Genomic DNA, 140,270 nt, shown 5'->3' on the forward strand with positions numbered 1-140,270 from the left:
GCGTGGTCGCATCCAATACATTCTGACAGGGACTAATCCCTACCTCCACGGTCCCCTTGCCTTCAATACAGAACTGGCCCTCAGGGCTGTTTGTCAGTCTCCACCCCTGGCTTTTCCTTTCGTTGACATGAGTCCAAGTGGTTTGCAGCAATTCCCCTATGTCTAAGCTTTGGCCAGTCCACGGCCATTGTTCTGACATATGCGGCCCCCCACAAACCCAGCAATTGCTAACATTTAAAGCAGTGGCTCTTCTAGAGGTGAGATCAATAAACAGGTTTTGTGTAACATCAGGGAGTTCAATCTTTTCTTCTACCTGTTCGTATACAGATGGCACTTTAGAGAGAACGACCGTTCCCTGACGGTCTTGCCCTTTCCCCAACCCCCGATCAGTGTTCTGTATCTTGGTCTCCTTGACTCTGTCAACCTGCTCCATGAGCAACACGGAGAATGGGTCCCACCTCCCAGTTTTGCTAATACACACCCAGCAGTCATTTATAGGGCATCCACGGATTTTGCCACCGTATCCTTTATTTTTCACCTGATAATAGGGTCTTCCACCCTCCCAACATTCATGGCGTGCACTCACATCATAACACCAATCGTCCACATAGGAATGGGACACAAATGATCCCGTGTAGATTCGAATCCCAAGTCTTACTATAGTTCGACATTTGTCACATCTTCCCTCCCCCTCCCCCACATACAGGAGTAAACTGATCAATATCCCCACCAATACAGTCCAAGTAGAGTTCATTATTGCTGTCTTTTCAGTTTTACCACCAACGGCTTGTTCCCCGGCCCGCATGTCCAAGTGCTCTCTCCTTCTGGTGGAACAGGCCCCTTTATCCTTGATGCGTGGACCCACCCTTTTTCTTTCGTCCGAACAGCTGCTTCAGTTGTTAACAGAACCAGGAACGGTCCTTCCCACCGCGGCTGGAGCTTTTCGGCCTTCCAGGTCTTAACAAGTACCCAATCTCCGGGCTCCACCTTATGCAGGAGGAAGTCGAGCGGTGGAGTCTGAGCCAGGAGACCTTTCCTCCGGAGTTCTGCAAAAGAACGGGATAAGGCCAGTAAATAGTTTCTGATAAATACATCTCCCCCTTGTAAAGTGGGACATCCATCAACCTTACTCCAATATGGTAATCCGAACAGCATTTCATAGGGGGAAACCCCGACATCCCGGCGAGGTGCCGTACGTATCCTCAACAGGGCAATGGGCAGGCACTTCGGCCAAGGTAACTTAGTTTCTAACACCAGCTTAGTCAATTGGGTTTTGAGTGTGCCATTCATTCTCTCAACCCGACCCGAACTCTGAGGATGCCAGGGTGCATGGAATTTCCATTGGATACCCAGGGCAGTACAGATCAAATGGTGTAGTTTAGAAATAAAATGCGTACCGCAGTTGGAGTCGATAGATTCCATTATGCCATATCTTGGGATTATGTTTCCTAACAACAGTCGGGCCACGGTTGGTGCATCGTCTTTGGCAGTTGGGAAAGCCTCTACCCAGTGAGTGAAATGGTCTACTATTACTAGCAGATATTTCCATCTCTGTACTGGGGGTAATTCTGTAAAGTCGACTTGGATCCTCTGAAATGGCCTAATTGCGAGGGGCTGACCACCGGCTGGCATAGAACGCATGGCTTTCTGGTTAATACGCCGGCAAGTGGGGCATCCGACTACCTCTTGTTGGGCTAATGTGTGTATCCCCCTGCATACATAGTCTCTCAGGATCGTGTCGCACATGGCTTGCACCCCCCAGTGGGTCTGATGGTGTAATCGGTGCAGAATACCCCGGGTGATCTGTTTGTCCAGTACTTGTCTCCCATCAGGAACCGTCCACTTCCCGTTAGTATCTAGCCGGGCACCCAATTGATCCATTTTATCAATCTCCCCCTGGTTGAAGACGGGTTGATTAGCGAGCCCTTCCCTCAACGGTATTAACGTTAACAATTGGACGGATTTTTCGACCGCTGCCCACTTGGCTTCCTCATCTGCTAGCCGGTTTCCCACCGCTTCCGGTGTCGACCCCTTCTGGTGACCGGGTACATGGACTACTGCGAGTTCCGTAGGTAACGCCAGGGCTTCCAACGTTAGGCTGATCATTTGTTCGTGAGCTAATTCTTTTCCCCGGGAAGTTATCAATCCTCGCTCTTTCCAGATTTTCCCAAAGGTATGAACGATCCCGTATGCATACTTTGAGTCAGTATATATGGTTCCCACCTTCCCTTCCAACAACTTCAGGGCCCTCTGGAGGGCGTACAACTCACAGGATTGGGCTGACCACTTCCCAGGCAGTCGTCCGGACTCGATCGTCTGCTTCGCTGCACCATCTATGATAGCATAGCCACTGTACCGTACCCCACTGATGCACCGGGAGGACCCGTCGATGTACAGTTCCTGTCCTTCACCCAGCGGGGCTTCTTGCAGGTCCTCTCGGCTCTTGGTCTGCAAGTCTACAAATTCCACACAATCATGCTCCTGTTCTCCATCTACAGGACGTCCGTATAGAAACTGGGCTGGGTTGCAACTGAGATCTTTTGCAAAATTGAGATCGTCCCCGGTCATCAAAATCGTCTCATACTTCAGGATGCGAGAGTCTGTTAACCAGCGGTGAGCCTTCTGAGCCAGTATGGCACTAACCGAATGTGGGGAATATACTGTGATCCTTCCTCCAAAGGTAAGTTTTCGGGCCTCTTCCACTAACATTGCCGTAGCTGCCACTGCCTGTATACAGGTCGGCCATCCACATGACACAGGGTCTAACATTTTTGACAAAAATGCAACCGGCTGACGTTTCCCTGCCCGCAGCTGGGTAAGCACGCCCTGGGCAATTCCGCCGGCGCTATTGACATATAACTGGAACGGTTCCTTCAGGGTGGGTAAAGCCAATACAGGAGCTCGGATCAGTTTACTTTTAATAATATTAAATCGCTGCTCCTCCTCATCTGACCAGTCCACCTTTTGTATTTCTTGTCCCAGTTTGTCGTACAAGAATTTTACTAAAGTGGTGTAACTTTCAATCCATATCCGGCAATATCCTACTAGCCCCAGGAATTGTCTGATTTCCTTCTTCGTCCTGGGTATTGGCATACCCGTAATCCCTGATATTCGTTCTGGCGTGATACGGCGATGCCCCTTACTGACTTGATGGCCCAGATATCTTACTTCTTGCTCCACAAACTGGAGTTTTGTCCTGGAGACGCGTAGGCCCTGTTTCCCCAGGAAGTTCAGCAAGGCAACGGTGTCTGCCCGTACCTCCTCTTCTCTTGGTCCTGAGAGTAAGAGATCATCGACATATTGGAGCAATTGATTTTCCGCGTTACACCGAAATCCTCCTAAGATCTGCTCCAGTATTTGTCCAAACAAGTTGGGTGACTCCGTGAATCCCTGCGGCAAGACCGTCCATCTTAACTGTCGCTTTCGTCCTGAGAAGGGATTCTCCCATTCAAAGGCAAAAAGGTTCCGACTTTCTTCGTCAAGGGGGCAACTCCAGAAGGCATCCTTCAGATCTATTACGCTGAACCATTCATGTTCGGGGGAAATTTTACTCATTAACGTGTAGGGATTGGGTACCACCGGGTACCTAGCCTGGACTACTTCATTCAACCCCCGCAAGTCTTGCACCAGCCGATATGTCCCATCCGGCTTCCTCACAGGGAGTATTGGAGTATTGAAAGGGGACATACATTCCTCCAGTAGTCCATCTGTGATTAATCTTTCTATCACAGGTTGTAACCCCTCGCGTCCTTCCATAGCAATCGGGTACTGTTTCCTTCTCACGGGGCCTCTTCCTGGTAACATGGTGATTTGGAGAGGTTTGATGTTTAAACCCCCTCTGTTCCCTTCTCGGTACCATACTTCCGGGTCTATTTGTTGATCATCTTCTTCGGTGAGGGCGAACAACCTTACCACTATTTCCCCGTTACTTGGTACCGTTCCGATCCCTAGTTTGACCTGCAAGTCTCTTCCTAACAAATTAAACCCCGCCGATGGCAGTAGGAGGAGGTCTCGTTTAGTAGTTCTGTTTTCATACCCAATTTCCACGTCCTCCACCACTGGGACTTGTAATTTCTGTCCTCCAATTCCAGATACCCCCATAACTTTTCCTCCTGCTCGGGTGCCGGGGGGTATTTGGATTATACTTGATCTTTCGGCTCCCGAGTCCACCATAAATGTGATCTCCGATCCTTGGGGTCCTACTTTCAAGTTTACCAGGGGTTCCTGTCTATAGTCCTTTTGCCCCAAAGGTAGGAACCCCCGACCTCCCTAATCTTCCTCCATCAGTGCGTACGACCGCACCTCCCGCTTGTAGCGGGGGCACTCCCGTTTAAAATGTCCCTCTTCATTACAGTAGTAACATCTGAGTATCCTCTTTGTTTCCCTGTCGCGGTCTCGCGTTCCTCCACTCTTCCTTTGTTCCGGCCATGGTTCTCTTTTCCTCTGCTCTTGCCACGACTCTCCCCTTTCCTGTTCCTGCCACGGCTCTCCCTTTTCCCTCCTTCCAGCTGTCATTTGTTGCACCGTTTGCATCATTATCTTTGTCGCCTTCTTTTGCTTCTCATCGTCCCTTCTCACAAACACCTTTTGTGCCTCCCGTAGTAGTTCACTTAGAGATTTACTATCCCAATCATCCATTTTCTCTAACTTCTTTCGTATGTCCGGCCAGGCTTTTGATACAAACTCTACCCGTATGAGTTGTTGCCCCACGTCCGTCTCAGGGTCCACCCCAGTGAACTGCTGCAAGTTCTTCCTAATCCTGTCTAGGAAAACCGTAGGGGTTTCTTCCGGGTTTTGATGATTACCAAAGGCCTTGGTAAAATTGTGCCCCTTCGGGGCTGCCTGCCTTATTCCTTTTATCCAATATTCCCGCATGTCTCTCATGTTGCGCCATCCTTCTTCCGTTTTCTTATCCCACTCGGGGTCGGTGAGGGGAAACTTCTGCTCCCCTCCTTCTCTCCCCTCTCTCTCCCAGACCAAGAGCGCAGCTTGTCGTATCATCTGACGTTCCTGGCTAGAGAACAATGTTTTCATGATGGAACACATCTCTTCCCACGTGTAAGTATTCGGACCCAGGAACTGATCTAATTGTTCAGCCAGGCCCATGGGGTCCTCTAGTAGACCCTTCATCTCCCTCCTGAAATTCCGTAATTCAGTACTCGTCAAGGGAACGTTCACATATCCCGTCCCTCCTTCCTCGCCCCACATGGGCACTTCCCGGAGTGGATTCATTCTTGCAATTGAGGTAGGGTTTTGTCCGTGACCCCTTCCAGCTCGAGATCTGGTCTGTACCCCTGAGGTAGCCTGTGATTCCTCCCCATTTTCTTCCCCTTCCCCTGACTCGTCGTCACCCGGAGGAACATTTTGTGGGGCAGACGGGGTCACGTAGGGCGGCGGTAAGTGATCTAAAGGTTCCCATTCTTTCTGCCTTCTCGAGTCTTCATTAGTTGCCTGCATTTGGCAAGATATTGTAACCGGTAGCCAACAAAGGGCGTAATCACTTTCTTCCAGATTAACATCAGGTTTTGAATTGACATATAAAATGAGAGCTTGCCGGACCCAGTCTTCGTCAGTACCGAATCTAGGCCACCACACTGAGTCGCCCTGAATAGGTTTCTGGGACCACTTTTCACAGTATTTTACCATCTTCCTTCTAGATTTTCCTTTTCTCCCACCCTGATTCCAATTATTTAACATTCTTCCTAACGGACTATCGTCAGGTACCCCGGGGTGTGTGTAATTGTCCCTGTTTAAGCCTACCCTTCCCTTAATCGCCTTGGATCCCTTATTTCCCATTGCCGAGGACTTCGTATTTCTCGTATTATCCCGTGATAATCTATCACAATTTAGCCAATTCCCGGACCTTCAGTCCCGTGATCGCCCAGGTTCCTTTGCAGGAACCCCCGGTCTTTGGATTCCTGTGTCCTACGTCTCTGTGACACAGATCACAGGCACCCCGTAGGTACACGTTCCTCCTCAAACACGGTCTCTGGAAAAATCCCTCACAGGCGAGCCCCGGCCTCTAGATACCTGAGTCCCACGTCTCTGTAGAAAAATCCACAGGCACTCCGTAGGTCCCCAGGCCTCCGGAAACACGGTCCCCGCAAGTTTTTTTCTTACCTGGGTTCGGTGCACCGAAATTACTCGATCGTTAACCGTCCCCACTGCCTCGGCCACACCCCTCCTTTGTTTTCCTGAGCCTCCCAGATATCACTCGCTCAAGCCGCGCGGGGCGACAAGCAAGGAATCAGGGACTGCCGAACTCGGCAGGGTGCACCTTCTCCGATGTCCTTCCTCACCTCCCCTCGCGGCCGGAGTGTTGATCGGATGAGCCCCCAAGTTGTTAGAAACGAAAATCGCTTCTTAATAATCGCTCTAGACAAATTCAGGAAAACAAAGTTTTATTAGCAAGTCTGCAGAGTTGGGCACCCTTCTGAGTAAAAGGCGCGTTGAGCCTTACAAAGTTTCTCATTATATACAGCACAAGTCCCTCCCCTCCTTGGTTCTAACGAGCCATGAGGTTCACATTCTTAAAAACATCATTATTCTCCAATTTGCACCCTTATCACAAAGTCTGCAACAAATGTCTCCAGACCCTCCCCTTCCTGGCTCTAACGAGCCATGAGGTTCACATTCTTAAACCGTCATTATTCTCCAACTTGCACCCTTATCACAAAGTCTGCAACAAATGTCTCCAATGTTCCCAGAGTTGTTGTCTTTCTCACCCTGTAGTCTTATCAGTCAAAGACTTATTCTTCTCTGTCTGTGCTAGCGGTCTTATCAATCTGTAGCAGATGTCTCTGTATCAATCTGTAGCAGATATCTCTCGAGTCGTTTCCCTGTCCTGCAGTCTTTATCAGTCAAGGACTCATCCTTCCCTGCCTGTGTTTATGGTTTCATCAATCAAGGACCTGTTTGTTTTTACTCTGCTCACAAATTGTCAGCATCATGCACAATTTAAACTATTCTACTTTTGAGTATACAAAATGTTTTAAAAAAAGCAAAAGTCTAATGTTTTTAGAAAAGAAGTCACTCTGCTCACAAATTGTCAGGGTTATGCACAATTTAAACTATTCTACTTTTGAGTATACAAAATGTTTTAGAAAAGAAGCAAAAGTTTTGTCTTTTATTATAGATCAGTCTGTGGTCTAGGCACATCTTAAAGTTTGAACCGAAATTACCTCTCACATCTAGCCTGACCTGTCTCTTCATTTTCCTGTTTCTGATTACTGTATCTCCTTCCAGCCTCGCACTTGCCTCCCTGCTGTTGAGGATCCCACCACTCCCCAACCCCAGCCAATCTAGTTGAAACCCTCCCTTGCAGAAGTTGCAAATCTGCCTGCCAGGATATTGGTCCCCTTCCAGCTCAGGTACAACCCGTCCTTCCTGAACACGTCATCTTGCCCCACAAAAGATCCCAGTGATCCAAAAATATCTGCCCCCTGCACCAATTCTTTAGCCACCCCTTCATATGCCATATACTCCTATTCTTACCCTCACTAGCACGGAGAACTGGAAGTAAAATGGATATTACCACTGTTTTTTATCCTTTTCCCTAGCTCTCTACAATCACTCTGCAAGATGTCGTCACTATTTCTATCTGTGTCACTCTGTCCTTTGTAGAAATGTGCACAATGACTTCTGGCTGCTTCCCGCCCACTCCCCCCCACCCCCACCCCCGTTGAGAACGTTCTGCAGCCGCTCTGAGACATCGTGGACCCTGGCATGTGGGAGGCTACTCACCATTCCGGATTCCCATTTGCAGCCACAGAATCGCCTGTCTGTTCCCCTCACTATCGAGTCAGATAATTACTTCTTTAGTTATTCTACTTGCACAGCCTTCTGACAATCGGATTTCTTCGTGAAACAGTTGAATTTGGCTGAATTGTTTTGCTTCAGGCAGTGGGGAGATTCCAATGAATCCTCATCAGGAATCCTCCATTAGTGGGAAAGACGACTGGGCTTTTTTCACTCCCACACATTGCTGTGATGAGCGATTGGGAAACAGAAAGGGTGCAATAGAATGTTTCTCCACAGATAGGCTACATTTTCCAACTGTAAGTTAAATCAGTAACGTCATCAGTCCCACACTGGACTCCATGAGCTCTTCTTGAACATTGTCTGAACTATATGACTCCATCACATTCTCGACTCCAGGTCAGTGCGTTATTGCAGAATCAATTCATTAACAATAAATTTTCCCACTTGTTTTGAAGATGTGTTGATATGTGCTCGCTTAATGTAAAAATAAGCGTTTCATGTCTTCACAATATCTGTGTTAAAATGAATATTCTTAAACATATACAGTAATTGCTGGAAAAGCTCAGCTTGTCTGTCAGCAAGTGGGAAGAGAATTCACAGTTCAATTTTACTGTCCAATGACCTTTCCTTTGAAACTGACTTATTCTTAAATTATTTCCCCAGTTTTATTCTCCCACACAAGAAGAAATATCCATCCGGTATTCACCAACTACACTCTTCTCAAGATCTTATGTGGCCCATAAAACATCCCTCATTCTCAGGCCGAACTGTTAATTCTTCACAACGTAATGCCTTCATCCCAAGAATGCGTAAAGAGAAACATCTTTCAGACGTTTCAAAAGCAATTTTGTTTTTATTTTCAGTTTAGGCAGTTAAAACTACACATAATACAACAGATGTAATCTCAGCAATGCCCTGTACTGATGCAGAAAACATCGCTGAGATCATACCCAACACCCCTTGCACGAAACAGGATCACGACATTTACCTTCCAAATCACTTGCTACATCTTCAGGTTAATTTGATGTGATTCAAACATCAGGGACGCAACATGTACCGGGAAATAGAGAAGGCATGTCAGAAAGGCAAGGTTACATTGATCATGGGTGACTTCAATATGCAGGTGGACTCGGTAAATAATGTTGCTAGTGGATCTAAAGAAAGGGAATTCATGGAATGCTTACAGGATGGCTTTTTGGAACAGCTTGTCATGGAGCCCACAAGAGAGCAGGCTATTCTGGACTTAGTGATTTGCAATGAACCAGACTCTATAAAAGATTTTAAAGTAAGGGAACCCTTAGGAAGTAGCGACCATAATATGGTAGAGTTCAGTCTGGAGTTTGAAAGGGAGAAGGCAAAATCTGATGTAATGGTGTTACAGTTGAATAAAGGTAATTATGAGGGTATGAGAGAGGAACTGACTAAAACAGACTGGAAGCAGAGGCTAACCGGGAAGACACTAGAGCAAAAATGGCAGGTGTTTGTAGGTATAATTGAGGACACTGTACAGAGGTTCATTCCCAAGAAAACAAAGATTAACCGGGGAGGGATTAGACAACCTTGGCTGACAAAGGAAGTCAGGAAATGTATTAAAGAAAAAGAGAGATCCTATAAAGTGGCTAAGAACAGTGGGAAATCAGAAGATTGGGAAGGATACAAAAGCCAACAGAGGATAACAAAGAGTGTAATAAGAAATGAGAGGATTAAATATGAAGGTAGGCTAGCCAGTAATATTAGAAATAATAGTAAAAGTTTCTTTCAGTACATAAGAAACAAACGACAGGCAAAAGTAGACATTGGGCCACTTCAAACTGATGCAGGGAGCCTAGTGATGGGAGATAAGGAAATAGCAGGAGAACTTAACAAGTACATTGCGTCAGTTTTCACAGTGTAAGACATGAGTAATATCCCAAAAATTAAAGGGTGTCACGCGGCTGAGTTGAGTATGGTTGCCATTACGAAAGAGATAGTGCCAGAAAAGTTAAAAAGTCTTAAAATTGATAAATCTCCTGGCCCCGATGGGATACACCCTAGAGTTCTGAGAGAGGTTGCTGAGGAAATTGCAGAGGCATTGGTTGAGATCTTTCAAGAGTCACTGGAGTCAGGAAAGGTCCCGGATGATTGGAAGATGGCTGTAGTAACCCCCTTGTTCAAGAAAGGATCAAGGCAAAAGATGGAAAATTATAGGCCAATCAGCTTAACCTCGGTTGTTGGTAAAATTCTAGAATCCAACATTAAGGATAAGGTTTCTAAATTCTTGGAAGAGCAGAGTCTGATTAGAACAAGTCAACATGGATTTAGTAAAGGGAGGTCATGCCTGACAAACCTGTTGGAATTTTTTGAAGAGGTAACAAGTAGGTTAGACCAGGGAAACCCAGTGGATGTGGTCTATCTGGACTTTCAAAAGGCCTTTGATAAGGTGCCACACGGGAGGCTGCTGAGCAAGGTGAGGGCCCATGGTGTTCGAGGTGAGCTGCTGGGATGGATTGAGGATTGGCTATCTAACAGAAGGCAGAGAGTTGGGATAAAAGGTTCTTTTTCAGAATGGCAGCCGGTGACGAGCGGTGTCCCGCAGGGTTCGGTGCTGGGGCCACAGCTGTTCGCATTATATATTAATGATTTGGATGAGGGAACCCGGGGCATTCTAGCGAAGTTTGCCGATGATACGAAGTTAGGTGGACAGGCAGGTAGTACTGAGGAAGTGGGGAGGCTACAGAAGGATCTAGACAGGTTGGGAGAGTGGTCCAGGAAATGGCTGATGGAATTTAACGTGAGCAAGTCTTGCACTTTGGCAAAAAGAATAAAAGCATGGACTACTTTCTAAATGGTGAGAAATTAATAAAGCCAAAGCACAAAGGGATCTGGGAGTGCTAGTCGAAGATTCTCGAAAGGTAAACATGCAGGTTGAGTCTGTGATTAAGAAAGCGAATGCAATGTTGTCTCTTATCTCAAGAGGGTTGGAATATAAAAGCAGAGATGTACTACTACGACTTTATAAAGCTCTGGTTAGGCCCCATTTGGAGTACTGTGTCCAGTTTTGGTCCCCACACCTCAGGAAGGACATACTGGCACTGGAACGTGTCCAGCGGAGATTCACACGGATGATCCCTGGAATGACAGGTCAAGCATATGAGGAACGGCTGAGGATACTGGGATTGTATTCGTTGGAGTTTAGAAGATTAAGGGGAGATCTAATAGAGACGTACAAAATAATACATGGCTTTGAAAAGGTGGATGCTAGAAAATTGTTTCTGTTAGGCGAGGAGACTAGGACCCGTGGACACAGCCTTAGAATTAGAGGGGGTCATTTCAGAACGGAAATGCGGAGACATTTCTTCAGCCAGAGAGTGGTGGGCCTGTGGAATTCATTGCCACGGAGTGCAGTGGAAGCCGGGACGCTAAATGTCTTCAAGGCCGAGATTGATAGGTTCTTGTTGTCTAGAGGAATTAAGGGCTACGGGGAGAGTGCTGGCAAGTGGAGCTGAAATGCGCATCAGCCATGATTGAATGGCGGAGTGGACTCGATGGGCTGAATGGCCTTACTTCCACTCCTATGTCTTATGGTCTTATGGTCTTATGTACAAAGACACACAAATCCCTCTGTAACACTGAGTTCTACATTCTCCTTGCATTTAAATAAATTTCTGCTGTTTCGCCTTTTCCCCAAAACAGAAAATTTCCATCACATATATTTTGTACTGGTTTTTTTTCTGCTGAAGATTTGCTGACAGACATCCTCTGTCTCTATGCCATTGCTTGTTCCTGTGCCGTCCCCCTGTCTGTATCCCATTGCAAACGCTCTGTCCTCCTCCTGTCTGTATCCCATTGCAGATGATCTGTCCTCTCCCTGTCTGCATCCCATTGCAGACCTTCTGCCTGCCCTCTGTCTGTCTCCTATTGCAGGCGCTCTGCCCTCCCCCCGTCTGTATTCCATTGCAGACGCTCCGTCTTCTCCCTGTCTGTATCACACCGCAGATGCTCTGACCTCCTCCTTCTGTATCCCATTGTAGATGCTCTCCCCTCCCCCAATCTGTATACCATTGCAGACGCTCTGCCCTCCTCCTGTCCCTATCCCATTGCAGACGCTCTGTCCTCCCTCTGTCTGTATCCCATTGCAGACGCCCTGCCATCCCCATCTGTACCATTGCAGACGCTCTGCTCTCCCCTGCCTGATGAAGGGCTTTTGCCCGAAACGTCGATTTCGAAGCTACTTGGATGCTGTCTGAACTGCTGTGCTCTTCCAGCACCACTAATCCAGAATCTGGTTTCCAGCATCCGCAGTCATTGTTTTTGCCTCCCCCGTCTGTATCCCACTGCAGTCAGTCTTCCCTCCACTGTCTGTATCCCATTTCTGATGCTCTGCCCTCCCCCCTGTCTGTATTCCATTTCAGACGCTCTGCCCTCCCCCTGTCTGTATCCCATTGCAGACGCTCTGTCTCCATTTGTCTCTTATTGAATGACTATCCTGGTGCATGAGCAAACTGAGCTCCATCTCCTATATCTGGTTCATTAGAATTGATTGTAATTTGTTGATGACCTCACACAGATCCCTGAAGAATTCCACTCGTTACAGCTTTCCAAACACAAGATGAGTAATGATCTCTACTCTGCATTTCCTGACAGCTCCCCAGGGTGTCCCTGCTTCTGCATAACAGCCTGGGATGGTTATATGACGTCCCCCTGTGCTGTGTAATTGACTGAATACTTCATTCTGTTTGGTGGGGTCTCTTTGGTGCAGCCCATTTTGCCGCAGACACTTATAGACGCAGAACTATTTCAGCGCAGCTCATATTTATTCCTTTTCAGGCTGAGATAAAAGCATTAATCAAAGCAATAAAACTAAAAATAATGTTTATTCTCTTCAGTAAAAATGTTAAAAAGACACTTGAGTAAGTATAACACTGATTCAGAGTTTTCTTTCAGAGCAAAAATGATAATTGGCCTTGCATTTATTCAGATTGAAAACATCCATGAAGCTATTGAACATTTGACTGATGCGCTTCCAGATGAATTGCAACCGCTGCTGGACTGGTTCGAGGATAACTATGGAGGTAGAAGATTACGCAGAGGAAATGGTCGGCGTCCACCGCTTTTTCCAGTTGGAATGTGGAATTTATATGAAAGGACTTTAAACAATGAGGACAAAACAAACAATAATGCAGAAGCTACCCACAGGAGATGACAATGCGAACATGATGTGGAAGGGACATTTACGATGAGCATCTGATAGCAGGGCACGATAGTCCTTTGAAATTAAAGAAGCAGACGCAAGAATACAAACACTCGTAAGAAGTTTTGGTGAGAGAAATGATGTCGAGTATTTATGAGGGAATGCCCACAATTTTGAATGAACGTCATGTTTTAGATTTTTCATAATGAACTTATTCCGTTCACTGTTTTTTATTTGTACCATTTTTACTGAAGAGAATAAACATTATTTTTAATTTTAGTCTTTCATTAATGTTTTTAACTAAGCCTGAAAAGTGAGAGAGATGAGATTGGAACTGCCAGCGAGTTTAAATTGAGAATTGCTCTTTCCTGAATATTGCTGCTTACTTGGTTGGTGGGACGTCAATGTTTCGGAATCTCCATATAAGGTGCCCTGGTCCTCTGTGGCTCTTTCCAGGATCCTCCCCACATGTCGAGGTAGTGGGTGAGGGAACAGATATCGGTTATTCTTACACCCGGCTTGGCCCTTTATGTCCTATTCCAGGATGTTTCTCCTGGAATTGGTGAAGAGGAGGGATGGAGTGAGGGTGGGAGTGGGTACCCCTACTATTAGTGCTGGTGTAGTGGAAGGGAGAAGGGTGAGATGTCCGGAGGGAGTCTGACCACAGTGTTGCATCCATGAAGTGGTATTCGTGTGCGCGGCTATGTGTCAGTGACAGAAAGATCGGGGAGGGAAGGTGCGAATCCAACAGTGAGTGTGGTCGTGCTTGAGCCTTATTTGGAGATAGAGTGTGAGCCTTGTTCGGGGGTAGGTGTTGTAACAGATATACGGTGAGTGTGAGGGAGCAGAAGAATATGGTGACACTTATCCTGGAAAAGTTGGGGGAAAGAATATTGATGCTTGTCCTGTATTGCTGACCAATTCTTCAGATCATCTCAGCGTTGAGGTGTATGTCCCTGAACGTCTTGTCCAAGTCTATCACTAATAACGCCACAGACCTTTTCCATCACATCCAAAAGAATCAGTTTGGGTAGATCTACAAATAGCAAGGTGAAGCAAACATTAGTGCGTTATATATCAAACCCAAATCTATCACGCAAATACTTTACATCATATGTTCTGGAAATTAGGTGTGTAAGTATATGCAAGGGAAAGCAATGACATAGTGATATTATCGCTGGTCTCTTAAGCCAGAGACCCAGGTAATATTCTGGGGATATGATTTCAAATCCTGCCATGGCAGATGGTGGAATTTGATTTCAATATGTATCTGGAATCAAGGGTTTATGATGACCAGGAATCCATTGTCGATTGTTGGAAAATCTCATCTGGTTCACTGATGTTCTTGAGGGAAGGACACTGCTGTCCTTACTTGGTGTGGCCTGCATGTGACTCCAGACTCAAGACAACGCAGCTGACTCTTAACTGCCCTCTGCCATGGGCAATAAATGCTGGTTATCCAGCGACGCCCTCATCCTGTGAATGAGTAGCAAATAATCATGGGTGCTGCAGTAATACTGGATTGTCTCAAGTTGCACCGAAACTACATTAACTAAGTGACTACTAATACTGTGAAGAATAACTTCCATAAGTGTGTATCAGGTCGGTTGAACAGTATGTTGTTAACCAAACTAGAGAGCAGGTTATTTCAGATTTGGTGTTGTGTGGTCAGGAGGACTAATTAATAACCTTTCTCTGAAGCAGCTTTGGAGGAATAGTGACATCAATATGTTGCATTTTTACACGGCGTCTGAATACAATATCGAATGTTCGAAAGTTCTGGTCACGCATCATGGAAGCCCGGCAGACGAGAGAGTTAATTATGCTCCAGTGAATTGGGGAAGTACAATACAACATTCAATGGGAGAAGCAATGATTGTGAGAGTCATACAGTCCGACAGCACGGAGACAGGCCCTTCAGATCAAACTGGTCCATTCCGAACGAAATGTTAACCCCATTTCCCTGCCCTTGCCCTGTATCCTTCTTATTCTTTCCTATCCGTGTATTTTTCCAAATGCATTTTAAATTTTGTGAATGTACCCACCTCAACCACTTCTGCTGGCATCTCATTCCATGTGCATACCACCCTGTTTGTAAAAGAATTTGCCCCTCAGTTTCCCTTTTACTCTTTCCCCTCGGATCTTAAATTAATGCCCTCTGGTCCGTGGTTGCTCAACCCTGGGGAAAAAAGACAGAGTGCATTCACTCTATCTATCCTTCCCATGATCCTATACACTTCTATCAGATCCCCCTCAGTCTCATACACTCTAAAGTAAAAACTCCTAGCTTGCCCAACCTCTCACAGTAACTCAGACCATTGAGTCCAGGCAACATCCTTGTAAGTTTCCTCTGCACTATTTCCAGTTTAATAACATCCTTCCTATAACAAAGTGAACAACACTGAACATAACACTGCCAGTAATGCATCACCAGCAACCTCTATAACTGCAACATAACTCCCTAATTTCGATACTCATTGCTCTGACTGATGAAGGCCAGTCTGCCAAATGCCTTTTTCACTGCCCTATCTACCTGTGACTCCACTTTCAGAGAACTTTGAACCTGAATTCCAAAGTCCCTTTATTTCAATACACTCCTAAAGACCCTGCTATTCACCATGAAACTCCTACCTTGCTTTAACTTTCTAAAATGCAAGAACTTACACTTATCTGTATTAAACTCCATTTGACATTTCTCGGCCCACTTCCTCACCTGATCAAGGCACTGCTGTAATTTCTGAAATTCCTGATAGTCTTCCTCACTGTCCACGACACCGTCTATTTTAGTGTCACCTTGAAACTTATAATTCATGCCTGTACATTCTCATCTAAATCATAGATGTGTGTAATATGTAAATATATATACCATATGCATGCATAAAACAAACAGTAATAGTCCCAGAACTGACCCCTGAGGCATTCCACTCATCACAGGCCTCGAGTCCGACAAGCATATTTCCACTATTACACAATGTTTCCTACCATCAAGCAAATTTTGGATTTGATTTGCCAGCTCCCCCTCAATTCCATGTGATCTAAACTTCCAGAGCAGCGTACAATGTGGAACCTTACAGAAGGCCTTACTGAAATCCATATACACCAGGTATACCACCAAGTTACTTGTCATTTCACCAAAGCAATCAATCAAATTTTTAAGACATGCACAAAGCCATGCTGACTGCTCATAATCACACCCTGCCTTTCCAAATCCATGTATATCTTCTCTCTCAGAACCTTATCAAGAAACATACCTACTAGAGATGTCAGGTTTACTGGTCTATAGGTACCAGGTTTTTCTTTGTAGCTCTTCTTGAATAAGGGCACAACATTCGCTACACTCCAGTCATCCTGGACCTCACCCGTTGGCTACCGATGATGCAAAAGTACCAACCAAGGCGCCAGTTATTACTTCTTTGTCCTCCTGCAGTGTTCCTGAATATATCGGGTCAGGACCAGGAGGTTTATAGAAATACTGATATGCCTACTTATTTCAGGTGAAAACACCAAAGAATGAGAAAGTGACTTAATGATGATTAAATTAACAAATTAAAGAAGATATTAATCACAGGAAGTGACTCCAGACTTTGTGGAATCCTGAGAATTCTCAGAAATGTGCGATCGAAATTAACTATGAGCATCTTTAATCGCTATTGTCTGTAGTCTGCAAGATTTGAGAAAGAAATCCTGCAGACACACTCTGCACAATGAAGGGTCTCAAATGGATATTTATTACTGAACACTACACTCGAAGGAAGAGCTTAATTTCTGGTCCCAAAACACCGATCACTATTACCCACCTCTAACGTGCAACTGCCCTCTTCCTAAAACCATGAAATGTAACCAAGCCGCTGATTACTGTCCAGCCTCTCCTCCCCACTGACTGTGTCTGCAATCTGTCCCTCCTCCCCCAAACCACACAAGGCAAACCAAGCTCAGGGTCTTTGTGAAAATCAAGGCCGGAGTGTGCAGGCTTCCTGGAGATGGGGAGGGAATTTTAAAATTGAAGGGGGAGGGGGAGGTGGCAGTAATATCACACACTGGGCTGAGGGGTAGCTGATGGAGTTTAGTTTGGATTAATGCGAGGTATTGGATTTGGTAAATCAAACAACAGCAGGACCGATACAATTAAAAGTAGGGTCTTTGGCAGTGTTGTAGAATAGAGACCTAGGCCGTCAGGTATAATTCTTTAAAATTTGCATTTCATATAGATAGTGCGGTTAAGAAGGTGTTTAACACATTTGTCTGCAATAGTCAGAACTTTGAGTATCGGAATTGGGACGTCATGTAGTGGTTGTGCAGGATATTGGTGGAACCTCTTCTGGAATACTGTGTCCAGTCTGGTCATCCTGCCCGCTCATTCCATAGGCACACCACCCTCTGGGTGAAAAAGCTGCCCCTTAGGTCACTTTTAAATGTTTCCCCTCTCACCTTAAGCCTATGTCCTCTAGTTTTGGACCCCCCTGTACCCTTAGAGAATACCTTGACTATTCACCCAGATATTACTGACCTTGAGATTATTAAGCTGGAAAGGGTTCAGAAGAGATTAACCTGGATATTGCAGGGAATGGAGGGAGTGAGCGATAAGGAGAGGCTGGGTATGCTGGGACATTTTTCACTGGAGAATATGAGATTAAGGGGTAACTTTGCAGAGGTTTATAAAATAATGAGGGGTACAGATAAGCTAAAGGGCTGATGTCTTTTTCCTAGAATTGTGGATTCAAAACTGAGGGATATTTTAACTGTGAGGAAAATGTTTTACAAAAGTCATGAGAAGTAAATATTTTAATCTGGTTTGTGTGTGGAATGAACTTCCAGAGGAAGTGGTGAAAGCAGAGACAGTTACAACGTTTAAAGGACATTTAGATCAGTCCAGGGATAAGACATCAGTTTGGATGGTGCTGTAAACCGCTGCCCTCTCTCTCCCCCTCTCTGAATGAATGGTTTTCACCCTCTGCCAATGCCTGTGCGTGTGGAGGCCAGCAGAGCGTAGCATTGCATCACTTTAAACACCACAGAGACTGGCAGGCCTGCCACACACAGAGATACATAGATACACACACGGGAATGGTTAGGGCATGGCGTGAAGCTCATCTGGTAACTTAAATGAAACATAAAGAAATGCTCAAGTCGCCTCGTAAACTATTAAAGTATGAGGGACAGATCTGCCAAATTCCACTGTTTAAATAAGAACATCAATTTATTTTTTGACTCTGAAAGTGAACATTTTACATCAACTATTCACAACTCTGGGACCCCCTTTCTCTTAACTGCTTATTACCCGACTCCAGCTCTATAGCAATATACTGTTTCTGGGTCTGCCATCTTCTCATATCTCAGGTGATTGTCAGCTCTCAGTTCAGAACAGCATTCACCCTCTCTTAAAGGTACAATACACACTTTCAACTTCATCACATTATACCCTGATGAATATCGATAAGTAGATCCTATCCGATTTCTCTTGCTCTGTGGTTTGTCAATATTTCATCTACTCTGTCTCGTATGTGTCAGGATTTTTGTTGCTCCATTGACAGTATGTCATTATTCAACTCCGTCCATGGGAATATATCATTATTTCAATTGCTCACACTCGTGAATGTGGGGCAGGATTTCAGTTGTTTCATGGGGACTGTGACACTATAATTGTAGGTGGCACCGAACCTGGAAGAACTCTGAAATCAATGGAGGAGAGTGTGGAATTCTAACAGGACAATCACACGTTGGTGTAGTGTTCAGGTTTATGGCAGATGGGAATCAGTGCAGAGCTGTGTGAGGTGATACACTTTGGTAGGAAAGACAATGAAAGACAGTTTAAAACAGGCTGTACCATTATAAAGGGGCTGCAGGGGCAGATGGTCCTGCGTGTATATGAGCATAGATAATTGAAGATATCAGCACAGTGGGGAGAGCAGTAACTATCACAGATTAGTTTCAGTATCTGAGCTGTTTACAGGGGGAGGTGTAGGACGGAATCTCGGTGCTCCCTTCCTGGGAGGTGGTGGTGACAATGTGTTGTGAGCCCACCCTCCTGCCCACCGAGACAGTGGGGATTCCATTTGTACCAGCTCGAGACAAAAGGGAGATGGCATCAGGGCCACAGCTTCTAAGTTGTGCCGGGGGGAAATGGAGCTGTCAGTGGGGTTAAAGTGAGAATTGCCCTTCAATGAACATTGCTCCTGACTCGGTGGGTAGGACGCAGATGTATCAGAATCTCCACACGAGACGTCCCGGTCCCCTCCAGCTCGTACCATGATCCTCCCCACATGGCGGGGGGAAGGGGGCGAGGGAACGGATATCGGGCACTCCACCACCCGGCTTGGCCATTTCTGTCCTATTCCAGGCTGTTTCTCTTGGAATGGGAGAAAGGGAGGGAGAGAGTGAGGGTGGGAGTGGGTGGTCCTCCTGTTAGTGTGAGTATAGGTTGGGAGAGGGTCATGGTGAGGTGTCCGGAGGGAGTCAGTCCACAGTGTTGTATCCATGCAGTGTTATTAGTGTGGGGGTGAAGTGGAGGGAGTGGGGGAGAGAGGGGGAGAGAGAGAGAGACAGAGAGAGAGAGACAGAGACAGAGAGAGAAGATGCTGCATGCAGTAGTGAGAGTGGTGGACCATGAGCCTTGTTCGGGGTCGGTGCTATAACAGATATACAGTGAGTGTGAGGGAGGAGAGAGAATACAGTGACCCTTATCCTGACAGAGCAGGGAAGGTTATTGATGCTTGTCCTGTGTTGCTGGACATTTCTTCAGACCGCAGATACTGCACTGAGCTGGGTGGGGAGCTCAGACCATGCTCGGTGGGTCTGGTGGTGTCGCCCCCTCTGGGAAGTGAATGGTCCCCTCTGTACTAGCCCATCCACCAGGACCTCTGTTCCCCTGTCGATAAACCGTGGTGTAATTGCCCCTTATCTGCCATTCTCGGGGTAAACTGGGCAGGGCAGCTCCAAACTGAAAAAGCTCAACCGTGTGCCCCTTGGCCTTTTAAAGATGGCCCCAGTGCCAGGGATCACGGAATATCCAGGGGCACCTGGTCAATAGTGAGTACCTCCAGTCATGATGGGTGGAAGAATCGGGCTGGTATTGAATGAGGGGGACACCATGGGGTGGGCTGGGTAGTAAATGAGGTGAGTTCGATAGCACCAGGAAACGAGCTCAGCCTCGTGTGGACGATCCCTCTGTCACACTCAAGGAAAATCAAACAAAGATAAATTATTGTTAGAAACTGCCCAAATGAGGCGTCGATTCTGTTGAAACTAATTGCAGTTACAAAGATGCACAACAAATGATCATCTGACTTCACACGAAAATCCCTTTTTCCCATCTTTTCTGGGAAGACAGGCTCATGTTACAGGATGCTATCAAAGTGTCTACATTTCAGCATTCTGAAACCTGGGAACACATCCTTCCATGACACTGTCTCTCAGTCTCTCCCTCTCTGTCTATTCCCCAAACCCCTCCCATGTGATGATATTAAACTGATTCCCCCGCCATCTCTCTCTGGCAGTGATGTTCACACCCACAGTACCCCCTTGTCAGGGCAACAATGGAGATATGGAGCTGTAAATGGGTGGGAGCTGCACATCCAGTAACTTCCAGCATGGGCTGCGAGTTTCCCCACGCTGGGCAGTGATCTAACACAGTGTTACTGAGCAATGCCCTGGGGTGGGGAACACAGTCCTACTTGCTGGGAGGATAACTGCTCCAAGTTTACAGATCAATGCATTGGGTGGGGTACACAGCGGGGAGGGTAACTGCCCCTGGTTTACAGATCAATGTACTGGGGTGGGGTACACAGTCCTACATGCTGGGAGGGTAACTGCTCCTGGGTTACAGATCAATGCACTGGGGTGGTGTACACAGTCCTTCATATGGGGAGGGTAACTGCTCCTGGTTTACAGATCAATGCACTGGGGTGGTGTACATAGTCCTTCATGTGGGGAGGGTAACTGCTCCTGGTTTACAGATCAATGCACTGGGGTGGGGTACACAGTCCTACATGCTGGGAGGGTAACTGCTCCTGGGTTACAGATCAATGCACTGGGGTGGTGTACACAGTCCTTCATGTGGGGAGGGTAACTGCTCCTGGGTTACAGATCAATGCACTGGGGTGGTGTACACAGTCCTTCATGTGGGGAGGGTAACTGCTCCTGGGTTACAGATCAATGCACTGGGGTGGTGTACACAGTCCTTCATGTGGGGAGGGTAACTGCTCCTGGTTTGCAGATCAATGCACTGGGGTGCTGTACACAGCCCTACATGCTGGGAGGGTAACTGCTCCTGGTTTGCAGATCAATGCACTGGGGTGGTGTACACAGCCCTACAAGCTGGGAGGGTAACTGCTCCTGGGTTACAGATCAATGCACTGGGGTGGTGTACACCCTCCTACATGCTGGGAGGGTAACTGCTCCTGGGTTACAGATCAATGCACTGGGGTGGGGTACACAGTCCTACATGCTGGGAGGGGAACTGCTCTTGGGTTACAGATCAATGCACTGGGGTGGTGTACACAGTCCTACATGTGGGGAGTGTAACTGCTCCTGGTTTACAGATTAATTCACGGGTGATCACTGCACTGGTCGCTGTGCTGGTAAGACTATCTGGTTGTGGTTTATAGATAATGCAATGATGTGGTTTGTATTGCTCCCCATGCTGGATGGATATTTGTTTCAATTTACACATAAGTGCCCTGCTGTGGTCTGCACAGCTCCCAGTGCTGGACAAATATATATGGCCTGGGTTTAGAGATCAATGTTCTGATCTGATCGGTGCAGTGTTCCACTCTGGCCAGATTGCAGGGTTGTATTGACCAGTGTAATGGATGAATCTGGACAGATTGCTGGGTTGTACTGAGCAGTCCATTGGCCTGGTCTGTACAGTATTCCACGGTGAACAGATATCTCCTCTGGGTGTATGGTGTCTGGGCTGGTTCTGGGAGGTGGATTGAGAATGTGGTATATCGAACCATTTCAGCTGATCTGGCAATGCCTTTAGTTCCCATTCCAGTGATTGGACCGTCCGTCTCTCACCCCATTAATGTTACAGTGTGTCCAGGAACAGTACATCATGTTGGTGGGGTGGGGAGGGGGGGGGGGGAGGGGGGAAAGGTGATGGACAGGTCAAGGAGTTCCCCGGAACGTTCTGTCCCCAACATTCTATAATTGACATTCCCCGGAACGTTCTGTCCCCAACATTCTATAACTGACATTCCCCGGAACGTTCTGTCCCCAACATTCTGTAACTGACATTCCCCGGAACGTTCTGTCCCCAACATTCTATAACTGACATTCCCCGGAACGTTCTGCCCCCAACATTATGTAACTGACATTCCCCGGAACGTTATGTCCCCAACATTCAATAACTGACATTCCCCGGAACGTTCTGTCCCCAACATTCTGTAACTGACATTCCCCAGAACGTTCTGTCCCCAACATTCTATAACTGACATTCCCCGGAACGTTCTGTCCCCAACATTCTATAACTGACATTCCCCAGAACGTTCTGTCCCTGACATTCTATAACTGCCATTCCCCGGAACGTTCTGTCCCTGACATTGTGTGTGAACGGCCGGACGTCAGTGAATTGAACAAACGATAAGATCCCGAGGGAAGCGATCCCGTTCCAGGGAGAAAGAGACACTGTTCCGAAGGACCCTCAGGCAGTTAAAGGGGTGAATACGTTTTCCCTGCGTTTACATTTCTTCCCGACACAGGATCGACCACCATTTCGACCAAAATACAGGAATTCCCAAACTCTGTTTGTCTTCAGGAAACTGGGAGAGAATCCTTCAGGACAGTAACGTTTCCACCCTCCGTATTAGGAACTGGGAAGGAGTGACCTGTGTCTGCTCTCCAGTGATTGAGTGTGTGGGAATGTTCTAGAAACCATCTGTCCTTATGGATGTGTCTCTGTGTGTTTGGGGAGGGAGGGTTTCTTGTGGTTTATGTCACATTTTTGTCAGTAATTCCGACCTTCCCATTTGTTATTCCAGCTCCAATTATTTTAATAAATCCCTGAATACAGGGACACATTTGAAAATCTCACTGGGTCCCTGATAAAAAGAGTCCCTTTGCCTCCAGGCTGATGGATAATGGGTTTATTTTCCTTCCTCAGAGTTAACGTAAGGACCATCTACGTCCTGCTTTATAAAGATTGTGGATTGTCTCCATGTGTCAGACGTTACCTGGGGGCCATGGCAGCGGCGGATCTCCTGGTCATTATCCTCGACCTGATCCTGAGACACATTCCCATTGTTTATCAGGAACAGTTTTATTTCCTGAGGTACTCCGTCCCCGTGTGTAATATCCACGCCGTCCTGCTTTATGCAGCCACTGACTGCTCTGTCTGGTTCACCGTCACTTTCACCTTTGATCGGTTTGTGGCCATTTGTTGCCAGAAGCTGAAAAGTAAACATTGCAGTGAGAAAACGGCGGCTGTGGTTCTGGGAGCAGTGACTGTGCTGAGCTGTTTAAAGAACATTTCCTGGTATTTTATTCTCAAGGCTCGGTATCGGCTGGTGAACATCCCCTGGTTTTGTGATGTAACAGACGGTGTTCTATTCTCCAGTGTCTGGATCACAATCGAGTTCCTCCACCACATTCTAACCACGTGTGTCCCATTTCTCCTGATTCTGATGCTCAATGTTCTCACCGTCAGACACATTTTAGTGACCAGCAGAGCCCGCAGGAGACTCTGTGCTCACACCAATGGGGACGCTCAGTCTGACACAGAAATGAGAAACCGAAAAAAATCCATCATTTTACTGTTTGTGATCTCGGCCAATTTCATCCTGTTATGGTCAACGTTAATGCTGTATTCTATATGGATTCGGATGTGGGATATTGGGTATTACTCTGTGTATCTCGATTACTTTGTGCGGGAATTGGGCTTCATGCTGCAGCTCCTCAGTTGCTGTACAAACACCGCGATTTATGCCGTGACCCAGACTAAGTTCAGGCAGCAGCTGAAGAATGTGCTGAAATATCCCTTCACCCAAATCCATCCATCAATCAAATTCCCTCATTAATCAATCAATCCGGGATTTTCTCATTTCAGTTCAATGTTTCAGTGATGGAGCAGCCTGTCGCTATGGTAACAGACTGAGGGTAGCGCTGGGTTGTCCATCCTTATCCCACAGGGGGGTTACAGGGAAACATTTCAATGTTTCTCACAACTCAGGGGCCAGTGAGAAAAGGCACCATCCCACTGACTGTATCCATCACTTCCATTTGTAACCAATAAAAATGTTGATTAAAGCGTGCCGAGCAGCAGAGTGACCGATGTTGTTGTGTGTCTTTGTGTTGGAGAAGCTGAGCTGGAGAGAGACAGACTCAGCCCCAAGTCCTGGTCCTCAGGGAAAGGGGAGGGCACCGCGCCCTGAGCTCAGGAGCTGGGTTTAACTCACTCTGCCCCCCCCCACTTCAACCTGGACTCCCCATTTCCTCTCCCCTACCCTTTCTCCTCATTGCTCTCCCTGTCTATCTCTGCATACTCTTTCCTTCTCAACACCTCTCCTTTTCACTCTCACTCATTCCCCCGTCTCTGTCACACACACCCCCAATCCCGGTTTCTCCACCTGCCTCCACTCTTCCCTCTCTCCCTCCCTGAGAGAGAGAGAGGAGAGTGGAATGGAGTTGAGAGAGGGAAGAAGAGAGGGGCAGACAGAGGGGGCAAGAGAGGGAGGGAGATGGCAGCAAGAGAAAGAGAGAGAGACAGAGGCGAGAAGGAGAGAGAGAGAGGGAGGAGAGAAAGGGAGATGAGGCGACAGTGATTCGAGAGAGTGTGAAAGAGCAGGGAGAGACAGGGTGGAGGGGACGTGAGACAGGGGGTGAGAGAGAGGGGCAAGAGAGAGAGAGGAGGCAGGCGAGAGAGAGAGGGGACGGACAAAAGGGGTGGGAGAAAGGGGGGCTGCGAGAGAGAGGGAGTGAGAGAGGGGAGGCTGAGAGGGGAGGTGAGAGAGAGAGGGCGAGAGAGAGGGGGGCGAGAGAGACAGAGGGGTGAGAGAGAGAGGGGGGGTGACGAGAGACTGGGGGTGATGAAAGAGACCGGGGGCAAGACAGAGACCGGGGCGACGAGAGAAACCAGGGCCGTGGGAGACCAAGGGGTGGGGGGGGGTGCGAGAGAGACCAGGTGTGAGAGAGAGGGACTGACGAGAGAGAGAGAGGCGGTGTGAGAGAGAGAGAGGCGGTGAGAGAGAGAGGGGCGGCGAGGGGTGCTGCGAGAGAAAAGGGGCCAAGAGAGAGGGGGGCGAGAGAGGAGGGGGTGTGAGAGAGAGGGGGCCAACTGAGAGGGGGGGCGAGACACAGGGGGATGAGAGAGAGACTGGGGGCGACGAGAGAAACCGGGGACGTATGAGATCAGGGGCGAGAAAGACCGGGGGTGACGATAGAAACCAGGAAAATGAGAGTATAGGGGGGTGAAAGCAACCGGGGGCGAGACGGAGGGGGTGACGTAAGACTGGAGGTGACGAGAGAGACCAGGGGTGATGAGAGAGACTGGGGGTGATGAGAGAGACCGGGGGTGATGAGAGAGAGACTGGGGTGATGAGAGAGACCGGGGGTGATGAGAGAGACAGGGGGTGATGAGAGAGACCGGGGGTGATGAGAGAGACTGGGGGTGATGGGAGAGAGACCGGGGGTGATGAGAGAGATCGGGGATGATGAGAGAGACTGGGAGTGATGAGAGTGACCGGGGGTGATGAGAGAGACTGGGGGTGATGAGAGAGAGAAGGGGGTGATGAGAGAGAGAAGGGGGTGATGAGAGAGAGAAGGGGGTGATGAGAGAGACCGGGGGTGATGAGAGAGACCGGGGGTGATGAGAGAGACTGGGGGTGATGAGAAAGACCGGAGATGATGAGAGAGAGAAGGGGGTGATGAGAGAGACTGGGGGTGATGAGAGAGACCGGGGGTGATGAGAGAGAGACCGGGGGTGATGAGAGACACCGGCGGTGATGAGAGAGACTGGGGGTGATGAGAGAGACCGGGGGTGAGGAGAGAGACTGGGGGTGATGAGAGAGAGAAGGGGGTGATGAGAGAGAGAAGGGAGTGATGAGAGAGAGAAGGGGCTGATGAGATAGATCGGGGGTGATGAGAGAGACTGGGGGTGATGAGAGAGACTGGGGGTAATGAGAGAGACCGGGGGTGATGTGAGAGAGAAGGGGATGATGTTAGAGAGAAGGGGGTGATGAGAGAGACCGGGGGTGATGAGAGAGACCGGGGGTGATCAGAGAGAGAAGGGGGTGATGAGAGAGAGACCGGGGGTGATGAGAGAGACCGGGGGTGATGAGAGAGACTGGGGGTGATGAGAGAGACCGGGGGTGATGAGAGAGACTGGGGGTGATGAGAGAGAGAAGGGGGTGATGAGAGAGATCGGGGGTTATGAGAGAGACTGGGGGTGATGAGAGAGACCGGGGGTGATGAGAGAGAGAAGGGGGTGATGACAGAGACTGGGGGTGATGAGAGAGACCGGGGGTGATGAGAGAGACTGGGGGCGATGAGAGAGACCGGGGGTGATGAGAGAGAGACCGGGGGTGATGAGAGAGACTGGGTGTGATGGGAGAGAGAAGGGGGTGATGAGGGAGAGAAGGGGGTGATGAGAGAGACCGGGGGTGATGAGAGAGACTGGGGGTGATGAGAGAGACTGGGGGTGATGAGAGAGAGAAGGGGGTGATGAGAGAGAAGGGGGTGAGAGAGAGACTGGGTGTAATGAGAGAGACTGGCGGTGATGAGAGAGAAGGGGTGATGAGAGAGAGAAGGGGGTGATGAGAGAGAGAAGGGGGTGATGAGAGAGAAGGGGGTGAGAGAGAGACTGGGGGTGATGAGAGAGAATGGCGGTGATGAGAGAGAAGGGGGTGATGAGAGAGAGAAGGGGGTGATGACAGAGAGAAGGGCTTGATGAGAGAGACTGGGGGTGACGAGAGAGACAGGGGGTGATGAGAGAGACCGGGGGTGATGCGAGAGACCGGGGGTGATGAGAGAGACTGGGGTTCATGAGAGAGTGAAGGGGGTGATGAGAGAGAGAAGGGGGTGATGAGAGAGACTGGGGGTGATGAGAGAGACCGGGGGGTGATGAGAGAGAGAAGGGGGTGATGAGAGAGACTGGGGGTGATGAGAGAGAGAAGGGGGTGATGAGAGATACTCGGGGTGATGAGAGAGAGAAGGGGGTGATGAGAGAGTCTGGGGGTGATGAGAGAGAGAAGGGGGTGATGAGAGTGACCGGGGGTGATGAGAGAGAGAAGGGGGTGATGAGAGAGAGAAGGGGGTGATGAGAGAGACCGGGGGTGACGAGAGAGAGACTGGGGTGATGACAGAGAGAAGGGGGTGATGAGAGAGAGAAGGGGGTGATGAGAGAGACCGGGGCTGATGAGAGAGAAAAGGGGGTGATGAGAGAGACCGGGGGTGATGAGAGAGACCGGGGGTGATGAGAGAGAGAAGGGGGTGAGAGAGATCGTGGGTGATGAGAAGAACTGGGAGTGATGAGAGAGACCGGGGGTGATGAGAGAGACTGGGGGTGATGAGAGAGACCGGGGGTAATGAGAGAGACTGGGGGTGATGAGAGAGAGAAGGGGGTGATGAGAGAGAGAAGGGAGTGATGAGAGAGAGAAGGGGGTGATGAGAGAGACCGGGGGTGATGAGAGAGACTGGGGGTGATGAGAGAGACCGGGGGTGATGAGAGAGAGAAGGGGGTGATGAGAGAGACTGGGGGTGATGAGAGAGACTGGGGGTGATGAGAGAGAGAAGGGGGTGATGTTAGAGAGAAGGGGGTGAAGAGAGAGACCGGGGGTGATGAGAGAGACCGGGGGTGATCAGAGAGAGAAGGGGGTGATGAGAGAGAGACCGGGGGTGATGAGAGAGACCGGGGGTGATGAGAGAGACTGGGGGTGATGAGAGAGACCGGGGGTGATGAGAGAGACTGGGGGTGATGAGAGAGAGAAGGGGGTGATGAGAGAGATCGGGGGTGATGAGAGAGACTGGGGGTGATGAGAGAGACCGGGGGTGATGAGAGAGAGAAGGGGGTGATGACAGAGACTGGGGGTGATGAGAGAGACCGGGGGTGATGAGAGACACTGGGGGCAATGAGAGAGACCGGGGGTGATGAGAGAGAGACCGGGGGTGATGAGAGAGACTGGGTGTGATGAGAGAGAGAAGGGGGTGATGAGAGAGAGAAGGGGGTGATGAGAGAGACCGGGGGTGATGAGAGAGACTGGGGGTGATGAGAGAGACTGGGGGTGATGAGAGAGAGAAGGGGGTGATGAGAGAGAAGGGGGTGAGAGAGAGACTGGGTGTGATGAGAGAGACTGGCGGTGATGAGAGAGAAGGGGGTGATGAGAGAGAGAAGGGGGTGATGAGAGAGAGAAGGGGGTGATGAAGAGAAGGGGGTGAGAGAGAGACTGGGGGTGATGAGAGAGAATGGCGGTGATGAGAGAGAAGGGGGTGATGAGAGAGAGAAGGGGGTGATGACAGAGAGAAGGGCTTGATGAGAGAGACTGGGGGTGACGAGAGAGACAGGGGGTGATGAGAGAGACCGGGGGTGATGCGAGAGACCGGGGGTGATGAGAGAGACTGGGGTTGATGAGAGAGTGAAGGGGGTGATGAGAGAGAGAAGAGGGTGATGAGAGAGACTGGGGGTGATGAGAGAGACCGGGGGTGATGAGAGAGAGAAGGGGGTGATGAGAGAGACTGGGGGTGATGAGAGAGAGAAGGGGGTGATGAGAGATACTCGGGGTGATGAGAGAGAGAAGGGGGTGATGAGAGAGTCTGGGGGTGATGAGAGAGAGAAGGGGGTGATGAGAGTGACCGGGGGTGATGAGAGAGAGAAGGGGGTGATGAGAGAGACCGGGGGTGACGAGAGAGAGACGGGGGTGATGACAGAGAGAAGGGGGTGATGAGAGAGCGAAGGGGGTGATGAGAGAGACCGGGGCTGATGAGAGAGAAAAGGGGGTGATCAGAGAGACCGGGGGTGATGAGAGAGACCGGGGGTGATGAGAGAGAGAAGGGGGTGAGAGAGATCGGGGGTGATGAGAAGGACTGGGAGTTATGAGAGAGACCGGGGGTGATGAGAGAGACTGGGGGTGATGAGAGAGACCGGGGGTGATGAGAGACAGAAGGGGGTGATGAGAGAGAGAAGGGGTTGATGAGAGAGACTGGGGGTGATGAGAGAGACCGGGGGTGATGAGAGAGAGAATGGGGTGATGAGAGAGACTGGGGGTGATGAGAGAGACCGGGGGTGATGAGGGAGAGAAGGGGAAGTTGAGAGAGAGAATGGGGTGAGAGAGATCGGGTGTGATGAGAGAGACTGGGGGTGATGAGAGAGACCGGGGGTGATGAGGCAGAGAAGGGGATGTTGAAAGAGAGAATGGGGTGAGAGAGATCGGGGGTGATGAGAAGGACTGGGAGTGATGAGAGAGACCGGGGGTGATGAGAGAGACTGGGGGTGATGAGAGAGACCGGGGGAGATGAGAGACAGAAGGGGGTGATGAGAGAGAGAAGGGGGGGATGAGAGAGAGAAGGGGGTGATGAGAGAGAGACCGGGGGTGATGAGAGAGACCGGGGGTGATGAGAGAGACTGGGGGTGATGAGAGAGACCGGGGGTGATGAGGGAGAGAAGGGGATGTTGAGAGAGAGAATGGGGTGAGAGAGATCGGGGGTGATGAGAGAGACTGGGGGTGATGAGAGAGACCGGGGGTGATGAGAGAGAGAAGGGGGTGATGACAGAGACTGGGGGTGATGAGAGAGACCGGGGGTGATGAGAGACACTGGGGGCAATGAGAGAGACCGGGGGTGATGAGAGAGAGACCGGGGGTGATGGGAGAGACTGGGTGTGATGAGAGAGAGAAGGGGGTGATGAGAGAGAGAAGGGGGTGATGAGAGAGACCGGGGGTGATGAGAGAGACTGGGGGTGATGAGAGAGACTGGGGGTGATGAGAGAGAGAAGGGGGTGATGAGAGAGAAGGGGGTGAGAGAGAGACTGGGGGTGATGAGAGAGAATGGCGGTGATGAGAGAGAAGGGGGTGATGAGAGAGAGAAGGGGGTGATGACAGAGAGAAGGGCTTGATGAGAGAGACTGGGGGTGACGAGAGAGACAGGAGGTGATGAGAGAGACCGGGGGTGATGCGAGAGACCGGGGGTGATGAGAGAGACTGGGGTTGATGAGAGAGTGAAGGGGGTGATGAGAGAGAGAAGAGGGTGATGAGAGAGACTGGGGGTGATGAGAGAGACCGGGGGTGATGAGAGAGAGAAGGGGGTGATGAGAGAGACTGGGGGTGATGAGAGAGAGAAGGGGGTGATGAGAGATACTCGGGGTGATGAGAGAGAGAAGGGGGTGATGAGAGAGTCTGGGGGTGATGAGAGAGAGAAGGGGGTGATGAGAGTGACCGGGGGTGATGAGAGAGAGAAGGGGGTGATGAGAGAGACCGGGGGTGACGAGAGAGAGACGGGGGTGATGACAGAGAGAAGGGGGTGATGAGAGAGAGAAGGGGGTGATGAGAGAGACCGGGGCTGATGAGAGAGAAAAGGGGGTGATCAGAGAGACCGGGGGTGATGAGAGAGACCGGGGGTGATGAGAGAGAGAAGGGGGTGAGAGAGATCGGGGGTGATGAGAAGGACTGGGAGTGATGAGAGAGACCGGGGGTGATGAGAGAGACTGGGGGTGATGAGAGAGACCGGGGGTGATGAGAGACAGAAGGGGGTGATGAGAGAGAGAAGGGGTTGATGAGAGAGACTGGGGGTGGTGAGAGAGACCGGGGGTGATGAGAGAGAGAATGGGGTGATGAGAGAGACTGGGGGTGATGAGAGAGACCGGGGGTGATGAGGGAGAGAAGGGGAAGTTGAGAGAGAGAATGGGGTGAGAGAGATCGGGTGTGATGAGAGAGACTGGGGGTGATGAGAGAGACCGGGGGTGATGAGGCAGAGAAGGGGATGTTGAAAGAGAGAATGGGGTGAGAGAGATCGGGGGTGATGAGAAGGACTGGGAGTGATGAGAGAGACCGGGGGTGATGAGAGAGACCGGGGGTGAGCGAGAGACCGGGGAGAGATCGAGACTGGGGGCGAGAGAGACCGGGGAGAGTTAGAGACTGAGGGCGAGAGAGACCGGGGAGAGTTAGAGACTGGGGGCGAGAGAGACCGGACAGACTTAAAGAACGGGGGAGAGAGAGACCGGGAAGACTTAGAGACTGGGGGCGAGAGAGACCGGGGAGAGTTAGAAACTGGGGGCGAGAGAGACCGGGGAGAGTTAGAGACTGGGGAGAGAGAGACCGGGGAGAGTTAGAGACTGGGAGAGAGAGAGACCGGGGAGAGTTAGAGACCGGGGGCGAGAGAGACCGGGGAGAGTTAGAGACTGGGGGCGAGAGAGACCGGGGAGAGTTAAAGACTGGGGGCGAGAGAGACCGGCGAGAGTTAGAGACTGTGGGCGAGAGAGACCGGGGTGAGTTAGAGACTGGGGCGAGAGAGACCGGGGAGAGTTAGAGACCGGGGGTGAGAGAGAGACCGGGGAGAGATGGAGACTTGGGGCGAGAGAGACCGGGGAGACAGAGAGACTGGGGGCGAGAGAGACCGGGGAGAGTTAGAGACTGGGGGCGAGAGAGACCGGGGTGAGTTAGAGAATGGGGCGAGAGAGACCGGGCAGAGTTAGAGACCGGGGGTGAGAGAGAGACCGGGGAGAGATCGCGACTGGTGGCGAGAGAGACCGGGGAGACTGAGAGACTGGGGGCGAGAGAGACCGGGGAGAGTTAGGCACTGGGGGGGAGAGAGACCGGGGAGCGTTTGAGACTGGGAGCGAGAGAGACCGGGGAGAGTTAGAGACCGGGGGCGAGAGAGACCGGGGAGAGTTAGAGACCGGGGGCGAGAGAGACCGGGGTGAGTTAGAGACTGGGGGCGAGAGAAACCGGGGAGAGTTAGAGACCGGGGGCGAGAGAGACTGAGGAGAATTAGAGACTGGGGGCGAGAGAGACCGGAGAGAGTTAGAGACTGGGGGCGAGAGAGACCGGAGAGATTTGGAGACCAGGATAGAGAGAGACCGATGAGACTTTGAGACTGGGGGCTAGAGAGACCGGGGAGAGTCAAGAGACAGGGGCGAGAGAGACTGGGGAGAGTTAGGCACTGGGGGGGAGAGAGACCGGGGAGCGTTTGAGACTGGGAGCGAGAGAGACCGGGGAGAGTTAGAGACCGGGGGCGAGAGAGACCGGGGTGAGTTAGAGACTGGGGGCGAGAGAGACCGGGGAGAATTAGAGACTGGGGGCGAGAAAGACCGGCGAGAGTTAGAGACTGTGGGCGAGAGAGACCGGGGTGAGTTAGAGACTGGGGCGAGAGAGACCGGGGAGAGTTAGAGACCGGGGGTGAGAGAGAGACCGGGGAGAGATCGAGACTTGGGGCGAGAGAGACCGGGGAGACAGAGAGACTGGGGGCGAGAGAGACCGGGGAGAGTTAGAGACTGGGGGCGAGAGAGACCGGGGAGAGTTAGAGACCGGGGGCGAGAGAGAACGGGGAGAGTTAGAGACTGGGGGCGAGAGAGACCGGGGTGAGTTAGAGACTGGGGCGAGAGAAACCGGGCAGAGTTAGAGACCGGGGGTGAGAGAGAGACCGGGGAGAGATCGCGACTGGGGGCGAGAGAGACCGGGGAGACTGAGAGACTGGGGGCGAGAGAGACCGGGGAGAGTTAGAGACTGGGGTCGGGCGAGACCGGGGTGAGTTAGAAACTGGGGGCGAGAGAGACCGGGGAGAGTTTGAGACTGGGAGCGAGAGAGACGGGGAGAGTTAGAGACCGGGGGCGAGAGAGACCGGGGAGAGTTAGAGACTGGGGTCGAGAGAGACCGGGGAGAGTTAGAGACTGGGGACGAGAGAGACCAGGCAAAGTTAGAGACAGGGGAGAGAGAGACCGGGGAGAGTTAGAGACTGGGGGCGAGAGAGACCGGGGAGAGTTAGAGACGGGGAGGGAGAGAGACGGGAGAGAGTTAGAGACCGGGGGCCAGAGAGACCGGAGAGAGTTAGAGAGTGGGGTCGAGGGAGAACGGAGAGAGTTAGAGACCGGGGGAGAGAGAGACCGGGGAGACTTAGAGACTGGGGGCGAGAGAGACCGGAGAGAGTTAGACACTGGTGGCGAGAGGGACCGGGTAGAGTTAGAGAATGGGGGCGAGAGAGACCGGAGAGAGTTAGAGACCGGGGGCAAGAGAGACAGGGGAGAGTTAGAGACCGGGGGCGAGAGAGACTGGGGAGAATTAGAGACAGGGGGCGAGAGGGACTGGAGAGAGTTAGAGACTGGGGGCGAGAGAGACCGGAGAGAGTTAGAGAGTGGGGTCGAGAGAGACCGGAGAGAGTTAGAGACCGGGGGAGAGAGAGACCGGGGAGACTTAGAGACTTGAGGCGACAGAGACCGTGGAGAGTTAGAGACTGGGGGCGAGAGAGACCGGGGAGAGTTAGAGACTGGGGGCGAGAGAGACCGGGGAGAGTTAGAGACCGGGGGCGAGAGAGTCCGGGGAGAGTTAGAGACTGGGGGCGAGTGAGACCGGGGAAAGTTAGAGACCGGAGGCGAGAGAGACCGGGGAGAGTTAGAGACTGGGGGCGAGAGAGACCGGCGAGAGTTAGAGACTGTGGGCGAGAGAGACCGGGGTGAGTTAGAGACTGGGGCGAGAGAGACCGTGGAGAGTTAGAGACCGGGGGTGAGAGAGAGACCGGGGAGAGATCGAGACTTGGGGCGAGAGAGACCGGGGAGACAGAGAGACTGGGGGCGAGAGAGACCGGGGAGAGTTAGAGACTGGGGGCGAGAGAGACCGGGGAGAGTTAGAGACCGGGGGCGAGAGAGAACGGAGAGAGTTAGAGACTGGGGTCGAGAGAGACCGGACGGACTTAATGACCGGGGGAGAGAGAGACCGGGGAGACTTAGAGACTGGGGGCGAGAGAGACCGGGGAGAGTTAGAGACTGGGGGCGAGAGAGACCGGGGAGAGTTAGAGACCGGGGGCAAGAGAGACAGGGGAGAGTTAGAGACCGGGGGCGAGAGAGACTGGGGAGAATTAGAGACAGGGGGCGAGAGGGACTGGAGAGAGTTAGAGACTGGGGGCGAGAGAGACCGGAGAGAGTTAGAGAGTGGGGTCGAGAGAGACCGGAGAGAGTTAGAGACCGGGGGAGAGAGAGACCGGGGAGACTTAGAGACTTGAGGCGACAGAGACCGTGGAGAGTTAGAGACTGGGGGCGAGAGAGACCGGGGAGAGTTAGAGACTGGGGGCGAGAGAGACCGGGGAGAGTTAGAGACCGGGGGCGAGAGAGTCCGGGGAGAGTTAGAGACTGGGGGCGAGTGAGACCGGGGAAAGTTAGAGACCGGAGGCGAGAGAGACCGGGGAGAGTTAGAGACTGGGGGCGAGAGAGACCGGCGAGAGTTAGAGACTGTGGGCGAGAGAGACCGGGGTGAGTTAGAGACTGGGGCGAGAGAGACCGTGGAGAGTTAGAGACCGGGGGTGAGAGAGAGACCGGGGAGAGATCGAGACTTGGGGCGAGAGAGACCGGGGAGACAGAGAGACTGGGGGCGAGAGAGACCGGGGAGAGTTAGAGACTGGGGGCGAGAGAGACCGGGGAGAGTTAGAGACCGGGGGCGAGAGAGAACGGAGAGAGTTAGAGACTGGGGTCGAGAGAGACCGGACGGACTTAATGACCGGGGGAGAGAGAGACCGGGGAGACTTAGAGACTGGGGGCGAGAGAGACCGGGGAGAGTTAGAGACTGGGGGCGAGAGAGACCGGGGAGAGTTAGAGACTGGGGAGAGAGAGACCGGGGAGAGTTAGAGACTGGGAGAGAGAGAGACCGGGGAGAGTTAGAGACCGGCGGCGAGAGAGACCGGGGAGAGTTAGAGACTGGGGGCGAGAGAGACCGGGGAGAGTTCGAGACTGGGGGCGAGAGAGACCGGCGAGAGTTAGAGACTGTGGGCGAGAGAGACCGGGGTGAGTTATAGACTGGTGCGAGAGAGACCGGGGAGAGTTAGAGACTGGGAGCGAGAGAGAGACCGGGGAGAGTTATAGACTGGGGAGAGAGAGATCGGGGAGAGTTAGAGACTGGGGGCGAGAGAGACCGGAGGGAGTTAGAGACCGGGGAGGGTGAGACCGGGGAGAGTTAGAGACCGGAGGCGAGAGAGACCGGAGAGAGTTAGAGACTGGGGGCGAGAGAGACCGGAGAGAGTTAGAGAGTGGGGTCGAGAGAGACCGGAGAGAGTTAGAGACCGGGGGAGAGAGAGACCGGGGAGACTTAGAGACTTGGGGCGACAGAGACCGGGGAGAGTTAGAGACTGGGGGCGAGAGAGACCGGGGAGAGTTAGAGACTGGGGGCGAGAGAGACCGGGGAGAGTTAGAGACCGGGGGCGAGAGAGACCGGGGAGAGTTAGAGACTGGGGGCGAGAGAGACCGGGGAGAGTTAGAGACCGGAGGCGAGAGAGACCGGGGAGAGTTAGAGACTGGGGGCGAGAGAGACCGGGGTGAGTTAGAGACTGAGGCGAGACAGACCGGGCAGAGTTAGAGACCGGGGGTGAGAGAGAGACCGGGGAGAGATCGCGACTGGGGGCGAGAGAGACCGGAGAGAGTTAGAGACTGGGGGAGAGAGAGACGGGGAGAGTTAGAGACCGGGGGCGAGAGAGACCGGGGAGAGTTAGAGACTGGGGGCGAGAGAGACCGGGGAGAGTTAGAGACTGGGGAGAGAGAGACCGGGGAGAGTTAGAGACTGGGGGCGAGAGAGACCGGGGAGAGTTAGAGACGGGGAGGGAGAGAGACGGGGGAGATTTAGAGACCGGGGAGAGAGAGACCGGCGAGAGTTAGAGACCGGGGAGAGAGAGACCGGGGAGAGTTAGAGACTGGGGGCGAGAGAGACCGGAGAGAGTTAGAGACCGGGGAGAGAGAGACGCGGGAGAGTTAGAGACTGGTGGCGAGAGAGACCGCGTAGAGTTATAGACTGGGGGCGAGAGAGACCGGAGAGAGTTAGAGACGGGGGGCGAGTGAGACGGGGAGAGTTAGAGACCGGGGGCGAGAGACACTGAGGAGAATTAGAGACTGGGGGCGAGAGAGACCGGAGAGAGTTAGAGACTGGGGGCGAGAGAGACTGGAGAGATTTGGAGACCGGGATAGAGAGAGACCGATGAGACTTTGAGACTGGGGGCTAGAGAGACCGGGGAGAGTCAAGAGACAGGGGCGAGAGAGACTGGGGAGAGTTAGGCACTGGGGGGGAGAGAGACCGGGGAGCGTTTGAGACTGGGAGCGAGAGAGACCGGGGAGAGTTAGAGACCGGGGGCGAGAGAGACCGGGGAGAGTTTTAGACCGGGGGCGAGAGAGACCGGGGTGAGTTAGAGACTGGGGGCGAGAGAGACCGGGGAGAGTTAGAGACCGGGGGTGAGAGAGAGACCGGGGAGAGATCGAGACTGGTGGCGAGAGAGACCGGGGTGAGTTAGAGACTGAGGGCGAGAGAGACCGGGGAGAGTTAGAGACTGGGGGCGAGAGAGACCGGACAGACTTAAAGACCGGGGTGAGAGAGACCGGCGAGAGTTAGAGACTGGGGTCGATAGAGACCGGAGAGAGTTAGAGACTGGGGAGAGAGAGACCGGGGAGAGGAAGAGACTGGGGGTGAGAGAGACCATGGAGAGATAGAGACTGGTGGCGAGAGAGACCGCGTAGAGTTAGAGACTGGGGGCGAGAGAGACCGGAGAGAGTTAGAGACCGGGGGCGAGAGAGACAGGGGAGAGTTAGAGACCAGGGGCGAGAGAGACTGGGGAGAGTTAGAGAATGGGGGCGAGAGAGACCGGAGAGAGTTAGAGACCGGGGGCGAGAGAAACCGGGGAGAGTAAGAGACTGGGGGTGAGAGAGACCGGGCAGAGTTAGAGACTGGGGAGAGAGAGACCGGGGACAGTTAGAGACTGGGGGCGAGATAGAGACCGGGGAGAGTTAGAGACAGGGGGCGAGAGAGACCGGGGAGAATTAGAGACTGGGGGCGAGAGAGACCGGAGAGAGTTAGAGACCGGGGAGAGAGAGACCGGGAAGAGTTAGAGACAGGTGGCGAGAGAGACCGCGTAGAGTTAGAGACTGGGGGCGAGAGAGTCCGGAGAGAGTTAGAGACCGGGGGCGAGAGAGACAGGGGAGAGTTAGAGACCGGGGGCGAGAGACTGGGGAGAGTTAGAGAATGGGGGCGAGAGAGACCGGAGAGAGTCAGAGACTGGGGGCGAGAGACACCGGAGAGAGTTCGAGTGTGGGGTCGAGAGAGACCGGAGAGAGTTAGAGACCGGGGGAGAGAGAGACAGGGGAGACTTAGAGACTTGAGGCGACAGAGACCGGGGAGAGTTAGAGACTGGGGGCGAGAGTGACCGGGGAGAGTTAGAGACTGGGGGCGAGAGAGACCGGGGAGAGTTAGAGACCGGGGCCGAGAGAGACCGGGGAGAGTTAGAGACTGGGGGCGAGAGAGACCGGGGAGAGTTAGACACTGGGGGCGAGAGAGACCGGGGTGAGTTAGAGACTGGGGCGAGAGAGACCGGGCAGAGTTAGAGACCGGGGGTGAGAGAGAGACCGGGGAGAGATCGAGACTGGGGGCGAGAGAGACCGGGCTGACTGAGAGACTGTGGGCGAGAGAGACCGGGGAGAGTTAGAGACTGGGGGTGAGCGACACCGGGGAGAGTTAGAAACTGGGGGCGAGAGAGCCCGGGGAGAGTTTGAGACTGGGAGCGAGAGAGACAGGGGAGAGTTAGAGACCGGGGGCGAGAGAGACCGGAGAGAGTTAGAGCCTGGGGGCGAGAGAGACAGGGGAGAGTTAGAGATATGGGGGCGAGAGAGACCGGGGAGAGTTAGAGACTGGGGAGACAGAGACCGGGGAGAGTTAGAGACTGGGGGCGAGAGAGAGACCGGGGAGAGTTAGAGACAGGGGGCGAGAGAGACCCCAGAGAGTTAGAGAACAGGGAGAGAGAGACAGGGGAGAGTTAGAGACTGGTGGCGAGAGAGACCGCGTAGAGTTAGAGACTGGGGGCGAGAGAGACCAGAGAGAGTTAGAGACCGGGGGCGAGAGAGACAGGGGAGAGTTAGAGACCGGGGGCGAGAGAGACTGGGGAGTGTGAGAGAATTGGGGCGAGAGAGACCGGAGAGAGTCAGAGACTGGGGGCGAGAGAGACCGGAGAGAGTTAGAGAGTGGGGTCGAGAGAGACCGGAGAGAGTTAGAGACCGGGGGAGAGAGAGACCGATGAGACTAAGAGACTGGGGGCGAGAGAGACCGGGGAGAGTTAGAGATTGGGAGCGAGAGAGACTCGGGAGAGTTCGAGACTGGGGGCGAGAGAGTCCGGGGAGACTTAGAGACTGGGGGCGAGAGAGACCGGAGAGTGTTAGAGACTGGGGGCGAGAGAGACCGGAGAGAGTTAGAGACCGGGGGAGAGAGAGACCGGGGAGACTGAGAGACTGGGGGCGAGAGAGACCGGGGAGAGTTAGAGACTGGGGGCGAGAGAGACTGGGGAGAGTTAGAAACTGGGGGCGAGAGAGACTGGAGAGAGTTAGAGACTGGGGAGAGAGAGACCGGCGAGAGTTAGAGACTGGGGGCGAGAGAGACGGCAGAGAGTTAGAGACCGGGGACAGAGAGACCGGGGAGAGATAGAGACTGGTGGCGAGAGAGACCGCGTAGAGTTAGAGACTGGGGGCGAGAGAGACCGGAGAGAGTTAGAGACCGGGGGCGAGAGAGACAGGGGAGAGTTAGAGACCAGGGGCGAGAGAGACTGGGGAGAGTTAGAGAATGGGGGCGAGAGAGACCGGAGAGAGTCAGAGACTGGGGGCGAGAGCGACCGGAGAGAGTTAGAGAGTGGGGTCGAGAGAGACCGGAGAGAGTTAGAGACCGGGGGAGAGAGAGACCGATGAGACTTAGAGACTGGCGGCGAGAGAGACCGGGGAGAGTTAGAGACTGGGGGCGAGAGAGACTCCGGAGATTTAGAGACTGGGGGCGAGAGAGACCGGGGAGAGTTAGAGACTGGGTGCGAGTGAGACCCGGAAGAGTTAGAGACCGGGGGCGAGAGAGACCGGGGAGAGTTAGAGACCGGAGGCGCGACAGACCGTGGAGAGTTAGAGACTGGGGGCGAGAGAGACCGGGGAGAGTTAGAGACTGGGGGCGAGAGAGACCGGAGAGAGTTAGAGACGGGGGGCGAGAGAGACCGGGGAGAGTTAGAAAGCGGGGGTGAGAGAGACCGGGGAGAGTTAGAGACCGGGGGCGATGGGACCGGAGAGAGTTAGAGACTGGGGGCGAGAGAGACCGGAGAGTGTTAGAGACTGGGGGAGAGACAGACCGGGGAGACTTAGAGACTGGGGGCGAGAGAGACCGGGGAGAGTTAGAGACTGGGGGCGAGAGAGACTGGGGAGAGTTTGAGACTGGGAGCGAGAGAGACAGGGGAGAGTTAGAGACCGGGGGCGAGAGAGACCGGAGAGAGTTAGAGACTGGGGGCGAGAGAGACGGGGAGTGTTAGAGACCGGGGGCGAGAGAGACCGGGGAGAGTTAGAGACTGGGGGCGAGAGAGACTGGGGAGAGTTAGAAACGGAGCGAGAAGAGACTGGGGAGAGTTAGAAACTGGGGGCGAGAGAGACCGGGTAGAGTTTGAGACTGGGAGCGTGAGAGACAGGGGAGAGTTAGAGACCGGGGGCGAGAGAGAACGGAAAGAGTTAGAGACTGGGGGCGAGAGAGACATGGGAGAGTTAGAGACCGGGGACGAGAGAGACCGGGGAGAGTTAGAGACTGGGGGCGAGAGAGACCGGGGAGAGTTTGAGACTGGGGGCGAGAGAGACCAGGCAGAGTTAGAGACTGGGGAGAGAGAGACCGGGGAGAGTTAGAGACTGGGGGTGAGAGAGACCGGGGAGAGTTAGAGACGGCGGGGGAGAGAGACGGGGGAGATTTAGAGACCGGGGAGAGAGAGACTGGCGAGAGTTAGAGACCGGGGAGAGTTAGAGACTGGTGGCGAGAGAGACCGCGTAGAGTTAGAGACTGGGGGCGTGAGAGACCGGAGAGAGTTAGAGACCGGGGAGAGAGAGACCGGGGAGAGTTAGAGACTGGTGGCGAGAGAGACCGCGTAGAGTTAGAGACTGGGGGCGAGAGAGACCGGAGAGAGTTAGAGACCGGGGGCGAGAGAGACGGGGAGAGTTAGAGACCGGGGGCAAGAGAGACTGGGGAGAATTAGAGACTGGGGGCGAGAGAGACCGGAGAGAGTTAGAGACTGGGGGCGAGAGAGACAGGAGAGTGTTGGAGACCGGGATAGAGAGAGACCGATGAGACTTAGAGACTGGGGGCGAGAGAGACCGGGAAGAGTTAAGAGACAGGGTCGAGAGAAACTGGGGAGAGTTAGACCCTGGGGGGGAGAGAGACCGGGGAGCGTTTGAGACTGGGAGCGAGAGAGACCGGGGAGAGTTAGAGACTGGGGTCGAGCGAGACCGGGGAGAGTTAGAGACCGGGGGCGAGAGAGACCGGGGAGAGTTAGAGACCGGGGGCGAGAGAGCCCGGGGAGAGTTAGAGACTGGGGGCGAGAGAGACCGGGGAGAGTTAGAGACCGGGGGTGAGAGAGAGACCGGGGAGAGATCGAGACTGGGGGCGAGAGAGACCGGGGATAGTTAGATACTGAGGGCGAGAGAGACCGGGGAGATTTAGAGACTGGGGGCGAGAGAGACCGGACAGAGTTAAAGACCGGGGAGAGAGAGACCGGCGAGAGTTAGAGACTGGGGTCAGAGAGAGACCGGAGAGAGTTAGAGACAGGGGGCGAGAGAGACCGGGGAGAGTTAGAGTCTGGGGAGAGAGAGACCGGGCCGAGTTAGAGACTGGGGAGAGAGAGACCGGGGAGAGTTAGAGACTGGGGTCAGAGAGAGACCGGGGAGAGTTAGAGACCGGGGGTGAGAGAGAGACCGGGGAGAGATCGAGACTGGGGGCGAGAGAGACCGGGGAGACTGAGAGACTGGGGGCGAGAGAGTCAGTGGAGAGTTAGAGACCGGGGGCGAGAGAGACCGGAGAGAGTTAGAGACTGGGGGCGAGAGAGACGGGGAGTGTTAGAGACCGGGGGCGAGAGTGACCGGGGAGAGTTAGAGACTGGGGGCGAGAGAGACCGGGGAGAGTTAGAGACTGGGGGCGAGAGAGACCAGGCAAAGTTAGAGACTGGGGGCGAGAGAGACCAGGCAAAGTTAGAGACTGGGGGCGAGAGAGACCGGAGAGAGTTAGAGACTGGGGGCGAGAGAGACGGGGAGTGTTAGAGACCGGGGGCGAGAGAGACCGGGGAGAGTTAGAGACTGGGGGCGAGAGAGACGGGGGAGAGTTAGAAACTGGGGGCGAGAAAGACTGGAGAGAGTTAGAGACTGGGGAGAGAGAGATCGGCGAGAGTTAGAGACTGAGGGCGAGAGAGACCGCAGAGAGTGAGCGACCGGGGAGAGAGAGACGGGGGAGAGTGAGAGACTGGTGGCGAGAGAGACCGCGTAGAGTTAGAGACTGGGGGCGAGAGAGACCGGAGAGAGTTAGAGACCGGGGGCGAGAGAGACAGGGGAGAGTTAGAGACCGGGGGCGAGAGAGACTGAGGAGAGTTAGAGAAAGGGGGCGAGAGAGACCGGAGAGAGTCAGAGACAGGGGGCGAGATAGACCGGAGAGAGTTAGAGAGTGGGGTCGAGAGAGACCGGAGAGAATTAGAGACCGGGGGAGAGAGAGACCGGGGAGAGTTTGAGACTGGGAGCGAGAGAGACAGGGGAGAGTTAGAGACAGGGGGCGAGAGAGACCGGAGAGAGTTAGAGACTGGGGGCGAGAGAGACGGTGAGTGTTAGAGACCGGGGGCGAGAGAGACCGGGGAGAGTTAGAGACTGGGGGCGAGAGAGACCGGGGAGAGTTAGAGACTGGGGGCGAGAGAGACCAGGCAAAGTTAGAGACTGGGGGCGAGAGAGACCGGAGAGAGTTAGAGACTGGGGGCGAGAGAGACGGGGAGTGTTAGAGACCGGGGGCGAGAGAGACCGGGGAGAGTTAGAGACTGGGGGCGAGAGAGACGGGGGAGAGTTAGAAACTGGGGGCGAGAAAGACTGGAGAGAGTTAGAGACTGGGGAGAGAGAGATCGGCGAGAGTTAGAGACTGAGGGCGAGAGAGACCGCAGAGAGTGAGCGACCGGGGAGAGAGAGACCGGGGAGAGTGAGAGACTGGTGGCGAGAGAGACCGCGTAGAGTTAGAGACTGGGGGCGAGAGAGACCGGAGAGAGTTAGAGACCGGGGGCGAGAGAGACAGGGGAGAGTTAGAGACCGGGGGCGAGAGAGACTGAGGAGAGTTAGAGAAAGGGGGCGAGAGAGACCGGAGAGAGTCAGAAACAGGGGGCGAGAGAGACCGGAGAGAGTTAGAGAGTGGGGTCGAGAGAGACCGGAGAGAATTAGAGACCGGGGGAGAGAGAGACCGATGAAACTTAGAGACTGGGGGCGAGAGAGACCGGAGAGAGTTAGAGACCGGGGGAGAGAGAGACCGATGAGACTTAGAGACTGGGGGCGAGAGAGACCGGGGAGAGTTAGAGACTGGGGGCGAGAGAGACTCGGGAGAGTTAGAGACGGGGGGCGAGAGAGACCGGAGAGAGTTAGAGACTGGGTGCGAGTGAGACCCGGGAGAGTTAGAGACCGGGGGCGAGAGAGACCGGGGAGTGTTAGAGACCGGAGGCAAGACAGACCGTGGAGAGTTAGAGACTGGGGGCGAGAGAGACCGGGGAGAGTTAGAGACTGGGGGCGAGAGAGACCGGGGAGAGTTAGAGACTGGGGCGAGAGAGACGGGGGAGATTTAGAGACCGGGTGTGAGAGAGAGACCGGGGGGAGATCGAGACTGGGGGCGAGAGAGACCGGGGAGAGTTAGAGACTGGGGGCGAGAGAGACCGGAGAGAGTTAGAGACTGGGGCGAGAGAGACGGGGGAGATTTAGAGACCGGGTGTGAGAGAGAGACCGGGGAGAGTTAGAGACTGGGGAGACAGAGACCGGGGAGAGTTAGAGACTGGGGGCGAGAGAGAGACCGGGGAGAGTTAGAGACAGGGGGCGAGAGAGACCCCAGAGAGTTAGAGAACGGGGAGAGAGAGACAGGGGAGAGTTAGAGACTGGTGGCGAGAGAGACCGCGTAGAGTTAGAGACTGGGGGCGAGAGAGACCAGAGAGAGTTAGAGACCGGGGGCGAGAGAGACAGGGGAGAGTTAGAGACCGGGGGCGAGAGAGACTGGGGAGAGTTAGAGAATTGGGGCGAGAGAGACCGGAGAGAGTCAGAGACTGGGGGCGAGAGAGACCGGAGAGAGTTAGAGAGTGGGGTCGAGAGAGACCGGAGAGAGTTAGAGACCGGGGGAGAGAGAGACCGATGAGACTTAGAGACTGGGGGCGAGAGAGACCGGGGAGAGTTAGAGATTGGGGGCGAGAGAGACTCGGGAGAGTTCGAGACTGGGGGCGAGAAAGTCCGGGGAGACTTAGAGACTGGGGGCGAGAGAGACCGGAGAGTGTTAGAGACTGGGGGCGAGAGAGACCGGAGAGAGTTAGAGACCGGGGGAGAGAGAGACCGGGGAGACTGAGAGACTGGGGGCGAGAGAGACCGGGGAGAGTTAGAGACTGGGGGCGAGAGAGACTGGGGAGAGTTAGAAACTGGGGGCGAGAGAGACTGGAGAGAGTTAGAGACTGGGGAGAGAGAGACCGGCGAGAGTTAGAGACTGGGGGCGAGAGAGACGGCAGAGAGTTAGAGACCGGGGACAGAGAGACCGGGGAGAGATAGAGACTGGTGGCGAGAGAGACCGCGTAGAGTTAGAGACTGGGGGCGAGAGAGACCGGAGAGAGTTAGAGACCGGGGGCGAGAGAGACAGGGGAGAGTTAGAGACCAGGGGCGAGAGAGACTGGGGAGAGTTAGAGAATGGGGGCGAGAGAGACCGGAGAGAGTCAGAGACTGGGGGCGAGAGCGACCGGAGAGAGTTAGAGAGTGGGGTCGAGAGAGACCGGAGAGAGTTAGAGACCGGGGGAGAGAGAGACCGATGAGACTTAGAGACTGGCGGCGAGAGAGACCGGGGAGAGTTAGAGACTGGGGGCGAGAGAGACTCCGGAGAGTTAGAGACTGGGGGCGAGAGAGACCGGGGAGAGTTAGAGACTGGGTGCGAGTGAGACCCGGAAGAGTTAGAGACCGGGGGCGAGAGAGACCGGGGAGAGTTAGAGACCGGAGGCGCGACAGACCGTGGAGAGTTAGAGACTGGGGGCGAGAGAGACCGGGGAGAGTTAGAGACTGGGGGCGAGAGAGACGGGGGAGAGTTAGAGACTGGGGCGAGAGAGACGGGGGAGATTTAGAGACCGGGTGTGAGAGAGAGACCGGGGAGAGATCGAGACTGGGGGCGAGAGAGACCGGGGAGAGTTAGAGACTGGGGCCGAGAGAGACCGGAGAGAGTTAGAGACGGGGGGCGAGAGAGACCGGGGAGAGTTAGAAAGCGGGGGCGAGAGAGACCGGGGAGAGTTAGAGACCGGGGGCGATGGGACCGGAGAGAGTTAGAGAGTGGGGTCGAGAGAGACCGGAGAGAGTTAGAGACCGGGGGAGAGAGAGACCGATGAGACTTAGAGACTGGCGGCGAGAGAGACCGGGGAGAGTTAGAGACTGGGGGCGAGAGAGACTCCGGAGAGTTAGAGACTGGGGGCGAGAGAGACCGGGGAGAGTTAGAGACTGAGTGCGAGTGAGACCCGGAAGAGTTAGAGACCGGGGGCGAGAGAGACCGGGGAGAGTTAGAGACCGGAGGCGCGACAGACCGTGGAGAGTTAGAGACTGGGGGCGAGAGAGACCGGGGAGAGTTAGAGACTGGGGGCGAGAGAGACGGGGGAGAGTTAGAGACTGGGGCGAGAGAGACGGGGGAGATTTAGAGACCGGGTGTGAGAGAGAGACCGGGGAGAGATCGAGACTGGGGGCGAGAGAGACCGGGGAGAGTTAGAGACTGGGGGCGAGAGAGACCGGAGAGAGTTAGAGACGGGGGGCGAGAGAGACCGGGGAGAGTTAGAAAGCGGGGGCGAGAGAGACCGGTGAGAGTTAGAGACCGGGGGCGATGGGACCGGAGAGAGTTAGAGACTGGGGGCGAGACAGACCGGAGAGTGTTAGAGACTGGGGGAGAGACAGACCGGGGAGACTTAGAGACTGGGGGCGAGAGAGACCGGGGAGAGTTAGAGACTGGGGGCGAGAGAGACAGGGGAGAGTTAGAAACGGGGCGAGAGAGACTGGGGAGAGTTAGAAACTGGAGGCGAGAGAGACAGGGGAGAGTTTGAGACTGGGAGCGAGAGAGACAGGTGAGAGTTAGAGACCGGGGGAGAGAGAGACCGGGGAGACTTAGAGATTGGGGGCGAGAGAGACCGGGGAGAGTTAGAGACTGGGGGCGAGAGAGACTGGGGAGAGTTAGAAACGGAGCGAGAGAGACTGGGGAGAGTTAGAAACTGGGAGCGAGAGAGACCGGGTAGAGTTTGAGACTGGGAGCCAGAGAGACAGGGGAGAGTTAGAGACCGGGGGCGAGAGAGACCGGAAAGAGTTAGAGACTGGGGGCGAGAGAGACATGGGAGAGTTAGAGACCGGGGACGAGAGAGACCGGGGAGAGTTAGAGACTGGGGGCGAGAGAGACCGGGGAGAGTTTGAGACTGGGGGCGAGAGAGACCAGGCAGAGTTAGAGACTGGGGAGAGAGAGACCGGGGAGAGTTAGAGACTGGGGTTGAGAGAGACCGGGGAGAGTTAGAGACGGGGGGGGAGAGAGACGGGGGAGATTTAGAGACCGGGGAGAGAGAGACTGGCGAGAGTTAGAGACCGGGGAGAGTTAGAGACTGGTGGCGAGAGAGACCGCGTAGAGTTAGAGACTGGGGGCGAGAGAGACCGGAGAGAGTTAGAGACCGGGGGCGAGGGAGACGGGGAGAGTTAGAGACCGGGGGCAAGAGAGACTGGGGAGAATTAGAGACTGGGGGCGAGAGTGACCGGAGAGAGTTAGAGACTGGGGGCGAGAGAGACCGGAGAGTGTTGGAGACCGGGATAGAGAGAGACCGATGAGACTTAGAGACTGGGGGCGAGAGAGACCGGGAAGAGTTAAGAGACAGGGTGGAGAGAAACTGGGGAGAGTTAGACACTGGGGGGGAGAGAGACCGGGGAGCGTTTGAGACTGGGAGCGAGAGAGACCGGGGAGAGATCGAGACTGGGGGCGAGAGAGACCGGGGAGAGTTAGAGACTGAGGGCGAGAGAGACCGGGGAGAGTTAGAGACTGCGGGCGAGAGAGACCGGACAGAGTTAAAGACCGGGGAGAGAGAGACTGGCGAGAGTTAGAGACTGGGGTCAGAGAGAGACCGGGGAGAGTTAGAGACAGGGGGCGAGAGAGACCGGGGAGAGTTAGAGACTGGGGAGAGAGAGACCGGGCAGAGTTAGAGACTGGGGAGAGAGAGACCGGGGAGAGTTAGAGACTGGGGTCAGAGAGAGACCAGGGAGAGTTAGAGACCGGGGGTGAGAGAGAGACCGGGGAGAGATCGAGACTGGGGGCGAGAGAGACCGGGGAGACTGAGAGACTGGGGGCGAGAGAGACCGGGGAGAGTTAGAGACTGGGGTCGAGCGAGACCGGGGAAAGTTTTAAACTGGGGGCGAGAGAGACCGGGGAGAGTTTGAGACTGGGAGCGAGAGAGACAGGGGAGAGTTAGAGACCGGGGGCGAGAGAGACCGGAGAGAGTTAGAGACTGGGGGCGAGAGAGACGGGGAGTGTTAGAGACCGGGGGCGAGAGAGACCGGGGAGAGTTAGAGACTGGGGGCGAGAGAGACTGGGGAGAGTTAGAGACTGGGGGCGAGAGAGACCAGGCAAAGTTAGAGACTGGGGGCGAGAGAGACCGGAGAGAGTTAGAGACTGGGGGCGAGAGAGACGGGGAGTGTTAGAGACCGGGGGCGAGAGAGACCGGGGAGAGTTAGAGACTGGGGGCGAGAGAGACTGGGGAGAGTTAGAAACTGGGGGCGAGAAAGACTGGAGAGAGTTAGAGACTGGGGAGAGAGAGATCAGCGAGAGTTAGAGACTGAGAGCGAGAGAGACCGCAGAGAGTGAGCGACCGGGGAGAGAGAGACCGGGGAGAGTTAGAGAGTGGTGGCGAGAGAGACCGCGTAGAGTTAGAGACTGGGGGCGAGAGAGACCGGAGAGATTTAGAGACCGGGGGCGAGAGAGACAGGGGAGAGTTAGAGACCGGGGGCGAGAGAGACTGAGGAGAGTTAGAGAAAGGGGGCGAGAGAGACCGGAGAGAGTCAGAGACAGGGGGCGAGAGAGACCGGAGAGAGTTAGATAGTGGGGTCGAGAGAGACCGGAGAGAATTAGAGACCGGGGGAGAGAGAGACCGATGAGACTTAGAGACTGGGGGCGAGAGAGACCGGAGAGAGTTAGAGACCGGGGGAGAGAGAGACCGATGAGACTTAGAGACTGGGGGCGAGAGAGACCGGGGAGAGTTCGAGACTGGGGGCGAGAGAGACTCGGGAGAGTTAGAGACGGGGGGCGAGAGAGACCGGAGAGAGTTAGAGACTGGGTGCGAGTGAGACCCGGGAGAGTTAGAGAACGGGGGTGAGAGAGACAGGGGTGTGTTAGAGACCGGAGGCGAGACAGACCGTGGAGAGTAAGAGACTGGGGGCGAGAGAGACCGGGGAGAGTTAGAGACTGGGGGCGAGAGAGACCGGGGAGAGTTAGAGACTGGGGCGAGAGAGACGGGGGAGATTTAGAGACCGGGTGTGAGAGAGAGACCGGGGGGAGATCGAGACTGGGGGCGAGAGAGACCGGGGAGAGTTAGAGACTGGGGGCGAGAGAGACCGGAGAGAGTTAGAGACTGGGGCGAGAGAGACGGGGGAGATTTAGAGACCGGGTGTGAGAGAGAGACCGGGGAGAGATGGAGACTGGGGGCGAGAGAGACCGGGGAGAGTTAGAGACTGGGGGCGAGAGAGACCGGAGAGAGTTAGAGACGGGTGGCGAGAGAGACCGGGGAGAGTTAGAAAGCGGGGGCGAGAGAGACCGGGGAGAGTTAGAGACCGGGGGCGATGGGACCGGAGAGAGTTAGAGACTGGGGGCGAGAGAGACCGGAGAGTGTTAGAGACTGGGGGAGAGAGAGACTGGGGAGACTTAGAGACTGGGGGCGAGAGAGACTGGGGAGAGTTAGAGACTGGGGGCGAGAGAGACCGGGGAGAGTTAGAGACTGGGGGCGAGAGAGACTGGGGAGAGTTAGAAACGGGGCGAGAGAGACTGGGGAGAGTTAGAAACTGGGGGCAAGAGAGACCGGGTAGAGTTTGAGACTGGGAGCGAGAGAGACAGGGGAGAGTTAGAGACCGGGGGCGAGAGAGACCGGAAAGAGTTAGAGACTGAGGGCGAGAGAGACATGGGAGAGTTAGAGACCGTGGGAGAGAGAGACCGGGGAGACTTAGAGACTGGGGGCGAGAGAGACCGGGGAGAGTTAGAGACTGGTGGCGAGAGAGACTGGGGAGAGTTAGAAACGGAGCGAGAGAGACTGGGGAGAGTTAGAAACTGGGGGCGAGAGAGACCGGGTAGTGTTTGAGACTGGGAGCGAGAGAGACAGTGGAGAGTTAGAGACTGTGGGCGAGAGAGACCGGGGTGAGTTAGAGACTGGGGCGAGAGAGACCGGGGAGAGTTAGAGACCGGGGGTGAGAGAGAGACCGGGGAGAGATCGAGACTTGGGGCGAGAGAGACCGGGGAGACAGAGAGACTGGGGGCGAGAGAGACCGGGGAGAGTTAGAGACTGGGGGCGAGCAAGACCGGGGAGAGTTAGAAAATGGGGGCGAGAGAGACTTGGGAGAGTTAGAGACCGGGGGCGAGAGAGACCGGAGAGAGTTAGAGACTGGGGGCGAGAGAGACCGGGGAGAGTTAGAGACAGGGGGCGAGAGAGACCGGGGTGAGTTAGAGACTGGGGGCGAGAGAGACGGGGGAGAGTTATATACTGGGGAGAGAGAGACCGGGGAGTGTTAGAGACTGGGGGCGAGAGAGACCGGAGGGAGTTAGAGACCTGGGAGCGTGAGACCGGGGCGAGTTAGAGACTGGTGGCGAGAGAGACAGGGTAGAATTAGAGACTGGGGGCGAGAGAGACCGGAGAGAGTTAGAGACCCGGTGCGAGAGAGACCGGGTAGAGTTAGAGACTGGGGGCGAGAGAGACCGGAGAGAGTTAGAGACCGGGGGCGAGAGAGACAGGGTAGAGTTAGAGACCGGGGGCGAGAGAGATTGGGGACAGTTAGAGACTGGGGGCGAGAGAGACCGGAGAGAGTTAGAGACCGGGGGCCAGAGAGACCGGAGAGAGTTAGAGAGTGGGGTCGAGAGAGAACGGAGAGAGTTAGAGACCAGGGGAGAGAGAGACCGGGGAGACTTAGAGACTGGGGGCGAGAGAGACCGGAGAGAGTTAGACACTGGTGGCGAGAGGGACCGGTTAGAGTTAGAGACTGGGGGCGAGAGAGACCGGAGAGAGTTAGAGACCGGGGGCAAGAGAGACAGGGGAGAGTTAGAGACCGGGGGCAAGAGAGACTGGGGAGAATTAGAGACAGGGTGCGAGAGAGACTGGAGAGAGTTAGAGACTGGGGGCGAGAGAGACCGGAGAGAGTTAGAGAGTGGGGTCGAGAGAGACCGGAGAGAGTTAGAGACCGGGGGAGAGAGAGACCGGGGAGACTTAGAGACTTGGGGCGACAGAGACCGGGGAGAGTTAGAGACTGGGGGCGAGAGAGACCGGGGAGAGTTAGAGACTGGGGGCGAGAGAGACCGGGGAGAGTTAGAGACCGGGGGCGAGAGAGACCGGGGAGAGTTAGAGACTGGGGGCGAGAGAGACCGGGGAGAGTTAGAGACCGGGGAGAGAGAGACCGGCGAGAGTTAGAGACCGGGGAGAGAGAGACCGGGGAGAGTTAGAGACTGGTGGCGAGAGAGACCGCGTAGTGTTAGAAACTGGGGGCGAGAGAGACCGGAGAGAGTTAGAGACCGGGGAGAGAGAGACGCGGGAGAGTTAGAGACTGGTGGCGAGAGAGACCGCGTTGAGTTATAGACTGGGGGCGAGAGAGACCGGAGAGAGTTAGAGACGGGGGGCGAGTGAGACGGGGAGAGTTAGAGACCGGGGGCGAGAGAGACTGAGGAGAATTAGAGACTGGGGGCGAGAGAGACCGGAGAGAGTTAGAGACTGGGGGCGAGAGAGACCGGAGAGATTTGGAGACCGGGATAGAGAGAGACCGATGAGACTTTGAGACTGGGGGCTAGAGAGACCGGGGAGAGTCAAGAGACAGGGGCGAGAGAGACTGGGGAGAGTTAGGCACTGGGGGGGAGAGAGACCGGGGAGCGTTTGAGACTGGGAGCGAGAGAGACCGGGGAGAGTTAGAGACCGGGGGCGAGAGAGACTGGGGTGAGTTAGAGACTCGGGGCGAGAGAGACCGGGGAGAGTTAGAGACCGGGGGAGAGAGAGACCGGGGAGAGTTAGAGACCGGGGGCGAGAGAGACCGGTGTGAGTTAGAGACTGGGGGCGAGAGAGACCGGGGAGAGTTAGAGACCGGGGGTGAGAGAAAGACCGGGGAGAGATCGAGACTGGGGGCGAGAGAGACCGGGGAGAGTTAGAGACTGAGGGCGAGAGAGACCGGAGAGAGTTAGAGACTGGGGGCGAGAGAGACCGGACAGACTTAAAGACCGGGGGAGAGAGAGACCGGGGAGAGTTAGAGACTGGGGGCGAGAGAGACCGGGGATAGTTAGAGACTGGGGAGAGAGAGACCGGGGAGAGTTAGAGACTGGGAGAGAGAGAGACCGGGGAGTGTTAGAGACCGGGGGCGAGAGAGACCGGAGAGAGTTAGAGACTGGGGGCGAGAGAAACCGGACAGACTTAAAGACTGGGGGCGAGAGAGACCGGGGAGAGTTAGAGACTGGGGGCGAGAGAGACCGGGGATAGTTAGAGACTGGGGAGAGAGAGACCGGGGAGAGTTAGAGACTGGGAGAGAGAGAGACCGGGGAGTGTTAGAGACCGGGGGCGAGAGAGACCGGGGAGAGTTAGAGACTGGGGGCGAGAGAGACCGGGGAGAGTTAGAGACTGGGGGCGAGAGAGACCGGCGAGAGTTAGAGACTGTGGGCGAGAGAGACCTGGGTGAGTTAGAGACTGGTGCGAGAGAGACCGGGGAGAGTTAGAGACTGGGAGCGAGAGAGAGACCGGGGAGAGTTATAGACTGGGGAGAGAGAGATCGGGGAGAGTTAGAGACTGGGGGCGAGAGAGACCGGAGGGAGTTAGAGACCGGGGAGGGTGAGACCGGGGAGAGTTAGAGACCGGAGGCGAGAGAGACCGGAGAGAGTTAGAGACTGGGGGCGAGAGAGACCGGAGAGAGTTAGAGAGTGGGGTCGAGAGAGACCGGAGAGAGTTAGAGACCGGGGGAGAGAGAGACCGGGGAGACTTAGAGACTTGGGGCGACAGAGACCGGGGAGAGTTAGAGACTGGGGGCGAGAGAGACCGGGGAGAGTTAGAGACTGGGGGCGAGAGAGACCGGGGAGAGTTAGAGACCGGGGGCGAGAGAGACCGGGGAGAGTTAGAGACTGGGGGCGAGAGAGACCGGGGAGAGTTAGAGACCGGAGGCGAGAGAGACCGGGGAGAGTTAGAGACTGGGTGCGAGAGAGACCGGGGTGAGTTAGAGACTGAGGCGAGAGAGACCGGGCAGAGTTAGAGACCGGGGGTGAGAGAGAGACCGGGGAGAGATCGCGACTGGGGGCGAGAGAGACCGGGGAGACTGAGAGACTGGGGTCGAGCGAGACCGGGGAGAGTTAGAAACTGGGGGCGAGAGAGACCGGGGAGAGTTTGAGTCTGGGAGCGAGAGAGACAGGGGAGAGTTAGAGACCGGGGGCGAGAGAGACCGGAGAGAGTTAGAGACTGGGGGAGAGAGAGACGGGGAGAGTTAGAGACCGGGGGCGAGAGAGACCGGGGAGAGTTAGAGACTGGGGGCGAGAGAGACCGGGGAGAGTTAGAGACTGGGGGCGAGAGAGACCAGGCAAAGTTAGAGACTGGGGAGAGAGAGACCGGGGAGAGTTAGAGACTGGGGGCGAGAGAGACCGGGGAGAGTTAGAGACGGGGAGGGAGAGAGACGGGGGAGATTTAGAGACCGGGGAGAGAGAGACCGGCGAGAGTTAGAGACCGGGGAGAGAGAGACCGGGGAGAGTTAGAGACTGGTGGCGAGAGAGACCGCGTAGAGTTAGAGACTGGGGGCGAGACAGACCGGAGAGAGTTAGAGACCGGGGAGAGAGAGACGCGGGAGAGTTAGAGACTGGTGGCGAGAGAGACCGCGTAGAGTTATAGACTGGGGGCGAGAGAGACCGGAGAGAGTTAGAGACGGGGGGCGAGTGAGACGGGGAGAGTTAGAGACCGGGGGCGAGAGAGACTGAGGAGAATTAGAGACTGGGGGCGAGAGAGACCGGAGAGAGTTAGAGACTGGGGGCGAGAGAGACTGGAGAGATTTGGAGACCGGGATAGAGAGAGACCGATGAGACTTTGAGACTGGGGGCTAGAGAGACCGGGGAGAGTCAAGAGACAGGGGCGAGAGAGACTGGGGAGAGTTAGGCACTGGGGGGGAGAGAGACCGGGGAGCGTTTGAGACTGGGAGCGAGAGAGACCGGGGAGAGTTAGAGACCGGGGGCGAGAGAGACCGGGGAGAGTTTTAGACCGGGGGCGAGAGAGACCGGGGTGAGTTAGAGACTGGGGGCGAGAGAGACCGGGGAGAGTTAGAGACCGGGGGTGAGAGAGAGACCGGGGAGAGATCGAGACTGGGGGCGAGAGAGACCGGGGTGAGTTAGAGACTGAGGGCGAGAGAGACCGGGGAGAGTTAGCGACTGGGGGCGAGAGAGACCGGAGAGAATTAGAGACTGGGGAGAGAGAGACCGGGGAGAGGAAGAGACTGGGGGTGAGAGAGACCGGGGAGAGATAGAGACTGGTGGCGAGAGAGACCGCGTAGAGTTAGAGACTGGGGGCGAGAGAGACCGGAGAGAGTTAGAGACCGGGGGCGAGAGAGACAGGGGAGAGTTAGAGACCAGGGGCGAGAGAGACTGGGGAGAGTTAGAGAATGGGGGCGAGAGAGACCGGAGAGAGTTAGAGACCGGGGGCGAGAGAAACCGGGGAGAGTAAGAGACTGGGGGTGAGAGAGACCGGGCAGAGTTAGAGACTGGGGAGAGAGAGACCGGGGACAGTTAGAGACTGGGGGCGAGATAGAGACCGGGGAGAGTTAGAGACTGGGGGCGAGAGAGACCGGGGAGAATTAGAGACTGGGGGCGAGAGAGACCGGAGAGAGTTAGAGACCGGGAAGAGAGAGACCGGGAAGAGTTAGAGACAGGTGGCGAGAGAGACCGCGTAGAGTTAGAGACTGGGGGCGAGAGAGTCCGGAGAGAGTTAGAGACCGGGGGCGAGAGAGACAGGGGAGAGTTAGAGACCGGGGGCGAGAGACTGGGGAGAGTTAGAGAATGGGGGCGAGAGAGACCGGAGAGAGTCAGAGACTGGGGGCGAGAGACACCGGAGAGAGTTCGAGTGTGGGGTCGAGAGAGACCGGAGAGAGTTAGAGACCGGGGGAGAGAGAGACAGGGGAGACTTAGAGACTTGAGGCGACAGAGACCGGGGAGAGTTAGAGACTGGGGGCGAGAGAGACCGGGGAGAGTTAGAGACTGGGGGCGAGAGAGACCGGGGAGAGTTAGAGACCGGGGCCGAGAGAGACCGGGGAGAGTTAGAGACTGGGGGCGAGAGAGACCGGGGAGAGTTAGACACTGGGGGCGAGAGAGACCGGGGTGAGTTAGAGACTGGGGCGAGAGAGACCGGGCAGAGTTAGAGACCGGGGGTGAGAGAGAGACCGGGGAGAGATCGAGACTGGGGGCGAGAGAGACCGGGCTGACTGAGAGACTGTGGGCGAGAGAGACCGGGGAGAGTTAGAGACTGGGGGTGAGCGAGACCGGGGAGAGTTAGAAACTGGGGGTGAGAGAGACCGGGGAGAGTTTGAAACTGGGAGCGAGAGAGACAGGGGAGAGTTAGAGACCGGGGGCGAGAGAGACCGGAGAGAGTTAGAGCCTGGGGGCGAGAGAGACAGGGGAGAGTTAGAGAAATGGGGGCGAGAGAGACCGGGGAGAGTTAGAGACTGGGGAGACAGAGACCGGGGAGAGTTAGAGACTGGGGGTGAGAGAGAGACCGGGGAGAGTTAGAGACTGGGGAGAGAGAGACCGGGGACAGTTAGAGACTGGTGGCGAGAGAGACCGCGTAGTGTTAGAAACTGGGGGCGAGAGAGACCGGAGAGAGTTAGAGACCGGGGAGAGAGAGACGCGGGAGAGTTAGAGACTGGTGGCGAGAGAGACCGCGTTGAGTTATAGACTGGGGGCGAGAGAGACCGGAGAGAGTTAGAGACGGGGGGCGAGTGAGACGGGGAGAGTTAGAGACCGGGGGCGAGAGAGACTGAGGAGAATTAGAGACTGGGGGCGAGAGAGACCGGGGAGAGTTAGAGACTGGGGGCGAGAGAGACCGGAGAGATTTGGAGACCGGGATAGAGAGAGACCGATGAGACTTTGAGACTGGGGGCTAGAGAGACCGGGGAGAGTCAAGAGACAGGGGCGAGAGAGACTGGGGAGAGTTAGGCACTGGGGGGGAGAGAGACCTGGGAGCGTTTGAGACTGAGAGCGAGAGAGACCGGGGAGAGTTAGAGACCGGGGGCGAGAGAGACTGGGGTGAGTTAGAGACTCGGGGCGAGGGAGACCGGGGAGAGTTAGAGACCGGGGGAGAGAGAGACCGGGGAGAGTTAGAGACCGGGGGCGAGAGAGACCGGGGAGAGATCGAGACTGGGGGCGAGAGAGACCGGGGAGAGTTAGAGACTGAGGGCGAGAGAGACCGGAGAGAGTTAGAGACTGGGGGCGAGAGAGACCGGACAGACTTAAAGACCGGGGGAGAGAGAGACCGGGGAGACTTAGAGACTGGGGGCGATAGAGACCGGGGAGAGTTAGAGACTGGGGGCGAGAGAGACCGGGGATAGTTAGAGACTGGGGAGAGAGAGACCGGGGAGAGTTAGAGACTGGGAGAGAGAGAGACCGGGGAGTGTTAGAGACCGGGGGCGAGAGAGACCGGGGAGAGTTAGAGACTGGGGGCGAGAGAGACCGGGGAGAGTTAGAGACTGGGGGCGAGAGAGACCGGCGAGAGTTAGAGACTGTGGGCGAGAGAGACCTGGGTGAGTTAGAGACTGGTGCGAGAGAGACCGGGGAGAGTTAGAGACTGGGAGCGAGAGAGAGACCGGGGAGAGTTATAGACTGGGGAGAGAGAGATCGGGGAGAGTTAGAGACTGGGGGCGAGAGAGACCGGAGGGAGTTAGAGACCGGGGAGGGTGAGACCGGGGAGAGTTAGAGACCGGAGGCGAGAGAGACCGGAGAGAGTTAGAGACTGGGGGCGAGAGAGACCGGAGAGAGTTAGAGAGTGGGGTCGAGAGAGACCGGAGAGAGTTAGAGACCGGGGGAGAGAGAGACCGGGGAGACTTAGAGACTTGGGGCGACAGAGACCGGGGAGAGTTAGAGACTGGGGGCGAGAGAGACCGGGGAGAGTTAGAGACTGGGGGCGAGAGAGACCGGGGAGAGTTAGAGACCGGGGGCGAGAGAGACCGGGGAGAGTTAGAGACTGGGGGCGAGAGAGACCGGGGAGAGTTAGAGACCGGAGGCGAGAGAGACCGGGGAGAGTTAGAGACTGGGTGCGAGAGAGACCGGGGTGAGTTAGAGACTGAGGCGAGAGAGACCGGGCAGAGTTAGAGACCGGGGGTGAGAGAGAGACCGGGGAGAGATCGCGACTGGGGGCGAGAGAGACCGGGGAGACTGAGAGACTGGGGTCGAGCGAGAGCGGGGAGAGTTAGAAACTGGGGGTGAGAGAGACCGGGGAGAGTTTGAGTCTGGGAGCGAGAGAGACAGGGGAGAGTTAGAGACCGGGGGCGAGGGAGACCGGAGAGAGTTAGAGACTGGGGGCGAGAGAGACCGGGGAGAGTTAGAGACTGGGGGCGAGAGAGACCAGGCAAAGTTAGAGACTGGGGAGAGAGAGACCGGGGAGAGTTAGAGACTGGGGGCGAGAGAGACCGGGGAGAGTTAGAGACGGGGAGGGAGAGAGACGGGGGAGATTTAGAGACCGGGGAGAGAGAGACCGGCGAGAGTTAGAGACCGGGGAGAGAGAGACCGGGGAGAGTTAGAGACTGGTGGCGAGAGAGACCGCGTAGAGTTAGAGACTGGGGGCGAGACAGACCGGAGAGAGTTAGAGACCGGGGAGAGAGAGACGCGGGAGAGTTAGAGACTGGTGGCGAGAGAGACCGCGTAGAGTTATAGACTGGGGGCGAGAGAGACCGGAGAGAGTTAGAGACGGGGGGCGAGTGAGACGGGGAGAGTTAGAGACCGGGGGCGAGAGAGACTGAGGAGAATTAGAGACTGGGGGCGAGAGAGACCGGAGAGAGTTAGAGACTGGGGGCGAGAGAGACTGGAGAGATTTGGAGACCGGGATAGAGAGAGACCGATGAGACTTTGAGACTGGGGGCTAGAGAGACCGGGGAGAGTCAAGAGACAGGGGCGAGAGAGACTGGGGAGAGTTAGGCACTGGGGGGGAGAGAGACCGGGGAGCGTTTGAGACTGGGAGCGAGAGAGACCGGGGAGAGTTAGAGACCGGGGGCGAGAGAGACCGGGGAGAGTTTTAGACCGGGGGCGAGAGAGACCGGGGTGAGTTAGAGACTGGGGGCGAGAGAGACCGGGGAGAGTTAGAGACCGGGGGTGAGAGAGAGACCGGGGAGAGATCGAGACTGGGGGCGAGAGAGACCGGGGTGAGTTAGAGACTGAGGGCGAGAGAGACCGGGGAGAGTTAGCGACTGGGGGCGAGAGAGACCGGAGAGAGTTAGAGACTGGGGAGAGAGAGACCGGGGAGAGGAAGAGACTGGGGGTGAGAGAGACCGGGGAGAGATAGAGACTGGTGGCGAGAGAGACCGCGTAGAGTTAGAGACTGGGGGCGAGAGAGACCGGAGAGAGTTAGAGACCGGGGGCGAGAGAGACAGGGGAGAGTTAGAGACCAGGGGCGAGAGAGACTGGGGAGAGTTAGAGAATGGGGGCGAGAGAGACCGGAGAGAGTTAGAGACCGGGGGCGAGAGAAACCGGGGAGAGTAAGAGACTGGGGGTGAGAGAGACCGGGCAGAGTTAGAGACTGGGGAGAGAGAGACCGGGGACAGTTAGAGACTGGGGGCGAGATAGAGACCGGGGAGAGTTAGAGACAGGGGGCGAGAGAGACCGGGGAGAATTAGAGACTGGGGGCGAGAGAGACCGGAGAGAGTTAGAGACCGGGGAGAGAGAGACCGGGAAGAGTTAGAGACAGGTGGCGAGAGAGACCGCGTAGAGTTAGAGACTGGGGGCGAGAGAGTCCGGAGAGAGTTAGAGACCGGGGGCGAGAGAGACAGGGGAGAGTTAGAGACCGGGGGCGAGAGACTGGGGAGAGTTAGAGAATGGGGGCGAGAGAGACCGGAGAGAGTCAGAGACTGGGGGCGAGAGACACCGGAGAGAGTTCGAGTGTGGGGTCGAGAGAGACCGGAGAGAGTTAGAGACCGGGGGAGAGAGAGACAGGGGAGACTTAGAGACTTGAGGCGACAGAGACCGGGGAGAGTTAGAGACTGGGGGCGAGAGAGACCGGGGAGAGTTAGAGACTGGGGGCGAGAGAGACCGGGGAGAGTTAGAGACCGGGGCCGAGAGAGACCGGGGAGAGTTAGAGACTGGGGGCGAGAGAGACCGGGGAGAGTTAGACACTGGGGGCGAGAGAGACCGGGGTGAGTTAGAGACTGGGGCGAGAGAGACCGGGCAGAGTTAGAGACCGGGGGTGAGAGAGAGACCGGGGAGAGATCGAGACTGGGGGCGAGAGAGACCGGGCTGACTGAGAGACTGTGGGCGAGAGAGACCGGGGAGAGTTAGAGACTGGGGGTGAGCGAGACCGGGGAGAGTTAGAAACTGGGGGTGAGAGAGACCGGGGAGAGTTTGAAACTGGGAGCGAGAGAGACAGGGGAGAGTTAGAGACCGGGGGCGAGAGAGACCGGAGAGAGTTAGAGCCTGGGGGCGAGAGAGACAGGGGAGAGTTAGAGAAATGGGGGCGAGAGAGACCGGGGAGAGTTAGAGACTGGGGAGACAGAGACCGGGGAGAGTTAGAGACTGGGGGCGAGAGAGAGACCGGGGAGAGTTAGAGACTGGGGAGAGAGAGACCGGGGACAGTTAGAGACTGGTGGCGAGAGAGACCGCGTAGTGTTAGAAACTGGGGGCGAGAGAGACCGGAGAGAGTTAGAGACCGGGGAGAGAGAGACGCGGGAGAGTTAGAGACTGGTGGCGAGAGAGACCGCGTTGAGTTATAGACTGGGGGCGAGAGAGACCGGAGAGAGTTAGAGACGGGGGGCGAGTGAGACGGGGAGAGTTAGAGACCGGGGGCGAGAGAGACTGAGGAGAATTAGAGACTGGGGGCGAGAGAGACCGGAGAGAGTTAGAGACTGGGGGCGAGAGAGACCGGAGAGATTTGGAGACCGGGATAGAGAGAGACCGATGAGACTTTGAGACTGGGGGCTAGAGAGACCGGGGAGAGTCAAGAGACAGGGGCGAGAGAGACTGGGGAGAGTTAGGCACTGGGGGGGAGAGAGACCGGGGAGCGTTTGAGACTGGGAGCGAGAGAGACCGGGGAGAGTTAGAGACCGGGGGCGAGAGAGACTGGGGTGAGTTAGAGACTCGGGGCGAGAGAGACCGGGGAGAGTTAGAGACCGGGGGAGAGAGAGACCGGCGAGAGTTAGAGACCGGGGGCGAGAGAGACCGGGGTGAGTTAGAGACTGGGGGCGAGAGAGACCGGGGAGAGTTAGAGACCGGGGGTGAGAGAAAGACCGGGGAGAGATCGAGACTGGGGGCGAGAGAGACCGGGGAGAGTTAGAGACTGAGGGCGAGAGAGACCGGAGAGAGTTAGAGACTGGGGGCGAGAGAGACCGGACAGACTTAAAGACCGGGGGAGAGAGAGACCGGGGAGACTTAGAGACTGGGGGCGAGAGAGACCGGGGAGAGTTAGAGACTGGGGGCGAGAGAGACCGGGGAGAGTTAGAGACTGGGGAGAGAGAGACCGGGGAGAGTTTGAGACTGGGACAGAGAGAGACCGGGGAGTGTTAGAGACCGGGGGCGAGAGAGACCGGGGAGAGTTAGAGACTGGGGGCGAGAGAGACCGGGGAGAGTTAGAGACTGGGGGCGAGAGAGACCGGCGAGAGTTAGAGACTGTGGGCGAGAGAGACCCGGGTGAGTTAGAGACTGGTGCGAGAGAGACCGGGGAGAGTTATAGACTGGGGAGAGAGAGATCGGGGAGAGTTAGAGACTGGGGGCGAGAGAGACCGGAGGGAGTTAGAGACCGGGGAGGGTGAGACCGGGGAGAGTTAGAGACCGGAGGCGAGAGAGACCGGAGAGAGTTAGAGACTGGGGGCGAGAGAGACCGGAGAGAGTTAGAGAGTGGGGTCGAGAGAGACCGGAGAGTGTTAGAGACTGGGGGAGAGAGAGACCGGGGAGACTTAGAGACTTGGGGCGACAGAGACCGGGGAGAGTTAGAGACTGGGGGCGAGAGAGACCGGGGAGAGTTAGAGACAGTGGGCGAGAGAGACCGGGGAGAGTTAGAGACCGGGGGCGAGAGAGACCGGGGAGAGTTAGAGACTGGGGGCGAGAGAGACCGGGGAGAGTTATAGACTGGGGAGAGAGAGATCGGGGAGAGTTAGAGACTGGGGGCGAGAGAGACCGGAGGGAGTTAGAGACCGGGGAGGGTGAGACCGGGGAGAGTTCGAGACCGGAGGCGAGAGAGACCGGAGAGAGTTAGAGACTGGGGGCGAGAGAGACCGGAGAGAGTTAGAGAGTGGGGTCGAGAGAGACCGGAGAGAGTTAGAGACCGGGGGAGAGAGAGACCGGGGAGACTTAGAGACTTGGGGCGACAGAGACCGGGGAGAGTTAGAGACTGGGGGCGAGAGAGACCGGGGAGAGTTAGAGACTGGGGGCGAGAGAGACCGGGGAGAGTTAGAGACCGGGGGCGAGAGAGACCGGGGAGAGTTAGAGACTGGGGGCGAGAGAGACCGGGGAGAGTTAGAGACCGGAGGCGAGAGAGACCGGGGAGAGTTAGAGACTGGGTGCGAGAGAGACCGGGGTGAGTTAGAGACTGAGGCGAGAGAGACCGGGCAGAGTTAGAGACCGGGGGTGAGAGAGAGACCGGGGAGAGATCGCGACTGGGGGCGAGAGAGACCGGGGAGACTGAAAGACTGTGGTCGAGCGAGACCGGGGAGAGTTAGAAACTGGGGGCGAGAGAGACCGGGGAGAGTTTGAGTCTGGGAGCGAGAGAGACAGGGGAGAGTTAGAGACCGGGGGCGAGAGAGACCGGAGAGAGTTAGAGACTGGGGGAGAGAGAGACGGGGAGAGTTAGAGACCGGGGGCGAGAGAGACCGGGGAGAGTTAGAGACTGGGGGCGAGAGAGACCGGGGAGAGTTAGAGACTGGGGGCGAGAGAGACCAGGCAAAGTTAGAGACTGGGGAGAGAGAGACCGGGGAGAGTTAGAGACTGGGGGCGAGAGAGACCGGGGAGAGTTAGAGACGGGGAGGGAGAGAGACGGGGGAGATTTAGAGACCGGGGAGAGAGAGACCGGCGAGAGTTAGAGACCGGGGAGAGAGAGACCGGGGAGAGTTAGAGACTGGTGGCGAGAGAGACCGCGTAGAGTTAGAGACTGGGGGCGAGACAGACTGGAGAGAGTTAGAGACCGGGGAGAGAGAGACGCGGGAGAGTTAGAGACTGGTGGCGAGAGAGACCGCGTAGAGTTATAGACTGGGGGCGAGAGAGACCGGAGAGAGTTAGAGACGGGGGGCGAGTGAGACGGGGAGAGTTAGAGACCGGGGGCGAGAGAGACTGAGGAGAATTAGAGACTGGGGGCGAGAGAGACCGGAGAGAGTTAGAGACTGGGGGCGAGAGAGACTGGAGAGATTTGGAGACCGGGATAGAGAGAGACCGATGAGACTTTGAGACTGGGGGCTAGAGAGACCGGGGAGAGTCAAGAGACAGGGGCGAGAGAGACTGGGGAGAGTTAGGCACTGGGGGGGAGAGAGACCGGGGAGCGTTTGAGACTGGGAGCGAGAGAGACCGGGGAGAGTTAGAGACCGGGGGCGAGAGAGACCGGGGAGAGTTTTAGACCGGGGGCTAGAGAGACCGGGGTGAGTAAGAGACTGGGGGCGAGAGAGACCGGGGAGAGTTAGAGACCGGGGGTGAGAGAGAGACCGGGGAGAGATCGAGACTGGGGGCGAGAGAGACCGGGGTGAGTTAGAGACTGAGGGCGAGAGAGACCGGGGAGAGTTAGCGACTGGGGGCGAGAGAGACCGGAGAGAGTTAGAGACTGGGGAGAGAGAGACCGGGGAGAGGAAGAGACTGGGGGTGAGAGAGACCGGGGAGAGATAGAGACTGGTGGCGAGAGAGACCGCGTAGAGTTAGAGACTGGGGGCGAGAGAGACCGGAGAGAGTTAGAGACCGGGGGCGAGAGAGACAGGGGAGAGTTAGAGACCAGGGGCGAGAGAGACTGGGGAGAGTTAGAGAATGGGGGCGAGAAAGACCGGAGAGAGTTAGAGACCGGGGGCGAGAGAAACCGGGGAGAGTAAGAGACTGGGGGTGAGAGAGACCGGGCAGAGTTAGAGACTGGGGGCGAGAGAGTCCGGAGAGAGTTAGAGACCGGGGGCGAGAGAGACAGGGGAGAGTTAGAGACCGGGGGCGAGAGACTGGGGAGAGTTAGAGAATGGGGGCGAGAGAGACCGGAGAGAGTCAGAGACTGGGGGCGAGAGACACCGGAGAGAGTTCGAGTGTGGGGTCGAGAGAGACCGGAGAGAGTTAGAGACCGGGGGAGAGAGAGACAGGGGAGACTTAGAGACTTGAGGCGACAGAGACCGGGGAGAGTTAGAGACTGGGGGCGAGAGAGACCGGGGAGAGTTAGAGACTGGGGGCGAGAGAGACCGGGGAGAGTTAGAGACCGGGGCCGAGAGAGACCGGGGAGAGTTAGAGACTGGGGGCGAGAGAGACCGGGGAGAGTTAGACACTGGGGGCGAGAGAGACCGGGGTGAGTTAGAGACTGGGGCGAGAGAGACCGGGCAGAGTTAGAGACCGGAGGCGAGAGAGAGACCGGGGAGAGATCGAGACTGGGGGCGAGAGAGACCGGGCTGACTGAGAGACTGTGGGCGAGAGAGACCGGGGAGAGTTAGAAACTGGGGGTGAGAGAGACCGGGGAGAGTTTGAAACTGGGAGCGAGAGAGACAGGGGAGAGTTAGAGACCGGGGGCGAGAGAGACCGGAGAGAGTTAGAGCCTGGGGGCGAGAGAGACAGGGGAGAGTTAGAGAAATGGGGGCGAGAGAGACCGGGGAGAGTTAGAGACTGGGGAGACAGAGACCGGGGAGAGTTAGAGACTGGGGGCGAGAGAGAGACCGGGGAGAGTTAGAGACAGGGGGCGAGAGAGACCCCAGAGAGTTAGAGAACGGGGAGAGAGAGACAGGGGAGAGTTAGAGACTGGTGGCGAGAGAGACCGCGTAGAGTTAGAGACTGGGGGCGAGAGAGACCAGAGAGAGTTAGAGACCGGGGGCGAGAGAGACAGGGGAGAGTTAGAGACCGGGGGCGAGAGAGACTGGGGAGAGTTAAAGAATTGGGGCGAGAGAGACCGGAGAGAGTCAGAGACTGGGGGCGAGAGAGACCGGAGAGAGTTAGAGAGTGGGGTCGAGAGAGACCGGAGAGAGTTAGAGACCGGGGGAGAGAGAGACCGATGAGACTAAGAGACTGGGGGCGAGAGAGACCGGGGAGAGTTAGAGATTGGGGGCGAGAGAGACTCGGGAGAGTTCGAGACTGGGGGCGAGAGAGTCCGGGGAGACTTAGAGACTGGGGGCGAGAGAGACCGGAGAGTGTTAGAGACTGGGGGCGAGAGAGACCGGAGAGAGTTAGAGACCGGGGGAGAGAGAGACCGGGGAGACTTAGAGACTGGGGGCGAGAGAGACCGGGGAGAGTTAGAGACTGGGGGCGAGAGAGACTGGGGAGAGTTAGAAACTGGGGGCGAGAGAGACTGGAGAGAGTTAGAGACTGGGGAGAGAGAGACCGGCGAGAGTTAGAGACTGGGGGCGAGAGAGACCGCAGAGAGTTAGAGACCGGGGACAGAGAGACCGGGGAGAGATAGAGACTGGTGGCGAGAGAGACCGCGTAGAGTTAGAGACTGGGGGCGAGAGAGACCGGAGAGAGTTAGAGACCGGGGGCGAGAGAGACAGGGGAGAGTTAGAGACCAGGGGCGAGAGAGAATGGGGAGAGTGAGAGAATGGGGGCGAGAGAGACCGGAGAGAGTCAGAGACTGGGGGCGAGAGCGACCGGAGAGAGTTAGAGAGTGGGGTCGAGAGAGACCGGAGAGAGTTAGAGACCGGGGGAGAGAGAGACCGATGAGACTTAGAGACTGGCGGCGAGAGAGACCGGGGAGAGTTAGAGACTGGGGGCGAGAGAGACTCCGGAGAGTTAGAGACTGGGGGCGAGAGAGACCGGGGAGAGTTAGAGACTGGGTGCGAGTGAGACCCGGAAGAGTTAGAGACCGGGGGCGAGAGAGACCGGGGAGAGTTAGAGACCGGAGGCGCGACAGACCGTGGAGAGTTAGAGACTGGGGGCGAGAGAGACCGGGGAGAGTTAGAGACTGGGGGCGAGAGAGACCGGGGAGAGTTAGAGACTGGGGCGAGAGAGACGGGGGAGATTTAGAGACCGGGTGTGAGAGAGAGACCGGGGAGAGATCGAGACTGGGGGCGAGAGAGACCGGGGAGACTTAGAGACTGGGGGCGAGAGAGACCGGAGAGAGTTAGAGACGGGTGGCGAGAGAGACCGGGGAGAGTTAGAAAGCGGGGGCGAGAGAGACCGGGGAGAGTTAGAGACCGGGGGCGATGGGACCGGAGAGAGTTAGAGACTGGGGGCGAGAGAGACCGGAGAGTGTTAGAGACTGGGGGAGAGACAGACCGGGGAGACTTAGAGACTGGGGGCGAGAGAGACCGGGGAGAGTTAGAGACTGGGGGCGAGAGAGACTGGGGAGAGTTAGAAACGGGGCGAGAGAGACTGGGGAGAGTTAGAAACTGGGGGGGAGAGAGACAGGGGAGAGTTTGAGACTGGGAGCGAGAGAGACAGGGGAGAGTTAGAGACCCGGGGCGAGAGAGACCGGAAAGAGTTAGAGACTGGGGGCGAGAGACACATGGGAGAGTTAGAGACCGGGGGAGAGAGAGACCGGGGAGACTTAGAGACTGGGGGCGAGAGAGACCGGGGAGAGTTAGAGACTGGGGGCGAGAGAGACTGGGGAGAGTTAGAAACGGAGCGAGAGAGACTGGGGAGAGTTAGAAACTGGGGGCGAGAGAGACCGGGTAGAGTTTGAGACTGGGAGCGAGAGAGACAGGGGAGAGTTAGAGACCGGGGGCGAGAGAGAACGGAAAGAGTTAGAGACTGGGGGCGAGAGAGACATGGGAGAGTTAGAGACCGGGGACGAGAGAGACCGGGGAGATTTAGAGACTGGGGGCGAGAGAGACCGGGGAGAGTTAGAGACTGGGGGCGAGAGAGACCGGGGAGAGTTAGAGACTGGGGGCGAGAGAGACCGGGGAGAGTTAGAGACTGGGGGCGAGAGAGACCGGGGAGAGTTAGAGACCGGAGGCGAGAGAGACCGGGGAGAGTTAGAGACTGGGTGCGAGAGAGACCGGGGTGAGTTAGAGACCGGGGGTGAGAGAGAGACCGGGGAGAGATCGCGACTGGGGGCGAGAGAGACCGGGGAGACTGAGAGACTGTGGTCGAGCGAGACCGGGGAGAGTTAGAAACTGGGGGCGAGAGAGACCGGGGAGAGTTTGAGTCTGGGAGCGAGAGAGACAGGGGAGAGTTAGAGACCGGGGGCGAGAGAGACCGGAGAGAGTTAGAGACTGGGGGAGAGAGAGACGGGGAGAGTTAGAGACCGGGGGCGAGAGAGACCGGGGAGAGTTAGAGACTGGGGGCGAGAGAGACCGGGGAGAGTTAGAGACTGGGGGCGAGAGAGACCAGGCAAAGTAAGAGACTGGGGAGAGAGAGACCGGGGAGAGTTAGAGACTGGGGTCGAGAGAGACCGGGGAGAGTTAGAGACGGGGAGGGAGAGAGACGGGGGAGATTTAGAGACCGGGGAGAGAGAGACCGGCGAGAGTTAGAGACCGGGGAGAGAGAGACCGGGGAGAGTTAGAGACTGGTGGCGAGAGAGACCGCGTAGAGTTAGAGACTGGGGGCGAGACAGACCGGAGAGAGTTAGAGACCGGGGAGAGAGAGACGCGGGAGAGTTAGAGACTGGTGGCGAGAGAGACCGCGTAGAGTTATAGACTGGGGGCGAGAGAGACCGGAGAGAGTTAGAGACGGGGGGCGAGTGAGACGGGGAGAGTTAGAGACCGGGGGCGAGAGAGACTGAGGAGAATTAGAGACTGGGGGCGAGAGAGACCGGAGAGAGTTAGAGACTGGGGGCGAGAGAGACTGGAGAGATTTGGAGACCGGGATAGAGAGAGACCGATGAGACTTTGAGACTGGGGGCTAGAGAGACCGGGGAGAGTCAAGAGACAGGGGCGAGAGAGACTGGGGAGAGTTAGGCACTGGGGGGGAGAGAGACCGGGGAGCGTTTGAGACTGGGAGCGAGAGAGACCGGGGAGAGTTAGAGACCGGGGGCGAGAGAACCGGGGAGAGTTTTAGACCGGGGGCGAGAGAGACCGGGGTGAGTTAGAGACTGGGGGCGAGAGAGACCGGGGAGAGTTAGAGACCGGGGGTGAGAGAGAGACCGGGGAGAGATCGAGACTGGGGGCGAGAGAGACCGGGGTGAGTTAGAGACTGAGGGCGAGAGAGACCGGGGAGAGTTAGCGACTGGGGGCGAGAGAGACCGGAGAGAGTTAGAGACTGGGGAGAGAGAGACCGGGGAGAGGAAGAGACTGGGGGTGAGAGAGACCGGGGAGAGATAGAGACTGGTGGCGAGAGAGACCGCGTAGAGTTAGAGACTGGGGGCGAGAGAGACCGGAGAGAGTTAGAGACCGGGGGCGAGAGAGACAGGGGAGAGTTAGAGACCAGGGGCGAGAGAGACTGGGGAGAGTTAGAGAATGGGGGCGAGAAAGACCGGAGAGAGTTAGAGACCGGGGGCGAGAGAAACCGGGGAGAGTAAGAGACTGGGGGTGAGAGAGACCGGGCAGAGTTAGAGACTGGGGGCGAGAGAGTCCGGAGAGAGTTAGAGACCGGGGGCGAGAGAGACAGGGGAGAGTTAGAGACCGGGGGCGAGAGACTGGGGAGAGTTAGAGAATGGGGGCGAGAGAGACCGGAGAGAGTCAGAGACTGGGGGCGAGAGACACCGGAGAGAGTTCGAGTGTGGGGTCGAGAGAGACCGGAGAGAGTTAGAGACCGGGGGAGAGAGAGACAGGGGAGACTTAGAGACTTGAGGCGACAGAGACCGGGGAGAGTTAGAGACTGGGGGCGAGAGAGACCGGGGAGAGTTAGAGACTGGGGGCGAGAGAGACCGGGGAGAGTTAGAGACCGGGGCCGAGAGAGACCGGGGAGAGTTAGAGACTGGGGGCGAGAGAGACCGGGGAGAGTTAGACACTGGGGGCGAGAGAGACCGGGGTGAGTTAGAGACTGGGGCGAGAGAGACCGGGCAGAGTTAGAGACCGGAGGCGAGAGAGAGACCGGGGAGAGATCGAGACTGGGGGCGAGAGAGACCGGGCTGACTGAGAGACTGTGGGCGAGAGAGACCGCGGAGAGTTAGAGACTGGGGGTGAGCGAGACCGGGGAGAGTTAGAAACTGGGGGTGAGAGAGACCGGGGAGAGTTTGAAACTGGGAGCGAGAGAGACAGGGGAGAGTTAGAGACCGGGGGCGAGAGAGACCGGAGAGAGTTAGAGCCTGGGGGCGAGAGAGACAGGGGAGAGTTAGAGAAATGGGGGCGAGAGAGACCGGGGAGAGTTAGAGACTGGGGAGACAGAGACCGGGGAGAGTTAGAGACTGGGGGCGAGAGAGAGACCGGGGAGAGTTAGAGACAGGGGGCGAGAGAGACCCCAGAGAGTTAGAGAACGGGGAGAGAGAGACAGGGGAGAGTTAGAGACTGGTGGCGAGAGAGACCGCGTAGAGTTAGAGACTGGGGGCGAGAGAGACCAGAGAGAGTTAGAGACCGGGGGCGAGAGAGACAGGGGAGAGTTAGAGACCGGGGGCGAGAGAGACTGGGGAGAGTTAAAGAATTGGGGCGAGAGAGACCGGAGAGAGTCAGAGACTGGGGGCGAGAGAGACCGGAGAGAGTTAGAGAGTGGGGTCGAGAGAGACCGGAGAGAGTTAGAGACCGGGGGAGAGAGAGACCGATGAGACTAAGAGACTGGGGGCGAGAGAGACCGGGGAGAGTTAGAGATTGGGGGCGAGAGAGACTCGGGAGAGTTCGAGACTGGGGGCGAGAGAGTCCGGGGAGACTTAGAGACTGGGGGCGAGAGAGACCGGAGAGTGTTAGAGACTGGGGGCGAGAGAGACCGGAGAGAGTTAGAGACCGGGGGAGAGAGAGACCGGGGAGACTTAGAGACTGGGGGCGAGAGAGACCGGGGAGAGTTAGAGACTGGGGGCGAGAGAGACTGGGGAGAGTTAGAAACTGGGGGCGAGAGAGACTGGAGAGAGTTAGAGACTGGGGAGAGAGAGACCGGCGAGAGTTAGAGACTGGGGGCGAGAGAGACCGCAGAGAGTTAGAGACCGGGGACAGAGAGACCGGGGAGAGATAGAGACTGGTGGCGAGAGAGACCGCGTAGAGTTAGAGACTGGGGGCGAGAGAGACCGGAGAGAGTTAGAGACCGGGGGCGAGAGAGACAGGGGAGAGTTAGAGACCAGGGGCGAGAGAGACTGGGGAGAGTGAGAGAATGGGGGCGAGAGAGACCGGAGAGAGTCAGAGACTGGGGGCGAGAGCGACCGGAGAGAGTTAGAGAGTGGGGTCGAGAGAGACCGGAGAGAGTTAGAGACCGGGGGAGAGAGAGACCGATGAGACTTAGAGACTGGCGACGAGAGAGACCGGGGAGAGTTAGAGACTGGGGGCGAGAGAGACTCCGGAGAGTTAGAGACTGGGGGCGAGAGAGACCGGGGAGAGTTAGAGACTGGGTGCGAGTGAGACCCGGAAGAGTTAGAGACCGGGGGCGAGAGAGACCGGGGAGAGTTAGAGACCGGAGGCGCGACAGACCGTGGAGAGTTAGAGACTGGGGGCGAGAGAGACCGGGGAGAGTTAGAGACTGGGGGCGAGAGAGACCGGGGAGAGTTAGAGACTGGGGCGAGAGAGACGGGGGAGATTTAGAGACCGGGTGTGAGAGAGAGACCGGGGAGAGATCGAGACTGGGGGCGAGAGAGACCGGGGAGACTTAGAGACTGGGGGCGAGAGAGACCGGAGAGAGTTAGAGACGGGGGGCGAGAGAGACCGGGGAGAGTTAGAAAGCGGGGGCGAGAGAGACCGGGGAGAGTTAGAGACCGGGGGCGATGGGACCGGAGAGAGTTAGAGACTGGGGGCGAGAGAGACCGGAGAGTGTTAGAGACTGGGGGAGAGACAGACCGGGGAGACTTAGAGACTGGGGGCGAGAGAGACCGGGGAGAGTTAGAGACTGGGGGCGAGAGAGACTGGGGAGAGTTAGAAACGGGGCGAGAGAGACTGGGGAGAGTTAGAAACTGGGGGCGAGAGAGACAGGGGAGAGTTTGAGACTGGGAGCGAGAGAGACAGGGGAGAGTTAGAGACCCGGGGCGAGAGAGACCGGAAAGAGTTAGAGACTGGGGGCGAGAGACACATGGGAGAGTTAGAGACCGGGGGAGAGAGAGACCGGGGAGACTTAGAGACTGGGGGCGAGAGAGACCGGGGAGAGTTAGAGACTGGGGGCGAGAGAGACTGGGGAGAGTTAGAAACGGAGCGAGAGAGACTGGGGAGAGTTAGAAACTGGGGGCGAGAGAGACCGGGTAGAGTTTGAGACTGGGAGCGAGAGAGACAGGGGAGAGTTAGAGACCGGGGGCGAGAGAGAACGGAAAGAGTTAGAGACTGGGGGCGAGAGAGACATGGGAGAGTTAGAGACCGGGGACGAGAGAGACCGGGGAGATTTAGAGACTGGGGGCGAGAGAGACCGGGGAGAGTTTGAGTCTGGGGGCGAGAGAGACCAGGCAGAGTTAGAGACTGGGGAGAGAGAGACCGGGGAGAGTTAGAGACTGGGGGTGAGAGAGACCGGGGAGAGTTCGAGACGGGGGGGGAGAGAGACGGGGGAGATTTAGAGACCGGGGAGAGAGAGACTGGCGAGAGTTAGAGACCAGGGAGAGTTAGAGACTGGTGGCGAGAGAGACCGCGTAGAGTTAGAGACTGGGGGCGAGAGAGACCGGAGAGAGTTAGAGACCGGGGAGAGAGAGACCGGGGAGAGTTAGAGACTGGTGGCGAGAGAGACCGCGTAGAGTTAGAGACTGGGGGCGAGAGAGACCGGAGAGAGTTATAGACCGGGGGCGAGAGAGACGGGGAGAGTTAGAGACCGGGGGCAAGAGAGACTGGGGAGAATTAGAGACTGGGGGCGAGAGAGACCGGAGAGAGTTAGAGAGTGGGGTCGAGAGAGACCGGAGAGAGTTAGAGACCGGGGGAGAGAGAGACCGATGAGACTTAGAGACTGGCGGCGAGAGAGACCGGGGAGAGTTAGAGACTGGGGGCGAGAGAGACTCGGGAGAGTTAGAGACGGGGGGCGAGAGAGACCGGAGAGAGTTAGAGACTGGGTGCGAGTGAGACCCGGGAGAGTTAGAGAACGGGGGCGAGAGAGACCGGGGAGTGTTAGAGACCGGAGGCGAGACAGACCGTGGAGTGTAAGAGACTGGGGGCGAGAGAGACCGGGGAGAGTTAGAGACTGGGGGCGAGAGAGACCGGGGAGAGTTAGAGACTGGGGCGAGAGAGACGGGAGAGATTTAGAGACCGGGTGTGAGAGAGAGACCGGGGGGGAGATCGAGACTGGGGGCGAGAGAGACCGGGGAGAGTTAGAGACTGGGGGCGAGAGAGACCGGAGAGAGTTAGAGACTGGGGCGAGAGAGACGGGGGAGATTTAGAGACCGGGTGTGAGAGAGAGACCGGGGAGAGTTAGAGACCGGGGGCGAGAGAGACCGGAGAGAGTTAGAGACTGGGGGCGAGAGAGACCGGGGAGAGTTAGAGACAGGGGGCGAGAGAGACCGGGGAGAGTTAGAGACTGGGGGCGAGAGAGACGGGGGAGAGTTAGAGACTGGGGGCGAGAGAGACCGGGCAGAGTTAGAGACTGGGAGCGAGAGAGAGACCGGGGAGAGTTATATACTGGGGAGAGAGAGACCGGGGAGTGTTAGAGACTGGGGGCGAGAGAGACCGGAGGGAGTTAGAGACCGGGGAGCGTGAGACCGGGGCGAGTTAGAGACTGGTGGCGAGAGAGACAGGGTAGAATTAGAGACTGGGGGCGAGAGAGACCGGAGAGAGTGAGAGACCCGGTGCGAGAGAGACCGGGTAGAGTTAGAGACTGGGGGCGAGAGAGACCGGAGAGAGTTAGGGACCGGGGGAGAGAGAGACCGGGGAGACTTAGAGACTGGGGGCGAGAGAGACCGGAGAGAGTTAGACACTGGTGGCGAGAGGGACCGGTTAGAGTTAGAGACTGGGGGCGAGAGAGACCGGAGAGAGTTAGAGACCGGGGGCAAGAGAGACAGGGGAGAGTTAGAGACCGGGGGCAAGAGAGACTGGGGAGAATTAGAGACAGGGTGCGAGAGAGACTGGAGAGAGTTAGAGACTGGGGGCGAGAGAGACCGGAGAGAGTTAGAGAGTGGGGTCGAGAGAGACCGGAGAGAGTTAGAGACCGGGGGAGAGAGAGACCGGGGAGACTTAGAGACTTGGGGCGAGAGAGACCGGGGAGAGTTAGAGACTGGGGGCGAGAGAGACCGGGGAGAGTTAGAGACTGGGGTCGAGAGAGACCGGGGAGAGTTAGAGACCGGGGGCGAGAGAGACCGGGGAGAGTTAGAGACTGGGGGCGAGAGAGACCGGGGAGAGTTAGAGACTGAGGGCGAGAGAGACCGGAGAGAGTTAGAGACTGGGGGCGAGAGAGACCGGACAGACTTAAAGACCGGGGGAGAGAGAGACCGGGGAGACTTAGAGACTGGGGGCGAGAGAGACCGGGGAGAGTTAGAGACTGGGGGCGAGAGAGACCGGGGAGAGTTAGAGACTGGGGAGAGAGAGACCGGGGAGAGTTAGAGACTGGGAGAGAGAGAGACCGGGGAGAGTTAGAGACCGGGGGCGAGAGAGACCGGGGAGAGTTAGAGACTGGGGGCGAGAGAGACCGGGGAGAGTTAGAGACTGGGGGCGAGAGAGACCGGCGAGAGTTAGAGACTGTGGGCGAGAGAGACCGGGGTGAGTTAGAGACTGGTGCGAGAGAGACCGGGGAGAGTTAGAGACTGGGAGCGAGAGAGAGACCGGGGAGAGTTATAGACTGGGGAGAGAGAGATCGGGGAGAGTTAGAGACTGGGGGCGAGAGAGACCGGAGGGAGTTAGAGACCGGGGAGGGTGAGACCGGGGAGAGTTAGAGACCGGAGGCGAGAGAGACCGGAGAGAGTTAGAGACTGGGGGCGAGACGGACCGGAGAGAGTTAGAGAGTGGGGTCGAGAGAGACCGGAGAGAGTTAGAGACCGGGGGAGAGAGAGACCGGGGAGACTTAGAGACTTGGGGCGACAGAGACCGGGGAGAGTTAGAGACTGGGGGCGAGAGAGACCGGGGAGAGTTAGAGACTGGGGGCGAGAGAGACCGGGGAGAGTTAGAGACCGGGGGCGAGAGAGACCGGGGAGAGTTAGAGACTGGGGGCGAGAGAGACCGGGGAGAGTTAGAGACCGGAGGCGAGAGAGACCGGGGAGAGTTAGAGACTGGGGGCGAGAGAGACCGGGGTGAGTTAGAGACTGAGGCGAGAGAGACCGGGCAGAGTTAGAGACCGGGGGTGAGAGAGAGACCGGGGAGAGATTGCGACTGGGGGCGAGAGAGACCGGGGAGACTGAGAGACTGGGGTCGAGCGAGACCGGGGAGAGTTAGAAACTGGGGGCGAGAGAGACCGGGGAGAGTTTCTGGGAGCGAGAGAGACAGGGGAGAGTTAGAGACCGGGGGCGAGAGAGACCGGAGAGAGTTAGAGACTGGGGGAGAGAGAGACGGGGAGAGTTAGAGACCGGGGGCGAGAGAGACCGGGGAGAGTTAGAGACTGGGGGCGAGAGAGACCGGGGAGAGTTAGAGACTGGGGGCGAGAGAGACCAGGCAAAGTTAGAGACTGGGGAGAGAGAGACCGGGGAGAGTTAGAGACTGGGGGCGAGAGAGACCGGGGAGAGTTAGAGACGGGGAGGGAGAGAGACGGGGGAGATTTAGAGACCGGGGAGAGACAGACCGGCGAGAGTTAGAGACCGGGGAGAGAGAGACCGGGGAGAGTTAGAGACTGGTGGCGAGAGAGACCGCGTAGAGTTAGAGACTGGGGGTGAGAGAGACCGGAGAGAGTTAGAGACCGGGGAGAGAGAGACGCGGGAGAGTTAGAGACTGGTGGCGAGAGAGACCGCGTAGAGTTATAGACTGGGGGCGAGAGAGACCGGAGAGAGTTAGAGACGGGGGGCGAGTGAGACGGGGAGAGTTAGAGACCGGGGGCGAGAGAGACTGATGAGAATTAGAGACTGGGGGCGAGAGAGACCGGAGAGAGTTAGAGACTGGGGGCGAGAGAGACTGGAGAGATTTGGAGACCGGGATAGAGAGAGACCGATGAGACTTTGAGACTGGGGGCTAGAGAGACCGGGGAGAGTCAAGAGACAGGGGCGAGAGAGACTGGGGAGAGTTAGGCACTGGGGGGGAGAGAGACCGGGGAGCGTTTGAGACTGGGAGCGAGAGAGACCGGGGAGAGTTAGAGACCGGGGGCGAGAGAGACCGGGGAGAGTTTTAGACCGGGGGCGAGAGAGACCGGGGTGAGTTAGAGACTGGGGGCGAGAGAGACCGGGGAGAGTTAGAGACCGGGGGTGAGAGAGAGACCGGGGAGAGATCGAGACTGGGGGCGAGAGAGACCGGGGTGAGTTAGAGACTGAGGGCGAGAGAGACCGGGGAGAGTTAGAGACTGGGGGCGAGAGAGACCGGACAGACTTAAAGACCGGGGAGAGAGAGACCGGCGAGAGTTAGAGACTGGGGTCGAGAGAGACCGGAGAGAGTTAGAGACTGGGGAGAGAGAGACCGGGGAGAGGAAGAGACTGGGGGTGAGAGAGACCGGGGAGAGATAGAGACTGGTGGCGAGAGAGACCGCGTAGAGTTAGAGACTGGGGGCGAGAGAGACCGGAGAGAGTTAGAGACCGGGGGCGAGAGAGACAGGGGAGAGTTAGAGACCAGGGGCGAGAGAGACTGGGGAGAGTTAGAGAATGGGGGCGAGAGAGACCGGAGAGAGTTAGAGACCGGGGGCGAGAGAAACCGTGGAGAGTAAGAGACTGGGGGTGAGAGAGACCGGGCAGAGTTAGAGACTGGGGAGAGAGAGACCGGGGACAGTTAGAGACTGGGGGCGAGATAGAGACCGGGGAGAGTTAGAGACAGGGGGCGAGAGAGACCGGGGAGAATTAGAGACTGGGGGCGAGAGAGACCGGAGAGAGTTAGAGACCGGGGAGAGAGAGACCGGGAAGAGTTAGAGAGAGGTGGCGAGAGAGACCGCGTAGAGTTAGAGACTGGGGGCGAGAGAGTCCGGAGAGAGTTAGAGACCGGGGGCGAGAGAGACAGGGGAGAGTTAGAGACCGGGGGCGAGAGACTGGGGAGAGTTAGAGAATGGGGGCGAGAGAGACCGGAGAGAGTCAGAGACTGGGGGCGAGAGACACCGGAGAGAGTTAGAGACCGGGGGCGAGAGACTGGGGAGAGTTAGAGAATGGGGTCGAGAGAGACCGGAGAGAGTTAGAGACCGGGGGAGAGAGAGACAGGGGAGACTTAGAGACCGGGGAGAGTTAGAGACTGGGGGCGAGAGAGACCGGGGAGAGTTAGAGACTGGGGGCGAGAGAGACCGGGGAGAGTTAGAGACCGGGGCCGAGAGAGACCGGGGAGAGTTAGAGACTGGGGGCGAGAGAGACCGGGGAGAGTTAGACACTGGGGGCGAGAGAGACCGGGGTGAGTTAGAGACTGGGGCGAGAGAGACCGGGCAGAGTTAGAGACCGGGGGTGAGAGAGAGACCGGGGAGAGATCGAGACTGGGGGCGAGAGAGACCGGGCTGACTGAGAGACTGTGGGCGAGAGAGACCGGGGAGAGTTAGAGACTGGGGGTGAGCGAGACCGGGGAGAGTTAGAAACTGGGGGCGAGAGAGACCGGGGAGAGTTTGAGACTGGGAGCGAGAGAGACAGGGGAGAGTTAGAGACCGGGGGCGAGAGAGACCGGAGAGAGTTAGAGCCTGGGGGCGAGAGAGACAGGGGAGAGTTAGAGAAATGGGGGCGAGAGAGACCGGGGAGAGTTAGAGACTGGGGAGACAGAGACCGGGGAGAGTTAGAGACTGGGGGCGAGAGAGAGACCGGGGAGAGTTAGAGACAGGGGGCGAGAGAGACCCCAGAGAGTTAGAGAACGGGGAGAGAGAGACAGGGGAGAGTTAGAGACTGGTGGCGAGAGAGACCGCGTAGAGTTAGAGACTGGGGGCGAGAGAGACCAGAGAGAGTTAGAGACCGGGGGCGAGAGAGACAGGGGAGAGTTAGAGACCGGGGGCGAGAGAGACTGGGGAGAGTTAGAGACTTGGGGCGAGAGAGACCGGAGAGAGTCAGAGACTGGGGGCGAGAGAGACCGGAGAGAGTTAGAGAGTGGGGTCGAGAGAGACCGGAGAGAGTTAGAGACCGGGGGAGAGAGAGACCGATGAGACTAAGAGACTGGGGGCGAGAGAGACCGGGGAGAGTTAGAGATTGGGGGCGAGAGAGACTCGGGAGAGTTCGAGACTGGGGGCGAGAGAGACTGGAGAGTGTAAGAGACTGGGGGCGAGAGAGACCGGAGAGAGTTAGAGACCGGGGGAGAGAGAGACCGGGGAGACTTAGAGACTGGGGGCGAGAGAGACTGGGGAGAGTTAGAAACTGGGGGCGAGAGAGACTGGAGAGAGTTAGAGACTGGGGAGAGAGAGACCGGCGAGAGTTAGAGACTGGGGGCGAGAGAGACCACAGAGAGTTAGAGACCGGGGACAGAGAGACCGGGGAGAGATAGAGACTGGTGGCGAGAGAGACCGCGTAGAGTTAGAGACTGGGGGCGAGAGAGACCGGAGAGAGTTAGAGACCGGGGGCGAGAGAGACAGGGGAGAGTTAGAGACCAGGGGCGAGAGAGACTGGGGAGAGTTAGAGAATGGGGGCGAGAGAGACCGGAGAGAGTCAGAGACTGGGGGCGAGAGCGACCGGAGAGAGTTAGAGAGTGGGGTCGAGAGAGACCGGAGAGAGTTAGAGACCGGGGGAGAGAGAGACCGATGAGACTTAGAGACTGGCGGCGAGAGAGACCGGGGAGAGTTAGAGACTGGGGGCGAGAGAGACTCCGGAGAGTTAGAGACTGGGGGCGAGAGAGACCGGGGAGAGTTAGAGACTGGGTGCGAGTGAGACCCGGAAGAGTTAGAGACCGGGGGCGAGAGAGACCGGGGAGAGTTAGAGACCGGAGGCGCGACAGACCGTGGAGAGTTAGAGACTGGGGGCGAGAGAGACCGGGGAGAGTTAGAGACTGGGGGCGAGAGAGACCGGGGAGAGTTAGAGACTGGGGCGAGAGAGACGGGGGAGATTTAGAGACCGGGTGTGAGAGAGAGACCGGGGAGAGATCGAGACTGGGGGCGAGAGAGACCGGGGAGAGTTAGAGACTGGGGGCGAGAGAGACCGGAGAGAGTTAGAGACGGGGGGCGAGAGAGACCGGGGAGTGTTAGAAAGCGGGGGCGAGAGAGACCGGGGAGAGTTAGAGACCGGGGGCGATGGGACCGGAGAGAGTTAGAGACTGGGGGCGAGAGAGACCGGAGAGTGTTAGAGACTGGGGGAGAGACAGACCGGGGAGACTTAGAGACTGGGGGCGAGAGAGACCGGGGAGAGTTAGAGACTGGGGGCGAGAGAGACTGGGGAGAGTTAGAAACGGGGCGAGAGAGACTGGGGAGAATTAGAAACTGGGGGCGAGAGAGACAGGGGAGAGTTTGAGACTGGGAGCGAGAGAGACAGGGGAGAGTTAGAGACCCGGAGCGAGAGAGACCGGAAAGAGTTAGAGACTGGGGGCGAGAGACACATGGGAGAGTTAGAGACCGGGGGAGAGAGAGACCGGGGAGAGTTAGAGACTGGGGGCGAGAGAGACCGGGGAGAGTTAGAGACTGGGGGCGAGAGAGACTGGGGAGAGTTAGAAACGGAGCGAGAGAGACTGGGGAGAGTTAGAAACTGGGGGCGAGAGAGACCGGGTAGAGTTTGAGACTGGGAGCGAGAGAGACAGGGGAGAGTTAGAGACCGGGGGCGAGAGAGAACGGAAAGAGTTAGAGACTGGGGGCGAGAGAGACATGGGAGAGTTAGAGACCGGGGACGAGAGAGACCGGGGAGAGTTAGAGACTGGGGGCGAGAGAGACCGGGGAGAGTTTGAGACTGGGGGCGAGAGAGACCAGGCAGAGTTAGAGACTGGGGAGAGAGAGACCGGGGAGAGTTAGAGACTGGGGGTGAGAGAGACCGGGGAGAGTTAGAGACGGGGGGGGAGAGAGACGGGGGAGATTTAGAGACCGGGGAGAGAGAGACTGGCGAGAGTTAGAGACCGGGGAGAGTTAGAGACTGGTGGCGAGAGAGACCGCGTAGAGTTAGAGACTGGGGGCGAGAGAGACCGGAGAGAGTTAGAGACCGGGGAGAGAGAGACCGGGGAGAGTTAGAGACTGGTGGCGAGAGAGACCGCGTAGAGTTAGAGACTGGGGGCGAGAGAGACCGGAGAGAGTTAGAGACCGGGGGCGAGAGAGACGGGGAGAGTTAGAGACCGGGGGCAAGAGAGACTGGGGAGAATTAGAGACTGGGGGCGAGAGAGACCGGAGAGAGTTAGAGACTGGGGGCGAGAGAGACAGGAGAGTGTTGGAGACCGGGATAGAGAGAGACCGATGAGACTTTGAGACTGGGGGCGAGAGAGACCGGGAAGAGTTAAGAGACAGGGTCGAGAGAAACTGGGGAGAGTTAGACACTGTGGGGGAGAGAGACCGGGGAGCGTTTAAGACCATAAGACCATAAGACATAGGAGTGGAAGTAAGGCCATTCGGCCCATCGAGTCCACTCCGCCATTCAATCATGGCTGATGCGCATTTCAGCTCCACTTGCCAGCATTCTCCCCGTAGCCCTTAATTCCTCTAGACAACAAGAACCTATCAATCTCGGCCTTGAAGACATTTAGCGTCCCGGCTTCCACTGCACTCCGTGGCAATGAATTCCACAGGCCCACCACTCTCTGGCTGAAGAAATGTCTCCGCATTTCCGTTCTGAAATGACCCCCTCTAATTCTAAGGCTGTGTCCACGGGTCCTAGTCTCCTCGCCTAACAGAAACAATTTTCTAGCATCCACCTTTTCAAAGCCATGTATTATTTTGTACGTCTCTATTAGATCTCCACTTAATCTTCTAAACTCCAACGAATACAATCCCAGTATCCTCAGCCGTTCCTCATATGCTAGACCTGTCATTCCAGGGATCATCCGTGTGAATCTCCGCTGGACACGTTCCAGTGCCAGTATGTCCTTCCTGAGGTGTGGGGACCAAAACTGGACACAGTACTCCAAATGGGGCCTAACCAGAGCTTTATAAAGTCTTAGTAGTACATCTCTGCTTTTATATTCCAACCCTCTTGAGATAAGAGACAACATTGCATTCGCTTTCTTAATCACAGACTCAACCTGCATGTTTACCTTTAGAGAATCCTCGACTAGCACTCCCAGATCCCTTTGTGCTTTGGCTTTATTAAGTTTCTCACCATTTAGAAAGTAGTCCATTCCTATATTCTTTTTGCCAAAGTGCAAGACCTCGCACTTGCTCACGTTAAATTCCATCAGCCATTTCCTGGACCACTCTCCCAACCTGTCTAGATCCTTCTGTAGCCTCCCCACTTCCTCAGTACTACCTGCCTGTCTACCTAACTTTGTATCATCGGCAAACTTCGCTAGAATGCCCCCGGTTCCCTCATCCAAATCATTAATATATAATGCGAACAGCTGTGGCCCCAGCACCGAACCCTGCGGGACACCGCTCGTCACCGGCTGCCATTCTGAAAAAGAACCTTTTATCCCAACTCTCTGCCTTCTGTTAGATAGCCAATCCTCAATCCATCCCAGCAGCTCACCTCGAACACCATGGGCCCTCACCTTGCTCAGCAGTCTCCCGTGTGGCACCTTATCAAAGGCCTTTTGAAAGTCCAGATAGACCACATCCACTGGGTTCCCCTGGTCTAACCTACTTGTTACCTCTTCAAAAAATTCCAACAGGTTTGTCAGGCATGACGTCCCTTTACTAAATCCATGTTGACTTGTTCTAATCAGACACTGCTCTTCCAAGAATTTAGAAACCTCATCCTTAATGATGGATTCTAGAATTTTACCAACAACCGAGGTTAAGCTGATTGGCCTATAATTTTCCATCTTTTGCCTTGATCCTTTCTTGAACAAGGGGGTTACTACAGCCATCTTCCAATCGTCCGGGACCTTTCCTGACTCCAGTGACTCTTGAAAGATCTCAACCAATGCCTCTGCAATTTCCTCAGCAACCTCTCTCAGAACTCTAGGGCGTATCCCATCGGGGCCAGGAGATTTATCAATTTTAAGACTTTTTAACTTTTCTAGCACTATCTCTTTCGTAATGGCAACCATACTCAACTCAGCCCCGTGACACCCTTTAATTTTTGGGATATTACTCCTGTCTTCCACTGTGAAAACTGACGCAAAGTACTTGTTAAGTTCTCCTGCTATTTCCTTATCTCCCATCACTAGGCTCCCTGCATCAGTTTGAAGTGGCCCAATGTCTACTTTTGCCTGTCGTTTGTTTCTTATGTACTGAAAGAAACTTTTACTATTATTTCTAATATTACTGGCTAGCCTACCTTCATATTTGATCCTCTCATTTCTTATTACACTCTTTGTTATCCTCTGTTGGCTTTTGTATCCTTCCCAATCTTCTGATTTCCCACTGTTCTTAGCCACTTTATAGGATCTCTCTTTTTCTTTAATACATTTCCTGACTTCCTTTGTCAGCCAAGGTTGTCTAATCCCTCCCCGGTTAATCTTTGTTTTCTTGGGAATGAACCTCTGTACAGTGTCCTCAATTATACCTACAAACTCCTGCCATTTTTGCTCTAGTGTCTTCCCGGTTAGCCTCTGCTTCCAGTCTATTTTAGTCAGTTCCTCTCTCATGCCCTCATAATTACCTTTATTCAACTGTAACACCATTACATCAGATTTCGCCTTCTCCCTTTCAAACTCCAGACTGAACTCTACCATATTATGGTCGCTACTTCCTAAGGGTTCCCTTACTTTAAGATCTTTTATAGAGTCTGGTTCATTGCAAAGCACGAGGTCCAGAATAGCCTGCTCTCTTGTGGGCTCCATGACTAGCTGTTCCAAAAAGCCACCCTGTAAGCATTCCATGAATTCCCTTTCTTTAGATCCACTAGCAACATTATTTACCCAGTCCACCTGCATATTGAAGTCACCCATGATCAATGTAACCTTGCCTTTCTGACATGCCTTCTCTATTTCCCGGTACATGTTGCGTCCCTGGTCCTGACCACTGTTAGGAGGTCTGTACACAACTCCAATTATGGTTTTAGACTGGGAGCGAGAGAGACCGGGGAGAGATCGAGACTGGGGGCGAGAGAGACCGGGGAGAGTTAGAGACTGAGGGCGAGAGAGACCGGGGAGAGTTAGAGACTGGGGAGAGAGAGACCGGGGAGAGTTAGAGACTGGGGTCAGAGAGAGACCGGGGATAGTTAGAGACAGGGGGCGAGAGAGACCGGGGAGAGTTAGAGACTGGGGAGAGAGAGACCGGGCAGAGTTAGAGACTGGGGAGAGAGAGACCGGGGAGAGTTAGAGACTGGGGTCAGAGAGAGACCGGGGATAGTTAGAGACCGGGGGTGAGAGAGAGACCGGGGAGAGATCGAGACTGGGGGCGAGAGAGACCGGGGAGACTGAGAGACTGGGGTCGAGCGAGACCGGGGAGAGTTAGAGACCGGGGGCGAGAGAGACCGGGGAGAGTTAGAGACCGGGGGCGAGAGAGCCCGGGGAGAGTTAGAGACTGGGGGCGAGAGAGACCGGGGAGAGTTAGAGACCGGGGGTGAGAGAGAGACCGGGGAGAGATCGAGACTGGGGGCGAGAGAGACCGGGGATAGTTAGATACTGAGGGCGAGAGAGACCGGGGAGATTTAGAGACTGGGGGCGAGAGAGACCGGACAGAGTTAAAGACCGGGGAGAGAGAGACCGGCGAGAGTTAGAGACTGGGGTCAGAGAGAGACCGGCGAGAGTTAGAGACTGGGGTCAGAGAGAGACCGGAGAGAGTTAGAGACAGGGGGCGAGAGAGACCGGGGAGAGTTAGAGACTGGGGAGAGAGTGACCGGGCCGAGTTAGAGACTGGGGAGAGAGAGACCGGGGAGAGTTAGAGACTGGGGTCAGAGAGAGACCGGGGAGAGTTAGAGACCGGGGGTGAGAGAGAGACCGGGGAGAGATCGAGACTGGGGGCGAGAGAGACCGGGGAGACTGAGAGACTGGGGGCGAGAGAGACCGGGGAGAGTTAGAGACTGGGGTCGAGCGAGACCGGGGAAAGTTATAAACTGGGGGCGAGAGAGACCGGGGAGAGTTTGAGACTGGGAGCGAGAGAGACAGGGGAGAGTTAGAGACCGGGGGCGAGAGAGACCGGAGAGAGTTAGAGACTGGGGGCGAGAGAGACGGGGAGTGTTAGAGACCGGGGGCGAGAGAGACCGGGGAGAGTTAGAGACTGGGGGCGAGAGAGACCGGGGAGAGTTAGAGACTGGGGGCGAGAGAGACCAGGCAAAGTTAGAGACTGGGGGCGAGAGAGACCGGAGAGAGTTAGAGACTGGGGGCGAGAGAGACGGGGAGTGTTAGAGACCGGGGGCGAGAGAGACCGGGGAGAGTTAGAGACTGGGGGCGAGAGAGACGGGGGAGAGTTAGAAACTGGGGGCGAGAAAGACTGGAGAGAGTTAGAGACTGGGGAGAGAGAGATCGGCGAGAGTTAGAGACTGAGGGCGAGAGAGACCGCAGAGAGTGAGCGACCGGGGAGAGAGAGACCGGGGAGAGTGAGAGACTGGTGGCGAGAGAGACCGCGTAGAGTTAGAGACTGGGGGCGAGAGAGACCGGAGAGAGTTAGAGAGTGGGGTCGAGAGAGACCGGAGAGAATTAGAGACCGGGGGAGAGAGAGACCGATGAGACTTAGAGACTGGGGGCGAGAGAGACCGGAGAGAGTTAGAGACCGGGGGAGAGAGAGACCGATGAGACTTAGAGACTGGGGGCGAGAGAGACCGGGGAGAGTTAGTGACTGGGGGCGAGAGAGACTCGGGAGAGTTAGAGACGGGGGGCGAGAGAGACCGGAGAGTGTTAGAGACTGGGTGCGAGTGAGACCCGGGAGAGTTAGAGACCGGGGGCGAGAGAGACCGGGGAGTGTTAGAGACCGGAGGCGAGACAGACCGTGGAGAGTTAGAGACTGGGGGCGAGAGAGACCGGGGAGAGTTAGAGACTGGGGGCGAGAGAGACCGGGGAGAGTTAGAGACTGGGGCGAGAGAGACGGGGGAGATTTAGAGACCGGGTGTGAGAGACAGACCGTGGAGAGTTAGAGACTGGGGGCGAGAGAGACCGGGGAGAGTTAGAGACTGGGGGCGAGAGAGACCGGAGAGAGTTAGAGACTGGGGCGAGAGAGACGGGGGAGATTTAGAGACCGGGTGTGAGAGAGAGACCGGGGAGAGTTAGAGACTGGGGAGACAGAGACCGGGGAGAGTTAGAGACTGGGGGCGAGAGAGAGACCGGGGAGAGTTAGAGACAGGGGGCGAGAGAGACCCCAGAGAGTTAGAGAACGGGGAGAGAGAGACAGGGGAGAGTTAGAGACTGGTGGCGAGAGAGACCGCGTAGAGTTAGAGACTGGGGGCGAGAGAGACCGGAGAGAGTTAGAGACCGGGGGAGAGAGAGACCGGGGAGACTGAGAGACTGGGGGCGAGAGAGACCGGGGAGAGTTAGAGACTGGGGGCGTGAGAGACTGGGGAGAGTTAGAAACTGGGGGCGAGAGAGACTGGAGAGAGTTAGAGACTGGGGAGAGAGAGACCGGCGAGAGTTAGAGACTGGGGGCGAGAGAGACCGCAGAGAGTTAGAGACCGGGGACAGAGAGACCGGGGAGAGATAGAGACTGGTGGCGAGAGAGACCGCGTAGAGTTAGAGACTGGGGGCGAGAGAGACCGGAGAGAGTTAGAGACCGGGGGCGAGAGAGACAGGGGAGAGTTAGAGACCAGGGGCGAGAGAGACTGGGGAGAGTTAGAGAATGGGGGCGAGAGAGACCGGAGAGAGTCAGAGAGTGGGGTCGAGAGAGACCGGAGAGAGTTAGAGACCGGGGGAGAGAGAGACCGATGAGACTTAGAGACTGGCGGCGAGAGAGACCGGGGAGAGTTAGAGACTGGGGGCGAGAGAGACTCCGGAGAGTTAGAGACTGGGGGCGAGAGAGACCGGGGAGAGTTAGAGACTGGGTGCGAGTGAGACCCGGAAGAGTTAGAGACCGGGGGCGAGAGAGACCGGGGAGAGTTAGAGACCGGAGGCGCGACAGACCGTGGAGAGTTAGAGACTGGGGGCGAGAGAGACCGGGGAGAGTTAGAGACTGGGGGCGAGAGAGACGGGGGAGAGTTAGAGACTGGGGCGAGAGAGACGGGGGAGATTTAGAGACCGGGTGTGAGAGAGAGACCGGGGAGAGATCGAGACTGGGGGCGAGAGAGACCGGGGAGAGTTAGAGACTGGGGGCGAGAGAGACCGGAGAGAGTTAGAGACGGGGGGCGAGAGAGACCGGGGAGAGTTAGAAAGCGGGGGCGAGAGAGACCGGGGAGAGTTAGAGACCGGGGGCGATGGGACCGGAGAGAGTTAGAGACTGGGGGCGAGAGAGACCGGAGAGTGTTAGAGACTGGGGGAGAGACAGACCGGGGAGACTTAGAGACTGGGGGCGAGAGAGACCGGGGAGAGTTAGAGACTGGGGGCGAGAGATACTGGGGAGAGTTAGAAACGGGGCGAGAGAGACTGGGGAGAGTTAGAAACTGGGGGCGAGAGAGACAGGGGAGAGTTTGAGACTGGGAGCGAGAGAGACAGGGGAGAGTTAGAGAGCAGGGGTGAGAGAGACCGGAAAGAGTTAGAGACTGGGGGCGAGAGACACATGGGAGAGTTAGAGACCGGGGGAGAGAGAGACCGGGGAGACTTAGAGACTGGGGGCGAGAGAGACCGGGGAGAGTTAGAGACTGGGGGCGAGAGAGACTGGGGAGAGTTAGAAACGGAGCGAGAGAGACTGGGGAGAGTTAGAAACTGGGGGCGAGAGAGACCGGGTAGAGTTTGAGACTGGGAGCCAGAGAGACAGGGGAGAGTTAGAGACCGGGGGCGAGAGAGACCGGAAAGAGTTAGAGACTGGGGGCGAGAGAGACATGGGAGAGTTAGAGACCGGGGAGAGAGAGACTGGCGAGAGTTAGAGACCGGGGAGAGTTAGAGACTGGTGGCGAGAGAGACCGCGTAGAGTTAGAGTCTGGGGGCGAAAGAGACCGGAGAGAGTTAGAGACCGGGGAGAGAGAGACCGGGGAGAGTTAGAGACTGGTGGCGAGAGAGACCGCGTAGAGTTAGAGACTGGGGTCGAGAGAGACCGGAGAGAGTTAGAGACCGGGGGCGAGAGAGACGGGGAGAGTTAGAGACCGGGGGCAAGAGAGACTGGGGAGAATTAGAGACTGGGGGCGAGAGAGACCGGAGAGAGTTAGAGACTGGGGGCGAGAGAGACCGGAGAGTGTTGGAGACCGGGATAGAGAGAGACCGATGAGACTTAGAGACTGGGGGCGAGAGAGACCGGGAAGAGTTAAGAGACAGGGTCGAGAGAAACTGGGGAGAGTTAGACACTGGGGGGGAGAGAGACCGGGGAGCGTTTGAGACTGGGAGCGAGAGAGACCGGGGAGAGATCGAGACTGGGGGCGAGAGAGACCGGGGAGAGTTAGAGACTGAGGGCGAGAGAGACCGGGGAGAGTTAGAGACTGGGGGCGAGAGAGACCGGACAGAGTTAAAGACCGGGGAGAGAGAGACCAGCGAGAGTTAGAGACTGGGGTCAGAGAGAGACCGGGGAGAGTTAGAGACAGGGGGCGAGAGAGACCGGGGAGAGTTAGAGACTGGGGAGAGAGAGACCGGGCAGAGTTAGAGACTGGGGAGAGAGAGACCGGGGAGAGTTAGAGACTGGGGTCAGAGAGAGACCAGGGAGAGTTAGAGACCGGGGGTGAGAGAGAGACCGGGGAGAGATCGAGACTGGGGGCGAGAGAGACCGGGGAGACTGAGAGACTGGGGGCGAGAGAGACCGGGGAGAGTTAGAGACTGGGGGCGAGAGAGACCGGAGAGAGTTAGAGACTGGGGCGAGAGAGACGGGGAGAGTTAGAGACCGGGGGCAAGAGAGACTGGGGAGAGTTAGAGACTGGGGAGACAGAGACCGGGGAGAGTTAGAGACTGGGGGCGAGAGAGAGACCGGGGAGAGTTAGAGACAGGGGGCGAGAGAGACCCCAGAGAGTTAGAGAACGGGGAGAGAGAGACAGGGGAGAGTTAGAGAATGGGGGCGAGAGAGACCGGAGAGAGTCAGAGACTGGGGGCGAGAGCGACCGGAGAGAGTTAGAGAGTGGGGTCGAGAGAGACCGGAGAGAGTTAGAGACCGGGGGAGAGAGAGACCGATGAGACTTAGAGACTGGCGGCGAGAGAGACCGGGGAGAGTTAGAGACTGGGGGCGAGAGAGACTCCGGGGAGTTAGAGACTGGGGGCGAGAGAGACCGGGGAGAGTTAGAGACTGGGTGCGAGTGAGACCCGGAAGAGTTAGAGACCGGGGGCGAGAGAGACCGGGGAGAGTTAGAGACCGGAGGCGCGACAGACCGTGGAGAGTTAGAGACTGGGGTCGAGAGAGACCGGGGAGAGTTAGAGACTGGGGGCGAGAGAGACGGGGGAGAGTTAGAGACTGGGGCGAGAGAGACGGGGGAGATTTAGAGACCGGGTGTGAGAGAGAGACCGGGGAGAGATCGAGACTGGGGGCGAGAGAGACCGGGGAGAGTTAGAGACTGGGGGCGAGAGAGACCGGAAAGAGTTAGAGACTGGGGGCGAGAGAGACATGGGAGAGTTAGAGACCGGGGAGAGAGAGACTGGCGAGAGTTAGAGACCGGGGAGAGTTAGAGACTGGTGGCGAGAGAGACCGCGTAGAGTTAGAGTCTGGGGGCGAAAGAGACCGGAGAGAGTTAGAGACCGGGGAGAGAGAGACCGGGGAGAGTTAGAGACTGGTGGCGAGAGAGACCGCGTAGAGTTAGAGACTGGGGTCGAGAGAGACCGGAGAGAGTTAGAGACCGGGGGCGAGAGAGACGGGGAGAGTTAGAGACCGGGGGCAAGAGAGACTGGGGAGAATTAGAGACTGGGGGCGAGAGAGACCGGAGAGAGTTAGAGACTGGGGGCGAGAGAGACCGGAGAGTGTTGGAGACCGGGATAGAGAGAGACCGATGAGACTTAGAGACTGGGGGCGAGAGAGACCGGGAAGAGTTAAGAGACAGGGTCGAGAGAAACTGGGGAGAGTTAGACACTGGGGGGGAGAGAGACCGGGGAGCGTTTGAGACTGGGAGCGAGAGAGACCGGGGAGAGATCGAGACTGGGGGCGAGAGAGACCGGGGAGAGTTAGAGACTGAGGGCGAGAGAGACCGGGGAGAGTTAGAGACTGGGGGCGAGAGAGACCGGACAGAGTTAAAGACCGGGGAGAGAGAGACCAGCGAGAGTTAGAGACTGGGGTCAGAGAGAGACCGGGGAGAGTTAGAGACAGGGGGCGAGAGAGACCGGGGAGAGTTAGAGACTGGGGAGAGAGAGACCGGGCAGAGTTAGAGACTGGGGAGAGAGAGACCGGGGAGAGTTAGAGACTGGGGTCAGAGAGAGACCAGGGAGAGTTAGAGACCGGGGGTGAGAGAGAGACCGGGGAGAGATCGAGACTGGGGGCGAGAGAGACCGGGGAGACTGAGAGACTGGGGGCGAGAGAGACCGGGGAGAGTTAGAGACTGGGGGCGAGAGAGACCGGAGAGAGTTAGAGACTGGGGCGAGAGAGACGGGGAGAGTTAGAGACCGGGGGCAAGAGAGACTGGGGAGAGTTAGAGACTGGGGAGACAGAGACCGGGGAGAGTTAGAGACTGGGGGCGAGAGAGAGACCGGGGAGAGTTAGAGACAGGGGGCGAGAGAGACCCCAGAGAGTTAGAGAACGGGGAGAGAGAGACAGGGGAGAGTTAGAGAATGGGGGCGAGAGAGACCGGAGAGAGTCAGAGACTGGGGGCGAGAGCGACCGGAGAGAGTTAGAGAGTGGGGTCGAGAGAGACCGGAGAGAGTTAGAGACCGGGGGAGAGAGAGACCGATGAGACTTAGAGACTGGCGGCGAGAGAGACCGGGGAGAGTTAGAGACTGGGGGCGAGAGAGACTCCGGGGAGTTAGAGACTGGGGGCGAGAGAGACCGGGGAGAGTTAGAGACTGGGTGCGAGTGAGACCCGGAAGAGTTAGAGACCGGGGGCGAGAGAGACCGGGGAGAGTTAGAGACCGGAGGCGCGACAGACCGTGGAGAGTTAGAGACTGGGGTCGAGAGAGACCGGGGAGAGTTAGAGACTGGGGGCGAGAGAGACGGGGGAGAGTTAGAGACTGGGGCGAGAGAGACGGGGGAGATTTAGAGACCGGGTGTGAGAGAGAGACCGGGGAGAGATCGAGACTGGGGGCGAGAGAGACCGGGGAGAGTTAGAGACTGGGGGCGAGAGAGACCGGAGAGAGTTAGAGACGGGGGGCGAGAGAGACCGGGGAGAGTTAGAAAGCGGGGGCGAGAGAGACCGGGGAGAGTTAGAGACCGGGGGCGATGGGACCGGAGAGAGTTAGAGACTGGGGGCGAGAGAGACCGGAGAGTGTTAGAGACTGGGGGAGAGACAGACCGGGGAGACTTAGAGACTGGGGGCGAGAGAGACCGGGGAGAGTTAGAGACTGGGGGCGAGAGAGACTGGGGAGAGTTAGAGAGCAGGGGTGAGAGAGACCGGAAAGAGTTAGAGACTGGGGGCGAGAGACACATGGGAGAGTTAGAGACCGGGGGAGAGAGAGACCGGGGAGACTTAGAGACTGGGGGCGAGAGAGACCGGGGAGAGTTAGAGACTGGGGGCGAGAGAGACTGGGGAGAGTTAGAAACGGAGCGAGAGAGACTGGGGAGAGTTAGAAACTGGGGGCGAGAGAGACCGGGTAGAGTTTGAGACTGGGAGCCAGAGAGACAGGGGAGAGTTAGAGACCGGGGGCGAGAGAGACCGGAAAGAGTTAGAGACTGGGGGCGAGAGAGACATGGGAGAGTTAGAGACCGGGGACGAGAGAGACCGGGGAGAGTTAGAGACTGGGGGCGAGAGAGACCGGGGAGAGTTTGAGACTGGGGGCGAGAGAGACCAGGCAGAGTTAGAGACTGGGGAGAGAGAGAGACCGGGGAGAGTTAGAGACTGGGGGTGAGAGAGACCGGGGAGAGTTAGAGACGGGGGGGGAGAGAGACGGGGGAGATTTAGAGACCGGGGAGAGAGAGACTGGCGAGAGTTAGAGACCGGGGAGAGTTAGAGACTGGTGGCGAGAGAGACCGCGTAGAGTTAGAGTCTGGGGGCGAAAGAGACCGGAGAGAGTTAGAGACCGGGGAGAGAGAGACCGGGGAGAGTTAGAGACTGGTGGCGAGAGAGACCGCGTAGAGTTAGAGACTGGGGGCGAGAGAGACCGGAGAGAGTTAGAGACCGGGGGCGAGAGAGACGGGGAGAGTTAGAGACCGGGGGCAAGAGAGACTGGGGAGAATTAGAGACTGGGGGCGAGAGAGACCGGAGAGAGTTAGAGACTGGGGGCGAGAGAGACCGGAGAGTGTTGGAGACCGGGATAGAGAGAGACCGATGAGACTTAGAGACTGGGGGCGAGAGAGACCGGGAAGAGTTAAGAGACAGGGTCGAGAGAAACTGGGGAGAGTTAGACACTGGGGGGGAGAGAGACCGGGGAGCGTTTGAGACTGGGAGCGAGAGAGACCGGGGAGAGATCGAGACTGGGGGCGAGAGAGACCGGGGAGAGTTAGAGACTGAGGGCGAGAGAGACCGGGGAGAGTTAGAGACTGGGGGCGAGAGAGACCGGACAGAGTTAAAGACCGGGGAGAGAGAGACCAGCGACAGTTAGAGACTGGGGTCAGAGAGAGACCGGGGAGAGTTAGAGACAGGGGGCGAGAGAGACCGGGGAGAGTTAGAGACTGGGGAGAGAGAGACCGGGCAGAGTTAGAGACTGGGGTCAGAGAGAGACCAGGGAGAGTTAGAGACCGGGGGTGAGAGAGAGACCGGGGAGAGATCGAGACTGGGGGCGAGAGAGACCGGGGAGACTGAGAGACTGGGGGCGAGAGAGACCGGGGAGAGTTAGAGACTGGGGTCGAGCGAGACCGGGGAAAGTTTTAAACTGGGGGCGAGAGAGACCGGGGAGAGTTTGAGACTGGGAGCGAGAGAGACAGGGGAGAGTTAGAGACCGGGGGCGAGAGAGACCGGAGAGAGTTAGAGACTGGGGGCGAGAGAGACGGGGAGTGTTAGAGACCGGGGGCGAGAGAGACCGGGGAGAGTTAGAGACTGGGGGCGAGAGAGACCGGGGAGAGTTAGAGACAGGGGGCGAGAGAGACCGGGGAGAGTTAGAGACTGGGGAGAGAGAGACCGGGCAGAGTTAGAGACTGGGGAGAGAGAGACCGGGGAGAGTTAGAGACTGGGGTCAGAGAGAGACCAGGGAGAGTTAGAGACCGGGGGTGAGAGAGAGACCGGGGAGAGATCGAGACTGGGGGCGAGAGAGACCGGGGAGACTGAGAGACTGGGGGCGAGAGAGACCGGGGAGAGTTAGAGACTGGGGTCGAGCGAGACCGGGGAAACTTTTAAACTGGGGGCGAGAGAGACCGGGGAGAGTTTGAGACTGGGAGCGAGAGAGACAGGGGAGAGTTAGAGACCGGGGGCGAGAGAGACCGGAGAGAGTTAGAGACTGGGGGCGAGAGAGACGGGGAGTGTTAGAGACCGGGGGCGAGAGAGACCGGGGAGAGTTAGAGACTGGGGGCGAGAGAGACCGGGGAGAGTTAGAGACTGGGGGCGAGAGAGACCAGGCAAAGTTAGAGACTGGGGGCGAGAGAGACCGGAGAGAGTTAGAGACTGGGGGCGAGAGAGACGGGGAGTGTTAGAGACCGGGGGCGAGAGAGACCGGGGAGAGTTAGAGACTGGGGGCGAGAGAGACTGGGGAGAGTTAGAAACTGGGGGCGAGAAAGACTGGAGAGAGTTAGAGACTGGGGAGAGAGAGATCGGCGAGAGTTAGAGACTGAGGGCGAGAGAGACCGCAGAGAGTGAGCGACCGGGGAGAGAGAGACCGGGGAGAGTTAGAGAGTGGTGGCGAGAGAGACCGCGTAGAGTTAGAGACTGGGGGCGAGAGAGACCGGAGAGAGTTAGAGACCGGGGGCGAGAGAGACAGGGGAGAGTTAGAGACCGGGGGCGAGAGAGACTGAGGAGAGTTAGAGAAAGGGGGCGAGAGAGACCGGAGAGAGTCAGAGACATGGGGCGAGAGAGACCGGAGAGAGTTAGATAGTGGGGTCGAGAGAGACCGGAGAGAATTAGAGACCGGGGGAGAGAGAGACCGATGAGACTTAGAGACTGGGGGCGAGAGAGACCGGAGAGAGTTAGAGACCGGGGGAGAGAGAGACCGATGAGACTTAGAGACTGGGGGCGAGAGAGACCGGGGAGAGTTAGAGACTGGGGGCGAGAGAGACTCGGGAGAGTTAGAGACGGGGGGCGAGAGAGACCGGAGAGAGTTAGAGACTGGGTGCGAGTGAGACCCGGGAGAGTAAGAGACTGGGGGCGAGAGAGACCGGGGAGAGTTAGAGACTGGGGGCGAGAGAGACCGGGGAGAGTTAGAGACTGGGGCGAGAGAGACGGGGGAGATTTAGAGACCGGGTGTGAGAGAGAGACCGGGGGGAGATCGAGACTGGGGGCGAGAGAGACCGGGGAGAGTTAGAGACTGGGGGCGAGAGAGACCGGAGAGAGTTAGAGACTGGGGCGAGAGAGACGGGGGAGATTTAGAGACCGGGTGTGAGAGAGAGACCGGGGAGAGATCGAGACTGGGGGCGAGAGAGACCGGGGAGAGTTAGAGACTGGGGGCGAGAGAGACCGGAGAGAGTTAGAGACGGGGGGCGAGAGAGACCGGGGAGAGTTAGAAAGCGGGGGCGAGAGAGACCGGGGAGAGTTAGAGACCGGGGGCGATGGGACCGGAGAGAGTTAGAGACTGGGGGCGAGAGAGACCGGAGAGTGTTAGAGACTGGGGGAGAGAGAGACCGGGGAGACTTAGAGACTGGGGGCGAGAGAGACTGGGGAGAGTTAGAGACTGGGGGCGAGAGAGACCGGGGAGAGTTAGAGACTGGGGGCGAGAGAGACTGGGGAGAGTGAGAAACGGGGAGAGAGAGACTGGGGAGAGTTAGAAACTGGGGGCAAGAGAGACCGGGTAGAGTTTGAGACTGGGAGCGAGAGAGACAGGGGAGAGTTAGAGACCGGGGGCGAGAGAGACCGGAAAGAGTTAGAGACTGAGGGCGAGAGAGACATGGGAGAGTTAGAGACCGTGGGAGAGAGAGACCGGGGAGACTTAGAGACTGGGGGCGAGAGAGACCGGGGAGAGTTAGAGACTGGGGGCGAGAGAGACTGGGGAGAGTTAGAAACGGAGCGAGAGAGACTGGGGAGAGTTAGAAACTGGGGGCGAGAGAGACCGGGTAGTGTTTGAGACTGGGAGCGAGAGAGACAGTGGAGAGTTAGAGACTGTGGGCGAGAGAGACCGGGGTGAGTTAGAGACTGGGGCGAGAGAGACCGGGGAGAGTTAGAGACCGGGGGTGAGAGAGAGACCGGGGAGAGATCGAGACTTGGGGCGAGAGAGACCGGGGAGACAGAGAGACTGGGGGCGAGAGAGACCGGGGAGAGTTAGAGACTGGGGGCGAGCAAGACCGGGGAGAGTTAGAAAATGGGGGCGAGAGAGACTTGGGAGAGTTAGAGACCGGGGGCGAGAGAGACCGGAGAGAGTTAGAGACTGGGGGCGAGAGAGACCGGGGAGAGTTAGAGACCGGGGAGCGTGAGACCGGGGCGAGTTAGAGACTGGTGGCGAGAGAGACAGGGTAGAATTAGAGACTGGGGGCGAGAGAGACCGGAGAGAGTTAGAGACCCGGTGCGAGAGAGACCGGGTAGAGTTAGAGACTGGGGGCGAGAGAGACCGGGTAGAGTTAGAGACTGGGGGCGAGAAAGACCGGAGAGAGTTAGAGACCGGGGGCGAGAGAGACAGGGGAGAGTTAGAGACCGGGGGCGACAGAGATTGGGGACAGTTAGAGACTGGGGGCGAGAGAGACCGGAGAGAGTTAGAGACCGGGGGCCAGAGAGACCGGAGAGAGTCAGAGACTGGGGGCGAGAGCGATCGGAGAGAGTTAGAGAGTGGGGTCGAGAGAGACCGGAGAGAGTTAGAGACCGGGGGAGAGAGAGACCGATGAGACTTAGAGACTGGCGGCGAGAGAGACCGGGGAGAGTTAGAGACTGGGGGCGAGAGAGACTCCGGAGAGTTAGAGACTGGGGGCGAGAGAGACCGGGGAGAGTTAGAGACTGGGTGCGAGTGAGACCCGGAAGAGTTAGAGACCGGGGGCGAGAGAGACCGGGGAGAGTTAGAGACCGGAGGCGCGACAGACCGTGGAGAGTTAGAGACTGGGGGCGAGAGAGACCGGGGAGAGTTAGAGACTGGGGGCGAGAGAGACGGGGGAGAGTTAGAGACTGGGGCGAGAGAGACGGGGGAGATTTAGAGACCGGGTGTGAGAGAGAGACCGGGGAGAGATCGAGACTGGGGGCGAGAGAGACCGGGGAGAGTTAGAGACTGGGGGCGAGAGAGACCGGAGAGAGTTAGAGACGGGGGGCGAGAGAGACCGGGGAGAGTTAGAAAGCGGGGGCGAGAGAGACCGGGGAGAGTTAGAGACCGGGGGCGATGGGACCGGAGAGAGTTAGAGACTGGGGGCGAGAGAGACCGGAGAGTGTTAGAGACTGGGGGAGAGACAGACCGGGGAGACTTAGAGACTGGGGGCGAGAGAGACCGGGGAGAGTTAGAGACTGGGGGCGAGAGAGACTGGGGAGAGTTAGAAACGGGGCGAGAGCGACTGGGGAGAGTTAGAAACTGGGGGCGAGAGAGACAGGGGAGAGTTTGAGACTGGGAGCGAGAGAGACAGGGGAGAGTTAGAGAGCAGGGGTGAGAGAGACCGGAAAGAGTTAGAGACTGGGGGCGAGAGAGACATGGGAGAGTTAGAGACCGGGGACGAGAGAGACCGGGGAGAGTTAGAGACTGGGGGCGAGAGAGACCGGGGAGAGTTTGAGACTGGGGGCGAGAGAGACCAGGCAGAGTTAGAGACTGGGGAGAGAGAGACCGGGGAGAGTTAGAGACTGGGGGTGAGAGAGACCGGGGAGAGTTAGAGACGGGGGGGGAGAGAGACGGGGGAGATTTAGAGACCGGGGAGAGAGAGACTGGCGAGAGTTAGAGACCGGGGAGAGTTAGAGACTGGTGGCGAGAGAGACCGCGTAGAGTTAGAGTCTGGGGGCGAAAGAGACCGGAGAGAGTTAGAGACCGGGGAGAGAGAGACCGGGGAGAGTTAGAGACTGGTGGCGAGAGAGACCGCGTAGAGTTAGAGACTGGGGGCGAGAGAGACCGGAGAGAGTTAGAGACCGGGGGCGAGAGAGACGGGGAGAGTTAGAGACCGGGGGCAAGAGAGACTGGGGAGAATTAGAGACTGGGGGCGAGAGAGACCGGAGAGAGTTAGAGACTGGGGGCGAGAGAGACCGGAGAGTGTTGGAGACCGGGATAGAGAGAGACCGATGAGACTTAGAGACTGGGGGCGAGAGAGACCGGGAAGAGTTAAGAGACAGGGTCGAGAGAAACTGGGGAGAGTTAGACACTGGGGGGGAGAGAGACCGGGGAGCGTTTGAGACTGGGAGCGAGAGAGACCGGGGAGAGATCGAGACTGGGGGCGAGAGAGACCGGGGAGAGTTAGAGACTGAGGGCGAGAGAGACCGGGGAGAGTTAGAGACTGGGGGCGAGAGAGACCGGACAGAGTTAAAGACCGGGGAGAGAGAGACCAGCGAGAGTTAGAGACTGGGGTCAGAGAGAGACCGGGGAGAGTTAGAGACAGGGGGCGAGAGAGACCGGGGAGAGTTAGAGACTGGGGAGAGAGAGACCGGGCAGAGTTAGAGACTGGGGAGAGAGAGACCGGGGAGAGTTAGAGACTGGGGTCAGAGAGAGACCAGGGAGAGTTAGAGACCGGGGGTGAGAGAGAGACCGGGGAGAGATCGAGACTGGGGGCGAGAGAGACCGGGGAGACTGAGAGACTGGGGGCGAGAGAGACCGGGGAGAGTTAGAGACTGGGGTCGAGCGAGACCGGGGAAAGTTTTAAACTGGGGGCGAGAGAGACCGGGGAGAGTTTGAGACTGGGAGCGAGAGAGACAGGGGAGAGTTAGAGACCGGGGGCGAGAGAGACCGGAGAGAGTTAGAGACTGGGGGCGAGAGAGACGGGGAGTGTTAGAGACCGGGGGCGAGAGAGACCGGGGAGAGTTAGAGACTGGGGGCGAGAGAGACCGGGGAGAGTTAGAGACTGGGGGCGAGAGAGACCAGGCAAAGTTAGAGACTGGGGGCGAGAGAGACCGGAGAGAGTTAGAGACTGGGGGCGAGAGAGACGGGGAGTGTTAGAGACCGGGGGCGAGAGAGACCGGGGAGAGTTAGAGACTGGGGGCGAGAGAGACTGGGGAGAGTTAGAAACTGGGGGCGAGAAAGACTGGAGAGAGTTAGAGACTGGGGAGAGAGAGATCGGCGAGAGTTAGAGACTGAGGGCGAGAGAGACCGCAGAGAGTGAGCAACCGGGGAGAGAGAGACCGGGGAGAGTTAGAGAGTGGTGGCGAGAGAGACCGCGTAGAGTTAGAGACTGGGGGCGAGAGAGACCGGAGAGAGTTAGAGACCGGGGGCGAGAGAGACAGGGGAGAGTTAGAGACCGGGGGCGAGAGAGACTGAGGAGAGTTAGAGAAAGGGGGCGAGAGAGACCGGAGAGAGTCAGAGACATGGGGCGAGAGAGACCGGAGAGAGTTAGATAGTGGGGTCGAGAGAGACCGGAGAGAATTAGAGACCGGGGGAGAGAGAGACCGATGAGACTTATAGACTGGGGGCGAGAGAGACCGGAGAGAGTTAGAGACCGGGGGAGAGAGAGACCGATGAGACTTAGAGACTGGGGGCGAGAGAGACCGGGGAGAGTTAGAGACTGGGGGCGAGAGAGACTCGGGAGAGTTAGAGACGGGGGGCGAGAGAGACCGGAGAGAGTTAGAGACTGGGTGCGAGTGAGACCCGGGAGAGTAAGAGACTGGGGGCGAGAGAGACCGGGGAGAGTTAGAGACTGGGGGCGAGAGAGACCGGGGAGAGTTAGAGACTGGGGCGAGAGAGACGGGGGAGATTTAGAGACCGGGTGTGAGAGAGAGACCGGGGGGAGATCGAGACTGGGGGCGAGAGAGACCGGGGAGAGTTAGAGACTGGGGGCGAGAGAGACCGGAGAGAGTTAGAGACTGGGGCGAGAGAGACGGGGGAGATTTAGAGACCGGGTGTGAGAGAGAGACCGGGGAGAGATCGAGACTGGGGGCGAGAGAGACCGGGGAGAGTTAGAGACTGGGGGCGAGAGAGACCGGAGAGAGTTAGAGACGGGGGGCGAGAGAGACCGGGGAGAGTTAGAAAGCGGGGGCGAGAGAGACCGGGGAGAGTTAGAGACCGGGGGCGATGGGACCGGAGAGAGTTAGAGACTGGGGGCGAGAGAGACCGGAGAGTGTTAGAGACTGGGGGAGAGAGAGACCGGGGAGACTTAGAGACTGGGGGCGAGAGAGACTGGGGAGAGTTAGAGACTGGGGGCGAGAGAGACCGGGGAGAGTTAGAGACTGGGGGCGAGAGAGACTGGGGAGAGTGAGAAACGGGGAGAGAGAGACTGGGGAGAGTTAGAAACTGGGGGCAAGAGAGACCGGGTAGAGTTTGAGACTGGGAGCGAGAGAGACAGGGGAGAGTTAGAGACCGGGGGCGAGAGAGACCGGAAAGAGTTAGAGACTGAGGGCGAGAGAGACATGGGAGAGTTAGAGACCGTGGGAGAGAGAGACCGGGGAGACTTAGAGACTGGGGGCGAGAGAGACCGGGGAGAGTTAGAGACTGGGGGCGAGAGAGACTGGGGAGAGTTAGAAACGGAGCGAGAGAGACTGGGGAGAGTTAGAAACTGGGGGCGAGAGAGACCGGGTAGTGTTTGAGACTGGGAGCGAGAGAGACAGTGGAGAGTTAGAGACTGTGGGCGAGAGAGACCGGGGTGAGTTAGAGACTGGGGCGAGAGAGACCGGGGAGAGTTAGAGACCGGGGGTGAGAGAGAGACCGGGGAGAGATCGAGACTTGGGGCGAGAGAGACCGGGGAGACAGAGAGACTGGGGGCGAGAGAGACCGGGGAGAGTTAGAGACTGGGGGCGAGCAAGACCGGGGAGAGTTAGAAAATGGGGGCGAGAGAGACTTGGGAGAGTTAGAGACCGGGGGCGAGAGAGACCGGAGAGAGTTAGAGACTGGGGGCGAGAGAGACCGGGGAGAGTTAGAGACAGGGGGCGAGAGAGACCGGGGAGAGTTAGAGACTGGGGGCGAGAGAGACGGGGGAGAGTTAGAGACTGGGGGCGAGAGAGACCGGGCAGAGTTAGAGACTGGGAGCGAGAGAGAGACCGGGGAGAGTTATATACTGGGGAGAGAGAGACCGGGGAGTGTTAGAGACTGGGGGCGAGAGAGACCGGAGGGAGTTAGAGACCGGGGAGCGTGAGACCGGGGCGAGTTAGAGACTGGTGGCGAGAGAGACAGGGTAGAATTAGAGACTGGGGGCGAGAGAGATCGGAGAGAGTTAGAGACCCGGTGCGAGAGAGACCGGGTAGAGTTAGAGACTGGGGGCGAGAGAGACCGGGTAGAGTTAGAGACTGGGGGCGAGAGAGACCGGAGAGAGTTAGAGACCGGGGGCGAGAGAGACAGGGGAGAGTTAGAGACCGGGGGCGAAAGAGATTGGGGACAGTTAGAGACTGGGGGCGAGAGAGACCGGAGAGAGTTAGAGACCGGGGGCCAGAGAGACCGGAGAGAGTTAGAGAGTGGGGTCGAGAGAGAACGGAGAGAGTTAGAGACCAGGGGAGAGAGAGACCGGGGAGACTTAGAGACTGGGGGCGAGAGAGACCGGAGAGAGTTAGACACTGGTGGCGAGAGGGACCGGTTAGAGTTAGAGACTGGGGGCGAGAGACACCGGAGAGAGTTAGAGACCGGGGGCAAGAGAGACAGGGGAGAGTTAGAGACCGGGGGCAAGAGAGACTGGGGAGAATTAGAGACAGGGTGCGAGAGAGACTGGAGAGAGTTAGAGACTGGGGGCGAGAGAGACCGGAGAGAGTTAGAGAGTGGGGTCGAGAGAGACCGGAGAGAGTTAGAGACCGGGGGAGAGAGAGACCGGGGAGACTTAGAGACTTGGGGCGACAGAGACCGGGGAGAGTTAGAGACTGGGGGCGAGAGAGACCGGGGAGAGTTAGAGACTGGGGGCGAGAGAGACCGGGGAGAGTTAGAGACCGGGGGCGAGAGAGACCGGGGAGAGTTAGAGACTGGGGGCGAGAGAGACCGGGGAGAGTTAGAGACCGGAGGCGAGAGAGAACGGGGAGAGTTAGAGACTGGGGGCGAGAGAGACAGGGGTGAGTTAGAGACTGGGGCGAGAGAGACCGGGCAGAGTTAGAGACCGGGAGTGAGAGAGAGACCGGGGAGAGATCGCGACTGGGGGCGAGAGAGACCGGGGAGACTGAGAGACTGGGGGCTTGAGAGAGCGGGGAGAGTGAGAGACTGGGGTCGAGCGAGACCGGGGAGAGTTAGAAACTGGGGGCGAGAGAGACCGGGGAGAGTTTGAGTCTGGGAGCGAGAGAGACAGGGGAGAGTTAGAGACCGGGGGCGAGAGAGACCGGAGAGAGTTAGAGACCGGGGGCGAGAGAGACGGGGAGAGTTAGAGACCGGGGGCGAGAGAGACCGGGGAGAGTTATGACAGGGGGCGAGAGAGACCGGGGAGAGTTAGAGACTGGGGGCGAGAGAGACCAGGCAAAGTTAGAGACTGGGGAGAGAGAGACCGGGGAGAGTTAGAGACTGGGGGCGAGAGAGACCGGGGAGAGTTAGAGACGGGGAGGGAGAGAGACGGGGGAGATTTAGAGACCGGGGAGAGAGAGACCGGCGAGAGTTAGAGACCGGGGAGAGAGAGACCGGGGAGAGTTAGAGACTGGTGGCGAGAGAGACCGCGTAGAGTTAGAGACTGGGGGCGAGAGAGACCGGAGAGAGTTAGAGACCGGTGAGAGAGAGACGCGGGACAGTTAGAGACTGGTGGCGAGAGAGACCGCGTAGAGTTATAGACTGGGGGCGAGAGAGACCGGAGATAGTTAGAGACGGGGGGCGAGTGAGACGGGGAGAGTTAGAGACCGGGGGCGAGAGAGACTGAGGAGAATTAGAGACTGGGGGCGAGAGAGACCGGAGAGATTTGGAGACCGGGATAGAGAGAGACCGATGAGACTTTGAGACTGGGGGCTAGAGAGACTGGGGAGAGTCAAGAGACAGGGGCGAGAGAGACTGTGGAGAGTTAGGCACTGGGGGGGAGAGAGACTGGGGAGCGTTTGAGACTGGGAGCGAGAGAGACCGGGGAGAGTTAGAGACCGGGGGCGAGAGAGACCGGGGAGAGTTAGTGACCGGGGGCGAGAGAGACCGGGGTGAGTTAGAGACTGGGGGCGAGAGAGACCGGGGAGAGTTAGAGACCGGGGGTGAGAGAGAGACCGGGGAGAGATCGAGACTGCGGGCGAGAGAGACCGGGGAGAGTTAGAGACTGAGGGCGAGAGAGACCGGGGAGAGTTAGAGACTGGGGGCGAGAGAGACCGGACAGACTTAAAGACCGGAGAGAGAGAGACCGGCGAGAGTTAGAGACTGGGGTCGAGAGAGACCGGAGAGAGTTAGAGACTGGGGAGAGAGAGACCGGGGAGAGGTAGAGACTGGGGGTGAGAGAGACCGGGCAGAGTTAGAGACTGGGGAGAGAGAGACCGGGGAGAGTTAGAGACTGGGGGCGAGAGAGAGACCGGGGAGAGTTAGAGACAGGGGGCGAGAGAAACCGGGGAGAGTAAGAGACTGGGGGTGAGAGAGACCGGGCAGAGTTAGAGACTGGGGAGAGAGAGACCGGGGACAGTTAGAGACTGGGGGCGAGATAGAGACCGGGGAGAGTTAGAGACAGGGGGCGAGAGAGACCGGGGAGAATTAGAGACTGGGGGCGAGAGAGACCGGAGAGAGTTAGAGACCGGGGAGAGAGAGACCGGGGAGAGTTAGAGACAGGTGGCGAGAGAGACCGCGTAGAGGTAGAGACTGGGGGCGAGAGAGACCGGAGAGAGTTTGAGACCGGGGGCGAGAGACTGGGGAGAGTTAGAGAATGGGGGCGAGAGAGACCGGAGAGAGTCAGAGACTGGGGGCGAGAGACACCGGAGAGAGTTCGAGAGTGGGGTCGAGAGAGACCGGAGAGAGTTAGAGACCGGGGGAGAGAGACACAGGGGAGACTTAGAGACTTGGGGCGACAGAGACCGGGGAGAGTTAGAGACTGGAGGCGAGAGAGACCGGGGAGAGTTAGAGACTGGGGGCGAGAGAGACCGGGGAGAGTTAGAGAACGGGGCCGAGAGAGACCGGGGAGAGTTAGAGACTGGGGGCGAGAGAGACCGGGGAGAGTTAGACACTGGGGGCGAGAGAGACCGGGGTGAGTTAGAGACTGGGGCGAGAGAGACCGGGCAGAGTTAGAGACCGGGGGTGAGAGAGAGACCGGGGAGAGATCGAGACTGGGGGCGAGAGAGACCGGGCTGACTGAGAGACTGTGGGCGAGAGAGACCGGGGAGAGTTAGAGACTGGGGGTGAGCGAGACCGGGGAGAGTTAGAAACTGGGGGCGAGAGAGACCGGGGAGAGTTTGAGACTGGGAGCGAGAGAGACAGGGGAGAGTTAGAGACCGGGGGCGAGAGAGACCGGAGAGAGTTAGAGACTGGGGGCGAGAGAGACAGGGGAGAGTTAGAGAAATGGGGGCGAGAGAGACCGGGGAGAGTTAGAGACTGGGGGCGAGAGAGACCGGGGAGAGTTAGAGACTGGGGGCGAGAGAGACCAGGCAAAGTTAGAGACTGGGGAGAGAGAGACCGGGGAGAGTTAGAGACTGGGGGCGAGAGAGACCGGGGAGAGTTAGAGACGGGGGAGATTTAGAGACCGGGGAGAGAGAGACCGGCGAGAGTTAGAGACCGGGGAGAGAGAGACCGGGGAGAGTTAGAGACTGTGGGCGAGAGAGACTCCGGAGAGTTAGAGACTGGGGGCGAGAGAGACCGGGGAGAGTTAGAGACTGGGTGCGAGTGAGACCCGGGAGAGTTAGAGACAGGGGCCGAGAGAGACCGCAAAGAGTTAGAGAACGGGGAGAGAGAGACCGGGGAGACTTAGAGACTGGGGGCGAGAGAGACAGGGGAGAGTTAGAGACCGGGGGTGAGAGAGAGACCGGGGAGAGTTAGAGACCGCAGGCGCGACAGACCGTGGAGAGTTAGAGACTGGGGGCGAGAGAGACCGGGGAGAGTTAGAGACCGGGGAGAGAGAGACCAGGGAGAGTTAGAGACTGGGGGCGAGAGAGACCGGGGAGAGTTAGAGACCGGGGGTGAGAGAGAGACCGGGGAGAGATCGAGACTGGGGGCGAGAGAGACCGGGGAGAGTTAGAGACTGAGGGCGAGAGAGACCGGGGAGAGTTAGCGACTGGGGGCGAGAGAGACCGGACTGAGTTAAAGACCGGGGAGTGAGAGACCGGGGAGAGTAAGAGACTGGGGGTGAGAGAGACCGGGCAGAGTTAGAGACTGGGGAGCCAGAGACCGGGGAGAGTTAGAGACTGGGGGCGAGAGAGAGACCGGGGAGAGTTAGAGACAGTCGGCGAGAGAGACCGCAGAGAGTTAGAGAACGGGGAGAGAGAGACCGGGGAGAGGAAGAGACTGGGGGTGAGAGAGACCGGGCAGAGTTAGAGACTGGGGAGACAGAGACTGGGGAGAGTTAGAGACTGGGGGCGAGAGAGAGACCGGGGAGAGTTAGAGATAGGGGGCGAGAGAGACTGGGGAGAGTTAGAAACTGGGGGCGAGAGAGACAGGAGAGAGTTAGAGACTGGGGAGAGAGAGACCGGCGAGAGTTAGAGACTGGGGGCGAGAGAGACCGGGGAGAGTTAGAGACTGGGGGCGAGAGAGACTGGGGAGAGTTAGAAACTGGGGGCGAGAGAGACAGGAGAGAGTTAGAGACTGGGGAGAGAGAGACCGGCGAGAGTTAGAGACTGGGGGCGAGAGAGACCGCAGAGAGTTAAAGACCGGGGACAGAGAGACCGGGGAGAGATAGAGACTGGTGGCGAGAGAGACCGCGTAGAGTTAGAGACTGGGGGCGAGAGAGACCGGAGAGAGTTAGAGACCGGGGGCGAGAGAGACAGGGGAGAGTTAGAGACCGGGGGCGAGAGAGACTGGGGAGAGTTAGAGAATGGGGGCGAGAGAGACCGGAGAGAGTCAGAGACTGGGGGCGAGAGCGACCGGAGAGAGTTAGAGAGTGGGGTCGAGAGAGACCGGAGAGAGTTAGAGACCGGGGGAGAGGGAGACCGATGAGACTGAGAGACTGGGGGCGAGAGAGACCGGGGAGAGTTAGAGACTGTGGGCGAGAGAGACTCCGGAGAGTTAGAGACTGGGGGCGAGAGAGACCGGGGAGAGTTAGAGACTGGGTGCGAGTGAGACCCGGGAGAGTTAGAGACAGGGGCCGAGAGAGACCGCAAAGAGTTAGAGAACGGGGAGAGAGAGACCGGGGAGACTTAGAGACTGGGGGCGAGAGAGACAGGGGAGAGTTAGAGACTGGGTGCGAGTGAGACCCGGGAGAGTTAGAGACTGGGGACGAGAAAGACCGGGGAGAGTTAGAGACCGCAGGCGCGACAGACCGTGGAGAGTTAGAGACTGGGGGCGAGAGAGACCGGGGAGAGTTAGAGACTGGGGGCGAGAGAGACCGGGGAGAGTTAGAGATTTGGGCGAGAGAGACGGGGGAGATTTAGAGACCGGGTGTGAGAGAGAGACCGGGGATAGATCGACACTTGGGTCGAGAGAGACCGGGGAGAGTTAGAGACTGGGGGCGAGAGAGACCGGAGAGAGTTAGAGACTGGGTGCGAGTGAGACCCGGGAGAGTTAGAGACCGGGGGCGAGAGAGACCGGGGAGAGTTAGAGACCGCAGGCGCGACAGACCGTGGAGAGTTAGAGACTGGGGGCGAGAGAGACCGGGGAGAGTTAGAGACTGGGGGCGAGAGAGACCGGGGAGAGTTAGAGATTTGGGCGAGAGAGACGGGGGAGATTTAGAGACCGGGTGTGAGAGAGAGACCGGGGAGAGATCGAGACTGGGGGCGAGAGAGACCGGGGAGAGTTAGAGACTGGGGGCGAGAGAGACCGGAGAGAGTTAGAGACGGGGGGCGAGAGAGACCGGGGAGAGTTAGAAAGCGGGGGCGAGAGAGACCGGGGAGAGTTAGAGACCGGGGGCGATGGGACCGGAGAGAGTTAGAGACTGGGGGCGAGAGAGACCGGAGAGTGTTAGAGACTGGGGGAGAGAGAGACCGGGGAGACTTAGAGACTGGGGGCGAGAGAGACCAGGCAAAGTTAGAGACTGGGGAGAGAGAGACCGAGGAGAGTTAGAGACTGGGGGCGAGAGAGACCGGAGAGTGTTAGAGACTGGGGGAGAGAGAGACAGGGGAGAGTTAGAGACTGGGGGCGAGAGAGACCGGAGAGAGATAGAGACGGGGGGCGAGAGAGACCGGGGAGAGTTAGAAAGCGGGGGGAGAGAGACCGGGGAGAGTTAGAGACCGGGGGCGATGGGACCGGAGAGAGTTAGAGACTGGGGGCGAGAGAGACCGGAGAGTGTTAGAGACTGGGGGAGAGAGAGACAGGGGAGACTTAGAGACTGGGGGCGAGAGAGACTGGGGAGAGTTAGAGACTGGGGGCGAGAGAGACCGGGGAGAGTTAGAGACTGGGGGCGAGAGAGACTGGGGAGAGTTAGAAACGGGGCGAGAGAGACTGGGGAGAGTTAGAAACTGGGGGCGAGAGAGACCGGGTAGAGTTTGAGACTGGGAGCGAGAGAGACAGGGGAGAGTTAGAGACCGGGGGCGAGAGAGACCGGAAAGAGTAAGAGACTGAGGGCGAGAGAGACATGGGCGAGTTAGAGACCGTGGGAGAGAGAGACCGGGGAGACTTAGAGACTGGGGGCGAGAGAGACCGGGGAGAGTTTGAGACTGGGGGGGAGAGAGACTGGGGAGAGTTAGAAACGGAGCGAGAGAGACTGGGGAGAGTTAGAAACTGGGGGCGAGAGAGACCGGGTAGTGTTTGAGACTGGGAGCGAAAGAGACAGTGGAGAGTTAGAGACTGTGGGCGAGTGAGACCGGGGTGAGTTAGAGACTGGGGCGAGAGAGACCGGGGAGAGTTAGAGACCGGGGGTGAGAGAGAGACCGGGGAGAGATCGAGACTTGGGGCGAGAGAGACCGGGGAGAGTTAGAGACTGGGGGCGAGCAAGACCGGGGAGAGTTAGAAAATGGGGGCGAGAGAGACTTGGGAGACTTAGAGACCGGGGGCGAGAGAGACCGGTGAGAGTTAGAGACTGGGGGCGAGAGAGACCGGGGAGAGTTAGAGACAGGGGGCGAGAGAGACCGGGGAGAGTTAGAGACTGGGGGCGAGAGAGACCGGGCAGAGTTAGAGACTGGGAGCGAGAGAGAGACCGGGGAGAGTTATAGACTGGGGAGAGAGAGACCGGGGAGTGTTAGAGACTGGGGGCGAGAGAGACCGGAGGGAGTTAGAGACCGGGGAGCGTGAGACCGGGGCGAGTTAGAGACTGGTGGCGAGAGAGACAGGGTAGAATTAGAGACTGGGGGCGAGAGCGACCGGAGAGAGTTAGAGACCCGGTGCGAGAGAGACCGGGTAGAGTTAGAGACTGGGGGCGAGAGAGACCGGAGATAGTTAGAGAACGGGGGCGAGAGAGACAGGGGAGAGTTAGAGACCGGGGGCGAGAGAGATTGGGGACAGTTAGAGACTGGGGGCGAGAGAGACCGGAGAGAGTTAGAGACCGGGGGCCAGAGAGACCGGAGAGAGTTAGAGAGTGGGGTCGAGAGAGAACGGAGAGAGTTAGAGACCAGGGGAGAGAGCGACCGGGGAGACTTAGAGACTGGGGGCGAGAGAGACCGGAGAGAGTTAGACACTGGTGGCGAGAGGGACCGGCTAGAGTTAGAGACTGGGGGCGAGAGAGACCGGAGAGAGTTAGAGACCGGGGGCAAGAGAGACAGGGGAGAGTTAGAGACCGGGGGCAAGAGAGACTGGGGAGAATTAGAGACAGGGTGCGAGAGAGACTGGAGAGAGTTAGAGACTGGGGGCGAGAGAGACCGGAGAGAGTTAGAGAGTGGGGTCGAGAGAGACCGGAGAGAGTTAGAGACCGGGGGAGAGAGAGACCGGGGAGACTTAGAGACTTGGGGCGACAGAGACCGGGGAGAGTTAGAGACTGGGGGCGAGAGAGACCGGGGAGAGTTAGAGACTGGGGGCGAGAGAGACCGGGGAGAGTTAGAGACCGGGGGCGAGAGAGACCGGGGAGAGTTAGAGACTGGGTGCGAGAGAGACCGGGGAGAGTTAGAGACCGGAGGCGAGAGAGAACGGGGAGAGTTAGAGACTGGGGGCGAGAGAGACCGGGGTGAGTTAGAGACTGGGGCGAGAGAGACCGGGCAGAGTTAGAGACCGGGGGTGAGAGAGAGACCGGGGAGAGATCGCGACTGGGGGCGAGAGAGACCGGGGAGACTGAGAGACTGGGGGCTTGAGAGACCGGGGAGAGTTAGAGACTGGGGTCGAGCGAGACCGGGGAGAGTTAGAAACTGGGGGCGAGAGAGACCGGGGAGAGTTTGAGTCTGGGAGCGAGAGAGACAGGGGAGAGTTAGAGACCGGGGGCGAGAGAGACCGGAGAGAGTTAGAGACCGGGGGCGAGAGAGACGGGGAGAGTTAGAGACCGGGGGCGAGAGAGACCGGGGAGAGTTAGAGACTGGGGGCGAGAGAGACCGGGGAGAGTTAGAGACTGGGGGCGAGAGAGACCAGGCAAAGTTAGAGACTGGGGAGAGAGAGACCGGGGAGAGTTAGAGACTGGGGGCGAGAGAGACCGGGGAGAGTTAGAGACGGGGAGGGAGAGAGACGGGGGAGATTTAGAGACCGGGGAGAGAGAGACCGGCGAGAGTTAGAGACCGGGGAGAGAGAGAACGGGGAGAGTTAGAGACTGGTGGCGAGAGAGACCGCGTAGAGTTAGAGACTGGGGGCGAGAGAGACCGGAGATAGTTAGAGACCGGGGAGAGAGAGACGCGGGAGAGTTAGAGACTGGTGGCGAGAGAGACCGCGTAGAGTTATAGACTGGGGGCGAGAGAGACCGGAGAGAGTTAGAGAAGGGGGGCGAGTGAGACGGGGAGAGTTAGAGACCGGGGGCGAGAGAGACTGAGGAGAATTAGAGACTGGGGGCGAGAGAGACCGGAGAGAGTTAGAGACTGGGGGCGAGAGAGACCGGAGAGATTTGGAGACCGGGATAGAGAGAGACCGATGAGACTTTGAGACTGGGGGCTAGAGAGACTGGGGAGAGTCAAGAGACAGGGGCGAGAGAGACTGTGGAGAGTTCGGCACTGGGGGGGAGAGAGACTGGGGAGCGTTTGAGACTGGGAGCGAGAGAGACCGGGGAGAGTTAGAGACCGGGGGCGAGAGAGACCGGGGAGAGTTAGAGACCGGGGGCGAGAGAGACCGGGGTGAGTTAGAGACTGGGAGCGAGAGAGACCGGGGAGAGTGAGAGACCGGGGGTGAGAGAGAGACCGGGGAGAGATCGAGACTGCGGGCGAGAGAGACCGGGGAGAGTTAGAGACTGAGGGGGAGAGAGACCGGGGAGAGTTAGAGACTGGGGGCGAGAGAGACCGGACAGACTTAAAGACCGGAGAGAGAGAGACCGGCGAGAGTTAGAGACTGGGGTCGAGAGAGACCGGAGAGAGTTAGAGACTGGGGAGAGAGAGACCGGGGAGAGGTAGAGACTGGGGGTGAGAGAGACCGGGCAGAGTTAGAGACTGGGGAGAGAGAGACCGGGGAGAGTTAGAGACTGGGGGCGAGAGAGAGACCGGGGAGAGTTAGAGACAGGGGGCGAGAGAAACCGGGGAGAGTAAGAGACTGGGGGTGAGAGAGACCGGGCAGAGTTAGAGACTGGGGAGAGAGAGACCGGGGACAGTTAGAGACTGGGGGCGAGATAGAGACCGGGGAGAGTTAGAGACAGGGGGCGAGAGAGACCGGGGAGAATTAGAGACTGGGGGCGAGAGAGACCGGAGAGAGTTAGAGACCGGGGAGAGAGAGACCGGGGAGAGTTAGAGACAGGTGGCGAGAGAGACCGCGTAGAGTTAGAGACTGGGGGCGAGAGAGACCGGAGAGAGTTAGAGACCGGGGGCGAGAGACTGGGGAGAGTTAGAGAATGGGGGCGAGAGAGACCGGAGAGAGTCAGAGACTGCGGGCGAGAGACACCGGAGAGAGTTCGAGAGTGGGGTCGAGAGAGACCGGAGAGAGTTAGAGACCGGGGGAGAGAGAGACAGGGGAGACTTAGAGACTTGGGGCGACAGAGACCGGGGAGAGTTAGAGACTGGAGGCGAGAGAGACCGGGGAGAGTTAGAGACTGGGGGCGAGAGAGACCGGGGAGAGTTAGAGACCGGGGCCGAGAGAGACCGGTGAGAGTTAGAGACTGGGGGCGAGAGAGACCGGGGAGAGTTAGACACTGGGGGCGAGAGAGACCGGGGTGAGTTAGAGACTGGGGCGAGAGAGACCGGGCAGAGTTAGAGACCGGGGGTGAGAGAGAGACCGGGGAGAGATCGAGACTGGGGGCGAGAGAGACCGGGCTGACTGAGAGACTGTGGGCGAGAGAGACCGGTGAGAGTTAGAGACTGGGGGTGAGCGAGACCGGGGAGAGTTAGAAACTGGGGGCGAGAGAGACCGGGGAGAGTTTGAGACTGGGAGCGAGAGAGACAGGGGAGAGTTAGAGACCGGGGAAGAGAGAGACCGGAGAGAGTTAGAGACTGGGGGCGAGAGAGACAGGGGAGAGTTAGAGAAATGGGGGCGAGAGAGACCGGGGAGAGTTAGAGACTGGGGGCGAGAGAGACCGGGGAGAGTTAGAGACTGGGGGCGAGAGAGACCAGGCAAAGTTAGAGACTGGGGAGAGAGAGACCGGGGAGAGTTAGAGACTGGGGGCGAGAGAGACCGGGGAGAGTTAGAGACGGGGGAGATTTAGAGACCGGGGAGTGAGAGACCGGCGAGAGTTAGAGACCGGGGAGATAGAGACCGGGGAGAGTTAGAGACTGGTGGCGAGAGAGACCGCGTAGAGTTAGAGACTGGGGGCGAGAGAGACCGGAGAGAGTTAGAGACCGGGGAGAGAGAGACCAGGGAGAGTTAGAGACTGGGGGCGAGAGAGACCGGGGAGAGTTAGAGACCGGGGGTGAGAGAGAGACCGGGGAGAGATCCAGACTGGGGGCGAGAGAGACCGGGGAGAGTTAGAGACTGAGGGCGAGAGAGACCGGGGAGAGTTAGAGACTGGGGGCGAGAGAGACCGGACAGAGTTAAAGACCGGGGAGTGAGAGACCGGGGAGAGTAAGAGACTGGGGGTGAGAGAGACCGGGCAGAGTTAGAGACTGGGGAGCCAGAGACCGGGGAGAGTTAGAGACTGGGGGCGAGAGAGAGACCGGGGAGAGTTAGAGACAGTGGGCGAGAGAGACCGCAGAGAGTTAGAGAACGGGGAGAGAGAGACCGGGGAGAGTAAGAGACTGGGGGTGAGAGAGACCGGGCAGAGTTAGAGACTGGGGAGACAGAGACCGGGGAGAGTTAGAGACTGGGGGCGAGAGAGAGACCGGGGAGAGTTAGAGATAGGGGGCGAGAGAGACTGGGGAGAGTTAGAAACTGGGGGCGAGAGAGACAGGAGAGAGTTAGAGACTGGGGAGAGAGAGACCGGCGAGAGTTAGAGACTGGGGGCGAGAGAGACCGGGGAGAGTTAGAGACTGGGGGCGAGAGAGACTGGGGAGAGTTAGAAACTGGGGGCGAGAGAGACAGGAGAGAGTTAGAGACTGGGGAGAGAGAGACCGGCGAGAGTTAGAGACTGGGGGCGAGAGAGACCGCAGAGAGTTAGAGACCGGGGACAGAGAGACCGGGGAGAGATAGAGACTGGTGGCGAGAGAGACCGCGTAGAGTTAGAGACTTGGGGCGAAAGAGACCGGAGAGAGTTAGAGACCGGGGGCGAGAGAGACAGGGGAGAGTTAGAGACCGGGGGCGAGAGAGACTGGGGAGAGTTAGAGAATGGGGGCGAGAGAGACCGGAGAGAGTCAGAGACTGGGGGCGAGAGCGACCGGAGAGAGTTAGAGAGTGGGGTCGAGAGAGACCGGAGAGAGTTAGAGACCGGGGGAGAGGGAGACCGATGAGACTTAGAGACTGGGGGCGAGAGAGACCGGGGAGAGTTAGAGACTGTGGGCGAGAGAGACTCCGGAGAGTTAGAGACTGGGGGCGAGAGAAACCGGGGAGAGTTAGAGACTGGGTGCGAGTGAGACCCGGGAGAGTTAGAGAGAGGGGGCGAGAGAGACCGCAGAGAGTTAGAGAACGGGGAGAGAGAGACCGGGGAGACTTAGAGACTGGGGGCGAGAGAGACCGGGGAGAGTTAGAGACTGGGTGCGAGTGAGACCCGGGAGAGTTAGAGACCGGGGACGAGAGAGACCGGGGAGAGTTAGAGACCGCAGGCGCGACAGACCGTGGAGAGTTAGAGACTGGGGGCGAGAGAGACCGGGGAGAGTTAGAGACTGGGGGCGAGAGAGACCGGGGAGAGTTAGAGATTTGGGCGAGAGAGACGGGGGAGATTTAAAGACCGGGTGTGAGAGAGAGACCGGGGAGAGATCGAGACTGGGGGCGAGAGAGACCGGGGAGAGTTAGAGACTGGGGGCGAGAGAGACCGGAGAGAGTTAGAGACTGGGTGCGAGTGAGACCCGGGAGAGTTAGAGACCGGGGGCGAGAGAGACCGGGGAGAGTTAGAGACCGCAGGCGCGACAGCCCGTGGAGAGTTAGAGACTGGGGGCGAGAGAGACCGGGGAGAGTTAGAGACTGGGGGCGAGAGAGACCGGGGAGAGTTAGAGATTTGGGCGAGAGAGACGGGGGAGATTTAGAGACCGGGTGTGAGAGAGAGACCGGGGAGAGATCGAGACTGGGGGCGAGAGAGACCGGGGAGAGTTAGAGACGGGGGCGAGAGAGACCGGAGAGAGTTAGAGACGGGGGGCGAGAGAGACCGGGGAGAGTTAGAAAGCGGGGGCGAGAGAGACCGGGAAGAGTTAGAGACCGGGGGCGATGGGACCGGAGAGAGTTAGAGACTGGGGGCGAGAGAGACCGGAGAGTGTTAGAGACTGGGGGAGAGAGAGACCGGGGAGACTTAGAGACTGGGGGCGAGAGAGACCGGGGAGAGTGAGAGACTGGGGGCGAGAGAGACTGGGGAGAGTTAGAAACGGGGCGAGAGAGACTGGGGAGAGTTAGAAACTGGGGGCGAGAGAGACCGGATAGAGTTTGAGACTGGGAGCGAGAGAGACAGGGGAGAGTTAGAGACCGGGGGCGAGAGAGACCGGAAAGAGTTAGAAAGCGGGGGCGAGAGAGACATGGGAGAGTTAGAGACCGGGGGAGAGAGAGACCGGGAAGACTTAGAGACTGGGGTCGAGAGAGACCGGGGAGAGTTAGAGACTGGGGGCGAGAGAGACTGGGGAGAGTTAGAAACGGAGCGAGAGAGACCGGGGAGAGTTAGAAACTGGGGGCGAGAGAGACCGGGTAGAGTTTGAGACTGGGAGCGAGAGAGACAGGGGAGAGTTAGAGACCGGGGGCGAGAGAGACCGGAAAGAGTTAGAGACTGTGGGCGAGAGAGACATGGGAGAGGTAGAGACCGGGGGCGAGAGAGACCGGGGAGAGTTAGAGACTGGGGGCGTGAGAGACCGGGGAGAGTTAGAGACTGGGGGCGAGAGAGACCAGGCAGAGTTAGAGACTGGGGAGAGAGAGACCGGGGAGCTTTAGAGACTGGGGGTGAGAGAGACCGGGGAGAGTTAGAGACGGGGGGGGAGAGAGACGGGGGAGATTTAGAGACCGGGGAGAGAGAGACAGACGAGAGTTAGAGACCGGGGAGAGTTAGAGACTGGTGGCGAGAGATACCGCGTAGAGTTAGAGACTGGGGGCGAGAGAGACCGGAGAGAGTTAGAGACCGGGGAGAGAGAGACCGGGGAGAGTTAGAGACTGGGGGCGAGAGAGAGACCGGGGAGAGTTAGAGACAGGGGGCGAGAGAAACCGGGGAGAGTAAGAGACTGGGGGTGAGAGAGACCGGGCAGAGTTAGAGACTGGGGAGAGAGAGACCGGGGACAGTTAGAGACTGGGGGCGAGATAGAGACCGGGGAGAGTTAGAGACAGGGGGCGAGAGAGACCGGGGAGAGTTAGAGACTGGGGGCGAGAGAGACCGGACAGAGTTAAAGACCGGGGAGAGAGAGACCGGCGAGAGTTAGAGACTGGGGGCGAGAGAGACCGGAGAGAGTTAGTGACTGGGGAGAGAGAGACTGGGGAGAGTAAGAGACTGGGGGTGAGAGAGACCGGGCAGAGTTAGAGACTGGGGAGAGAGAGACCGGGGACAGTTAGAGACTGGGGGCGAGATAGAGACCGGGGAGAGTTAGAGACAGGGGGCGAGAGAGACCGGGGAGAGTTAGAGACTGGGGGCGAGAGAGACCGGACAGAGTTAAAGACCGGGGAGAGAGAGACCGGCGAGAGTTAGAGACTGGGGGCGAGAGAGACCGGAGAGAGTTAGAGACTGGGCAGAGAGAGACTGGGGAGAGTTAGAGACTGGGGGCGAGATAGACCGGAGAGAGTTAGAGACTGGGGAGAGAGAGACTGGGGAGAGTAAGAGACTGGCGGTGAGAGAGACCGGGCAGAGTTAGAGACTGGGGAGACAGAGACCGGGGAGAGTTAGAGACTGGGGGCGAGAGAGAGACCGGGGAGAGTTAGAGACAGGGGGCGAGAGAGACCGCAGAGAGTTAGAGAACGGGGAGAGAGAGACTGGGGAGAGTTAGAGACTGGTGGCGAGAGAGACCGCGTAGAGTTAGAGACTGGGGGCGAGAGAGACCAGAGAGAGTTAGAGACCGGTGGCGAGAGAGACAGGGGAGAGTTAGCGACCGGGGGCGAGAGAGACCGGAGAGAGTTAGAGACGGGGGGCGAGAGAGACCGGGGAGAGTTAGAAACGGAGCGAGAGAGACTGGGGAGAGTTAGAAACTGGGGGCGAGAGAGACCGGGTAGAGTTTGAGACTGGGAGCGAGAGAGACAGGGGAGAGTTAGAGACCGGGGGCGAGAGAGACCGGAGAGAGTTAGAGACTGGGGGCGAGAGAGACAGGGGAGAGTTAGAGAAATGGGGGCGAGAGAGACCGGGGAGAGTTAGAGACTGGGGGCGAGAGAGACCGGGGAGAGTTAGAGACTGGGGGCGAGAGAGACCAGGCAAAGTTAGAGACTGGGGAGAGAGAGACCGGGGAGAGTTAGAGACCGGGGAGAGTTAGAGACGGGGGGGGAGAGAGACGGGGGAGATTTAGAGACCGTGGAGAGAGAGACATGCGAGAGTTAGAGACCGGGGAGAGAGAGACCGGGGAGAGTTAGAGACTGGTGGCGAGAGAGACCGCGTAGAGTTAGAGACTGGGGGCGAGAGAGACCGGAGAGAGTTAGAGACCGGGGAGAGAGAGACCAGGGAGAGTTAGAGACTGGGGGCGAGAGAGACCGGGGAGAGTTAGAGACCGGGGGTGAGAGAGAGACCGGGGAGAGATCGAGACTGGGGGCGAGAGAGACCGGGGAGAGTTAGAGACTGAGGGCGAGAGAGACCGGGGAGAGTTAGAGACTGGGGGCGAGAGAGACCGGAGAGAGTTAGAGACGGGGGGGCGAGAGAGACCGGGGAGAGTTAGAAAGCGGGGGCGAGAGAGACCGGGGAGAGTTAGAGACCGGGGGCGATGGGACCGGAGACAGTTAGAGACTGGGGGCGAGAGAGACCGGAGAGTGTTAGAGACTGGGGGAGAGAGAGACCGGGGAGACTTAGAGACTGGGGGCGAGAGAGACCGGGGAGAGTGAGAGACTGGGGGCGAGAGAGACCGGACAGAGTTAAAGACCGGGGAGAGAGAGACCGGCGAGAGTTAGAGACTGGGGGCGAGAGAGACCAGAGAGAGTTAGAGACCGGGGGCGAGAGAGACAGGGGAGAGTTAGCGACCGGGGGCGAGAGAGACCGGGGAGAGTTAGAGACTGGGGGCGAGAGAGAGACCGGGGAGAGTTAGAGACAGGTGGCGAGAGAGACCGCAGAGAGTTAGAGAACGGGGAGAGAGAGACCGGGGAGAGTTAGAGACTGGTGGCGAGAGAGACCGCGTAGAGTTAGAGACTGGGGGCGAGAGAGACCAGAGAGAGTTAGAGACCGGGGGCGAGAGAGACAGGGGAGAGTTAGCGACCGGGGGCGAGAGAGACCAGAGAGAGTTAGAGACGGGGGGCGAGAGAGACCGGGGAGAGTTAGAGACTGGGTGCGAGTGAGACCCGGGAGAGTTAGAGACCGGGGGCGAGAGAGACCGGGGAGAGTTAGAAACCGCAGGCGCGACAGACCGTGGAGAGTTAGAGACTGGGGGCGAGAGAGACCGGGGAGAGTTAGAGACTGGGGGCGAGAGAGACCGGGGAGAGTTAGAGATTTGGGCGATAGAGACGGGGGAGATTTAGAGACCGGGTGTGAGAGAGAGACCGGGGAGAGATCGAGACTGGGGGCGAGAGAGACCGGGGAGAGTTGGAGACTGGGGGCGAGAGAGACCAGAGAGAGTTAGAGACTGGGTGCGAGTGAGACAGGGGAGAGTTAGCGACCGGGGGCGAGAGAGACCGGAGAGAGTTAGAGACGGGGGGCGAGAGAGACCGGGGAGAGTTAGAAAGTGGGGGCGAGAGAGACCGGGGAGAGTTAGAGACCGGGGGCGATGGGACCGGAGAGAGTTAGAGACTGGGGGCGAGAGAGACCGGAGAGTGTTAGAGACTGGGGGAGAGAGAGACCGGGGAGAGTTGGAGACTGGGGGCGAGAGAGACCGGAGAGAGTTAGAGACTGGGTGCGAGTGAGACCCGGGAGAGTTAGAGACCGGGGGCGAGAGAGACCGGGGAGAGTTAGAGACCGCAGGCGCGACAGACCGTGGAGAGTTAGAGACTGGGGGCGAGAGAGACCGGGGAGAGTTAGAGACTGGGGGCGAGAGAGACCGGGGAGAGTTAGAGATTTGGGCGAGAGAGACGGGGGAGATTTAGAGACCGGGTGTGAGAGAGAGACCGGGGAGAGATCGAGACTGGGGGCGAGAGAGACCGGGGAGAGTTAGAGACTGGGGGCGAGAGAGACCGGAGAGAGTTAGAGACGGGGGGCGAGAGAGACCGGGGAGAGTTAGAAAGCGGGGGCGAGAGAGACCGGGGAGAGTTAGAGACCGGGGGCGATGGGACCGGAGAGAGTTAGAGACTGGGGGCGAGAGAGACCGGAGAGTGTTAGAGACTGGGGGAGAGAGAGACCGGGGAGACTTAGAGACTGGGGGCGAGAGAGACCGGGGAGAGTGAGAGACTGGGGGCGAGAGAGACCGGACAGAGTTAAAGACCGGGGAGAGAGAGACCGGCGTGAGTTAGAGACTGGGGGCGAGAGAGACCGGAGAGAGTTAGAGACTGGGGAGAGAGAGACTGGGGAGAGTTAGAGACTGGGGGCGAGAGAGACCGGAGAGAGTTAGAGACTGGGGAGAGAGAGACCGGGGAGAGTTAGAGACTGGGGGCGAGAGAGAGACCGGGGAGAGTTAGAGACAGGGGGCGAGAGAGACCGCAGAGAGTTAGAGAACGGGGAGAGAGTGACCGGGGAGAGTTAGAGACTGGTGGCGAGAGAGACCGCGTAGAGTTAGAGACTGGGGGCGAGAGAGACCAGAGAGAGTTAGAGACCGGGAGCGAGAGAGACAGGGGAGAGTTAGCGACCGGGGGCGAGAGAGACCGGGGAGAGTTAGAGACTGGGGGCGAGAGAGAGACCGGGGAGAGTTAGAGACAGGGGGCGAGAGAGACCGCAGAGAGTTAGAGAACGGGGAGAGAGAGACCGTGGAGAGTTAGAGACTGGTGGCGAGAGAGACCGCGTAGAGTTAGAGACTGGGGGCGAGAGAGACCAGAGAGAGTTAGAGACCGGGGGCGAGAGAGACAGGGGAGAGTTAGCGAACGGGGGCGAGAGAGACCAGAGAGAGTTAGAGACGGGGGGCGAGAGAGACCGGGGAGAGTTAGAAAGCGGGGGCGAGAGAGACCGGGGAGAGTTAGAGACCGGGGGCGATGGGACCGGAGAGAGTTAGAGACTGGTGGCGAGAGAGACCGGAGAGTGTTAGAGACTGGGGGAGAGAGAGACCGGGGAGACTTAGAGACTGGGGGCGAGAGAGACCGGGGAGAGTTAGAGACTGGGTGCGAGTGAGACCCGGGAGAGTTAGAGACCGGGGGCGAGAGAGACCGGGGAGAGTTAGAGACCGCAGGCGCGACAGACCGTGGAGAGTTAGAGACTGGGGGCGAGAGAGACCGGGGAGAGTTAGAGACTGGGGGCGAGAGAGACCGGGGAGAGTTAGAGATTTGGGCGAGAGAGACGGGGGAGATTTAGAGACCGGTTGTGAGAGAGATACCGGGGAGAGATCGAGACTGGGGGCGAGAGAGACCGGGGAGAGTTAGAGACTGGGGGCGAGAGAGACCGGAGAGAGTTAGAGACTGGGTGCGAGTGAGACCCGGGAGAGTTAGAGACCGGGGGCGAGAGAGACCGGGGAGAGTTAGAGACCGCAGGCGCGACAGACCGTGGAGAGTTAGAGACTGGGGGCGAGAGAGACCGGGGAGAGATCGAGACTGGGGGCGAGAGAGACCGGGGAGAGTTAGAGACTGGGGGCGAGAGAGACCGGAGAGAGTTAGAGACGGGGGGCGAGAGAGACCGGGGAGAGTTAGAAAGCGGGGGCGAGAGAGACCGGGGAGAGTTAGAGACCGGGGGCGATGGGACCGGAGAGAGTTAGAGACTGGGGGCGAGAGAGACCGGAGAGTGTTAGAGACTGGGGGAGAGAGAGACCGGGGAGACTTAGAGACTGGGGGCGAGAGAGACCGGGGAGAGTGAGAGACTGGGGGCGAGAGAGACTGGGGAGAGTTAGAAACGGGGCGAGAGAGACTGGGGAGAGTTAGAAACTGGGTGCGAGAGAGACCGGATAGAGTTTGAGACTGGGAGCGAGAGAGACAGGGGAGAGTTAGAGACTGGGGGCGAGAGAGACCGGAAAGAGTTAGACACTGGGGGCGAGAGAGACATGGGAGAGTTAGAGACCGTGGGAGAGAGAGACCGGGAAGACTTAGAGACTGGGGTCGAGAGAGACCGGGGAGAGTTAGAGACTGGGGGCGAGAGAGACTGGGGAGAGTTAGAAACGGAGCGAGAGAGACTGGGGAGAGTTAGAAACTGGGGGCGAGAGAGACCGGGTAGAGTTTGAGACTGGGAGCGAGAGAGACAGGGGAGAGTTAGAGACCGGGGGCGAGAGAGACCGGAGAGAGTTAGAGACTGGGGGCGAGAGAGACAGGGGAGAGTTAGAGAAATGGGGCGAGAGAGACCGGGGAGAGTTAGAGACTGGGGGCGAGAGAGACCGGGGAGAGTTAGAGACTGGGGGCGAGAGAGACCAGGCAAAGTTAGAGACTGGGGAGAGAGAGACCGGGGAGAGTTAGAGACCGGGGAGAGTTAGAGACGGGGGGGGAGAGAGACGGGGGAGATTTAGAGACCGTGGAGAGAGAGACCGGCGAGAGTTAGAGACCGGGGAGAGAGAGACCGGGGAGAGTTAGAGACTGGTGGCGAGAGAGACCGCGTAGAGTTAGAGACTGGGGGCGAGAGAGACCGGAGAGAGTTAGAGACCGGGGAGAGAGAGACCAGGGAGAGTTAGAGACTGGGGGCGAGAGAGACCGGGGAGAGTTAGAGACCGGGAGTGAGAGAGAGACCGGGGAGAGATCGAGACTGGGGGCGAGAGAGACCGGGGAGAGTTAGAGACTGAGGGCGAGAGAGACCGGGGAGAGTTAGAGACTGGGGGCGAGAGAGACCGGAGAGAGTTAGAGACGGGGGGGCGAGAGAGACCGGGGAGAGTTAGAAAGCGGGGGCGAGAGAGACCGGGGAGAGTTAGAGACCGGGGGCGATGGGACCGGAGACAGTTAGAGACTGGGGGCGAGAGAGACCGGAGAGTGTTAGAGACTGGGGGAGAGAGAGACCGGGGAGACTTAGAGACTGGGGGCGAGAGAGACCGGGGAGAGTGAGAGACTGGGGGCGAGAGAGACCGGACAGAGTTAAAGACCGGGGAGAGAGAGACCGGCGAGAGTTAGAGACTGGGGGCGAGAGAGACCAGAGAGAGTTAGAGACCGGGGGCGAGAGAGACAGGGGAGAGTTAGCGACCGGGGGCGAGAGAGACCGGGGAGAGTTAGAGACTGGGGGCGAGAGAGAGACCGGGGAGAGTTAGAGACAGGTGGCGAGAGAGACCGCAGAGAGTTAGAGAACGGGGAGAGAGAGACCGGGGAGAGTTAGAGACTGGTGGCGAGAGAGACCGCGTAGAGTTAGAGACTGGGGGCGAGAGAGACCAGAGAGAGTTAGAGACCGGGGGCGAGAGAGACAGGGGAGAGTTAGCGACCGGGGGCGAGAGAGACCAGAGAGAGTTAGAGACGGGGGGCGAGAGAGACCGGGGAGAGTTAGAGACTGGGTGCGAGTGAGACCCGGGAGAGTTAGAGACCGGGGGCGAGAGAGACCGGGGAGAGTTAGAGACCGCAGGCGCGACAGACCGTGGAGAGTTAGAGACTGGGGGCGAGAGAGACCGGGGAGAGTTAGAGACTGGGGGCGAGAGAGACCGGGGAGAGTTAGAGATTTGGGCGAGAGAGACGGGGGAGATTTAGAGACCGGGTGTGAGAGAGAGACCGGGGAGAGATCGAGACTGGGGGCGAGAGAGACCGGGGAGAGTTGGAGACTGGGGGCGAGAGAGACCAGAGAGAGTTAGAGACTGGGTGCGAGTGAGACCCGGGAGAGTTAGAGACCGGGGGCGAGAGAGACCGGGAAGAGTTAGAGACCGCAGGCGCGACAGACCGTGGAGAGTTAGAGACTGGGGGCGAGAGAGACCGGGGAGAGTTAGAGACTGGGGGCGAGAGAGACCGGGGAGAGTTAGAGACTGGGGGCGAGAGAGACGGGGCAGATTTAGAGACCGGGTGTGAGAGAGAGACCGGGGAGAGATCGAGACTGGGGGCGAGAGAGACCGGGGAGAGTTAGAGACTGGGGGCGAGAGAGACCGGAGAGAGTTAGAGACGGGGGGCGAGAGAGACCGGGGAGAGTTAGAAAGCGGGGGCGAGAGAGACCGGGGAGAGTTAGAGACCGGGGGCGATGGGACCGGAGAGAGTTAGAGACTGGGGGCGAGAGAGACCGGAGAGTGTTAGAGACTGGGGGAGAGAGAGACCGGGGAGACTTAGAGACTGGGGGCGAGAGAGACCGGGGAGAGTGAGAGACTGGGGGCGAGAGAGACTGGGGAGAGTTAGAAACGGGGCGAGAGAGACTGGGGAGAGTTAGAAACTGGGGGCGAGAGAGACCGGATAGAGTTTGAGACTGGGAGCGAGAGAGACAGGGGAGAGTTAGAGACCGGGGGCGAGAGAGACTGGAAAGAGTTAGAGACTGGGGGCGAGAGAGACATGGGAGAGTTAGAGACCGGGGGAGAGAGAGACCGGGAAGACTTAGAGACAGGGGTCGAGAGAGACCGGGGAGAGTTAGAGACTGGGGGCGAGAGAGACTGGGGAGAGTTAGAAACGGAGCGAGAGAGACTGGGGAGAGTTAGAAACTGGGGGCGAGAGAGACCGGGTAGAGTTTGAGACTGGGAGCGAGAGAGACAGGGGAGAGTTAGAGACCGGGGGCGAGAGAGACCGGAGAGAGTTAGAGACTGGGGGCGAGAGAGACAGGGGAGAGTTAGAGAAATGGGGGCGAGAGAGACCGGGGAGAGTTAGAGACTGGGGGCGAGAGAGACCGGGGAGAGTTAGAGACTGGGGTCGAGAGAGACCAGGCAAAGTTAGAGACTGGGGAGAGTGAGACCGGGGAGAGTTAGAGACTGGGGGCGAGAGCGACCGGGGAGAGTTAGAGACGGGGGGGGAGAGAGACTGGGGAGATTTAGAGACCGTGGAGAGAGAGACCGGCGAGAGTTAGAGACCGGGAAGAGAGAGACCGGGGAGAGTTAGAGACTGGTGGCGAGAGAGACCGCGTAGAGTTAGAGACTGGGGGCGAGAGAGACCGGAGAGAGTTAGAGACCGGGGAGAGAGAGACCAGGGAGAGTTAGAGACTGGGGGCGAGAGAGACCGGGGAGAGTTAGAGACCGGGGGTGAGAGAGAGACCGGGGAGAGATCGAGACTGGGGGCGGGAGAGACCGGGGAGAGTTAGAGACTGAGGGCGAGAGAGACCGGGGAGAGTTAGAGACTGGGGGCGAGAGAGACCGGACAGAGTTAAAGACCGGGGAGAGAGAGACCGGCGAGAGTTAGAGACTGGGGGCGAGAGAGACCGGAGAGAGTTAGAGACTGGGGAGAGAGAGACTGGGGAGAGTAAGAGAACGGGGAGAGAGAGACCGGGGAGAGTTAGAGACTGGTGGCGAGAGAGACCGCGTAGAGTTAGAGACTGGGGGCGAGAGAGACCAGCGAGAGTTAGAGACCGGGGGCGAGAGAGACAGGGGAGAGTTGGCGACCGGGGGCGAGAGAGACCGGAGAGAGTTAGAGACGGGGGGCGAGAGAGACGGGGGAGAGTTAGAAAGCGGGGGCGAGAGAGACCGGGGAGAGTTAGAGACCGGGGGCGATGGGACCGGAGAGAGTTAGAGACTGGGGGCGAGAGAGACCGGAGAGTGTTAGAGACTGGGGGAGAGAGAGACCGGGGAGACTTAGAGACTGGTTGCGAGAGAGACCGGGGAGAGTTAGAGACTGGGTGCGAGTGAGACCCGGGAGAGTTAGAGACCGGGGGCGAGAGAGACCGGGGAGAGTTAGAGACCGCAGGCGCGACAGACCGTGGAGAGTTAGAGACTGGGGGCGAGAGAGACCGGGGAGAGTTAGAGACTGGGTGCGAGAGAGACCGGGGAGAGTTAGAGATTTGGGCGAGAGAGACGGGGGAGATTTAGAGACCGGGTGTGAGAGAGAGACCGGGAAGAGATCGAGACTGGGGGCGAGAGAGACCGGGGAGAGTTAGAGACTGGGGGCGAGAGAGACCGGAGAGAGTTAGAGACTGGGTGCGAGTGAGACCCGGGAGAGTTAGAGACCGGGGGCGAGAGAGACCGGGGAGAGTTAGAGACCGGAGGCGCGACAGACCGTGGAGAGTTAGAGACTGGGGGCGAGAGAGACCGGGGAGAGTTAGAGATTTGGGCGAGAGAGACGGGGGAGATTTAGAGACCGGGTGTGAGAGAGAGACCGGGGAGAGATCGAGACTGGGGGCGAGAGACACCGGGGAGAGTTAGAGACTGGGGGCGAGAGAGACCGGAGAGAGTTAGAGACGGGGGGCGAGAGAGACCGGGGAGAGTTAGAAAGCGGGGGCGAGAGAGACCGGGGAGAGTTAGAGACCGGGGGCGATGGGACCGGAGAGAGTTAGAGACTGGGGGCGAGAGAGACCGGAGAGTGTTAGAGACTGGGGGAGAGAGAGACCGGGGAGACTTAGAGACTGGGGGCGAGAGAGACCGGGGAGAGTGAGAGACTGGGGGCGAGAGAGACTGGGGAGAGTTAGAAACGGGGCGAGAGAGACTGGGGAGAGTTAGAAACTGGGGGCGAGAGAGACCGGATAGAGTTTGAGACTGGGAGCGAGAGAGACAGGGGAGAGTTAGAGACCGGGGGCGAGAGAGACCGGAAAGAGTTAGAGACTGGGGGCGAGAGAGACATGGGAGAGTTAGAGACCGGGGGAGAGAGAGACCGGGAAGACTTAGAGACTGGGGTCGAGAGAGACCGGGGAGAGTTAGAGACTGGGGGCGACAGAGACTGGGGAGAGTTAGAAACGGAGCGAGAGAGACCGGGGAGAGTTAGAAACTGGGGGCGAGAGAGACCGGGTAGAGTTTGAGACAGGGAGCGGGAGAGACAGGGGAGAGTTAGAGACCGGGGGCGAGAGAGACCGGAAAGAGTTAGAGACTGGGGGCGAGAGAGACATGGGAGAGTTAGAGACCGGGGGCGAGAGAGACCGGGGAGAGTTAGAGACTGGGGGCGAGAGAGACCGGGGAGAGTTAGAGACTGGGGGCGAGAGGGACCAGGCAGAGTTAGAGACGGGGGGGGAGAGAGACGGGGGAGATTTAGAGACCGGGGAGAGAGAGACTGACGAGAGTTAGAGACCGGGGAGAGTTAGAGACTGGTGGCGAGAGAGACCGCGTAGAGTTAGAGACTGGGGGCGAGAGAGACCAGAGAGAGTTAGAGACCGGGGAGAGAGAGACCGGGGAGAGTTAGAGACTGGGGGTGAGAGAGAGACCGGGGAGAGTTAGAGACAGGGGGCGAGAGAAACGGGGGGGAGTAAGAGACTGGGGGTGAGAGAGACCGGGCAGAGTTAGAGACTGGGGAGAGAGAGACCGGGGACAGTTAGAGACAGGGGGCGAGAGAGACCGGGGAGAATTAGAGACTGGGGGCGAGAGAGACCGGAGAGAGTTAGAGACCGGGGAGAGAGAGACCGGGGAGAGTTAGAGACAGGTGGCGAGAGAGACCGCGTAGAGTTAGAGACTGGGGGCGTGAGAGACCGGAGAGAGTTAGAGACCGGGGGCGAGAGACTGGGGAGAGTTAGAGAATGGGGGCGAGAGAGACCGGGGAGAGTTAGAGACTGGGGGCGAGAGAGACAGGGGAGAGTTAGAGACCGGGGGCGAGAGACTGGGGAGAGTTAGAGAATGGGTGCGAGAGAGACAGGAGAGAGTCAGAGACTGTGGGCGAGAGACACCGGAGAGAGTTCGAGAGTGGGGTCGAGAGAGACCGGAGAGAGTTAGAGACCGGGGGAGAGAGAGACAGGGGAGACTTAGAGACTTGGGGCGACAGAGACCGGGGAGAGTTAGAGACTGGGGGCGAGAGAGACCGGGGAGAGTTAGAGACTGGGGGCGAGAGAGACCGGGGAGAGTTAGAGACCGGGGCCGAGAGAGACCGGGGAGAGTTAGAGACTGGGGGCGAGAGAGACCGGGGAGAGTTAGACACTGGGGGCGAGAGAGACCGGGGTGAGTTAGAGACTGGGGCGAGAGAGACCGGGCAGAGTTAGAGACCGGGGGTGAGAGAGAGACCGGGGAGAGATCGAGACTGGGGGCGAGAGAGACCGGGCTGACTGAGAGACTGTGGGCGAGAGACACCGGGGAGAGTTAGAGACTGGGGGTGAGCGAGACCGGGGAGAGTTAGAAACTGGGGGCGAGAGAGACGGGGGAGAGTTTGAGACTGGGAGCGAGAGAGACAGGAGAGAGTTTGAGACCGGGGGCGAGAGAGACCGGAGAGAGTTAGAGACTGGGGGCGAGAGAGACAGGGGAGAGTTAGAGAAATGGGGGCGAGAGAGACCGGGGAGTGTTAGAGACTGGGGGCGAGAGAGACCGGGGAGAGTTAGAGACTGGGGGCGAGAGAGACCAGGCAAAGTTAGAGCCTGGGGAGAGAGAGACCGGGGAGAGTTAGAGACTGAGGGCGAGAGAGACCGGGGAGAGTTAGAGACGGGGGGGGAGAGAGACGGGGGAGATTTAGAGACCGTGGAGAGAGACACCGGCGAGAGTTAGAGACCGGGGAGAGAGAGACCGGGGAGAGTTAGAGACTGGTGGCGAGAGAGACCGCGTAGAGTTAGAGACTGGGGGCGAGAGAGACCGGAGAGAGTTAGAGACCGGGGAGAGAGAGACCAGGGAGAGTTAGAGACTGGGGGCGAGAGAGACCGGGGAGAGTTAGAGACCGGGGGTGAGAGAGAGACCGGGGAGAGATCGAGACTGGGGGCGAGAGAGACCGGGGAGAGTTAGAGACTGAGGGCGAGAGAGACCGGGGAGAGTTAGAGACTGGGGGTGAGCGAGACCGGGGAGAGTTAGAAACTGGGGGCGAGAGAGACGGGGGAGAGTTTGAGACTGGGAGCGAGAGAGACAGGGGAGAGTTAGAGACCGGGGGCGAGAGAGACCGGAGAGAGTTAGAGACTGGGGGCGAGAGAGACAGGGGAGAGTTAGAGAAATGGGGGCGAGAGAGACCGGGGAGAGTTAGAGACTGGGGGCGAGAGAGACCGGGGAGAGTTAGAGACTGGGGGCGAGAGAGACCAGGCAAAGTTAGAGACTGGGGAGAGAGAGACCGGGGAGAGTTAGAGACTGGGGGCGAGAGAGACCGGGGAGAGTTAGAGACGGGGGGGGAGAGAGACGGGGGAGATTTAGAGACCGTGGAGAGAGAGACCGGCGAGAGTTAGAGACCGGGGAGAGAGAGACCGGGGAGAGTTAGAGACTGGTGGCGAGAGAGACCGCGTAGAGTTAGAGACTGGGGGCGAGTGAGACCGCGTAGAGTTAGAGACTGGGGGCGAGAGAGACCAGAGAGAGTTAGAGACCGGGGAGAGAGAGACCGGGGAGAGTTAGAGACTGGGGGCGAGAGAGACGGGGGAGAGTTTGAGACTGGGAGCGAGAGAGACAGGAGAGAGTTTGAGACCGGGGGCGAGAGAGACCGGAGAGAGTTAGAGAAATGGGGGCGAGAGCGACCGGGGAGAGTTAGAGACTGGGGGCGAGAGAGACCGGGGAGAGTTAGAGACTGGGGGCGAGAGAGACCAGGCAAAGTTAGAGACTGGGGAGAGAGAGACCGGGGAGAGTTAGAGACTGAGGGCGAGAGAGACCGGGGAGAGTTAGAGACGGGGGGGGAGAGAGACGGGGGAGATTTAGAGACCGTGGAGAGAGACACCGGCGAGAGTTAGAGACCGGGAAGAGAGAGACCGGGGAGAGTTAGAGACTGGTGGCGAGAGAGACCGCGTAGAGTTAGAGACTGGGGGCGAGAGAGACCGGAGAGAGTTAGAGACCGGGGAGAGAGAGACCAGGGAGAGTTAGAGACTGGGGGCGAGAGAGACCGGGGAGAGTTAGAGACCGGGGGTGAGAGAGAGACCGGGGAGAGATCGAGACTGGGGGCGAGAGAGACCGGGGAGAGTTAGAGACTGAGGGCGAGAGAGACCGGGGAGAGTTAGAGACTGGGGGTGAGCGAGACCGGGGAGAGTTAGAAACTGGGGGCGAGAGAGACGGGGGAGAGTTTGAGACTGGGAGCGAGAGAGAGAGGGGAGAGTTAGAGACCGGGGGCGAGAGAGACCGGAGAGAGTTAGAGACTGGGGGCGAGAGAGACAGGGGAGAGTTAGAGAAATGGGGGCGAGAGAGACCGGGGAGAGTTAGAGACTGGGGGCGAGAGAGACCGGGGAGAGTTAGAGACTGGGGGCGAGAGAGACCAGGCAAAGTTAGAGACTGGGGAGAGAGAGACCGGGGAGAGTTAGAGACTGGGGGCGAGAGAGACCGGGGAGAGTTAGAGACGGGGGGGGAGAGAGACGGGGGAGATTTAGAGACCGTGGAGAGAGAGACCGGCGAGAGTTAGAGACCGGGGAGAGAGAGACCGGGGAGAGTTAGAGACTGGTGGCGAGAGAGACCGCGTAGAGTTAGAGACTGGGGGCGAGAGAGACCGGAGAGAGTTAGAGACCGGGGAGAGAAAGACCAGGGAGAGTTAGAGACTGGGGGCGAGAGAGACCAGGGAGAGTTAGAGACCGGGGGTGAGAGAGAGACCGGGGAGAGATCGAGACTGGGGGCTAGAGAGACTGGGGAGAGTTAGAGACTGAGGGCGAGAGAGACCGGGGAGAGTTAGAGACTGGGGGCGAGAGAGACCGGACAGAGTTAAAGACCGGGGAGAGAGAGACCGGCGAGAGTTAGAGACTGGGGGCGAGAGAGACCGGAGAGAGTTAGAGACTGGGGAGAGAGAGACTGGGGAGAGTAAGAGACTGGGGGTGAGAGAGACCGGGCAGAGTTAGAGACTGGGGAGACAGAGACCGAGGAGAGTTAGAGACTGGGGGCGAGAGAGAGACCGGGGAGAGTTAGAGACAGGGGGCGAGAGAGACCGCAGAGAGTTAGAGAACGGGGAGAGAGAGACCGGGGAGAGTTAGAGACTGGTGGCGAGAGAGACCGCGTAGAGTTAGAGACTGGGGGCGAGAGAGACCAGAGAGAGTTAGAGACCGGGGGCGAGAGAGACAGGGGAGAGTTAGCGACCGGGGGCGAGAGAGACTGGAGAGAGTTAGAGAATTGGGGCGAGAGAGACCGGAGAGAGTCAGAGACTGGGGTCGAGAGAGACCGGAGAGAGTTAGAGACCGGGGGAGAGAGAGACCGATGAGACTTAGAGACTGGGGGCGAGAGAGACCGGGCAGAGTTAGAGATTGGGGGCGAGAGAGACTCGGGAGAGTTCGAGACTGGGGGCGAGAGAGTCCGGGGAGACTTAGAGACTGGGGGCGAGAGAAACCGGAGAGTGTTAGAGACTGGGGGCGAGAGAGACCGGAGAGAGTTAGAGACCGGGGGACAGAGAGACCGGGGAGACTTAGAGACTGGGGGCGAGAGAGTCCGGGGAGAGTTAGAGACTGGGGGCGAGAGAGACTGGGGAGAGTTAGAAACTGGGGGCGAGAGAGACTGGAGTGAGTTAGAGACTGGGGAGAGAGAGACCGGCGAGAGTTAGAGACTGGGGGCGAGAGAGACCGCAGAGAGTTAGAGACCGGGGACAGAGAGACCGGGGAGAGATAGTGACTGGTGGCGAGAGAGACCGCGTAGAGTTAGAGACTGGGGGCGAGAGAGACCGGAGAGAGTTAGAGACCAGGGGCGAGAGAGACAGGGGAGAGTTAGAGACCGGGGGCGAGAGAGACCGGAGAGAGTCAGAGACTGGGGTCGAGAGAGACCGGAGAGAGTTAGAGACCGGGGGAGAGAGAGACCGATGAGACTTAGAGACTGGGGGCGAGAGAGACCGGGCAGAGTTAGAGATTGGGGGCGAGAGAGACTCGGGAGAGTTCGAGACTGGGGGCGAGAGAGTCCGGGGAGACTTAGAGACTGGGGGCGAGAGAAACCGGAGAGTGTTAGAGACTGGGGGCGAGAGAGACCGGAGAGAGTTAGAGACCGGGGGACAGAGAGACCGGGGAGACTTAGAGACTGGGGGCGAGAGAGTCCGGGGAGAGTTAGAGACTGGGGGCGAGAGAGACTGGGGAGAGTTAGAAACTGGGGGCGAGAGAGACTGGAGTGAGTTAGAGACTGGGGAGAGAGAGACCGGCGAGAGTTAGAGACTGGGGGCGAGAGAGACCGCAGAGAGTTAGAGACCGGGGACAGAGAGACCGGGGAGAGATAGTGACTGGTGGCGAGAGAGACCGCGTAGAGTTAGAGACTGGGGGCGAGAGAGACCGGAGAGAGTTAGAGACCAGGGGCGAGAGAGACAGGGGAGAGTTAGAGACCGGGGGCGAGAGAGACTGGGGAGAGTTAGAGAATGGGAGCGAGAGTGACCCGAGAGAGTCATAGACTGGGGGCGAGAGCGACCGGAGAGAGTTAGAGAGTGGGGTCGAGAGAGACCGGGGAGAGTTAGAGACCGCAGGCGCGACAGACCGTGGAGAGTTAGAGACTGGGGGCGAGAGAGACCGGGGAGAGTTAGAGACTGGGGGCGAGAGAGACCGGGGAGAGTGAGAGACTGGGGCGAGAGAGACGGGGGAGATTTAGAGACCGGGTGTGAGAGAGAGACCGGGGAGAGATCGAGACTGGGGATGAGAGAGACCGGGGAGAGTTATAGACTGGGGGCGAGAGAGACCGGAGAGAGTTAGAGACGGGGGGCGAGAGAGACCGGGGAGAGTTAGAAAGCGGGGGCGAGAGAGACCGGGGAGAGTTAGAGACCGGGGGCGATGGGACCGGAGAGAGTTAGAGACTGGGGACAGAGAGACCGGGGAGAGATAGTGACTGGTGGCGAGAGAGACCGCGTAGAGTTAGAGACTGGGGGCGAGAGAGACCGGAGAGAGTTAGAGACCGGGGGCGAGAGAGACAGGGGAGAGTTAGAGACCGGGGGCGAGAGAGACTGGGGAGAGTTAGAGAATGGGGGCGAGAGAGACTGGAGAGAGTCAGAGACTGGGGGCGAGAGCGACCGGAGAGAGTTAGAGAGTGGGGTCGAGAGAGACCGGAGAGAGTTAGAGACCGGGGGAGAGGGAGACCGGCGGGAGTTAGAGACTGGGGGCGAGAGAGACCGCAGAGAGTTAGAGACCGGGGACAGAGAGACCGGGGAGAGATAGTGACTGGTGGCGAGAGAGACCGCGTAGAGTTAGAGACTGGGGGCGAGAGAGACCGGAGAGAGTTAGAGACCGGGGGCGAGAGAGACAGGGGAGAGTTAGAGACTGGGGGCGAGAGAGACTCCGGAGAGTTAGAGACTGGGGGCGAGAGAGACCGGGGAGAGTTAGAGACTGGGTGCGAGTGAGACCCGGGAGAGTTAGAGACAGGGGGCGAGAGAGACCGGGGAGAGTTAGAGACCGGAGGCGCGACAGACCGTGGAGAGTTAGAGACTGGGGGCGAGAGAGACCGGGGAGAGTTAGAGACTGGGGGCGAGAGAGACCGGGGAGAGTGAGAGACTGGGGCGAGAGAGACGGGGGAGATTTAGAGACCGGGTGTGAGAGAGAGACCGGGGAGAGATCGAGACTGGGGATGAGAGAGACCGGGGAGAGTTAGAGACTGGGGGCGAGAGAGACCGGAGAGAGTTAGAGACGGGGGGCGAGAGAGACCGGGGAGAGTTAGAAAGCGGGGGCGAGAGAGACCGGGGAGAGTTAGAGACCGGGGGCGATGGGACCGGAGAGAGTTAGAGACTGGGGACAGAGAGACCAGGGAGAGATAGAGACTGGTGGCGAGAGAGACCGCGTAGAGTTAGAGACTGGGGGCGAGAGAGACCGGAGAGAGTTAGAGACCGGGGGCGAGAGAGACAGGGGAGAGTTAGAGACCGGGGGCGAGAGAGACTGGGGAGAGTTAGAGAATGGGGGCGAGAGAGACCGGAGAGAGTCAGAGACTGGGGGCGAGAGCGACCGGAGAGAGTTAGAGAGTGGGGTCGAGAGAGACCGGAGAGAGTTAGAGACCGGGGGAGAGGGAGACCGATGAGACTTAGAGACTGGGGGCGAGAGAGACCGGGGAGAGTTAGAGACTGGGGGCGAGAGAGACTCCGGAGAGTTAGAGACTGGGCGCGAGAGAGACCGGGGAGAGTTAGAGACTGGGTGCGAGTGAGACCCGGGAGAGTTAGAGACCGGGGGCGAGAGAGACCGGGGAGAGTTAGAGACCGGAGGCGCGACAGACCGTGGAGAGTTAGAGACTGGGGGCGAGAGAGACCGGGGAGAGTTAGAGACTGGGGGCGAGAGAGACCGGGGAGAGTTAGAGACTGGGTGCGAGTGAGACCCGGGAGAGTTAGAGACCGGGGGCGAGAGAGACCGGGGAGAGTTAGAGACCAGAGGCGCGACAGACCGTGGAGAGTTAGAGACTGGGGGCGAGAGAGACCGGGGAGAGTTAGAGACTGGGGGCGAGAGAGACCGGGGAGAGTTAGAGACTGGGGCGAGAGAGACGGGGGAGATTTAGAGACCGGGTGTGAGAGAGAGACCGGGGAGAGATCGAGACTGGGGATGAGAGAGACCGGGGAGAGTTAGAGACTGGGGGCGAGAGAGACCGGAGAGAGTTAGAGACGGGGGGCGAGAGAGACCGGGGAGAGTTAGAAAGCGGGGGCGAGAGAGACCGGGGAGAGTTAGAGACCGGGGGCGATGGGACCGGAGAGAGTTAGAGACTGGGGGAGAGAGAGAGCGGGGAGACTTAGAGACTGGGGGCGAGAGAGACCGGGGAGAGTTAGAGACTGGGGGCGAGAGAGACTGGGGAGAGTTAGAAACGGGGCGAGAGAGACTGGGGAGAGTTAGAAACTGGGGGCGAGAGAGACATGGGAGAGTTAGAGACCGGGGGAGAGAGAGACCGGGGAGACTTAGAGACTGGGGTCGAGAGAGACATGGGAGAGTTAGAGACCGGGGGAGAGAGAGACCGGGGAGACTTAGAGACTGGGAGCGAGAGAGACAGGGGAGAGTTAGAGACCGGGGGCGAGAGAGACCGGAAAGAGTTAGAGACTGGGGGCGAGTGAGACATGGGAGAGTTAGAGACCGGGGGCGAGAGAGACCGGGGAGAGTTAGAGACTGGGGGCGAGAGAGACCAGGCAGAGTTAGAGACTGGGGAGAGAGAGACCGGGGAGAGTTAGAGACTGGGGGTGAGAGAGACCGGGGAGAGTTAGAGACGGGGGGGGAGAGAGACGGGGGAGATTTAGAGACCGGGGAGAGAGAGACTGGCGAGAGTTAGAGACCGGCGAGAGTTAGAGACTGGTGGCGAGAGAGACCGCGTAGAGTTAGAGACTGGGGGCGAGAGAGACCGGAGAGAGTTAGAGACCGGGGAGAGAGAGACCGGGGAGAGTTAGAGACTGGTGGCGAGAGAGACCGCGTAGAGTTAGAGACTGGGGTTCGAGAGAGACAGGAGAGAGTTAGAGACCGGGGGCGAGAGAGACGGGGAGAGTTAGAGACCGCGGGCAAGAGAGACTGGGGTGAATTAGAGACTGGGGGCGAGAGAGACCGGAGAGAGTTAGAGACTGGGTGCGAGAGAGACCGGAGAGTGTTGGAGACCGGGATAGAGAGAGACCGATGAGACTTAGAGACTGCGGGCGAGAGAGACCGGGAAGAGTTAAGAGACAGGGTCGAGAGAAACTGGGGAGAGTTAGACACTGGGGGGGAGAGAGACCGGGGAGCGTTTGAGACTGGGAGCGAGAGAGACCGGGGAGAGTTAGAGACCGGGGGCGAGAGAGACCGGGGAGAGTAAGAGACCGGGGGCGAGAGAGCCCGGGGAGAGTTAGAGACTGGGGGCGAGAGAGACCGGCGAGAGTTAGAGACCGGTGTTGAGAGAGAGACCGGGGATAGTTAGAGACAAGGGGCGAGAGAGACCGGGGAGAGTTAGAGACTGGGGAGAGAGAGACCGGGCAGAGTTAGAGACTGGGAAGAGAGAGACCGGGGAGAGTTAGAGACTGGGGTCAGAGAGAGACCGGGGAGAGTTAGAGACCGGGGGTGAGAGAGAGACCGGGGAGAGATCGAGACTGGGGGCGAGAGAGACCGGGGAGAGTTAGAGACTGAGGGCGAGAGAGACCGGGGAGAGTTAGAGACTGGGGGCGAGAGAGACCGGACAGAGTTAAAGACCGGGGAGAGAGAGACCGGCGAGAGTTAGAGACTGGGGTCAGAGAGAGACCGGGGAGAGTTAGAGACAGGGGGAGAGAGAGACCGGGGAAAGTTAGAGACTGGGGAGAGAGAGACCGGGCAGAGTTAGAGACTGGGGAGAGAGAGACCGGGGAGAGTTAGAGACTGGGGTCAGAGAGAGACCGGGGAGAATTAGAGACCGGAGGTGAGAGAGAGACCGGGGAGAGATCGAGACTGGGGGCGAGAGAGACCGGGGAGAGTTAGAGACTGGGGTCGAGCGAGACCGGGGAGAGTTAGAGACTGGGGGCGAGAGAGACCGGACAGAGTTAAAGACCGGGGGCAGGAGAGCCCGGGGAGAGTTAGAGACTGGGGGCGAGAGAGACCGGGGAGAGTTAGAGACCGGGGGTGAGAGAGAGACCGGGGAGAGATCGAGACTGGGGGCGAGAGAGACCGGGCAGAGTTAGAGACTGGGGAGAGAGAGACCGGGGAGAGTTAGAGACTGGGGTCAGAGAGAGACCGGGGAGAATTAGAGAACAGGGGTGAGAGAGAGACCGGGGAGAGATCGAGACTGGGGGCGAGAGAGACCGGGGAGAGTTAGAGACTGGGGTCGAGCGAGACCGGGGAGAGTTAGAGACCGGAGGCGAGAGAGACCGGGGAGAGTTAGAGACCGGGGGCAGGAGAGCCCGGGGAGAGTTAGAGACTGGGGGCGAGAGAGACCGGGGAGAGTTAGAGACCGGGGGTGAGAGAGAGACCGGGGAGAGATCGAGACTGGGGGCGAGAGAGACCGGGGAGAGATAGATACTGAGGGCGAGAGAGACCGGGGAGAGTTAGAGACTGGGGGCGAGAGAGACCGGGGAGAGTTAGAGACTGGGGTCGAGTGAGACCGGGGAGAGTTAGAGACCGGGTCGAGAGAGACCGGGGAGAGTTAGAGACCGGGGCCAGGAGAGCCCGGGGAGAGTTAGAGACTGGGGGCGAGAGAGACCGGGGAGAGTTAGAGACCGGGGGTGAGAAAGAGACCGGGGAGAGATCGAGACTGGGGGCGAGAGAGACCGGGGAGACAGAGAGACTGGGGGCGAGAGAGACCGGAGAGAGTTAGAGACCGGGGGAGAGGGAGACCGGCGAGAGTTAGAGACTGGGGGCGAGAGAGACCGCAGAGAGTTAGAGACCGGGGACAGAGAGACTGGGGAGAGATAGTGACTGGTGGCGAGAGAGACCGCGTAGAGTTAGAGACTGGGGGCGAGAGAGACCGGAGAGAGTTAGAGACCGGGGGCGAGAGAGACAGGGGAGAGTTAGAGATTGGGGGCGAGAGAGACTCCGGAGAGTTAGAGACTGGGGGCGAGAGAGACCGGGGAGAGTTAGAGACTGGGTGCGAGTGAGACCCGGGAGAGTTAGAGACCGGGGGCGAGAGAGACCGGGGAGAGTTAGAGACCGGAGGCGCGACAGACCGTGGAGAGTTAGAGACTGGGGGCGAGAGAGACCGGGGAGAGTTAGAGACTGGGGGCGAGAGAGACCGGGGAGAGTGAGAGACTGGGGCGAGAGAGACGGGGGAGATTTAGAGACCGGGTGTGAGAGAGAGACCGTGGAGAGATCGAGACTGGGGATGAGAGAGACCGGGGAGAGTTATAGACTGGGGGCGAGAGAGACCGGAGAGAGTTAGAGACGGGGGGCGAGAGAGACCGGGGAGAGTTAGAAAGCGGGGGCGAGAGAGACCGGGGAGAGTTAGAGACCGGGGGCGATGGGACCGGAGAGAGTTAGAGACTGGGGACAGAGAGACCGGGGAGAGATAGAGACTGGTGGCGAGAGAGACCACGTAGAGTTAGAGACTGGGGGCGAGAGAGACCGGAGAGAGTTAGAGACCGGGGGCGAGAGAGACAGGGGAGAGTTAGAGACCGGGGGCGAGAGAGACTGGGGAGAGTTAGAGAATGGGGGCGAGAGAGACCGGAGAGAGTCAGAGACTGGGGGCGAGAGCGACCGGAGAGAGTTAGAGAGTGGGGTCGAGAGAGACCGGAGAGAGTTAGAGACCGGGGGAGAGGGAGACCGATGAGACTTAGAGACTGGGGGCGAGAGAGACCGGGGAGAGTTAGAGACTGGGGGCGAGAGAGACTCCGGAGAGTTAGAGACTGGGCGCGAGAGAGACCGGGGAGAGTTAGAGACTGGGTGCGAGTGAGACCCGGGAGAGTTAGAGACCGGGGGCGAGAGAGACCGGGGAGAGTTAGAGACCGGAGGCGCGACAGACCGTGGAGAGTTAGAGACTGGGGGCGAGAGAGACTGGGGAGAGTTAGAGACTGGGGGCGAGAGAGACCGGGGAGAGTTAGAGACTGGGGCGAGAGAGACGGGGTAGATTTAGAGACCGGGTGTGAGAGAGAGACCGGGGAGAGATCGAGACTGGGGATGAGAGAGACCGGGGAGAGTTAGAGACTGGGGGCGAGAGAGACCGGAGAGAGTTAGAGACGGGGGGCGAGAGAGACCGGGGAGAGTTAGAAAGCGGGGGCGAGAGAGACCGGGGAGAGTTAGAGACCGGGGGCGATGGGACCGGAGAGAGTTAGAGACTGGGGGAGAGAGAGACCGGGGAGACTTAGAGACTGGGGGCGAGAGAGACCGGGGAGAGTTAGAGACTGGGGGCGAGAGAGACTGGGGAGAGTTAGAAACGGGGCGAGAGAGACTGGGGAGAGTTAGAAACTGGGGGCGAGAGAGACATGGGAGAGTTAGAGACCGGGGGAGAGAGAGACCGGGGAGACTTAGAGACTGGGGTCGAGAGAGACATGGGAGAGTTAGAGACCGGGTGAGAGAGAGACCGGGGAGACTTAGAGACTGGGAGCGAGAGAGACAGGGGAGAGTTAGAGACCGGGGGCGAGAGAGACCGGAAAGAGTTAGAGACTGGGGGCGAGAGAGACATGGGAGAGTTAGAGACCGGGGGAGAGAGAGACCGGGGAGACTTAGAGACTGGGGTCGAGAGAGACCGGGGAGAGTTAGAGACTGGGGGCGAGAGAGACTGGGGAGAGTTAGAAACGGAGCGAGAGTGACTGGGGAGAGTTTGAGACTGGGAGCGAGAGAGACAGGGGAGAGTTAGAGACCGGGGGCGAGAGAGACCGGAAAGAGTTAGAGACTGGGGGCGAGTGAGACATGGGAGAGTTAGAGACCGGGGGCGAGAGAGACCGGGGAGAGTTAGAGACTGGGGGCGAGAGAAACCGGGGAGAGTTAGAGACTGGGGGCGAGAGAGACCAGGCAGAGTTAGAGACTGGGGAGAGAGAGACCGGGGAGAGTTAGAGACTGGGGGTGAGAGAGACCGGGGAGAGTTAGAGACGGGGGGGGAGAGAGACGGGGTAGATTTAGAGACCGGGGAGAGGGAGACTGGCGAGAGTTAGAGACCGGGGAGAGTTAGAGACTGGTGGCGAGAGAGACCGCGTAGAGTTAGAGACTGGGGGCGAGAGAGACCGGAGAGAGTTAGAGACCGGGGAGAGAGAGACCGGGGAGAGTTAGAGACTGGTGGCGAGAGAGACCGCGTAGAGTTAGAGACTGGGGTTCGAGAGAGACAGGAGAGAGTTAGAGACCGGGGGCGAGAGAGACGGGGAGAGTTAGAGACCGCGGGCAAGAGAGACTGGGGAGAATTAGAGACTGGGGGCGAGAGAGACCGGAGAGAGTTAGAGACTGGGTGCGAGAGAGACCGGAGAGTGTTGGAGACCGGGATAGAGAGAGACCGATGAGACTTAGAGACTGGGGGCGAGAGAGACCGGGAAGAGTTAAGAGACAGGGTCGAGAGAAACTGGGGAGAGTTAGACACTGGGGGGGAGAGAGACCGGGGAGCGTTTGAGACTGGGAGCGAGAGAGACCGGGGAGAGTTAGAGACCGGGGGCGAGAGAGACGGGGGAGAGTAAGAGACCGGGGGCGAGAGAGCCCGGGGAGAGTTAGAGACTGGGGGCGAGAGAGACCGGCGAGAGTTAGAGACCGGTGTTGAGAGAGAGACCGGGGAGAGTTAGAGACAGGGGGCGAGAGAGACCGGGGAGAGTTAGAGACTGGGGAGAGAGAGACCGGGCAGAGTTAGAGACTGGGAAGAGAGAGACCGGGGAGAGTTAGAGACTGGGGTCAGAGAGAGACCGGGGAGAGTTAGAGACCGGGGGTGAGAGAGAGACCGGGGAGAGATCGAGACTGGGGGCGAGAGAGACCGGGGAGAGTTAGAGACTGAGGGCGAGAGAGACCGGGGAGAGTTAGAGACTGGGGGCGAGAGAGACCGGACAGAGTTAAAGACCGGGGAGAGAGAGACCGGCGAGAGTTAGAGACTGGGGTCAGAGAGAGACCGGGGAGAGTTAGAGACAGGGGGCGAGAGAGACCGGGGAGAGTTAGAGACTGGGGAGAGAGAGACCGGGCAGAGTTAGAGACTGGGGAGAGAGAGACCGGGGAGAGTTAGAGACTGGGGTCAGAGAAAGACCGGGGAGAGTTAGAGACCGGGGGTGAGAAAGAGACCGGGGAGAGATCGAGACTGGGGGCGAGAGAGACCGGGGAGACTGAGAGACTGGGGGCGAGAGAGACCGGGGAGAGTTAGAGACTGGGGTCGAGCGAGACCGGGGAGAGTTAGAGACCGGGGGCGAGAGAGACCGGGGAGAGTTAGAGACCGGGGGCAGGAGAGCACGGGGAGAGTTAGAGACTGGGGGAGAGAGAGACCGGGGAGAGTTAGAGACTGGGGAGAGACAGACCGGGCAGAGTTAGAGACTGGGAAGAGAGAGACCGGGGAGAGTTAGAGACTGGGGTCAGAGAGAGACCGGGGAGAATTAGAGACCGGGGGTGAGAGAGAGACCGGGGAGAGATCGAGACTGGGGGCGAGAGAGACCGGGGAGAGTTAGAGACTGGGGTCGAGCGAGACCGGGGAGAGTTAGAGACTGGGGGCGAGAGAGACCGGACAGAGTTAAAGACCGGGGGCAGGAGAGCCCGGGGAGAGTTAGAGACTGGGGGCGAGAGAGACCGGGGAGAGTTAGAGACCGGGGGTGAGAGAGAGACCGGGGAGAGATCGAGACTGGGGGCGAGAGAGACCGGGCAGAGTTAGAGACTGGGGAGAGAGAGACCGGGGAGAGTTAGAGACTGGGGTCAGAGAGAGACCGGGGAGAATTAGAGAACAGGGGTGAGAGAGAGACCGGGGAGAGATCGAGACTGGGGGCGAGAGAGACCGGGGAGAGTTAGAGACTGGGGTCGAGCGAGACCGGGGAGAGTTAGAGACCGGGGGCGAGTGAGACCGGGGAGAGTTAGAGACCGGGGGCAGGAGAGCCCGGGGAGAGTTAGAGACTGGGGGCGAGAGAGACCGGGGAGAGTTAGAGACCGGGGGTGAGAGAGAGACCGGGGAGAGATCGAGACTGGGGGCGAGAGAGACCGGGGAGAGTTAGATACTGAGGGCGAGAGAGACCGGGGAGAGTTAGAGACTGGGGGCGAGAGAGACCGGGGAGAGTTAGAGACTGGGGTCGAGTGAGACCGGGGAGAGTTAGAGACCGGGGGCGAGAGAGACCGGGGAGAGTTAGAGACCGGGGGCAGGAGAGCCCGGGGAGAGTTAGAGACTGGGGGCGAGAGAGACCGGGGAGAGTTAGAGACCGGGGGTGAGAAAGAGACCGGGGAGAGATCGAGACTGGGGGCGAGAGAGACCGGGGAGACAGAGAGACTGGGGGCGAGAGAGACCGGGGAGAGTTAGAGACTGGGGTCGAGTGAGACCGGGGAGAGTTAGAGACCGGGGGCGAGATAGACCGGGGAGAGTTAGAGACCGGGGGCGAGAGAGCCCGGGGAGAGTTAGAGACTGGGGGCGAGAGAGACCGGGGAGAGTTAGAGACCGGGGGTGAGAGAGAGACCGGGGAGAGATCGAGACTGGGGGCGAGAGAGACCGGGGAGAGTTAGATACTGAGGGCGAGAGAGACCGGGGAGAGTTAGAGATTGGGGAGAGAGAGACCGGGCCGAGTTAGAGACTGGGGAGAGAGAGACCGGGGAGAGTTAGAGACTGGGGTCAGAGAGAGACCGGGGAGAGTTAGAGACCGGGGGTGAGAGAGAGACCGGGGACAGATCGAGACTGGGGGCGAGAGAGACCGGGGAGACTGAGAGACTGGGGACGAGAGAGACCGGGGAGAGTTAGAGACTGGGGTCGAGCGAGACCGGGGAACGTTAGAAACTGGGGGCGAGAGAGACCGGGGAGAGTTTGAGACTGGGAGCGAGCGAGACAGGGGAGAGTTAGACACCGGGGGCGAGAGAGACCGGAGAGAGTTAGAGACTGGGGGCGAGAGAGACGGGGAGTGTTAGAGACCGGGGGCGAGAGAGACCGGGGAGAGTTAGAGACTGAGGGCGAGAGAGACTGGGGAGAGTTAGAGACTGGGGGCGAGAGAGACCAGGCAAAGTCAGAGACTGGGGGCGAGAGAGACCGGAGAGAGTTAGAGACTGGGGGCGAGAGAGACGGGGAGTGTTAGAGACCGGGGGCGAGAGAGACCGGGGAGAGTTAGAGACTGGGGGCGAGAGAGACTGGGGAGAGTTAGAAACTGGGGGCGAGAAAGACTGGAGAGAGTTAGAGACTGGGGAGAGAGAGACCGGGGAGAGTTAGAGACTGGTGGCGAGAGAGACCGCGTAGAGTTAGAGACCGGGGGCGAGAGAGACCGGAGAGAGTTAGAGACCGGGGGCGAGAGAGACAGGGGATAGTTAGAGACCGGGGGCGAGAGAGACTGGGGAGAGTTAGAGAATGGGGGCGAGAGAGACCGGAGAGAGTCTGAGACAGGGGGCGAGAGAGACCGGAGAGAGTTAGAGAGTGGGGTCGAGAGAGACCGGAGAGAGTTAGAGACCGGGGGAGAGAGAGACCGATGAGACTTAGAGACTGGGGGCGAGAGAGACCGGAGAGAGTTAGAGACTGGGGGCGAGAGAGACTCGGGAGAGTTAGAGACTGGGGGCGTGAGAGACCGGGGAGAGTTAGAGACTGGGTGCGAGTGAGACCCGGGAGAGTTAGAGACCGGGGGCGAGAGAGACCGGGGAGAGTTAGAGACTGGAGGCGAGACAGACCATGGAGAGTTAGAGACTGGGGGCGAGAGAGACCGGGGAGAGTTAGAGACTGGGGGCGAGAGAGACCGGGGAGAGTTAGAGACTGGGGCGAAAGAGACGGGGGAGATTTAGAGACCGGGTGTGAGAGAGAGACCGGGGAGCGATCGAGACTGGGGGCGAGAGAGACCAGGGGAGAGTTAGAGACTGGGGGCGAGAGAGACCGGAGAGAGTTAGAGACTGGGGCGAGAGAGACGGGGGAGATTTAGAGACCGGGTGTGAGAGAGTGACCGGGGAGAGATCGAGACTGGGGGCGAGAGAGACCGGGGAGAGTTAGAGACTGGGGGCGAGAGAGACCGGAGAGAATTAGAGACGGGGGGCGAGAGAGACCGGGGAGAGTTAGAAAGCGGGGGCGAGAGAGACCGGGGAGAGTTAGAGACCGGGGTCGATGGGACTGGACAGAGTTAGAGACTGGGGGCGAGAGAGACCGGAGAGTGTTAGAGACTGGGAGCGAGAGAGACCGGGGAGAGTTAGAGACCGGGGGAGAGAGAGACCGGAAAGAGTTAGAGACTGGGGGCGAGAGAGACATGGGTGAGTTAGAGACCGGGGGAGAGAGAGACCGGGGAGACTTAGAGACTGGGGGCGAGAGAGACCGGGGAGAGTTAGAGACTGGGGGCGAGAGAGACTGGGGAGAGTTAGAAACGGAGCGAGAGAGACTGGGGAGAGTTAGAAACTGGGGGCGAGGGAGACCGGGTAGTGTTTGAGACTGAGAGCGAGAGAGACAGGGGAGAGTTAGAGACCGGGGGCGAGAGAGACCGGAAAGAGTTAGAGACTGGGGGCGAGAGAGACATGGGAGAGTTAGAGACCGGGGGCGAGAGAGACCGGGGAGAGTTAGAGACTGGGGGCGAGAGAGACCGGGGAGAGTTAGAGACTGGGGGCGAGAGAGACCAGGCAGAGTTAGAGACTGGGGAGAGAGAGACCGGGGAGAGTTAGAGACTGGGGGTAAGAGAGACCGGGGAGAGTTAGAGACGGGGGGGAGAGAGACGGGGGAGATTTAGAGACCGGGGAGAGAGAGACTGGCGAGAGTTAGAGACCGGGGAGAGTTAGAGACTGGTGGCGAGAGAGACCGCGTAGAGTTAGAGACTGGGGGCGAGAGAGACCGGAGAGAGTTAGAGACCGGGGGCGAGAGAGACGGGGAGAGTTAGAGACCGGGAGCAAGAGAGACTGGGGAGAATTAGAGACTGGGGGCGAGAGAGACCGGAGAGAGTTAGAGACTGGGGGCGAGAGAGACCGGAGAGTGTTGGAGACCGGGATAGAGAGAGACCGATGAGACTTAGAGAATGGGGGCGAGAGAGACCGGGAAGAGTTAAGAGACAGGGTCGAGATAAACTAGGGAGAGTTAGACACTGGGGGGGAGAGAGACCGGGGAGCGTTTGAGACTGGGAGCGAGAGAGACCGGGGAGAGTTAGAGACCGGGGGCGAGAGAGACCGGGGAGAGTTAGAGACCGGGGGCGAGAGAGCCCGGGGAGAGTTAGAGACTGGGGGCGAGAGAGACCGGGGAGAGTTAGAGACCGGGGGTGAGAGAGAGACCGGGGAGAGATCGAGACTGGGGGCGAGAGAGACCGGTGAGAGTTAGAGACTGAGGGCGAGAGAGACCGGGGAGAGTTAGAGACTGGGGGCGAGAGAGACCGGACAGAGTTAAAGACCGGGGAGAGAGAGACCGGCGAGAGTTAGAGACTGGGGTCAGAGAGAGTCCGGGGAGAGTTAGAGACAGGGGGCGAGAGAGACCGGGGAGAGTTAGAGACTGGGGAGAGAGAGACCGGGCAGAGTTAGAGACTGGGGAGAGAGAGACCGGGGAGAGTTAGAGACTGGGGTCAGAGAGAGACCGGGGAGAGTTAGAGACCGGGGGTGAGAGAGACTGGCGAGAGTTAGAGACCGGGGAGAGTTAGAGACTGGTGGCGAGAGAGACCGCGCAGAGTTAGAGACTGGGGGCGAGAGAGACCGGAGAGAGTTAGAGACCGGGGAGAGAGAGACCGGGGAGAGTTAGAGACTGGTGGCGAGAGAGACCGCGTAAGAGTTAGAGACCGGGGGCGAGAGAGACGGGGAGAGTTAGAGACCGGGGGCAAGAGAGACTGGGGAGAATTAGAGACTGGGTGCGAGAGAGACCGGAGAGAGTTAGAGACTGGGGGCGAGAGAGACCGGAGAGTGTTGGAGACCGGGATAGAGAGAGACCGATGAGACTTAGAGAATGGGGGCGAGAGAGACCGGGAAGAGTTAAGAGACAGGGTCGAGAGAAACTAGGGAGAGTTAGACACTGGGGGGAGAGAGACCGGGGAGCGTTTGAGACTGGGAGCGAGAGAGACCGGGGAGAGTTAGAGACCGGGGGCGAGAGAGACCGGGGAGAGTTAGAGACCGGGGGCGAGAGAGCCCGGGGAGAGTTAGAGACTGGGGGCGAGAGAGACCGGGGAGAGTTAGAGACCGGGGGTGAGAGAGAGACCGGGGAGAGATCGAGACTGGGGGCGAGAGAGACCGGGGAGAGTTAGAGACTGAGGGCAAGGGAGACCGGGGAGAGTTAGAGACTGGGGGCGAGAGAGACCGGACAGAGTTAAAGACCGGGGAGAGAGAGACCGGCGAGAGTTAGAGACTGGGGTCAGAGAGAGTCCGGGGAGAGTTAGAGACAGGGGGCGAGAGAGACCGGGGAGAGTTAGAGACTGGGGAGAGAGAGACCGGGCAGAGTTAGAGACTGGGGGCGAGAGAGACCGGAGAGAGTTAGAGACCGGGGAGAGAGAGACCGGGGAGAGTTAGAGACTGGTGGCGAGAGAGACCGCGTACAGTTAGAGACTGGGGGCGAGAGAGACCGGAGAGAGTTAGAGACCGGGGGCGAGAGAGACGGGGAGAGTTAGAGACCGGGGGCAAGAGAGACTGGGGAGAATTAGAGACTGGGGGCGAGAGAGACCGGAGAGAGTTAGAGACTGGGGGCGAGAGAGACCGGAGAGTGTTGGAGACCGGGATAGAGAGAGACCGATGAGACTTAGAGAATGGGGGCGAGAGAGACCGGGAAGAGTTAAGAGACAGGGTCGAGAGAAACTAGGGAGAGTTAGACACTGGGGGGGAGAGAGACCGGGGAGCGTTTGAGACTGGGAGCGAGAGAGACCGGGGAGAGTTAGAGACCGGGGGCGGCAAGAGAGACCGGGGAGAGTTAGAGACTGGGGGCGAGAGAGACCGGACAGAGTTAAAGACCGGGGAGAGAGAGACCGGCGAGAGTTAGAGACTGGGGTCCGAGAGAGTCCGGGGAGAGTTAGAGACAGGGGGCGAGAGAGACCGGGGAGAGTTAGAGACTGGGGAGAGAGAGACCGGGCAGAGTTAGAGACTGGGGAGAGAGAGACCGGGGAGAGTTAGAGACTGGGGTCAGAGAGAGACCGGGGAGAGTTAGAGACCGGGGGTGAGAGAGACTGGCGAGAGTTAGAGACCGGGGAGAGTTAGAGACTGGTGGCGAGAGAGACCGCGCAGAGTTAGAGACTGGGGGCGAGAGAGACCGGAGAGAGTTAGAGACCGGGGAGAGAGAGACCGGGGAGAGTTAGAGACTGGTGGCGAGAGAGACCGCGTACAGTTAGAGACTGGGGGCGAGAGAGACCGGAGAGAGTTAGAGACCGGGGGCGAGAGAGACGGGGAGAGTTAGAGACCGGGGGCAAGAGAGACTGGGGAGAATTAGAGACTGGGGGCGAGAGAGACCGGAGAGAGTTAGAGACTGGGGAGAGAGAGACCGGGCAGAGTTAGAGACTGGGGAGAGAGAGACCGGGGAGATTTAGAGACTGGGGTCAGAGAGAGACCGGGGAGAGTTAGAGACCGGGGGTGAGAGAGAGACCGGGGAGAGATCGAGACTGGGGGCGAGACAGACCGGGGAGAGTTAGAGACTGGGGTCGAGCGAGACCGGGGAGAGTTAGAGACCGGGGGCGAGAGAGACCGGGGAGAGTTAGAGACCGGGGGCAGGAGAGCCCGGGGAGAGTTAGAGACTGGGGGCGAGAGAGACCGGGGAGAGTTAGAGACCGGGGGTGAGAGAGAGACCGGGGAGAGATCGAGACTGGGGGCGAGAGAGACCGGGGAGAGTTAGATACTGAGGGCGAGAGAGACCGGGGAGAGTGAGAGACTGGGGGCGAGAGAGACCGGACAGAGTTAAAGACCGGGGAGAGAGAGACCGGCGAGAGTTAGAGACTGGGGTCAGAGAGAGACCGGGGAGAGTTAGAGACTGTGGTCAGAGAGAGACTGGGCAGAGTTAGAGAATGGGTAGAGAGAGACCGGGGAGAGTTAGAGACTGGGGTCAGAGAGAGACCGGGGAGAGTTAGAGACCGGGGGTGAGAGAGAGACCGGGGAGAGATCGAGACTGGGGGCGAGAGAACCGGGGAGACTGAGAGACTGGGGGCGAGAGAGACCGGGGAGAGTTAGAGACTGGGGTCGAGCGAGACCGGGGAAAGTTAGAAACTGGGGGCGAGAGAGACCGGGGAGAGTTTGAGACTGGGAGCGAGAGAGACAGGTGAGAGTTAGAGACCGGGGGCGAGAGAGACCGGAGAGAGTTAGAGACTGGGGGCGAGAGAGACGGGGAGTGTTAGAGACCGGGGGCGAGAGAGACCGGGGAGAGTTAGAGACTGGGGGCGAGAGAGACCGGGGAGAGTTAGAGACTGGGGGCGAGAGAGACCAGGCAAAGTTAGAGACTGGGGGCGAGAGAGACCGGAGAGAGTTAGAGACTGGGGGCGAGAGAGACGGGG

This window comes from Chiloscyllium punctatum, chromosome 14 (genome assembly GCF_047496795.1).
Source record: "Chiloscyllium punctatum isolate Juve2018m chromosome 14, sChiPun1.3, whole genome shotgun sequence".
Taxonomy (NCBI): Eukaryota; Metazoa; Chordata; class Chondrichthyes; order Orectolobiformes; family Hemiscylliidae; genus Chiloscyllium; species Chiloscyllium punctatum.